This window comes from Myotis nattereri, assembly GCF_964212035.1.
Source record: "Myotis nattereri genome assembly, chromosome: 3".
NCBI classification, from domain to species: Eukaryota; Metazoa; Chordata; class Mammalia; order Chiroptera; family Vespertilionidae; genus Myotis; species Myotis nattereri.
The window spans coordinates 191,907,802-192,047,862 of NC_138077.1; the positions used below are offsets into that span (position 1 = coordinate 191,907,802).

At 48.4% G+C, this 140,061-nt stretch overlaps 6 protein-coding genes across 14 annotated transcripts; 4 read left to right on the forward strand and 2 right to left on the reverse strand.

Moving 5' to 3' along the window:
* Positions 1-18,253: 18,253 nt before the first annotated feature.
* On the forward strand, positions 18,254-34,311 carry RSPO1 (R-spondin 1; the record flags this gene model as incomplete). The annotated part of the gene is made up of 5 exons (XM_081088374.1): positions 18,254-18,347; positions 30,200-30,391; positions 32,588-32,737; positions 32,971-33,159; positions 34,124-34,311. The coding sequence occupies 5 exons, from the start codon at positions 18,254-18,256 to the stop codon at positions 34,309-34,311; spliced, it is 813 nt and encodes a 270-aa protein (XP_080944500.1).
* Positions 34,312-50,255: 15,944 nt separating this feature from the next.
* GNL2 (G protein nucleolar 2) lies at positions 50,256-72,364 on the forward strand. Of its 2 annotated transcripts, XM_081087556.1 has the most exons (16): positions 50,256-50,483; positions 52,145-52,229; positions 53,198-53,292; positions 55,087-55,226; positions 58,123-58,307; positions 61,151-61,217; positions 62,325-62,483; positions 62,987-63,100; positions 66,299-66,427; positions 67,361-67,465; positions 68,251-68,409; positions 68,614-68,739; positions 69,984-70,441; positions 70,792-70,874; positions 71,447-71,532; positions 72,176-72,364. In XM_081087556.1, the coding sequence occupies exons 1-16, from the start codon at positions 50,420-50,422 to the stop codon at positions 72,326-72,328; spliced, it is 2,208 nt and encodes a 735-aa protein (XP_080943682.1). In that variant the 5' UTR covers positions 50,256-50,419; the 3' UTR covers positions 72,329-72,364. The 2 variants fall into 2 exon arrangements, with proteins under 2 accessions (XP_080943682.1, XP_080943683.1); XM_081087557.1 differs by lacking the exon at positions 52,145-52,229 and having other exon boundaries at positions 50,305-50,483.
* Positions 72,335-81,010, reverse strand: DNALI1 (dynein axonemal light intermediate chain 1). 2 transcript variants are annotated; one of them, XM_081087559.1, is made up of 7 exons: positions 80,854-81,010; positions 80,227-80,369; positions 77,992-78,161; positions 76,769-76,947; positions 76,286-76,450; positions 73,955-74,029; positions 72,335-72,647 (listed from the first exon to the last, which is right to left on the reverse strand). In XM_081087559.1, exons 1-6 carry the CDS (start codon positions 80,932-80,934, stop codon positions 73,994-73,996), a joined length of 774 nt encoding a protein of 257 aa, XP_080943685.1. In that variant the 5' UTR covers positions 80,935-81,010; the 3' UTR covers positions 72,335-72,647; positions 73,955-73,993. The 2 variants fall into 2 exon arrangements, with proteins under 2 accessions (XP_080943685.1, XP_080943684.1); XM_081087558.1 differs by lacking the exon at positions 72,335-72,647 and having other exon boundaries at positions 73,411-74,029.
* Positions 81,011-81,851: 841 nt separating this feature from the next.
* Positions 81,852-88,010, forward strand: SNIP1 (Smad nuclear interacting protein 1). Its single transcript, XM_081088357.1, has 4 exons — positions 81,852-82,093; positions 83,791-83,890; positions 84,824-85,425; positions 86,561-88,010. Exons 1-4 carry the CDS (start codon positions 81,867-81,869, stop codon positions 86,823-86,825), a joined length of 1,194 nt encoding a protein of 397 aa, XP_080944483.1. The 5' UTR covers positions 81,852-81,866; the 3' UTR covers positions 86,826-88,010.
* Positions 88,011-93,537: 5,527 nt separating this feature from the next.
* Positions 93,538-116,022, forward strand: MEAF6 (MYST/Esa1 associated factor 6). Of its 7 annotated transcripts, none has more exons than XR_013995668.1 (9): positions 93,591-93,705; positions 94,810-94,925; positions 98,789-98,876; positions 99,002-99,047; positions 99,260-99,292; positions 109,002-109,191; positions 113,089-113,146; positions 113,766-113,799; positions 114,320-115,127. XR_013995668.1 is itself a non-coding variant. In XM_081086290.1 (9 exons), exons 1-9 carry the CDS (start codon positions 93,616-93,618, stop codon positions 114,326-114,328), a joined length of 636 nt encoding a protein of 211 aa, XP_080942416.1. In that variant the 5' UTR covers positions 93,591-93,615; the 3' UTR covers positions 114,329-116,022. The 7 variants fall into 7 exon arrangements, 5 of the variants coding, with proteins under 5 accessions (XP_080942419.1, XP_080942416.1, XP_080942417.1 ...); XM_081086290.1 differs by lacking the exon at positions 113,089-113,146 and adding an exon at positions 112,954-112,983 and having other exon boundaries at positions 114,320-116,022; XR_013995667.1 differs by lacking the exon at positions 99,260-99,292 and having other exon boundaries at positions 93,543-93,705.
* A 7,637-nt stretch (positions 116,023-123,659) lies between these two features.
* Positions 123,660-132,593, reverse strand: ZC3H12A (zinc finger CCCH-type containing 12A). The gene is made up of 5 exons (XM_081088229.1): positions 131,944-132,593; positions 127,279-127,418; positions 126,158-126,392; positions 125,401-125,507; positions 123,660-125,226 (listed from the first exon to the last, which is right to left on the reverse strand). Exons 1-5 carry the CDS (start codon positions 132,312-132,314, stop codon positions 124,370-124,372), a joined length of 1,710 nt encoding a protein of 569 aa, XP_080944355.1. The 5' UTR covers positions 132,315-132,593; the 3' UTR covers positions 123,660-124,369.
* Positions 132,594-140,061: the final 7,468 nt, after the last annotated feature.

The following is a 140,061-nucleotide window of genomic DNA, read 5'->3' on the forward strand; positions in this document are numbered from 1 at the left end:
TGCCTGGCAGTGCCACCCCCGTCACCCCACCTCTCCCGGAACTCTTGAGCAGCTCTGAGTGACGGGAGGCTCTGGGTGGGGGTGGGCGAATCAGCAGGGTCAGGGTGATGACTCCTCTGCCCTAGAGTCCATGGGTTGGCACTTCTCCCCCAGCCCCAGCTCTAGGCCATGACCTTGGAAACAAGAGCCCTTTCTCTGTCCTCTCGTCTCTCCCAGTTCCCACCAACCACAGGTGGCTTCCATCATGGCGTTGTCAGACCAACCCAGGACCACTCCTGTTTGGGGTGCTCCAGGCAGGCTTAACCGAGGCCTCCACGAGGCTCCCCAGCCCCAGTAGAAGGCATGGTGGGGGCTGCTGTGGGCTGAGGAGCTCTGAGAGCAGGGAGCCCGGAAAAGGGTGTCAGGGCCCAGCACTCCACCTCTGCTTCCCCCAGCTGGCCCTCCAGTGTCTGTATCTATGACCGTGTGTCTGGGTCACAGCACTGCTCCCCCAACTCAGACCCCACAGCAGGTGGGAGGAAGGATCGTCCTTGTTAGATCTCATGATCCCAGGGCAGCTGGGGCACCCCTTCCCTGGCAGCCAGCTCAGCACATGTGTGTGTTGGGGGGCCTCAGTCAGAGCCCCGCGGCCATGGGGAACCCAGTTCCCAGCTCCCCTCCCTTCTCTGCTCGAGCTCTGGGCTCTCAGGCCAACTGCGGCCTCTCCTGCTTCTCTCCTCTGTTCCTAGAGTCAGAACAGACCCGAGCTCTCACTGTTGACTGGCTGTGTGATTTGGGACAAAGCATTTAACCTCTCGGAGCTTTGGTTTGCTTCCCTGCAAAATGGGAGATACAGGCTTTGTGGTGAGAACCCACGCAGAGGTGGCCGCTAAGGGCCTGGTGCTCGGGGACCGCTTGTTGACTGCTGCAGCCAGGTGACTTGTCCCCCCTCCAGGGCAGGCTGCACCCTTGGGAATCCCCTCCTAGGTAAATTCTCCTATTTGGATCCCTCCTGGGTGAGGAGGGAGCCTTCCCTGGCACTCCCAGTTTTCCTGTCAAATCTACAGCCTACAGACCACAGGCCCGTGGGAAAGTCGGGGTGCTGCTTGCTGGCAGGTGGCACTGGTGGTGCTTGGAGCTGCCCAGTGCCCTCTGATGGGGATCGCTCCTCCCTGCCACAAGCCCTCTTCCCGTCCCTATCCGAAGGCCACGGGCAGCGCTTGCTAGTGCTGTGCTCTTAACTCTTGCACCTCTGCGCGGTGTGCGGCCGTGTGCCCACCCCATTCCCACCCTTGAAGAATGGGGTTGCGACTGCAGGTCTGTGGGCTGGGGTCAAGAGCTGTGGAGGGAGGAAAGGGGGCGAGGAGAGGGGCTCTTGCCTTGATCCTCACCCAGGAAGTAATGTCAGGTGGGAGGGGAGGATAAGGATGACATTTATTGAGCACCTACAGTGTGCCAGGCATTGCATCAGGGCAATACACATGTTAGTAAGTGCGTACCAGAATGTAACTCCATGAGGGCAGAGATTTTTCTGTTTTGTTCACTGTTGTAACTCCAGGGCCTAGCACAGTGCCTGGTAGACACTCAATAAATATATGTCAACTAAATGAATTGTACCTGACACTTTCTCATAACTCTATGAAGCTGATATAATTATCATCTCCATGTTATATTATCTTCACCTGAGGCCCAGGAAGGTTAAGTGACTTGCTCAAGGTCACACAGCCAAGTAAAGAGCAGATCTGGGCCTGTTTGGCTGTAAAGCCATCACTCTGTCCACTTCACTCCTGAGCAGGCCCAGATGATCCACAGACACACACGTCACAATGAACAGATTCAGGCTCATCCTAGGACCTAGGACTTCCTGCCTGACTCCTTCACCTGCCCCACCAGCTTCCGCATCAGAACACTGGAAATGCGAATACCTTCCCTGTGGGGAAGCTTTTGGTCACAAGCAGGGGTAGTGTCCACCAAGCACACTAAATGGCGTGCGACCTGAAGAACGATTGATTTATTCGAAACCTGCTTTGTGCTCAGGCCCCTGCCGAGGACCTGAGAGGTCCAGGAAGAGTCTGAGGTCAGCTGCCTGGCTTCTGAGCCTCATGGTCTGGCCAGGAGAATGGGCGCACGCTCAGGAGCCTGCTGCACACATGAGGGCATGGGCAACAACAGGCGGGGGAAGGAGCCGAGATGAATATGACAAGCAAATAATTACAACTCTTGCCACATAACAATGTCACACAACTTAAGGGGGAAAACCCCGCAAAGACCCCAGTAGATTAATGGGCAAATGACAGGGATATAAAAAGTCACCGGAGACAAATTATAAATGTTTAGTAAATTATATTCCATTTTACCAATGATCAAAGAGATGCAAATTAAAGCGATGGTAACATTTCTGCCTATCATTCAATGGCAAAGTTATTTTTCTCAGAGGAGACTACCCGGTGTCGGTAGCATCATCATGAAAAGACAGCCTCAAACGTTGCCACTTTTTCATTCATCAGTTCCGTGTTTCTCAGGCACCGGTCTGGGGCTGGAAAGCAGGTTGGCTATAGAGCTGCAGAAGCTTAAGGGCGCTCACACCAGCAACGCGCAACGCAGCAGCCGAGTCTACGGCGCTGACTGGCATGGTGGAGGCAGGTGGTGGCTGGCACAGATGGGAATCCCGACGCAGAGAGTGTCATTAGTGGCTGTGACACCCCAGGGGGGCTGCCTACGTGGCCGAGCCCCGTGTCCTTGTCTGTACAAGGGCAGTGTTCCTTGTGGCGACACTAGGAGAAGCAGCAGGTACAGGCGTACCTCAGAGATGCTGTGGGTTTGGCTCCAGACCTCTGCAACACAGGGAACATCTCAATGCAGCAGGTCACACAGAATGCTTGTTCCTGGTGCCTAGGAAAGTTATGTTTACACTATAATGTAGTCTATTACATGTGCAGTAACATTATATCTAATTTAAAAATGCGGAAGTAGCTACTGGGCAGTCACAATGAACGGTCAGAGCTGAGGCGGCGGTGGGCCACGAGAGGCCTTGCGGAAAAAGAAGGAGCTGGTCGGAGAGAAGGCACAGGCGCAGGCACAGACGTGGGGTCAGGGAGGGATGGAGAATGACAGCTCACCCTTCGGATTCCAGGGAGCAGCTCATCTCTCCTACAGTTTGATCCCTTTCCTGGATCCTTACCAGATTATGGGTCGTAGCATTCCAATAAACCTCCTTTTCCTTCAGCTGGGTTTCTTTGGCCACCAAAGACCTTGACTTAAGACGTGGCCCTGGCTGGTGTGGCTCAGTTGGTTGAGCATCGTCCTGGGCACAGAAAGGTCGCCAGTTTGAATCCGGTCAGGGCACCTGCCCAGGTTGCAGGCTCAGTCCTCAGTCAGGGTGCTTGCAGGAGGCAACTGACGGATATTTTTCTCTCGCATCAATCTCTCTCTCTCTCTCTCTCTCTCTCTCTCTCTCTCTCTCTCTCTCTCTCCATATATATATATATATATATATATATCTGCCTCTCCCTTCCTCTCCTCTCTCTCCCTCCCTCCCTCTCTCTCTCTCCAATAAAAACATATTTTTAAAAAAACCCATGAACATTCTACCTAAGGGTCAAATCCCCAGTGAAGTGCTTGACTTATTGGCTACAAAAAAAAAAAATTGCTATTATTTTTATTATCTCATTTACTCCTTAAAGTAACCTGATAAGACAAGAAGGTATTATACCCATTGGAAAAACAAGGAAACAGGCTCACTGATGCATCCAGCACTGCTACTAGCTGAGTTCCAGTCCTGGGGATACGGAGAGACAAGGTCCCAGCTTTGAAGATGCCTGTATTCTAAAGGCAGGGGGGCATGGACAACGGACAGATAAATAATAAACAAGAAAACATCAGGCGGAGATAAAGTGCTATAAAAAAATCATGCAAATGGCCCATTAGAGTTACTTTAATGTCACCCCTTCAGAGAAAGACATTTGAGCTGAGACCTAAATGACAAGAAGGGGCAGCCATGAGACAGAAGGACAAGGAAGGGAAGGGGGTGGGGGGAGAAGGGGGCCCTAAGATAAGGCGACAGGAGAAGATTTGACTTCGGGTGGTGGACACGGTGCAATAGACAGATCTTGTAACATTGAAACCCACACCTGAAACCTACATGTTCATGTTGACCAATGTCACCCCAATCATTTTAATAAATAAACATAAAAAAGAAGAAGGAAAAGCAAGGGAAAGGTTTCCTGGCAGGATTGGGTTTGGTGCACTCAGGGCACAGTGAGGGGACCACTACGGACAGAGCAGACAAGCAGGAGCAGGCCATCAAGGGTTCTGTGAATCAGGAGAAATGTTTGCCTTTAGTTGTAGGTGCAGTGGAGGATTTAAGAGTGTTTTGCTAAACAGTCTCCCAAGGATGTTTATATCTGAATCCCCAGACCTTGTAAATATGGCAAAAGGGATTTTGCAGGTGTGATAAAGTTAAGGATCTTGAGATGGAGGTAGGACCCTGGATCATCCAGGTGGGCCTGATATAATCATAAGGGTCCTTAACAAAGGGAGGCAGGTGGAGCAGGGTAAGAGGAGAAGATGTGATGATAGAAGCAAAAGTCAAGTGATGCAAGGATGAGGCCATCAGCCAAGGAATGTGGGTGGCTTCTAGGATGTGGAAAAGGCAAAGAAAAAGGTCTTCCCCAGAGCCTCCAGAAGGAAGCAGCCCTAATAACCCATAGTAGACTATATATATATATATATAATATATATAATATACACATATATTATGATATATATATATATATAATATAATATTGATTCCAGAGAGGAAGGGATAGGGAGAGAGAGATGGAAACATCAATTATGAGAGAGAATCATTGATCAGCTGCCTCCTGCACGCCCCCCACTGGGTATTGAGCCTGCAACCAGGCCATGTGCCCTTGGCTGGAATTGAACACGGGACCCTTCAGTCTGCAGGCTGATGTCTATCCACTGAGCAAAACAGGCTAGGGCCCATTGTAGACTTTTGACCTCTAGAATTGGAAGGTGATAAATTTGTGTTATTTTAAGCCACTGAGTTTGTGGTAATTTGTCACAGCAGCAACAGGAAACTAACATAAGTGCTATGATATGGTTTATATTTTTTTAAAGTCAGAGTGATTTTCTGGGTGCAGAAGGGAAGCCAGGAGACCAGGCAGGTGATGAAGATGCTTGGAGCAGCTTGATGGTAGAGGAGTTACATGGAACCCCATTCATCTTCTGCGTCTGGAGGCAGAAGAGAAACAACTGGCTGATAGGTCAAAGGTAGGAAGTAAAGGAAAGATGCCGACCAAGCAGAAGCTCTTGGGTCTTACCTTGAGCACTTGGGTGGCTAGCGATGCTGTTTATTGAGATGGGAAAGAGTGGGGGAGAAACAAGTTTAGAAACATCAAGGTCCTTGCATAGGATCATCCAGCCAGCAAGTGGCAGGTCTGGGACTAGAACCTGGGTGTCCTAACTGTCAGGCCCAACATGCTTGTATCTGTGAGAAAATCTCCTGAAGGGAAAGAGTTTAGGAGATTTTTAGTTAACATTTAGGTGACACTGTATTAGGATTCTCCAGAGAAACAGAACCAATAGTGTGTGTGTATTTTAAGGAACCAGCTCAAATGATTGTAGAGGTGTAGAAAATCCAAAATCTGCAGGGCAGGCAGCAGGCTGGAGACCTAGGGAAGAGCTGGTGTTGCATTTGGGTCCAGAAGCCATCTGCTGGCAGAATTTCCTTTTCCCCAGAGGAGGTCAGTCTGTGTTGTAGTAAGGCCTTCAACTGATTGGATAAGGCCCACCCACATTATGGAGGGTAATCTGTTTTACTTAAAGTCCACCAATTTAAATAGTAATCTCATCTAAAAAAGATACCTGCACAGAAACTTCTAGAATAATGTCTGCACCATGGCCTAGCCAAGTTGAAACATAAAATGAACCATCACACTTACTTTTCTTACTGGTAGACCTTGTACGTTTTATCTATGTTAGTTCATGGTTGAAGAGAGGGCAGAAGGCCAGAAATAACTTTGAGCTCGCCAACAGTTAAGGGCCAAGAAGAGAGGTAGGCAGAGGGACAAGGAACGGGAGTCAGGATGATGGAGAAAAGCATTCCGAGGAGGGGATGTCAAGAGTTGCTTGCCGAAACCGGTTTGGCTCAGTGGATAGAGCGTCGGCCTGCGGACTGAAGGGTCCTGGGTTCGATTCCGGTCAACGGCATGTACCTTGGTTGCGGGCACATCCCCAGTGGGGGGTGTGCAGGAGGCAGCTGATCAATGTTTCTCTCTCATTGATGTTTCTGACTCTCTATCTCTCTCCCTTCCTCTCTGTAAAAAATCAATAAAATATATTTAAAAAAAAAAAAAAGAGTTGCAGAGATAGCCCTAGCCGGTTTGGCTCAGTGGATAGAGCGTCGGCCTGTGAACTGAAAGGTCCCAGGTTCGATTCCAGTCAAGGGCACATGCCCAGGTTGTGGGCTCGATCCCCAGTGGGGGACGTACAGGAGGCAGCCTATCTATGATTCTCTCACATCATGGATGTTTCTATCTCTCTCTCCCTCTTCCTTCTTCTCTGAAATCAATAAAAAATATATATATATATATTTTTTTTAAAAGAAGAGTTGCAGAGAGAAAGAGGAAAGACAAAGGAGTCACAGAACATGGTGATTAGGAGGTTGTTGGTGACCTTAGCAATGGATCAGGCAGGGAGAGTGGGGATGGTGAAAGGAAGGACGCTCACACGCAAGCGCTGGGAACTCGAGTCCAGTAGCAAGTAAGCGATTACAAAACACAACGCCCAATAAAACAGAAAGGCAGATGTGATAGGGAATGATGGGGAACTACTTAGGCAAAGAAGAGGTCAGGAAAGGCCCTTCTGACAAAATGATGTATAAGCTGAAATTGGAAGGAAGAAAAGAAACTGCCCCCGTGAAGAGCGATGGGAAGAGCGGGCCGGCAGAGGACCTGTGCAAAGGCCCTGAGTTGAGAAAGAGTTCAGAGTTCTCAAAGAATTGAAAGCAGCCCAGCAAGACTGGAGCTGAGGGAGGTAATAAATGAAGCCGTAGGGATGTGGCCTTATAAGGGATGGTGTTTGGATTTCAATCTAAGTGCAATGGAAAATCACTGGAAGGTTTAAGCAGGGAGTGAGTGATGGGACCCGCTTTATAATTTTTTAAGTTTTCCCAGGCTACTGTGTCGGTGGGGGCTAGAGTAGAAGTGGGGGAACCAGTTAGGGACTCTTCCAATGACCCAGGTAAGCAACAAAGATGCTTGAAAGCGGGAGCAGTGAGGTGAGCAGTAGATGGCTTTGCGAAATGGTCTGGAGGTAGGTCCAACAGAATGTGCCAATGGAGTGGATGTGGGAGGTGAGAGGGGGAAGAATGAAAAACAACACCCAGTTTCCTGTTTATCAGGTTCACTGCTGTTTACCAAGAAGGGGGAAATCTGGGGAGAAAGAGGTTCTGGGGAGGGATCACGAGTTTGGTTTTAGGGGCAGGAAATTGAAGGAGTCACTCTTGGCTGTCTCGGCTGTCTTGATGAGGGCGGGGCCCGGGTGGCTTGAGGGATCCACACCAGTGGCGGAGGGCCCAGTGGAGGCTGGCTGTGAATCCGCGGTGGCACCGGCCCAGGTAGCTGGAGGATCCTCTTGCAGAGTTCAGCAGGAAGACGCAGAGGGTTGGCAGGGTAGTGGAGATGTTGAGGAAAGGCCAGTGTGGAAATCATTATCGAGAGATCGAAATGTCAAGAATCTGAATTGGGAGGAAGAGAGCAAGAGGCTGGGAGCAAAAGGAAGTCCTGGTGGGCATCTGGGGGTCTGAGGTCTGGGCAGGGTGGGGTGCGGGGGGTGTCTTAGAGTCTACGAACTCAGGGATGGAGCACTTTGGGTGAGGCCAAGAGGGAGTGGCCATGTGACTGGAAGGCTGAGTGGATGGGAACATCAGTGGTGTTGGGAGTGGCACTGAATGGAGAATGAGGTCCCCAGGCTGATGCTGGAGCCCGCGATGGAGAAGAGGACCTTGCGACAGACGTCAAAGTCCTGTGGGAGCAAAGGAGGTACCCAAGGCCACTTGGCAGGCCCTAAAGCCCAAAGGTGAGAAGAGGAGGGAGGTGGCAGCGGCATGGTGAAGGGAGGGCCACCGAGGGAGGGTGAGGGGGAAGGTGCTCACTCCTGCTGTGAGAGAATGAGTGGGTCCCAGGTGAGGGCTGCTCCCCAGACATGTGTTAGAGGAGCTCAGGCTCCTTCGGTCACACAAGGCGGAGAAGCTGGGAGGGTGTTTAGGGTGCAGTGGGTGCCCAACTGACACAGCTGGGCCTCTGGAAGGGAGACCGAGAGAGGAAAGGGGAAGAGCAGAGCAGTGTTCTTGCAAATGACCCCCTTACCCTCTCTCACTGGGGCTCCCCACCCCTCCATTCTCTCTCCATCAAATTCAGCCTTCACCAGAGCTGCCAGGCACTCCTGCCAAAGCGCAACTCCAATCCTGCCTCTCACCCACCTCATAACCCCCAGCAGCTTGCCCACGACCTTCCAGGTCAAGTCCCTGCTCTTTACTTTATTTTTTTAAAATATATTTTATTGATTTTTTACAGAGAGGAAGGGAGAGAGATAGAGAGTCAGAAACATCGATGAGAGAGAAACATCGATCAGCCGCCTCCTGCACACTCCCCACTGGGGTTGTGCCCGCAACCCAGGTACATGCCCTTGACCGGGATCGAACCTGGGACCCCTCAGTCCGCAGGCCGACGCTCTATCCACTGAGCCAAACCGGTTTCGGCAAGTCCCCGCTCTTTAGCCTGGTGTCTGAAGCCTTCTGGAAGGATCTCTGCTGCTGCCCTCTTCCCACCTGTCATTTTAAGTCCCCACACTCCAGAGCTACTTATAGCTCTAAGGGTCCCATGCTGCATCCTCTGGGCCTTTGCACATCTTTCCCTGTGCCTGGGATGCCTTTTCATCGCACATGCCTGGAAAATGCCAAGTCTTTCAAGCACCTCCTGCTTGGAGAAGCCTCTCTGACTCCCTCAAGGAGTCGGATCGCCCCTTCCTTCGCGCCGCCTCTCTGCCTCACCTACCTTGTCTCCTAAGCCTTTTCTCCCACCCAGCGGTCCTCAGCCTTCTGGCCCTTTAAATACAGTTCCTCAGGCTGTGACCCAACCATACAATTATTTCCGTTGCTACTTCATCACTGTCATGTTGCTACTGTTATGAATCGTCATGTAAATATCTGATATGCAGGATGGTCTTAGGCGACCCCTGTGAAAGGGTCGTTCGACCGACAAAGGGGTCGCGGCCCACAGGTTGAGAACCGCTGCACTAGACCAAGAGCTCCTGAGGAAAACAGACCGTGGGGATATTCGTTTCTGTCTCCTCCATTTCCAGCCTGCTCCTTGGGGTACGATAGCACTAATATTTAATGAATGAAAGGACAAAGTTATAGCACATTATAAGAGCCAGCATGTGCTAACTACTCACTGTAATTCTTAGACTGTGTAAGCGTTTTAAATGCATGGCCTGTGTTATCCTCGTGAGAACTGTGGTGGGCGGGTATTGTGACCATGTCTGTGTTACAGATGAGGAAGCCGAGGCGAAGTGACTTGCCCAAGGACATTGAGCTTGTCCGTGGTAGAGATGGGTTTGGAACTCAGACAGGGCTAGTTCTGGTGTCCATGCACTTCCCCACCCTCCTATACTAGTATTGCCTCCATAAGGGAGACAACCACCAGGTCTCAGAGAACAACAGGGCCCTGGGGACAAAGGTTTGCAGGAAAATCTGCAGGAAATTGACAATAAGCCAGCTTTTCTTTGAGTAACTGTGATGACCACAAACACTGGTGGTTGCCTACCCCAAAGCCTATTTCCCCTTCTTTTGCCTGTGAACACCCCTCCCTACACAATGCAGGTGAGTCCTGGCTGGTCTAAGCTAATCTTGGTGGCATCATCCCTCTTGTCTGTGATTGCTTCATGGGTGGGTATGTAATCCAGGTAGCTCCTTAAAATTTTTAAAAAACTATGGTAAAATATACATAACACAAAATTTATCACTTTAACCATGTTAAAGTTGCCAGAGAACTCTTTAAAGGGACAGCTGGACTTGTTGTTGACCTGGTTGGTAAAGATGTAGTGCATGGACCCTCTGCATCATCTTGTGATCACGAGGATAGTAGCCAATACACTGAGATGATAGAATAAAAATATATTTAAGCCCTAACCGGTTTGGCTCAGTGGATAGAGCTTCAGCCTGTGGACTGAAGGGTCCCGGTTCAATTCCGGTGAAGGACATGTACCTTGGTTGTGGGCATATCCCCAGTAGGGGGTGTGCAGGAGGCAGCTGATTGATGTTTCTCTCTCATTGATGTTTCTAACTCTCCATCCCTCTTCCTTCCTCTCTGTAAAAAATCAATAAAATAAATTTTAAATATATATATATCCACACTAGTAAAAGATAAAGATGCAAATTGACCATACCTTCATGATGCCCACCAGCCAATCAGGAGTGAGTATGCAAATTAACCCATCAGAGATGGCAGGTTAATTTGCATATGCAGGCACCGGGCAGCTGGGGGAGGGGCAGGACACAGGTGTTACATAGCACCCCAGCTGCTCCAGGCCTCTGAGCAGCATGGGAAGGCAGAAAGGCGGAATGAAGGCAGAAAGGCGGCTCTGGCCAGAGCAAAGGCAGTGCTGGCAACCAGGGGAAGGAAGGCCCATTCTTGCATGAATCTTCGTGCATCAGGCCTCTAGTATAAATATATGAAAGAATCTGATGTGGTTTTGGAACTTTGGGATCATTCCTACTTTGGCCCTTCTCAATTCATGAGATAATAAGCCACCTCGCTATCTAAGCTAATTTGAGTTGGTCTTCTATTGCTTAGCTGAACATATACTGATACAAGGACAGTGCTGGTGGTAGAATAGCTTTTGCCTCGGAAGGGATGACAATAAGTATACAAACTTTAATGATCTCTGGGCGCCACTGCCCTGGTCTGGTCCACTGACCTCTGGTCTTCTAATGAGAATGAGGACCTTGTCCTGGGTGAGTAGTGATAGTGACTTGGAACATCATCTGAATAAGTTTGAAGGATTTACAGAAGGTCCAGTCCTGGCAGCCTTGGGGTTCCATTCACTAGACATCAAATAAGTATGTCCCTGGTGCTGGGATCATACAGATAAATCAGATCCAGTCCTTGCCTTTAAGGGGCTCACAGTGTAGGGGAAGGGACGATCGCAGGCCAGTGATGAGTGCTGTACAGTCTGCATACGGTCCAGAGGCTGAAGTGCCGGGTGGCTGGATAAAACTTCATGGGGGCATTTTGAAGGAGGATGAGAGAAGGGTCAGAGGAAAACAACATTTCTAGGCAGAATGAACAGCGTTACAAACTCAGGGCAGCATAGCCCTCTCAGGGAAATGACAAGTCACTGAGTGTGATGGGAACTGGGCTAGCCACTTTCAGGTCATGTGTTTCTGAGCAAATGGCTTGACCTCTCTGAGGCTCAGAATTCACATTTACGAGAAAAAGAAGTAAGAAAGAAAAATGGTTTCAAAATTAGGTAACAATATGTATATGCAAGCACAGTGCTTGGCATGTATTAGGTGCACAAGAAATGCTCGTTATTATTCATCCACTGTTGTCACATGGTTCTAATTCATTATCTTCTCTGATCCAGGTGGCTTTCTTCCCTTTCTCACTCATTCCTGAGCCTAGTAGTGAGCCCCCCACCCCCACCCCAACTCCCACAGACTTTTCCTCAGGCAGGAAACCCGAGCCCACTGCCTGGCCTAAGACGGCTTCTAGGGCTGGGTGGTTTGTGTTATTCCTTCTCTTCTCTTTCTCTCTTTTTTCCCTGAATGCAACAAAATAAAACCAAACAAAAAGCCCAACGCCTGGCGTGGCTTGTCGGGGAGTTATGCAAGTGTGTAAAAAAATAAAATAAAATAAACACTGAGTTTTCAGCATTTGGGGCTGTTTGATTAGGCAAGGAGCGGAGCCAAGGGCCAGTGAGACATAGGGAAGGCTCAGGGCAGAGGGGAGCGGGGAGGGGCTGGAGAGGGGGTTGGAGGGGGCCCAGGACCAACTCGGAAGTGGCTGTTTGCCTCCTGCAAACTTGGCAATGCTCTGGCTAACTGAGCCCAGACGGCGGGCATTTGGGACTCAACTGCTCCACTTTCTCTGGCCATCCACCCTCCTTGTTCCCTGGCCGTTCGGACACGCGAGGGGTCCTTCCACCAATGCCCCTGTCACTGTGAAAGACTCTGTGCTCTGTTCCCAGTCGTCAGGGTTGCCCGCTCCTCCCCTGAGAAGGAGATTCCACAGCCTGTCTTCATTACCACCCCCACCCCCACAATCAGTATAGCTGTTCTGCTCTAACTCACTCCTGCTCACTACAGTTTTAGCCCATTTTCCTCTCCTCTAGCTAAAATGAAGCTGGAGAGCAGCTGGGTACCACCCTGAGAGTGAATCTCACCTGCCTCCCTTCTTCAGGCTTAACTTCAACACCATCTGCAGGTGTCTGCATCCCTTCAGAACTCATTCACACACATTTATGGAGCCCCTACCATTGACCAGACAGCTGAAGCCTTTATTTCATTGACCCCTCCAAACAGATGACAACCCTGAGGCTCAGAGAGGTTGAGTAACTTCAGCATGGCCACACAGCTGGTAAATGGTGGAGCAGGAACTTGAATCTAGGTTTTACTTCAAAGTCTCCCTCACTCTCCTACACCAGTTTCGCGTGGAAGTGTCTTCCCCGGGGTTCTAGGGAATCCCAGAGCCTCGTGTTTTCTCTGAAGTGGGAAGATGCTCTTGAAGACCTGACCCTGAGAGGAGGAGGGCGTGGCCAAGACACCAGGCCCTGTTGCGCAGGTTCCTTGTCACTTTCCAGGATCCTGATGGGGAAACTGAGGATTCCAGAGGCCCCTCGGCCCTGTTCTGCCCCCAGGATGCCTGGAACTGCAGCCCCTGATCTGGAGTGTGGAATCCCCGGGGTGCGGGGCGGGGGTGAAGGGAGGAGCGAGGGCAGAGGGTCTGTGCCAGGGTCCAGAGCGCGCGCGCGGCTGCCAGCCCTGCGCCCCAGCTGCGGGCAAGGGCGTGCGGGAGGGGGCTACGAGCTCCCGGGCCTGGCGCTCCAGTCCGTTTTTTCCTGCGGATCCCGGGAAGGGGGGCCGGTTCGGGGGTGGGACGGCAAAGGGGGGGATTCCCTCCCTCGTGCGAGCGGAGGACTGGCCCCTCTCCCGGCTGGGAGCTGCAGCGAGCGGAGGCGCGACGGAGAGCACGAGCTGGGCGGAGAGCGGGGAGTGGACCGCCGAGCGGGGCACTGGGGAGAGCGAGGCCGAACCGAGCCGCCAGAGGACCGATGCGCCGGGTGGGGCGCTGGCCCCGGAGGGCGTGAGCGGCTCGGAGATTGAGCAACGTGGGGACCGGCGGGCGGAGCGCGGGAGAGCCCGGCGCCCAGGACAGTCGTGCGGCGGCGGGTGAACGGGCGCGCCCTCGCCCCTCCCGGGTCTGCTACCGCCGGGCTGGCAGCGCGGAGGTGAGTTCCCCCTGAGCTGCCCGGTGCTCCTTCCTGGCGCCCCCTTCCCCGGGATCTGGGGCGCCACGGGCTCTCCCGTCGGGGCGCAGGCGAGCTGAGTTGGGGGGCAGACGGCGAGAGGGAGAGGACTTCTGGCTGCTCTCTGGCCGGCGAGGGCGGAAGAGGGCACCACTTGGAGCCCCTCCTGCAAGTCCTGCCGCCCCTCGCCCGCCCATGTCACCCCTCGAGCCAGCGGGCAGCCCCCTCCCGGTTGCTGCCTCGGGTTCCCCTCAACCCCGCAGCCCCGATGGTCGTCTTCACGGGTAGTTCTGAGCGCCCCACGTCCGCCAGCCCTATTCGCACCACCCCCCATCCAGAGGCTTTGATTCCTGGTCTCGGCACCTCGGATTCTCCCGATCCTTCGGCCCTTGGTGACCCCACCCCAGTCCCGCAGCTCGGCCCGGGTCCGACGTGGCAGGGGCACGCGTGGCCGCCCCCTTGCACTGCGGGGTGGCGCGGCTCGGTGGCCCGCGGGGTAGGGCGCTGAGGGGCGCCTGGCGTGGCTTGGCTGGGGAGAGGTGGATTGTGCGTTTGCCCCGGGCTCCCAGGAGGGCAACGGCGGGTTCTGGGTGCGAGCAGTTGGGTGCAGGAGTTTTCTTACGACACTGGCCTCTGGGACTGGGAGAGCACCCTGAGATTTTGAGGGGCGGTCAGGAGATTGCAGGGCCGCCTCTCCTCCCCCTGCACCTGTCGGGCCTCTCCCGGATGGTGGGGGGCCGGGGGGCGGGGGGGGGGGGAGAATTTACACGCTTTGAGAGATGAAGGGATGAGAAGCAGCCTTCCCCGCTGCTCTCCCTTTGGGGGGCGAGCTGGGGACAGCACCTGCCTGACTTAGCTCTGGGGGACACTCTCATCCCCACAGGTCCCACAGGCACGCCCTTGGTTCCTCCCCCTGCCCAGCAATTCTTCGGCCTCCACCCGCCAGCCCACTCGGCGGCCAAAACTCTCCACCCGTAGCGGGTCTCGGGGAGGGCTAATGAGAAATGATGTGGATGGTTTACATTTTTGGGCCTGTGTCCGCCCCGGATGGAATACTAATTTATCCTGATAGTGTTGCAGGCAAGAAGGTGAAAGGTATTTCAGCCCTCGGTGGGGTGGTGGGGTGGTGGGGTGGTGGGGTGGTGGGGTGGTGGGACGAGTCCCCGACCTCAGCTCCACCCCCAGCTATGTCCCCCTCCCTAGCTCGGCCTCCTTTTCCCCGACCACTAGCACGTGCCTCCTCTCTCCTCCATCTCCTGCCCCAGGTCTGCCTCCGCTGCCAGCCCTTCCCACCACCTTCCCCAGCTCCCAGCCTCTCGCCCACCCTGCAGCTCCCCGGTCTTGAGGAGCAAACTGGCTGGTCACTGAGGGGGTTGTCACCGCAAGACCCTTAACCTCTTGGTGCCAGTAAAATGGGCAGGATTTTACTTAAATCCCTGAGGAGTAAATGAGGACCTAGCACATGGCAGGTGATGGATGTGGATCCCTCACTCCCACCCTGGCGGAGACAGAATGCCCTTCCTCACCCCCACTGACGTCTGAGACCTCCATCACTGCCAGCAGTTCCCATTGCTGGCTCTGCCTGTGCAGAGGAATGGGCCTCAAAAAAAAAAAATGAACTGCTTGTGCCCAAGGGGCCGGGGAAATCAGACAGAGGCACTAATAGAAATGAGGCGGGCAGGCTGCTTAAAAGAAAGTTATCAGCTCCTCTCTCCTCTCTCAGCCTGTCCGTGTGTGTGTTTGTGTGTCCGTGCGCGGTGCGCCCATTGTCAGTGTGTAGGGATGGGTGATGCAGGGTTCCTAGCCTGAGACCTACCCAGCTGTTGAAATCAGATTTCACATAAAATCCTGAGTTTTCAACTTAAAAAAAAAAAATCAGAAGCCAGGGCAATGTTGAGTTGTTATTTCTCCTGTCTAGCGACGGGTGGCAGAGGCCAGTGTCCCGTGCTCCAGAGAAATTCAGATCCGGATCCTCCTCCCTACTTCCCAGCTGAGATCCCGGTTTGATGGTGATTCAGGTAGAAATAGACCATAAGATCCTATCTGGCCAGGACTGGGTGCACATGGCAAGAACTGGGCTGAAGCTAAGACCTGGGAGATTGGAGGTGGAGGTGGGATGGAGAGGGAAGGAGAGGAAGGGAGAGGGAGGGAGCTAACCTCTGCTGAGCACTGACCCTGAAGTGCCAGGATCCGTGCAAGGCAGACAGAGGGCATTCAGAGATTGACAGGAGGCCTTTTCTGCACTCCAGACCCCAGGAGTCCTGATCTCACAGGGAGGCCAAAGAAAGGCTCACAGACCCAGGGGTTAGCACCAGGTGTGTCTGGTGTGGTCTTCTCCTCCAGGATCTGTCCACTGTATCTGTCTGGGGTCCTCAGACCTTGGTTTGAAATATGCTGCATTTATAGACTATCACTTTGAGTGATCACTTTGGGGCCAAGGCGATCCATGATAGAAATACAAATATGGAAACTGCATAACAGGGAAACAAAACTGTTTATATTACTTCTTAGATGACGATTGGAATGTAGGCACAAAATAAAGTCTTGGTCATAGAAAACACAACAAATATTATTGTCTTCCCTCTGTGCCAGCCACCATTCTAAGCAGTTTCATTTATTAACTCATTTAAGCTATAAAAAACAACAACCGTCCTAGCCAGTTTGGCTCAGTGGATAGAGTGTCAGCCTGAGGACTGAAGGGTCCCGGATTGAATTCACATCAAGGGTACATGCCCGAGTTTCGGGCTCGATCCCCAGTAGGGGTCGGGCAGGAGGTGGCTCTCTCTCATCATTGATGTTTCTATCTCTCTCTCCCTCTCCCTTCTTCTCTGAAATCAATTATATATATATATATATATATAACACGTACGCACACACAGACAACAATCTTCTTGCAAATAAAGAAACTGAAGCCCAGGCCAGTTAATCAACTAGCCCAAGGTAACAGCTAATAAGTCGGAGAGCCAACATTTGAAACCAGGCAGTCTGACTCTGAAGTTTATGCCCTTGACCATCATGCTCTATGGCCAACCTCTGAGACCATATACTTGGCACTGAAGATATCCCAGTTTGATAAACTGAAGGAGATGGAAATGTGTAGTGGGGCTGGGGAGGGTGGGAAGGCTTTAGCAGGTCGTGCAGGGAGTGCTGGAGGGGCAGGTAGGGGCTGGCAGCTGACAGGCATTGGGGGTGGCTGGCCCTAGCACCAGGTGGGATCCATCAGCCTTGTGTAAACACTTCTCACAGGCAGCTTAACCACTTGAGTGTGTCTGGCCTTCAAAGCTGGTGGGAGAGGCTGAGGAGGGAGGTGCTAAGCTCCCTGTGGGATAATGATTTATCTCCCATGCAGGTGGGCTCTCCCTGGGCCTCCCTAAGAGGCCAAGGGGGAGAGGATTGGGACAGGGACTGCCAGGGGCACCTCCACTCCAGCAATGCAGATTTCTCACTTGTAAGCCCAAACTCAGCCAACTCTCAGAGCAAGCCTGTGAAATAGGCCTATCTATCCCCATCTTATGGATGAGGAGACTGAGGTTCAGAGAGGCCGTGACGTGTCCAAAGATCTCTAACCTGTGGATGGGAGGGTGATACTCCCTGGCATCTACAAAGCTTCCTGAAGGCTCGCTGCTTCCTCCTGTCCCTGTGTGGGTGGGTGGGGGGCCAGGCGTGGGCTGGCCTCTGCTGTGTGTTGGGAGCACGTGTTCCTGTGAGTGTGCAGTGGGGTTTCATCCTCTGACTCCCAGGTTGGGCTCCAACTTCCCAGACACATTTTGTTGGGGAGGGGCCAGCTCTCCCTGCCCCCATCACCAGCCAGCAGTCCAGAGACCTGGCTCTTCCTGGGCTGGGGGATTATCCCCATTCTCTGGGTCTCTGACCAGGGCGGGCATAGCTGCCTCTTTTATCCTCTCACAAAGGCCAGGCCCGCCAGGCCTGCTGTGTCAGAGTTTCTGTGGCCCGGGGAAGCCTTACTTCCTTTCCTCTCGCCAAGCCCAGAGGGCCATGCAGAGTCTGCCGGCTTGTCCTTGTCGGGGCCACTGTTCTAGCTCCAGGACAGGTGAAAGGCACAGGGGTGACTCAACACCAGGAAAAGAAGGTTGAGGGGTCACTCACAGAAGGACAGAGTGCTCATCTTCAAGAGACACGCTGTTACTGCAGCATGAGGCCTGTAGAGTGGACCTAAAGGCTTTCCGTCAGAGCTGGCCAGTCCTGGGCAGGGGTGGGGCCAGCTGGTTCCCAGCGACCCACAAGCTTGGTTTGAGGGTCCACTGTGTTCCAGCTGCTTGAGTAGCCAGCTCTAATCCCCAGGAATTCTGCAACACAGGAAAGGGAGCAGACTTCTTCTATAGGGGTGCCCGGTGGGCAACTTATAATGTCCAAACATTCTGAGTTCTCATAGCCTCCTTGACAGGAGACACCATGGGATGGTAGGAGGCATATGTTGGGGGGTCCGCCCTGGCCCCTCAGAATTAATCCTTCTCTCTCCTCCCCCAACAGGTTGGGTTTTGGAGGTGTCCCTGCTGAAGCGACAAATTCTCCCAAGTGCCTTTGAGGAAAGCTCTCTGGACCTCCTTAGGGGCCGATAGAGCAGTGGACGCCCCAGCGGAAATCATGGTGGAATTGGGACACGGCCCAGGCCTGGGCCTCCTGCTGCTGACCCAGCCCCGGAGGCGTTAGCAAGAGCCCTGCGCCATCCATCACCCCAAGGACCACCCCTCCTGCCAGGGGCCTGGAGCTGGGAGGGACTATGCGGCTTGGGCTGTGTGTGGTGGCCCTCGCTCTCAGCTGGATGCATCTCACTGCTGGCAGCCGGGGGACCAAGGGGAAGAGACAGAGGCGGAGTGAGTAATGACGGGGCTGGACCAGGGCGGGCCTCGGAGCTAGGGGCATGGTCGGGGGCTACCTGGGGGACTAGCGGGCCTTCGGTGGCTTTATTCTGTGATGACCATTGCCGATTTGTACTCGTGTAGAGTACTCGATAGATGATCCCGTTTGTGGATTATCCAGTTTGTGGATTAATTTGTTGCGATGGTGCACTCTGTAGATTTTCCCCTTTGTAGACTCTGCTTTTTAGATTAGCCCCTCTCTTGTGAGCATCCAGTGTGTGGATTATGCCCTCTGACATCATAACACCAGCTTTGTGTGGTATCCATGGAGATGATCCTCCGTCCCCCTGCTCCAGGGTGCCTGATTCCCTCCTCACTGACAGCTCAGGGCCCTTTCTTTTACTGGGGCCTGAAGTGTGGCCTCAATCCCTTTGGGCCAGGAGTTCTGCCCACCTGATGGTAGGCAACAGCCTTCCCTGCCCAGATGATGGGACAAGCACAGTGGAGCTGGGAGCTCATGAGACTGTCCACGCCTACGGTGTTGAACCCTGCCCAGGGGGAGTCTAGGAGTCGCCCTGGGGGAGGGATGGGGAGGCAAGTGGGCAGGAGTCAGGCCCTACCACCCCTCCAACCAGAGCAACTTTGCTTTTCCTTATTTCCTCTAAGTTTCCACATAAGATATCATTGGAAGAAAGAGTCCTCAAAACAAAATAAAACCACCATTGTACAGACGGGGAAACTGAGGCGAGGAGAGGGGAAGAGATGACAGTCCTAAGGATACACCTACTTCCTGTGAGCCCAGGCTTCTTGGAAACAGAGCTTGACAGAGTTCACGGCGAACTTGTCCACACTGCCCTCGCTGTCCCTCACGGAGTCCCTCAGGGTCCCATTCTAGGTGCTCCCAAGAGCAGGTCCTCTAGCCTCTGCCTAACGCTTCCAGGGATGGGGGCTCTGTACCTGCAGTGGCTGTGGCCACTGCCTGTGGAGATGTGTCAGAAGTGAGGTGGAAGCCTGTGTCACAGACCTGAGGCTCCACCCCAAGGTCTGTCTTTCAGCATCCCCATCAGAGATGTCACGTACATGGGCAGGCAGCCCCTCTGAGGCCTGGCCCAGTCCCTTCTTGCTTCCCTTTTGAGGCCCAGAGACCCAGGCTGCCAGCAAAGGTCGAAAGGCAGAGGAGTGTGGTTGAGTGTCGATGGGAGCAGCCAAGGGCAGAACCCAGCCCAGGACAGAAGCTCAGAGAACTGGTGAAGCTGAAAATCCCTAGCTTAACAAACAATTAGAGACGGTTAGGTTTAATTAGCTTCGAAACCTTGATTTTTCCTCCCTTCTCATCTGTCGCAGCCAGCATTTTGGACTCCACGGGCCAGATGCAGTTTAGCGGTTTATAATACCTCCTCCATTTCCAAGATGAGAGAAAGAGTATGAGTGGAGCCATTCACACTCGTGTGATGTGCATTAGTGATCCCACTGTCCCTCACATGTGCAGAGCCACACACCCACCTAAACCAGAGGTCAGACTTGTTGTTCTAAACTTTGTACAAAAAAAAAAAAAAGCACTGGCCTGGCCATCAGAAAGGGCCCAGCCCAGCATGACCAATCGAATACAGCAATTACGATGCTTTTGATATAGCCACATCCCACAGCCTTGGCGGCAGTCACCCAGTTTTTATTACCAAGTGGTGTGTGACAGCCATCCTTGATCGGGAGATGTGAGGATGGGGTAAGGTGAGGGGAAAGACTTGGGGTGCAGTGAGAGTCTGAGCTCAGAGAGAGACGAGTGTGCATGTTGCTAGGCAGTACTGCTTAAAGAATGACCATAAAGCTACAAGTGTCGTTGTATAGGAATATAGTGAGGCTTACATGGGATGATGTGCACATGTAGTAAATCTTTTGTGAAATAGCAAGCTCTCTGTTGACTTCAGGAGGCATGTGATTGTTACATAGACAATGTGTGGACCATTTTGCCCTAGGGTGTCCTGGGAAGTGGGAGGTGGGGGGAGGAGCCAGACAATTGTGTTGGCTTCTCTGGCCTCCTGACCATGTGGAAGGGCACTGGGCAGCCTTCAGGGCCGAGGCAGGCTTGCTATGAATATGAGTCTCAAACCTGTTGACTCTTTCCAGCATCCCGTGACTGCGTGTCGATAGGGCCACCAGAGAAGCCACCGATATAATTCTGATCCAAAGTCACACACAAGTTTTGAGCCCAGAAAAGGCTGATTTCGGGTAGGAGTGATGACCTCCTTGCATTGAGGGGCAGAAGTCAAGCAAAGAATTCTTTTTTTTTTTAAAGCTCATTTTAATCTTATTTTTTAAGATATAGTTTTATTGATCTCAGAGAGGAAGGGAGAGGGAGAGAGAGATAGAAACATCATGATGAGAGAGAATCATTGATCGGCTGCCTCCTGCACGCCCCACACTGGGGATCAACCCATAACCTGGGCATGTGCCCTGACCAGGAATCAAACTGTGACCTCCTGGCTCATAGGTTGATGCTCAATTCTGAGCCACATCGCCTGGCCAAGCAAAGAGTCCTTTAGCTATGAGTTATGAACCCTCAAAGGGCGTCCTTTTCCTCTTCTACTTACCGAGGACACGTTCCCACATCAAGCCTCCTGTTCACTCACCCTCACTAGCACCCACCCTCTCCTGACCACCTTCGCACCTGCATTTCCTGCCCCTCATGGAGCCCTCACTCCTTCACCATCCCTCACCCTGGGTGCCCTCCCTCACTGAGACCCTCCTCCTATCGGATTCCTGGGCCCCTTCGTTCAATTCTGTCCCCATGAAGCCCCCATTCCTTCCTTGACTCCTCCAGAAGCTGCCCCCCCTTCTGTCCTTTCTCACAGCGCCATCCTCCATCTGGAGCTTTTGTCCCCTCTTGCACTGACCATCACTAGTCCTTCTTGCCTCACTGAAGCCCATTCATTCCATGGGCCATTCCTCCAACACTCAAGCTATGGAGCGTGGCCCTAGTCATAGAAGAGAATCCTGGAGGAGCGGGGGAGGGGGAGGACAATTTCGATCCCGCGATCCCGTGTCTCCATGCTCCAACAGGATGAAGGTGGAGAGCTGGGAGGGCCCAGAACCAGTACCTCCGAGTTGTGTTTTTAGAGACCAGTAGACGATCTCTAGGCAAGGGGTGGGGAGTGGATGAGGGTGAGGGCATTCCAGGCAGAGGGGCCAGTGTGTGCACAGGTGTGGACTTGCGGGGAGGCGGAGACTGTGTGCTCAGGAAATGGGGTACAGATGGAGAAATGGTTTCTAAGAGCGGTTCTGGGGGAGCTCTAGGGTTTTAACTGGGGCCGCTGTGCTCACATCTATTTTATACATGGAGGGTCTTTCCTATTAAAAAGAAGGGTTGTGCTGCTGAAACGAACAGCCCAACACCTCTCAGGCCAGAGCACAGACAGCTGCCTGGCCTAGGGAGTGTTTTAGGGGGATGATGCTCCAGAAGTGGCAGAGGTCAGATGGTGGGGAGGGGCGCCATTTGTATTCTGCAGGCCGAGGAGTCTGCACTTGACCTGCCTTGAGCTATGGGTAATGAGGAGCTATGGGTAATCAGGGGAACAGCAGGTCCAGCTGCTTACCCGACAGAGGGGAGGTGGCTTGAGGTGGGAGGTAAACAGATTAGTTCAAAATGCCTTTGGGCCCAGGTGAGAAAAAATGAAGGTCTAAACTAAGGTCCCAGCTGAGTTAAAGAATGCTGGATCTTCCCAGGGGGCATACCCGGGGATGACCTTGGGCACCAGGAATAGATGCGTCTGCTGGGAGAGTGTGAAGCCTGAGAAGGGCCTTTGCCCACCCTCTCACTGAGGCCCCATTCCCAGTCACCACCATCCCCACCCCTACCAACTTAACCCCCTCCAACTTACTGAATCTAGTTCCTCCCAGGCTAGATACCACCGCAATACCAAGGGCATCCCTCCTCGGGGTCATGGTGAGTTCCTCTCCACCCCTCACTGACCTTCAGCCAACCCACCCTGAGCCCCCATTCCCATCCAGTCCCTCTCCCCACACTCTATCCATCAAACACTCAGTGAGCTCCATTCATATACCTGCCTCTCTGAGCCTCTGTCTCACTCACCACATCCTCAGCCCTACATTCTGGTGGGGACCCACATCCTTTCACTGGGCTCCCATTCAAAAATGAGAGAGTCTCCGCCCTCCAAAGCTCTTTCTAATGGGGAAAAAAGACATTTTAGAAGATTTTAATGACACATGGTGATGTCTACCACAATGGCTTTAAGTATGGGGGCCGCGGGAACACCGAGAAATACTCCATCCAGACTCTGCAGGGAGGTAAGATCAGGAGAGACTGCCTGGGGAGGTGACGTTAGTTCTGAGGCTAAAGCTTTTTAGGGGAAGTGGAGGAGCTGAGTCCTAATTCTGCAGGCGTAGGGAGCTATTGAGGGATTTTAGGCAGGGGTGTAACACCCTCAGTTTTGGTTTTAGGAAGATGAGTAACCGGGAGAAGACAAGCTCCTTGGGGGAAAAGGTCAGTGGCCAGAAGCCATTCTTCAAGGAGGCAGGGGCGCTGAGCCACCCTGGGGCAAGACCTGATTATAGGGACATGAACTTGGAGGGTTTGGACAAGGATGAAGGAGGCGGAGAAGCAGCAGAGGAAGTGAGGAGGGCACTTTCTCCTTGCCTTCCTGGCTCAGTGAGAGCAGAGTGAGAAGGGGGTGGGGGAGGGCAGAGCTGTGTGAGGAGGGAAGAAGGCACCACCCCTCTCTGAGCCCCACCCTGCACTGAGCCCACCCAACCTCCTTGAGCAAGCTAGAGCCCTGCAAGACGATTCCTCTACATGCCCCCCACCAACCCCCATCATAGACACAGGAGCTGGAGGGAGCCTAGCAAACTGAATCTGGCCGTGCCCTTCTGTGGTCCCTTTCCCTGCCAGCAGAATAAAGCCCTATTTTAAAATATACATATATTTTTATTGATTTTGTACAGAGAGGAAGGGAGAGGGATAGAGAGCTAGAAACATCGATCAGCTGCCTCCTGCACACCCACTACTGGGGATGTGCCCACAACCAAGGTACATGCCCTTGACTGGAATCGAACCTGGGACCCTTCAGTCCGCAGGCTGACGCTCTATCCACTGAGCCAAACCGGTTAGGGCAAGCCCTATTTAAAAAAAAATATTTTTATTGATTTCAGAGAGGAAGGGAGAGGGGTAAGAGAGATAGAAACATCCATGATGAGAGAGAATCATTGATCAGCTGCCTCCTGCACACCCCCTACTTGGGGTGGAGCCTGCAACCCGGGCATGTGCCCTTGACTGGAATCAAACCTAGGACCGACCCTTCAGTCTGTAGGTCAAGGCTCTATCCACTGAGCCAAACCCGCTAGGGCTAAAGCCCTATTTTCAAATCCCTGAACATCTAGGACGCTCAGCGCCTCAGAGCCTTTGCACAGGCCGCTCCTCCGCCTGGCACACCCTCTTCACCTAGCCGGCTGGGTAAGGGAGTGCCTTCTATTGCTCCTCCATTCACCACAGCGCATAGCCAGCCCTGTTTCCCACATTCCTGGGTGGGTTTTGTTGTTACACCTCCACATTCCCAGCTCCTCGCAGCTCTGGGCATGTGGTAGGTGTGCAGTAAACAAACATCTATGGGATGAATTAACTTTGGCTTTTTCCTTTGAATCATTATGCAACACCCCTAACACCCACCATCTCCTTGGTCACTCACACCGAACCCTCCCTCCCCGCACCCCCTGGCTCTCCATCCTCTCCGTGCCCATTCATTTGCCTTGCTAAGCTGAGAACACCCTTTGGTTCCTATCCCCTTGATAAACATTCCTTTCCTCATTGAACTCACCCCTGCCCATCACTAAACCCATCTCCTCTTTGCTGAGCCCCAAAACCTCATAGAGCTCAGCTCCCTAGTCCCCTGGCCCTGGCCCTGGCCTCAAGGTCAATCTTACCACCTGAGCTCTGTATCTTGACCCTCCAATATCCTTGGGCCTTTAGCCTGCCTCTGAGTCCTCTGCCATAGTCTCACTCCCAGCTGGTCTCTCCCTTTTCTTTTTCTATGTTCTCTGACTCTCTCTGCCCCTCTCCTTGCCCCCACCCCCACCCCCACCCCCCGCCACCGTCCCTTCCCCTCACTCTTCAGCCCACTGTGGTTTGGCTTTCATCCCTACCACTCCACCAAAACTGCTCTTCTCAAGGGCACCTCCTAATGCAAGGTCACCTCCTTAGATTTGCCTCAGAGCTCAGGGCCATGGTCTCCTCCCAGCTCTGGTCCCTGTGATCTCTCCCTTTTCAACTTGGCTTCTAGCCCCACTCTCTCCCGGTCTCCTCCCACCTCTCCAATGATTCCTCTGCCCCTCTCCCACTGCTGAACATGAGTGTGGCCCAGGCCTCAGCCTTTTGTTGTCTTTTCCAGCTGCACAGCTTCTACCCGGGATGCCTTCCCCTCCCATGCCTTTAACCCCGGTGACGGCTCCCAGGATGGATCCCGAATCGCCCCCCAGCCAGCTTCTTAAAATAAGATGGCCCTGCTTCCTCACTTTCCTTTTACTCCTCAACCACTACCCTCTGCTCTCCACCCCCACCCAAGGCACCAATAACCTATTTGTTGCTGTTCTTTACGGGACACTTCGCAGCATGTGGTGTGCGATGCCTCCCTCCTCTTTTGAGCGTCCCCTACCTGTCTGGTTGCTCCTTATTGGCCTCTAAGCTACCCCGATTTTTCTGCCCTTCTCTTAAATGTCTTATTCCTCTTCTCACTCTCTGTACCCACTCTCCTTGCCACCTCATGGACCTCTATGCCTTTAATGACTATTTACTAGTACTTTTTAAAAATATATATATATTTTATTGATTTTTCTACAGAGAGGAAGGAAGAGGGATAAAGAGTTAGAAACATCGATGAGAGAGAAACACTGATCAGTTGCCTCCTGCACACCCCCTACTGGGGATATGCCCACAACCAACGCACATGCCCTTGACCGGAATCGAACCCAGGACCCTTCAGTCCACAGGCCGACACTCTATCCACTAAGCCAAACCGGTTATGGCTTTACTAGTACATGTTAAGGATTTCATGTCTCAATCTCCAGCCATAATGTTTCTTTTGACTTCCAGACCCACAGGTTCAACTGCCTAATAGACACCTTCCTCTGGGTGTCCTACAGGGACCACAACCTCAACACATCTAAAACTCAACTACTCATCATTTCCCAACCCAAACCTCTCTTCCTCCTGTGGTCCCTCTCGGGGTGAAGGGCCCACAGCTAACCTGTGACTCAAGCCCAGCACCTCTAAGTCACCCTTGACTTGCGTTTTCCCCGACATCACCTAGTCTTGCTGATTCTACCACCTGAATGTCTTACACGTGTCTACTCTCTTCTATCCTCTTGGTTCAGCTCCATGTCTTTGAACCTGGGAGTCCTTTTGCCTCCAATTACGTCCTCCTTACAATCCCGTTCTCCACACTACAGAGAGATCTTTCTAATATGGAATCCAGACCATCTCTCCTATTTTAAAGCCCACAGTGATTCCTCACGGCCTTTAGGATAATGTCCGAACTCCTCTATACACATTTAAGACCCTTCCTCATCTGGCCCCTCCCTGCTTTCCTCTCCAGCTTCCTGTCTGACCACTCACTCCAGGTTCCAACCATGCCGAACTAATTTCAGATGCCCACGTGTGCCCCACTCTTTCTTGCCATATTCTTCATGGATCTGAAGGGAAATACACTCAGAGATTTGTTGTTGGTTGAATGGGAGGTAGACAGCAGGATTCTGAGAAGGCCTTTTGCAAATCTGTCCCTAACGAAAGTGATAAGAAAAGAATGAGTGAATATGGGAACATAGCTATTGAGGCTTTAAATGGGACACCTGAATGGCTTCGGTTATTGAAACCAAAGCAAAAACCTAGAGGGAACATTCATTTCAACAATGAATGAAGTAAAAACCTTGAGCAACAGAGGATTTAATATATCTGAAATAGAAATGATATCTAATAACTCCAGTGATTTAATTAATTTGTAATATAGCTGAACAAAGGCCCAAAGTGGAAAAATAATCCCTAGGGTTCTCTCATGAATCCAATACAACATTTGGATATTTTTTTCTCTCATAATAACTAAACCAAGAACAGTACTCATTTTTAAATCTATCGATTAATGAAATAACATTGACTCTATAGAAAAAAAGCTAAAAATCAGCCTAGTCACACGTTCAGTTTCCACGTCCCCTGGTAATGTCCTACCGCTGGCCTCATGAACTCTGCAACCTCTGCCTAGAACACATACTCTGTGTGAAGCCTTGTTCAAGTAATTTAGCTTCTCCGTTTTCTCATCTGTAAAAATGAGGATTTAAAAGAAAATAGCAGTACCTACTTTATGGGTTGCAAGGACTAAATGAGTCAATACTTGTCAAGCCTGAGAGCAGCGCCTGCCACAGAATTCGTTTCGACATTTACTAGCTGCCATTATGGTGATTTTGTTGCTATTGTTATTGTTGTATTTTTTATTCTCCTCTTTCTTTCTGCTCACCTTTTTAAGTCTCACTCCTTCTCCTGTTGTGAAACCAAGGATCAGGCAGGGAGCAGGTGTTCCTCCCAGCAGCCCTCCCGAGTGGGCATCCACAGCTTCCTTTTCCAGGGGTGGGAAAGGGAGGCTCACAAGATGCAGTGCTTCACCCTGGGTCACAGGCTGGGGATTGGCTCCAGGTCCGGCCCACTCTGCAGCCTGAGTTCTGCCTCCTGCACATTCTCCTGCCGTCTCTGTTCTCATTCCCCAGCTCTCTGTCTGCAGCCTGTATCTACAGCTTCTCCATGCCTGGTTCCTCCTAAGTGAGTCATACCTACTCGCCTTCCTTCTCAACTTGCTTCTCTTCCTATGAGCCTCTTTTAGTGGCTGGGCCCACCGTTCACCCATACCTTAGGCCTGAATACTGGGCCTCATTCTAGACTCCTCCTCCTCCTCCTATTGGTCCCCAGGGCCTACTGATTGTATTCCCTAAGCATTTCTGAACCAAATTTTGTTTTAAGACTCATCTGTCTCACCTGGATGACCTGGTCAGCTTCTTTCCAAATGGTCCTTCAGTCTCTGGTCTCCTCCCAGGCTGCCAAAGGACCTGTCCACCATGTCAATCAGAGCAGGTCTTGCTCCTGCTGAAAACTGGCCAATGGCTCGCTGCTGTCTAATTAGTTCTGAGAAAGGTCCCAAGAAAAACTGCAAAACAGGGTTCTGTGGCCAATATGTTTGGGACATGCAGCTCTCTCTGTCCTCATCTTGGAATGGCACTTGGCTCAGGGGCATCACAGAGGGTGCAAGAAGCCCGACAGTAGAGAAACTTGTTTAGTCCTAGCTGGTTTGGCTCAGTGACTAGAGCAGTGGTTCTCAACCTTCCTCATGCCGCAACCCTTTAACACAGTTCCTCATGTTGTGGTGACCCCCAACCATAAAATTATTGTCGTTGCTACTTCATAACGGTAATTTTGCTACTGTCATGAATCGTAATGTAAATATCTGATATGCAGGATGTATTTTCATTGTTACAAATTGAACATAATTAAAGCATAGTAATTAATCACAGAAACAATATGTAATTATATATGTGTTTTCCGATGGTCTTAGGTGACCCCTGTGAAAGGGTTGTTCGACCCCCAAAGGGGTCGCGACCCACAGGTTGAGAACCGCTGGACTAGGGCGTTGGCCTGCACACTGAACGGTCCCAGGTTTGATTCCAGTCAAGGGTACATGCCCGGGTTGCGGGTTCAATCCCCAATTGGGGGTGTGCAGGAGGCAGCTGATCAGTGATTCTCTCTCATCATTGATGTTTCTATCGCTCAATCCCTTTCCCTTCCTCTCCGAAATCAATAAAATATATTTTAAAAATAATAATAAAGAGAAGTGATATTTAAAAAAAAAAGAAAAAGAGTCTTGTTTAGAGTGTTGGACCCAGTGGTTCTCAGTCTTACCTGCTGCAGTGGCCCCCTGTGATCAGCGTGGGGCACATGCCCCACAAGGGGGCAATTTGACTTTTAAGGGGGGGGAATTCAAGAATGAGTTATTAACAGTGATTTTTTTTTGCATTTCTTATGGTTCTAGGAGCCTCATATACAGTATATAAGCATATATTGTGACATATTTATGCGTTTCAGTTCTCTATTATATGTTTTGAAACTTTATTTGCTACTTTTTCATATCACTTCATGTATTTATTATTTTTTTTTTAACAATTTCTTCCTCAGTACTTCAACTGTCCTTTCATTCTTTTCTTTTTCATGGGTGCCATGTTCTTTGAAAGCTTGTTGAGATGAAGTTAATGGCCTTTTAGGCTTCCTCCATGTGAATAGGAGTTCACTTTTTGAATAATGAGAATTATATGTCACGGGGCGAGGGGCATCAGGACGTTAGAGATACTCAGGTGGGGCATGGCCAAAAACGATTGGGAACCACTGATTTAGGGAACTCATGTTCCAAGGAATACTCTTTGGGAAACACTGTCGGGCAGGATCAAGTGCAAGTTCCTTAGCATGATTTAAAAGTCCCTTTAAGGTAGGACTCCTTATCTTTCACCACTACCCTTCCCCATCCCTCCTGCGCCCAAATTATCTGCTATTCCCCTTGGGTTGTTTTATACCTCTGTATTCCTGCTCCTAGAAGGCCCTTGCCTCTGCTTCCTAACGGACAAATGCACTCATTCTTCAAGAGTTGGCCCAAATGGCACCTCCTATGCAACTCCTTCTCGCTCTTCTTTTGGGTCCACTATTGCTTGGTCTGGCGGCTGACAGCATTTGCCTGTTTGCAGGTCTGTCTGTGCCACTGAAAGATCAGGGCACAATGGCTCAGCGTCTTTGCCTCCACATCCCCAGCCCTCACACTGCATTTGGCACCTGGGAGGGGCTCAGTAAGTATTGGTTGAACAAGTGGATGAGGAAACAAGATCAAAGGTATGCGGGGCTGGAGATCACACTACCTCAAAGGATGGTTCTAAGCCAGGATTGCTCAACCTCAACACCACTGACAGTTTGAACCAGATAATTTGTGTGGGGGCTGCCTCGTGCACTGCGGGCTGTTTACTGGCATCTATGGCCTCCCTTAAAGGCCAGTAGTAACCCCCATCTTCAGTGTAACAATAAAAAGTGTCTCTAGCCTGGCCGGTGTGGCTCAGAGGTTGAGCATCAACCCATGAACCAAGAGGCCCCTGGTTTGATTCTCTGGTAGGTCACATGCCCGGGTTGTGGGCTCAGTCCCCAGTACAGGGCATGCAGGAGACAGCCAATCGATGTTTGGCTCCCGTCCATGTTTCTATCTCTCTATCCCTCTCCCTTCCTCTCTCTCTAAAATCAATAAAAACATATTTTTGGGGGGAGTGAGGGGAAAGTCTCTAGACATTGCCAAATATCCCCTGGGGAGCACTATTGCCTCTGGTTGAAACTACTGTTCTAGACATAGATTATTCTAGTTGTCTTCTTGTCTCTGGGCAGGTGATGTTTTTCTCAGATAGTTTAGCCCATTATCCTTCTTGTCCTTAAAACTTTCTCAAGGATAAGAAGGCTCCTTCCTCTGGAGAGGGTAGGGCTAAGTTCCAGGCAGGGTGCAGCTTCAGTTGCTTCTCTGGGGGATGGAGAAGCGAGCCTGGCGGGTGAGCTTGTGTTGTGCCTGGAGCTAGGGAGGCATTTAGAATGGATGGGAGCTCTTGCTCCAGGAGCCTGTGCTTGACCCTGGCGAGGTAAGAAAGCAGTCTTGCAGAGAGCTGCCAGCCTGGCCTGTGCTTTCTGAGAAACACACTCTTTCTGGAGGAGAAAAGTCCAGTCCACTCACTTCCCATCCTCGTGGGAGCCTGGGAAGGATTGCGCTCTCGCCTACAGCCACCTTCTCACCCTTGTTCCACCTTTGCAGTCAGTGCCGAGGGGAGCCAGGCCTGCGCCAAAGGCTGTGAGCTCTGCTCTGAGGTCAACGGCTGCCTCAAGTGCTCACCCAAGCTGTTCATCCTGCTGGAGAGGAACGACATCCGCCAGGTGGGCGTCTGCTTGCCGTCCTGCCCGCCTGGATACTTCGATGCCCGCAACCCCGACATGAACAAGTGCATCAGTGAGTGTGGGCAGGGCTGGAGAAGGGCACAGAGACGCCGGACACTGGGGAGGGTACTCTGACCAGCAAGAGGAGGAGGCGGGACTGAGATGAGGGGAGATGAGGCTTCTGATTCAAGTATCTGGTTACTGGTCAGACATCTCCCCCGATATCCCTTCCACATTTCCAACTCAGTGCGTCTGTATCAGAACTGCATCTCCTCCCTCCAAACCTGCACCCACCTGTAGTCTCACAGGCCACTCTGTGTCCCAGTCCATCACCCAAGCCATAGACCTGAGAGCCAACCTCTCATTGGGCTATTCCCGATCCATCCAATAACTGAATCATGCGTGCTCCATATCTGTGTGTGTGTGTGTGTGTGTGTGTGTGTGTGTGTGTGTGTGTTGATTTTAGAGAGAGAGGATGGGAGAGGGAGAAATAGAAACATCAGTGCATCAACGTCGATTGGCTGCCTCCTGCATGCCCCCTGCTGGGGATTGAGCCCGCAACCCAGGCATGTGCCTTGACCAGGAATCGAACCAGAGACCTCTTGATACATGGGATGATGCTCAATCGCTGAGCTGGGCTCCATCTCCTTTCTGTCCTCACTGCCGTTGTCTAACCCAGGCCCACGTCATCTCTCTCCTGGATTATTACAATAGCCTGTTGATCTGTCCTCCAATTCTCATGTGGTTCCCTTCCACCCGCCTCCACAGCCAGAAAGATGCCTCTGAGACACACAGCCTATTCCATCACACTTCTGCTTAAAAACCGCCACTGGCTCTACTGACTGCAGAGAAATTCAAGCCCCGGTCAGCCTGCTTCCCCCTCCTCCTCCCCTGGTCTCCTCACTCTTCAACTTTCTCCCACACCAGCCACAGTTCCCAGGCACCTGCTGTCCCCCCTGCATCCATCCCGGCTGTGACACGCTGGGGGTACGCCGTGAACACACTCCAGTGAACAAAACCAGTGCCCCTCCCGTGTGTTCAGTGCCTTGGAGCTTAGGATGCATTTCTGGATCTCATATCAGTTGAGTCCGCGACACCCCCTGGAGGGAGACAGGATCTAGGTGACGCTACCTTTTTATAGCTGATAACAGCGAGGCTGGAAGGGACACGAATGACCCCAGATCAGCCTGCTGGGGTTGTCCTCTCAGCTCTGCTTCTAATTCATTGTGTGACTTTGGGCGTGTCGTAACCTCTCCAAGATCTCATATTTTAAATGGGAGTACTCGCTTTTACCTCTGGGTTGTTGTGGGAGGCATATGTAAAGCCCTTCAAGTCTGGCATTCAATACATGGTAGCTGTTATTGTTCTTACTCTGTTCACCTGCAGCCAAACCCAGGCATCAGAGCGAGAGAGACGGAGGGAGGGAGGGAAGCTGAGATAAAGCCACAGAGGTTGGGAGGCACAGAGGAGGGTGCGGTGGGCGTGGGGAGCTTGTGAGGTTGGAGGTAGGACCCTGGGGCTGCCCTCTGGGTCCTCAGGGTGTTTGGGGTGGGGAGTTCCTGGCTGTGCCAGCTCCTGGGAAACTGGCAGCCCAGGCTCCAGGTGCCAGAGACGGGGAGGAAGTTAGCCCTGCCCACAATCTGGGAAGGGAGAGATTGTGAAAGACCCTGCCTGCTCCTTCAGCCCTGAACCCACCCTCCCCCCTCGTCCCCAGAGGAGGGAGAGCTGGCAGGAGGGGATGGGGAGGGACCCAGGAGTCCAACCAAGGCGGTTCCTGGAACTCGCCTTGTGGAAGGAGAGGAATTTGCCCTGGGATGGCTTCCCTCCTCCAAACCCATTCTTTCTGCCCCAGGCAGGAGGAGATCCAGGGTTTGGGTCTGTGGATGCCCAGCAGTGGGGGAAGAGGAGACCACACAGCCACGGTCAAGGGGTCACTGTGTCCCTCAGTCCAGCTCTGACAAGGTGGCCCTTTGGGGTTCCATGAGATGCTGGGCTCCTCCTCTCTCACCCCCACTAATCCCCGGGGATCCTGCCCCCCTCCTCTGAAACTGGCTCTCTTGGACCTTACCTGGGGTTCCAGGGCCTGGAATTGAGTTTGGGTTGGGATTAGCTGACCCTGGTGAGTCCCAGCCAGCCCAGAGAGTGAGCACTTTGGCCCTTTCTCCCCCGCCCTGTCCTGCTCTCAGTGTGGGTGGGCCGGCACGGTGGGTGTTGGGATGGGGATGAGGGGAGGCTGAGCCAGAGGCCCTCACTCTGGTCCTCTCCTCAGAATGCAAGATTGAGCACTGCGAGGCCTGTTTCAGCCACAACTTCTGCACCAAGTGTAAGGAGAGCCTGTACCTGCACAAGGGCCGCTGCTACCCGGCCTGCCCCGAGGGCTCCGCAGCTGCCAACGGCACCATGGAGTGCAGCAGTCCTGGTACGCACGTGGGCACTGCGGGCAGAGGGTCCAGGACCTCTGGAGGAGGGCGGGCCAGGGAGAGTGTGGCTGGGGCACTGCCCAGAGAAAGCTCACCCCACGGCCACCCTCTGGGGTTTCTCTCAGGACTCTCCTGCCCTCTGGGCTGAGCCCCAGGTAGAGAGCAGGTGGGAAAGCTCCCCTGGGGTATTCTGTGACCCTCCTCTTCGCTCTCTCCTCTCCCTTCCTGCCAGCACAATGTGAAATGAGCGAGTGGTCCCCGTGGGGGCCGTGCGCCAAGAGGAAGAAGCTCTGTGGTTTCCGGAGGGGCTCTGAGGAGCGGACACGAAGGGTGCTCCATGCGCCTGGGGGCGACCATGCCATCTGCTCTGACACCAAAGAGACCCGGAGGTGCACAGTGCGGAGGACGCCCTGTCCTGAGGGTGAGCTGCAGCCTCCGCCTCCCCGGAATCGGGGGCCAGGCCCAACTACAGAGATGGGACCACCTCTGCTCCCTGCCTGTTGCCCAGGAGTGGGTCTCAGGCCAGGCCAAACGGGGCAGCCCCAACTCAAGAGCCCATGCCATGCAAACCGGTGCCAGGCCTGGCTGAGACCCAGAACTCTGTGTGGTGGGAGCTGGAAACTTCCGTGTGGAGATCCTTTCAGTGTCTCCATTTCTCCTGAGCCAGTAGATGTGGGCACTGGGAGGGCCCTGTGAGGTCAGATAGAGCATGGACGGGGCTGTGGTGATTCAAAACTTTTTTTTTAACATGTTTTTATTGATTTCAGAGAGAGAAAGGGAGAGTGAGTGAGAGACAGAAACATCAACGATAAGAGAGTCATTGAGCGGCTGCTCCTGCACGCCCCACACTGTGGATTGAGTCCACAACCCGGGCGTGTGCCCTGGCCGGGAATCGAACCTTGACTTCCTGGTTCATAGGTCGACCCTCAATCACTGAGCCACACCAGCCTGGGGATGGTGGTGGAGGGGGCTAGTGATTTGATCACGGTCACTGAGCCTGCAGTTGGCAATGATGTGGTGGCAGACCCCAGAGGAGGTGGGGCCAGCCTGCAGGTCCTAAAAGCTGCACTGAACCTCTTGACCCATTGGGACCCCAGGCCTGAGGAAGGCATGAGGAGGAGGAGGGTGTGCGGTTTGTCCAGGGGTGGAGGGTGAAAAGGCTCTTGGGCCCCCTCTCAGTGCCCCTGTCCCAGGGTCCTCTGAAGTGGCTGATGGTCAGAGGAGGCCTTCAGGGCGCCTGGCTGCCTAAAGGCAGCGATCCCAGCCTCCCCCCTGCCGCCCCTGCCCAGCTTCCTCACCACGCCCCTCCTGGGGCCCATGGCCATGCCTGGGGCTTCCCTGTGGCAAGATGTCCTGTGTTGAGTCTTCCTGCTGTTGGGTTGCAGGGCAGAAGAGGAGGAAGGGAGGCCAGGGCCGGAGGGAACAGGCCAACAGGAACCCGAGCAGGAAGGAGAGCAAGGAGGCGGGCACCGGCTCTCGGAGACGCAAGGGCCAGCAGCAGCAGCAGCAGCAGCAGCAGCAGCAGCAGCAGCAAGGGACAGTGGGGCCGCTCACATCTGCAGGGCCCACCTAGGGACCCTCCTCAGCCTCGAGGCCCGTGCAGAAAGAGGGACGGAAGCTTTCCTGAACTGGAGCCCTGGAGGGCAACATGGACACACACTCTGCACACGTACATGGACACACACACACACAGCGACCCCCATGTCCAAACATGGAATCAACAAACATGCAAACGTATGTGTGCACACATGCATGCACACACACACACACACACACACACACACATACACATACACACTTGAGGCGACCGGAAGACACTTCTATGCCTTGGACATCATGAAATGAACAGGGCAGGGAGGTGGATGGGTCATCTCTGCCAGGAAGAGGCCCCGGCAACACACACTTGGTTTACGATGCTCCCTGTGGACGCGGCGGAGAGAACATTTCCCAGCGTCCAGGTGCAGCCTTTGCCGAGGGGAGCCTTCGGGAGGAGCCGGAGCACGAGGACTGTTCTGCATTTCCAGCGGTGTGACCTGATCGTTGTTACCCATCCACGATCCACATCAGGGCTGCCCGGACTCTGAAAACTGCTTAAAGGTTTATTTCCAATTAAAAACAAAAGCTAAATGACCACAGTGGCCCCAGGCACCACATTCTTTTGCAGGGTACAGGTTTTGGTGGGGCACGTATGGGAGCAGGAAGAGTCAGGGCTGAATTTTAAGAGACCACTGCTGGCCCCCTGGTCAGAGCAGGAAGAAAACTTTGGGGATGCTCACGGCGGAGCCAGCTTTTCTATCCTTGTTTCCCAGAGTGTGGTCTGTGGACCAGCAGTGACAGCACCATTGGGCAGCTTGTTAGAGATGAGAATCTCGGGTCCCGTCCCAGACCCAGTGAGCCAGTGTGTGCATTTTAACGAGGCTCCAGGTGACTGGCGTGCACAGTCAAGTTTGAGAAACTCTAATTACCTGTAAGGATGCAGGACGCTGGTCAGCCATAGAGGAGGACTTTCTGTCTGGGAGAGGTGCCAGCTCTATCCGGAGGGGCCATAGTGGAACTCGTAGGCCAGGGGTGCTCAGGCTCTCTGAAACGGCTGGGGACCGTGGACCCAGAGGAAGAACAGCGGGTGGAAGACATCTTGTGGTATTTGGAAGTGTCCACTGGTGGCCACTCATGAACCAGGCTCTGGACTAAGCGCTTGCTTTCAGGAGGGGAACCAGACATGGCCCTTGCTCTTATGGAGCCTAGAAGTTGGTGGGGTTGACAGAGGTGAACCTAGTAATCATTCAAATAAATGTATCATTACAATGGGGCGGAGTTAAGGGGAGGCCACCACGGGCACATACACATAGCTATGAAAGTGAATAAATATAGAAGACTTGATCTCAGGGGAGCTTTTCAGAGGAGGTGATATTTGAGCCAAGCTCAGGACAAGTAGAAGGCGTTAAGATGAAGAGAAGATATGGCATTCCAGACCAGTGCCATCCAACAGAAATATAATATGAATCAATTATGTAATTTACACTTTTCTAGTAGCCACATTTAAAGAGTAAGAAGAAACAGGCGAGATTAATTTTGATTATATCTTTTATTCAACGAAATATATGCAAAGTATCTTTTTAACATGGACTCAATACAAAAAAACTATTAATGAGATCTTTCACATTTTTTTTTTTCAAACTGAGTCTTTGACACGGATTTTTTTACACTGAATTTTCTCTAGAAATAGCTTACCTCGATTTAAATTTCATAAAAATTAAAATTGAAAAGTGAATTCACATACTCAGGTTGTTTCAAGAAGAGTTGTTTGCCAATATTTAATGTTTTTTCAATTTAATTCATTCAGTTTTTCATTTGCACAAGCCATGCTTCAAGTGCTCACCAGACACATGTAGCTAGTGGTTTCTGTATTGGACAGCAGAGTTCTATAAAGAGGGCACAGCACATGCAAATGTCCTGCAGTAAAATGGAGCTTGGTGTTCAAGGAACTAAAAGAAGGCCAATATAGCTAGAAGGCCTAGAGGGCAAGTGAAGTGAGATCATCTCAGAAAGGTCATGGGCGGGGGGTGGGTGGGGCTGGGGGAGAAGGATGGGGAGAAAGGCCAACCGGAGTTGGGTCTTTATTCTCAGAGCCAGGGGCAGCTGCTGAGGGTTTTTTAAATTGCAGGCCAATGCCATGACGAGATCTGTATGTTGCCAAGATCCTGTTGGCTGTAGTGTAGAAGACACCTGGAGAGAAGCTGCTTGGGGTTTGGACTAGGTTGACTAAAAAATGTACCAGGTGATGAGAGAGCTCAGGTTTCCAAGTACGAAGGTCAGATCATGGAGACTTGGTGGGAAAAAGTCAGAGAAGGAGCAGGCAATAGGGAAACCAGGGGACTACCATGTCCTGGAAGCCAGCAAGCAGGAGGGGAGATCAGGAGGCCCAAAGGCTGCTAAGATAGCAAGTAAGGGAGGACTGAAAATTGACCGTTGGGCTTACAACATGTACCTTCACAAGAGGTTGAAATCAGTGCACACAATTCCTTCAGGAAGTTTAGCTGAGGAAAGGAGAAATAAGACAGGGACTACAAAGAGAGAGGAGATCACGAGAGAGTTTTGTTGTTTTGTGTTTTTGTTTTTTTAGGTGGGAAAGACTTAAAAATGTTTAAAACCTTCTGGGAAGGATCCAGTTAAGAGAATAAATACACAGGAAAGACAAGGGGAATCAGTAGTGGAAGGCTCCAGGCGAGGGAGGGACAGCTCTACAGGAGCAGGAGAGCGTGGTCTAGGTGTGAGAGGTTGGGAAGGTGGGCATCTCAGGTCTGCACACCTGAAACTCCGCGAGGTCATCCCTCCCATACCTGTGAGCCCCTTCACTGCTGGTCAGGAGCCTGGGCGATCACGGGCGGCCCATGGCCAGCTCTGGCCTCTCCCCCAGCTCCTCGCCTTGCCTTCCTTCCCTGACCCTGGCTCTGTCTTTGCCAGTCTCTCTGGCCCTGTTGGTCTTCCATCTCTGGTCTGGTTCTCTCTGCCTTTGCCCTCTGTTTCCCTGACTGTTTCCTTCTCTGTCTCTTTTTTCATCACCCTGTCTTTCTCTGTTCCCACCTCAGCCTCTGATTCTACGTGTATGTGCCATTGTTTGTCTCTGTTTCTCTGTCTCTCTTCTGGGTATCAGTCATCAATCCCTGTGTGTCTTGGCTGTCTCTGGCTCTGATTTACCCCAATCTGCCAGATCCTTAGGTCCTCGCTACTCAGAGTAACGTCATGAAGGGGGCGGGGGAGTGGGGGGAAGGGGGCTGGGGAGGCTTGTTTGAAATGTAGAATCTCAGGGTCCTTCCAGACCGAATGAATCTGAACCTGCCTTGTAACAGATTATTATCCACGTAATTTCTGTGCATGTTTAAAAATATATATATATTTTTTTAATTTATATATAAGTATATATAAATATATATAATTATATTTATTATAATTTATATTATATTTATATACATTTTTATGTATATATAGATATATATATTTTTTTATTTCAAAGAGGAAGGGAGAGGGAGAGAGAAATAGAAACGTCAATGATGACAGAGAATCACTGATCGGCTGTCTCCTGCACATCCCCCACTGGGGATCAAGCCCGCAACTGGGGCATGTGCCCTGACGGGGAATCAAACTGTGACCTTTGGTTTGTAGGTCAACGCTCAACCACTAAACCATGCCAGCCGGGCTCCTGTGCATGTTAAACGTTGGTGAAGCATCACCTTAAGCTTTCCTCTAAAGCAGCATCAAAACAAAAATCCAGAATCTTACCAACATGGGATGCATCACTTTGGGGACGCTCTGAGGCATTCGGCTTCTCTGCATCACCCCCTTGAGCCTCCCGAAGCTGCTCCTGAAACTCTAGGCAGCAAAGAGAGGGGACATCATGAGCTTCCGCATCTGCAAAAATGCTGGTGGGAGGGAATTCTCCTGATACTGACCAGGTGTGATCCCCATGCCTCCCTGAAAACAGCCCTACCTGGACCTACTCCTCTCTGTCTCACCCTGCGCTTTCAAGAGTAAGCATACTTTTTTTCCAAGATGGAGTTGGGGTGTGAGTTTCAAGATGTGGGCAGGTACCTGCTCATAGCCCTAGAAGCAGCCCCCCGAGGCCAGAGACCATAAGGATTGACCAGAAGTTACACGTGATTTTCAGAGTGAGTGGGGTGCTGGAGAGAGGGAGTCATGGCAGGACTCCTAACCCTGCTCCCAAGAGTTGGGCAACACTAGCCCATGATTTGTTTGTGACTGTTATCTGCCCGCAGGTTCATTTGGAAAACGTGAGCCTTTTCCTCTACAGCAGTGCTTCTTAACCTTCCTAAGCTGCGACCCTTTAATACAGTTCCTCATGTTGTGGTGACCCCCAACCATAAAATTATTTTCGTTGCTACTTCATAACTGTAATGTTGCTACTGTTAGGAATCGTAATGTAAATATCTGATATGCGTGATGTATTTTCATTGTTCGCGACCCACAGGTTGAGAACCGCTGCGGGTCCCAGGCTTGTCCAGATTAACACATTTCTTGGCCACCTGACCCAGTGTCAGCTCGGTATGTTTCAGACCAAGTCTCCAGAGAAAGGGTTTGTTTTCCACTTCAATATTTTGGGTGATGGCGTTGCGTTGTCTGGGTTTTGTTTTTTTAAGTATCTCTCTCTCTCCTCCCCCCGCCCCCGTTTGGTCTGGTTTAGAAGGACTAAGAGGGGATTTAGGAAAAGGGTCAGCTTCCTAGGACCCGAATCAGGTCCCTGACCCTGAGCTGGTCACCTAAGTGCTGGCTTTTTTTGCCCCTGACACTTCCAGCTGTGGTCCAGACCAGACTGTAACAGACAACAAGTGGAAACTTTGCTGAAAGATGGTAAAGAAGGAAAAGCAAACCAGAGAGAACAGGTTCCATTTTCCAAGGTTGAGTGGGTTCATTGCAAAGGGCCTGGAGGACTGTCCGGCCAGGAAAAGTGAGTGAGAACAAAAGCCTTATTGTAGGGAAGTCGAGATCTGAAGATCAGGTGCCTCGGGGGTTGCTGAGACTGAACAGCAGAGTTGGGTGAACCTGTTTGGGTCAACCTCCTGGCTCTCCCAAGAGAAAGAGCCAAGAGGCAACAGAGGATAAGGAATCAACAGGTTTTGGCTGAAGGTTTTGTAGAGTCTCCTTCAGCTTCACAGAGACCTGAGATGAGCACCTGCTGATGGGGTGGTGGGACTGCCACTACCTGGGCCCCTTTGTCTAGTATCACTAGCCTACCAGGTTGGCGGTGAGGAGGAGAAGAGAGCCAGGTCAATGGCTGGAGAAGGTGGCTTGGGTCCTACCCTAGAGCCTTCCAGAACTTAAGTAGGAAATTGCGAAACAGGGCTACATTTTAGAAGAGAAAGTATGTGAAATATGGTTCCTCCCTTGCCTGTCCGCTCTCCCGGAGCCTGGTGAGGGGAGGTCAGTGAGATGGGTTCCTGGCTGGGCTCAGTCTGGTGTGAGAACAAGGGCAGAGCCAACCCCCCAAAGGACCCCCAGGCCTGCCGCAGCAGCTGCCAGCCTTTGGTTATTGATTATTGTTATTGGGATGCACTTTTTCCATCTGTTGAGCATCAGCCCCCATGGAGAAGGCCAGCTCCTTCCTCTGGCTAAGTTTCATCTCCTGGAAGGGCTAGCTTCTGAGGGCTCCTTCTGCAACCCAATATGTACCATGGGCTGCTGATTAAATACTTGGAATGTCTTCAGGTCGAGCCAGGCCTGTCCATAAAATGGGAGGCATTTTGGCAGTTCCAAGGCCCCTGGCACCCAGTCTTGGCACTGGACCGGCTGTCTTCTTCAAGGAGTTGCGGTGGGCCTCCCGCCAGCATGCTTCCCTGGGAAACATCGAAGTGAGTTAAAGTCAACAATGAGTTCATCTCCAAAAGGAATAAGCCTGCAGCCTTCAGGGCAGAGGAATGGGAGGAGGGGGGAACAGGGATTTGGGGCAGTGGAGGGGGTTAAGTGATGCTGGAACAGCCAGACCAGGTCCAAAGCCTGTCAAACAAGCCAGCAGCTCAAGGAACAAAGAAAAGTGCTTTCCCAGGCCAGCCCTGGAACACTCACTTGGCAGAATTGGTGACAATGAGGGTGTCACAATCCCAGGGACCATGGGAAGTGTCCACTCAAGGATTGGGAGCTGGAGCAAGACATTGACATGGAGCGAGGCTGGGCCAGTTGCGTTGGTAGATCCTCGAGCTCTGGCTCCGCTGGCCCCAGGCCTGGGCACGTGGAGAAGGCCATTTAGGCAATTGAACTTCACTGTGTCATCTTTGAGGATTCAAAGAGGGAAGACTCAGATGTGAAGGCCAAGTGAAGACCAGGCTTATGATTGCAGAGCCCAGCATTTTAATGCGATGGATCTCTGAGGGCTTTGCATTTGAATACGGTTAATTGTTCCTGATTTGAGCCCAAGTCTCACTTCTGTGCTTTTTGCTTCCAAGAGCACAAAGGGAACCACATCCTAAAGAGCATCAGATGGCTCTCAACTCGGTTGGTCTGATGCACAGTGGGACTGAGGAACCAATGGCAATCAAAGCCCAAAAGGAGTCCCACCCTGGGACTGGCCTGAGCACCGTGTGGAGGGAGGGGAGCAGCACCTCCCCACTTTGGGCAGAAAAGCAGGATGATGGCCCCACAGCTGCTTGTGCCAGTTGAGATACACATAACCCATCTGGTTCAGACTTTGGATCTGCCCCCAGGGCTGGGAGACTGGCAACAACTGCCTTGAATATATACTTGGCCTTTCTCCCAAGGGCAGGACCATTACCGATAGACTGTGTTTGATTTCTCTCGAGCCCTCCCATTCATTTTCACAAGGTATTTTTTTGTACAAGGTATTTGCCTACCATGCATATTTACAATCCTTTTCCCAAACCAACAAAATGCCCACAGACATTGCATCTCAGTTTCTCACAAACATACTCTCTTCGCATTCCCATGGTTTACCCTTCTCCTGTTTCCCCCTTTAAAAAAAAAAAAATTCTTTTTTATTGATTTCAGAAAGAAAGGGAGAGGGAGAGATAGAAACATCAATAGAGAATCATTGATCGGCTGCCTCCTACACACCCCACTCTGGGGATGGAGCCCACAACTCGGGTATGTGCCCTGACTGGGAATTGAACCATGACCTCCTGGTTCATAGGTCGATGCTCAACCACTGAGCCATGCCAGCGGACTCCCTCTTTTTATTTTTAAACCTGTTTCACCCTTCTGGTCCTTCTGATTCTCTCCATGCTGGCTAACTTTGGCATTTCTACTCAACTCCTGAGAACTTTACGCCTCCTCCCACCACCATCCTTCGTCTCCCTTTCCTCCTCATGTGCAGCCACAGGCTCTTCATGACCATGGCTTGCCCAGTCTCCACTTCCCCTGTATATTTGACCAACTGCATCTGTCTTTTGTCATTTTAGGCCAGATGTTTGTTGCATGAATGGAAAGGTCCCACTGGCATGGGCTTATTCTCACATGATTCCTGGAGATCATAGTTATTGATAGGGCCTATTCCTTTTTCCTTCTGGAGGAAACACAAGGCCAGCATCAAAGTTCCTTAGAACACTAGACCGACAGCAACTTGACTTTGATCTTTTTGTCATTTGGCCACAACGAGTGTGACAACCCAGCTTTTTCAGAATCATCTCCTACCACTCCCCCCCCCACCCCCCATCTACACTTCTCAGAATTACTCAATGGTGCCCAATATAAATGAATTTTCAAATTCAGTGTCTTTGTTCAAGCTGTTTCCTTCTCCTAATACTCATACTTCATATCTAGATCAAATTATTATGTGAAGGAGGTCCCCTCACTGGCAGTTGCTCCCCCTTCTGTGATTCTATGGACTGTCTGCACACTTTTATCACATCTAAGTCTCTGCCCCCAGCCTAATGTCAACTCCTGAGAACAGGGGCTGTGGGATTCATTATTGCACCCCCTGTCCTTTCTCAAGTCTCACAAAGCTCTGTGTGCAGTTGGAGACATGACTTATACTAACAATAGCAGACATTGATATAGCACTTAGACTGTTAATCCCTTTCCTGGCCATTGCCTCACTCATTTCTCAACTCAGCCCTGAGAGGTGGATACTGTTATTATGCCCATTTTACAGACGAGTACACTGAGACACAAAGAAGTAAAGGGATGTGACCAAGAGCTCACAGCTACTAAACTGAGTTCAAATCCTGGCTCCACGAGCCAGGATTTGAACTCAGCTAGTTTCTCTGGGCTACTGCCTAGCTGTGTGAAAACTCACATTTTGCATGTCCTTTCCCTACCTGCGTGCCATGATACCCAGTCTGTTCAGAGTTTCACTCGTTTATTGGAAGTGGGGGGCGGGGGTGGGGGGACCAGAGGATGGATCACATGTGCTCACAAATAATGCCCTAAGGTCTTCATGGGCATCCGCAAGGCCCTCTCCACTCCAGTCCCTCGTCAGCATCCTCACTCATGAAGCTGCTCCAGACCCCGGCATGGCTGTCAGCATGTGAGCTAGTGTTGGGCCTTCAGGCCATGGGGACGGCCTCAGGACACTCCTGAAGCTGCCCACCCTGGGTGCAGCCCCTGAAGACTCCAACGCACCAGAACCAAGTTGGGCAGAGCCAATAGCCTCTTTCCTTACCTGTGTCATGCTTTGCCTCAAGGTCACCAAAACCTGTCTCACAAAGACTCGGGACCAAGGAGCTTTTTGGGTTTCTGCCTGAAGACCCCTTCTTTGGGCTCAGAAAAAAAGCACAAAAATCCCAGGCTGGGCCAGGGACTGACAGACCAGTGTTGCTCTGCCCAGACCCCATTTTCTCCTTCTCACTGGCTTCCTCTGTCTTCTCCCCTTGAAATGTTAAACCTGGCAGAGTGCCCCCTGCTGGTCCACTAAAGTGTCAGCTACACTCAGATGTGTAGTGGACCACGCATCTGAATCCTCAGAGCAGAAAATGAATAAATAAATACATAAATAAATAAATATTCCTCCACATTGGGACAGGCAATGTTCACTCCCAGAGGACAATGGCAACTAGAGGGTCAGCTGATAGTCAGTTACATACCTGTTCCATGCGCAGAACACACACCAGAGCCCTAGGCCAGAGTTGTGGGTGAGCTTTTCCTGTGAGGAGCCAGGTAGTAAATATTTCAGGCAGCTACTTTTCTCTGCCACTGTAGTTCAAAAGCAGCCATAGACCATCTGCAAACAAATGGCGTGGCTGTGTTCCAATAAAACTCTTTATAAACCCTGAAGTTCGCATTTCATGTCATCTTCACATGTCACAAAATGTTCTTATTTTAAAAACGTAAAGACTGCCCGGCCAGTGTGGCTCAGTGGTTGAGTGTTGACCTATGAACTAGGAGGTCACGGTTTGATTCCCAGTCCAGGCGCATGCCTGGGTTGTGGGCTCAATCCCCAGAGTGGGGTGTGCAGGAGGCAGCCACTTGACGATTCTCTCTCATCATTGATGTTTCTATCTCTCTCTCCCTCTCCCTTCCTCTCTGAAATCAATAGAAACATATTTTTTTTAAAAAAGTTCTACATAACATTTGAAAAAAAACATAAAGACCATTCTAAGCTCATGGGCCACATGCAGACAGGATGCTGGTGGGATTTGGAGGGATTGCCGTAGTTTGTTTACCCCTGCCCTTGGAGATAAACTACTTGGTTTATGCCTGGTGCACTGGGGGGGGTGGGACATGGGAGAGCACAGCAAAATCCCAAGTCCCCAGGTCCTGGGTACCATGGCCAGGTATCCTGGGGATATGCTTAGCTCTGGCTGGAAGCAAAAATGACAACTCTGAAGTTGCCCAAATAGCCATTTAAAGCCCCTAGAAGATTCCTCGACCTGGTTACACAGATGGAAGGATTGCTTTTTTTGAGATGAAGGTGTGGTATACTTGTCTTTTTCTAATCAAGGCTCTAAAGAGGCACATGAATGTAGGTCCTGCCAACTTCTTCCTCTGCTGCTTGAGAAGGTATTCGTCCTACCTTTCTTCCACCTCAGTCTGAGTATCTACTAGGGAAGTAAGACTTTGTTCCCAGGCTAGACTAGACCAGACAAGAGAGCAGGAGCGGGTGCAAGAGCCCAAGGAAAACCTGAGTATGCTGCTGGGCAGGAGCTGCCCCTCGAGCAAGACTGACCTTCTGACAGACAGAAGTCCCCCTGACACGCTGGTTTTGGGAGTTGACTTTTCAGATTCTTTAACGTGACATTATTCTTCTGGAAACAATCCAAAGGACCTGGTTAACATTTTAGAAAAGTGTTTTCCTAAGGAAAGGGGGGCGGGGGGGTAGGCAGGAGATGAGCGGGTAAAGAATTACACAAAGATTTAGTCTAAAGGCTTAAAAATCAAAAGGATCATTGGACAGATAGGTATCTAGGATAATAGAAAACACACTGATCCTGGGGAGATGACTTAATATGGGCCCTCCAGCCATCTTGGAGCATAAACAATTATCTATGATTTGGAATTATACTTTAAATTCCCACATCGATGTGTGTTCTGGATCCATTTCTCAGGCCGCAGCCAGCAATCCTGAGTTATCTAAGCCAGGCTGAAAATTAGAGGCCATGAATAGCATCTCATAAAATGACTTCTCAGATTTTCTTAAGGGGCATATGCTAAGGACCACGGGGATTTGGTGATAGGAAGGAGAAAAATGCTGCTAGTTATTTTTCCAAAGCTTAATCTAGAGATCTTTTTGAAGAGCTCCTTACCCAGCAATGAGATCACTGCCAAGACCAATACATACTGTTTTCCCCACTTGGAAGTGGTGACCAGATACATCAGCCATGAAGAGAAGTTTCTTGGGGTTCCCAGAGGTAAGTCCCTCAGCCATTTTTCATAGCCATCCAGGCGACCAGCTTGTTGTATCCTTGTCCCAAAACTTCTCAGGCATCTCAGACTAAAAACTGAGGGCCATTTGGCCCACAAAGCTTCAATTCAATGCACCTTATTATTATTATTTTGTATTGATTGATTTTAGAGAGAGAGGAAGAGAGAGAGAGAGAGAGATTTATTGGTCCACTTTATTTATGCATTCATTGGCTACTTCTTGTATGTCCCCTGGCTGGGAATTGAACCTGCAACCTTGGTGTATTGGGACGATGCTCTAAGTTAGTGGTCGGCAAGCTCATTAGTCAACAGAGCCAAATATCAACAGTACTTCTTCAACATAGACTCGCCCAGGCCGAAAACCGACTTCTGCGCATGGGCCACGAAGTTTCAATCACACTGTAGGTGCGCCCGCACGTGGTATTTGGTGGAAGAGCCACACTCAAGGGGCCAAAGAGCCGCATGTGGCTCGCGAGCCGCAGTTTGCCGACCACGGCTCTAACCAACCGAACTACCCAGGCAGGGCTCTGCACCTTATTTTTCTTAGATTCCCTTGTCAACTGTTGAGGTTGTAAGGCCAAGGACTCTCTTCATCTTTCTTTTTTCTACAAACAAAACACAATAACAAAACCCCGAAAACATATTCCAAGTGGTTTCCCTATTCTTCTAGGATCCCAGAGCCTCTGCGTGGGGGCTAGCAACTGTTTCACATTGAGCGGCAGCCCCTCCAGGGCCCAGCTCTTGGCCCCAGCGGGCAGGGGTCAGTTCCTCATGGACTTGCCAGCAGAGACCCAGGAGGTTGCACAGAGAAGCCTCTGCTCTGGGTTCAACTGGGAAGGCTAAACCAACAAGCTGGCACTAATTAAGAGCTAATGGCCTTACAGTGGAGCGTTGCCAACGGATAACGACCCTCCAGCTGCAGCATAAATATCAAGGCATTTGGGGCAGAGCCAAGACATATATTTTCAGAGTGCATTAGACACTGCCGCAGCCTTCCTCGCCCTGGCTCTGCTGGGAAAACCAGAGGATCTCGGATAGGTGGGGAAGGAGCTGGGCTTTACTTACCAGGGCCGCCTCTGGTCATCGGGTCTGAGAGCCTCAGGGCAACTTTTGGGAAAGACTGCTTTTCAGATCTCAAAGTTTTGTGAAAATAAGAAGCATGTGAGGAGCTCCTTAAAATGCATATTCTCTGGGCCCCACCTTCAACGGGTCTAAATTCAGTAGCTCTAGGGCAAAGCGCAGGAGTCTGCATTGTTAACCACTTCCCCCCAGAGATCCTGATGCTGAGGGCCCTCAGACCACACTTGGAAAAATGTTACTTTCAAAGCTGCTGCTCCTTGCCCATTAGATCCTAATGAAAGTGTTTTTACAGAATGATGAAGACAGGGAGGTCAAGATCCTCTGCTTCCTGCAGAAACACCAGCCCATAGTTTCCTATCAGCACTTGGCCTGAGGCTGCTTCAGAAAAGTGGCAGCTCCAGGCAGCTCCTTGGGGTCTTTCCATTCACACTAACCTGTGGGTTCCTGGAAGCAGGAGTCCAGGGAATGAGGGCTAACCATGAGTCTGCAGGAAAGGAAGAAACAGCCCACCTGTAGCATGTCTACAACGCTTTCAGCAGTCTTCCAGGGTAGTTAATATGTCCGTTTAAAGCGGAGCCGTTGTAGGCTTGAAGGTGTATCTTGCCTCCTCTAGTTACCACGACTTCAGAGAGGGGAGTGAAAAATAGTCAGTGTATCTCAATTGTGGTAAGCAGGGGAGGCGAACCAAACCAGTAACTTTCGCTTGACCCACCTGGATCAAGCTTATTTTTGGCCAGTAGAACTGAGGTTGGTTGTCAGGATCAGCAAATACTGTTGTAAAAGGATTGATGGACCAGGTTATAAAAATAGATGGAAAGTTTGTATGATAAATGCAAGCTGAGTATGAGAACAGGAGAGAAACAACCCACCATATCATCTGGGAAAATGAAACTCCTTGGCAAGACTTCACAACAGCTTGATTCAAAATTTCATAATGAAATTATGTCTCTGATCAAAGCCTGAATGAGCTCATGGGCTGATTTTTGCCATTCGTGTTTATTCTGGTTTGAACCAAATTGAGGCATCAGAAACACATTATCCTGGTCTTCTCTCTGGGAGTGGGCTATTGCACCCTCATTTGGGGGATCAAAGGGACAGTGTGAGGCAGAAGAGGCCATCTTCGGATCCTCACTGGACAAAACGTTTCTGATCAGCTCTCAAGGACTCCCTGGGACTCCATGTCAGAGTCAGACCTTCATAGCAAAATTGTGTTTAATCGCATGATACTTGCCCTGGGGGCAATAAACGTGAGTCTCAAGGGAGAGAAGGTACTTCCCGCCCTTGTTTAGGACACTGGCCTTCTTTTGCTCTAGGAAGAATGTTTTGGGGTTTGTTTGTTTCAGACTCAGAGAAATAAAGACTCAGTCATATCTCCCACAATTAGAATAGCTCACTTTATACTAAATTGTTTGTTTTTACGGAATGAACTTCACTACAGGCTGGAATCCACCTTCCTCCTGCCTAACCACCTCTTCTCTGGCTTATCCTGAAAGCATAGTGATGGGCACTTCCTGGCAATTTGAAGTGCCAAAAAAAAAAAAAGAGGGAGGGATTATTGGTTGAAATGCTGGCATCTAGGAACTTTATTTTGACTAGTGTAAACAGACACTGTTGGGTCTTACCACCCTCATCCCCCCTCGGGGCAAGAAGCATTCCCTTCTACTATTAACTAAATGTTTGTGTCCCCTTAACGTTCGAAGGCTGAATCCCCAGTGTGACATTACTTGCAGGAGAGGCCTTATGCAGGTGAGTAGGTTTAGATGAGGTCATGAGGGTGGAGCCCGTATGATGGGATTCGTGCCCTTATAAGAAGAGGAAGAGACCAGAGCCTTCCCTGTCTCTCCAACACCTGAGGACACAGTGAGAAGACAACTGTCTGCAAGCCAGAAGGAGAGTTCTCACCAGGAACCCAACCAGGCTGGCACCTGATCTTGGACTTCCCAGACTCCAGAACTGTGAAAAAGAAAATGTCTGTTGTTTAAGTCACCCAGGCTGATATTTTGTTGCAGCAGGATGAGCTAAGATACCATCTATGCCACCGGTTCTCAACCTGTGGGTCACGAACCCTTTGGGGGTCGAACGACCCTTTCACAGGGGTCGCCTAAGACCATTGGAAAACACATATATAATTACATACTGTTTTTGTGATTAATCACTATGCTTTAATTATGTTCAATTTGTAACAATGAAATTGGGGGTCACCACAACATGAGGAACTGTATTAAAGGGTCGCGGCATTAGGAAGGTTGAGAACCACTGATCTATGCATTCCTCCATTCAGTGAATAGTTTTTGAGTTCTTCCTAAGTTTCAAGTGCTTTTCCAAATCTTGGAGATACTGCAGTGAACAAACTTATAAAGTCCCTGCTCTCAGGAAGCTTACATTCTAGTTTTGGGGAAGCAGCAGATGAAGTTGTAAATAACATAATTTTGGCTACTAATAAATGCCAGGAAGTAAATAAAACAATATGTACCAGAATAACTGCAGAAGGGTGGGAGATGGCTGATTTAGACTGATGAGACAGTATTAAAGAACCAAATTCAACCAAGTAAATTTGAAGATCTAATTGATTCTATTAAGTTACGAATCAGGCAACTTCCCATCTAGCAACTAGAAGGACACTCCAAGGATTTATACAAAATGGAAGGTTTTTATAGGCAGAAAGAGAGTGGAATTAAGAAATTAAAAGAGTGGATGATTTCAGGCAGATTATCTCACTATTGTTGATCAGATTGATTGGTTTAAAATCCCATTCCTGGGAAAGGCAGAAACTGCAATTAGGTTAGCTTTTAAATTTTGTGTGGTGACGTAGCTTAGCAAAAGTGACTCCAGCCCTAGCTGGTTTGGCTCAGTGGATAGAGCGTCAGCCTGTGGACTGAAGGGTCCCAGGTTTGATTCTGGTCAAGGGTCAAGGGTCAAGGGCACATGCCTAGGTTGCAGGCTCAGTCCCCAGTGTGGGGTGTGCACATTGGTATAAAGAGACGGATTCGATCATGTCCGACTCCCAATCAGCTGATCAATGATTCTCTCTCATCATTGATGTTTCTATCTCTCTCTCCCTCTCCCTTCCTCTCTGAAATCAATAAAAAAAATATTTTTAAAAAATGAGTCCATTTTGGCCTGTTGTTTATTTTTTTAACAGCAGGAAAGACTTCTCCCAGTAGGAAGGGAGGCCAGATAAAATACAGGATGCCTAGGTAAATTTGAATTTCAGACAATACATTTTTCTTAGTTAAGTATGTCCAAAATATTGCATCAGGCATACTTACACTAAACGTTATTCATTGTCACCCAGCTGGGCGTCACTTAGCAATTAAGCGTTGACCCAGGAACCAAGAGGTTACAGGTTCGATTCCCGATCAATATGCCTGGATATGGGCTCAATCCCCAGTAGGGGGCGTGCAGGAGGCAGCCAATCATTAATGTTTCTATCTCTCTCTCCCTCTCCTTCTCCGGCTCTGAAATCAATTTTTTTTTTTTAAAGTTATTGTCTTTCTGAAATTCAAACTTAACTGGGCATATTTTTACTTGCTAAATCTTGCAAACCTACCAGTAGGTAACATTTGAACTGAATGACTAGGAGGAACTAACTAAGCAAAGATTTAGGGAAAGAGTGATTCCAGCAGAGGGAACATCCAGTGTAAATGTGAGAATAATCAGAGGGAGGGAGGTACAGATGAAGTCAGATAAATAGGCAGGGGCCAGATCATGCAAAATTCTGTAGGGTTGACAAGGAGATTTCTGCATCTGTCTGTCTCTCTCTAACTCTAAACCATTGGAGTTTTAAGGAGAGAGTGACAAAATCTGATTGATATTTAGCTGCTGTGTGGTCAGTCACTTTTAGAAGGCCTTAAAAGACAAATTCAGATAATTAAACTTAAGCTTGTGCCATTGGCTTGGGGCGAGACCCCTGTGTTTGGGGATGGACCCAACTAGGAGCCCTGGGCCCTAAACCTTAAACTAAGGTATCTAGGCGGTTGCTATGGAGGGGCAGCTTGGCGGTTGCTAGGGAGAGAGCGGGGGCACGGCCTCCGCGCACGTCCTGGTCTAAGCGGCGGGCGGGGGCGGGGGTGGAGCCAGGAGTGCGGCGGCGCGCTCCGCGCGTTCGCAGGAAGTCGCTCTGGGGAAAGACGGGGCGCGAGCGGAAGTGACGTCGCGCTCGCACACGTGTTCTAGCGTAGTTCACGCGGGTCACTTCGGCCGGGTTCGGGAAGTTACGAGCTCTTTTACCTGAGATAGGCCGGACCTAGCGCTCCGGTCCTCAACACGTCGGCAAGATGGTGAAGCCCAAGTACAAAGGACGGAGCACCATCAACCCGTCGAAGGCCAGCACAAACCCGGGTACTGGGGGCGGGCTCGCGGAAGGCGGAGCTTGAAGGAGGCCGAGGGCGAGGCCCCGAGGGGAGGGGGACACGCGAGTGGTATTGCTCGGAGTGACCTGGAGCCGGGTGGCTATTGGGGAATGAGCAGGTGGCTTCTTCTGTCGGAGGCACTGAAGGGGGCTGGCGTCCTGCACGCCTGTCAGGGCTGTGTGTCAGGCCCCGGGTCTGAGGTCGGGGCAGGGGGACATCCGGCCTGGCATCCGCGGGGCGGCTCCCGTGGTGGCGTGCTGGGACTCGGAAGCTTTGAGTCGGAAGGGGCGGTTCACCTTGACCTCTTCCTGTGTTCTTGCGTGGATCAGGTGTGGCAGCCCCTTCCCCAATATATTTCAGCCTTGGGATGCTGCACCTTTCCAGCCCAAGGAATTGCCAGGAGTAAATTGAAGTCAAATTAAAAGGGGTGTAGGCCAGCCCAACTGGCCTTTTATACTTGACCACACTTGCCTAACACCTACGCTTTGACCATTTAAATGAGAAAGACATTGTAGATTGGGCTTTTGGAGTTATCCCATGCAGTAAAGCGCAGAGAAAACCCTATATCAAGGTGTTTTTGAAGCTGTGTATGAGTTTTGTGGAGGTTCCACTTATCGGAGGAACAAGATAGACTTTGGGGGAGCCCCTTCCATTCAGGTTTAGTTAGTAAAACTTTGTTTTTCTATATGATTTGAAGTTGTTGATTTTAATTCATGTCCAAATTCGTTTCTGGATTACCGATAAATTATTCAATTTGGGTAGACTGGAATCTTAGAATGTGAGACCCCCAAAGGCCCTTAGAGATCATGATGTTATAGGTGATGACACAGCCAAAATAGGGGAAATGGCTGTCACCATTGGTACAGTTAGTGAGCAGTAGGGCCACCAGTCCTGTGATTTTAGCCTTTTTTTTTTTTTTTTTTTATTCTGCATCACTTCAAGAGTAGATTTTGAAGGGATCCCAGAATGAGAAACTAGGCTAGTACTTCCATGCTTATTTGTCTTTCTCTTTCTCTCTCAGACGTAAGGCAAGAATTACTAGCTGTTGTTCAAACTAAAATCAAACATCAGAAAGTTAGGGAACCGGTACATTAGGAACATGACTGCATCAAAATTAGTCTCCATGGTGCTTTTCTTATGGCAGACACTCTATTTTTGTTCAGCTGAGACCCAGAGGTAGGTGTCTTAGAAGGTAAGGCCACAGATGGTGATCAAATGCTTTTGTTTGAATGGTGGCTTTGCCTTTTGGTACTCTGTGACCTTGGGCAAAGTGTCCGAACTCGGTGCATCGTTTCTAAGCCTGCAGAATGGTGATAGTGTGTCCATCTTTATAGGATTGTTGTGTGAATTGCATGAGATAGTGCCTGTGATGTGGTTAGGAAAGTGCCATAGTTAATGCTCAAAAATATTAGCCATGATCATTACCAAGTACAACCCCACTGAGGATCAGAGATTAGGTCAGCTTTGTCATGCCATGTAGCTCCCAGGGATAACTGTTGGAACAACACATGGAGAAAGTAGAGATTTTGCCATGAGCTGTCAGCCTGCCTACTCTTAAGTGAACTAATTAGTGTGCTTGAAGCAATGTTCATACTTAGACTTGGTTATCAAATAGTGTGCAGTCAGTCGGTCTACTTCTGTGTTTCCTAGATCGAGTACAGGGAGCAGGAGGCCAAAACATGAGGGACCGGGCCACAATCCGGCGCCTGAATATGTACAGGCAGAAGGAGCGCAGGTGAGCATCGGGCACTGTCACCTCTTCCCCTTTCCTCCATGCCCTGGACTTGAAGCTGGAGACCATAAACCTTGGATATTCTCACCCCTACTTTCCCCAGTAGGAGTAGTATGTGTTCATATGTCATTTTATATGGGTATTGTTATGATAAATTGTGAATTTTGGGTTCAAGATGAGGGTAGTGGGTGGTGTAGTTGTGTCATCGTACTCTACAGCAATTAGAGGTCTTGTTCCTCACAGCCTTGGCCTCCACGAGTGGCATATTAAATCTCAGGTTAAGTATCTGTCAGACAGAATCTGGTTTTCTTTAACAAAGCATATAGGACTGGAGTCATAAAAGCAGCCAGAAAACTTGTTTTTTAATGCCAAACGTTTGATCATTACGTTGTGGCACTTGAAAACTCATCACAACTCTGAGTTCTGCTGAGGCAGCCTCTATAGCAGGGACTCGCTGAGTTGTGGCATTTTGCTGGCTGGTCTTAATTTGTTTAGTAATTAGAATCTCCATCTGTTCTAAAAGATGTGTCTAAAACACAAATGTCAATGAACTTAATCTGCCTTAGTCACCTACCCTATAGCGTATTTTAGAATTTTGAGTTCCAGCATAAATCACCCTCTACTTAAAATTCATTTAAAGCAGCCTTCAAATAATTACTCAAAAAACTCAAGCATGTGATTTTTTTTTTTTAAAGCAAGAAACAGTAAACAGATTTTTAAACATTGGCATTATTTGTTACTCATCTAGCAGAAATCATTACGTGCTCTGTTGCAAGAGGATAAATGGCTTTTGGACAATCTGTTTCAAATGTAGAAGTACTTTTTGTTTACTGAAATCTGTATTTCATGATCATTTAAAACAAAGAAAGAAAAGAAAAGGTCCTTTTGATGGAAAGGGTGTTCTGTAAACCAAACTTTGCTGTTGCCTTTCTTCTGTCCTCACCCAAAGCCTGTTAATTTCCTCAATTTAGGAACAATCGTGGTAAAGTGATTAAGCCTCTGCAGTATCAATCATCCGTGGCTTCTGGCACAGTGGCAAGAGTGGAGCCAAATATTAAATGGTTTGGTGAGTATAATCTGTTACTTTTGCTCTACAAAATGTGTGCTGTGTGGAAAAGGGTGGGATATTCGGGTGTCTGGAAGGCAGGAGTTTTGGGGTGAGTGGAACTGTCCAGGATTGTATGAGAAAGGGAATGAGAAAAAGTGCATAGAAAAGTAGAGGTGAGAGATTTCATCAGTAACTTCTTTTTTAAAAGAACTCATGGTTGTTCATTGTAAGTGACCCTCTTAAGCAGGTAAAACCACCCTAATGACCACCATTCATAGACCTTAGAACTGTCATCTCTTCGTTTCTGGTCATCTGGACAGGTTACTGTTTGAGAGGTGCCTTGCGGGTGTGTTTGGGCTTCTGCTTGCAGAGTGAGTGCATTCGCTTGGAGTTCCTCTGAAACACTGTCTGTAATGGGGCTGTATTTGAACTGAGTGACAATGTGGGTTCTTCCCAGGAGTGAGTAGAGTATCTGCAGTCACAGAGCGATCAGGCCTCCTTTGGAAAGTCCACCTTCCTTTCAGCCTGGGCTTTCAGGCTCTCCCTTAGCCACTGCGAGGTGTGTGGGCCTGCAGGTGATGGGACCCCTTTGTCTGTCTCGTGTTTGACCTCTCTGCTTGGAGGCCCATGGCAACTACCTTTGAATATCTCCAACATCTTTGGATGGGATACCCCCTAGGAAACTGCAACATAGAAAAGCGTCAAAAAAACTCCGTAGATGCCTTCAGCAAGGTGGCTGGATACTGTGACTCCAGATCCAGATCACCTGGGTTTGAATCCTCTGGATGCTACCATTTCTGTGACTGGGCACGTTATTAAGTCTGTCTGGTCATCAGTTTCCTCATATCTAAAAGGAAGATAAAAATGGTACCCATTTTTAGTGGTAATTAAATGAGTAAACCCACGGAAAGGGCTGAGAATAGTGTCTAGCTATCTGTAAGTACAAAATATAATAAGCATGAACTGCTATCAAATCAGAGCAGTCATAATCAACATCTTCAGTTTTGTGCTATGCTGCAGCATACCGCTTAATTGAATACATTCTTGAGGATCTCTCCCTAACAAGGTGTTCTCCGACTGGTGTTAGATACCTTTATTTTGCTCCCTTACAGTGATTTATTGGTTCATTCACTAGTCCCTTCAAACCCTAAAAACAGCAGCCGACTCCTAGGTTCTGTGCTTTGGGATTCCTTGTGTACACCAACTAATCAGCTGTGATTGGCTCCAAATTTCTTTGTCAGATCTAACAGGAAGTAGGACATTTGTCAAATCGGAGTTCCATTCAGTGATGTTTATTTTTCAGTTTCATCCAGTCAGGAAATTGGGCTTGGAAATCTATTGAAATCCTTTATGTGTCTGGGTTGATGGATTAGTTCATAGTGTAATGAGTGCAGGAGAGGCAGTTTTTGTTGTTGCTTCCTCTTTTTTGTTAATCCTTACCCGAGGATATTTTTTCTATTGATCTTTAGAGAGTGGAAGAGGGTGGGGGAGAGAGAAACATCAATGTGAGACAGACACAATGATTGGTTGCCTCCTTCATGAGCCCCCACTGGGACCAGGGATTGAACCTACAATCCAGGTCCGGGAATTGAACCCATGACCCTTCAGTGCATGGGCAGACAGTCTAAACCCCTGAGCCTCACTGGGCAGGGCTTTTTCCTTTTAAGTTTTAAAAATGACTGCATGGATGAATGTATTAGGTGTTTTGGTGAGCAAGGGTAATGTAAAATCTTGCCTTTCTGTCATTGGGAAGATGGGTGCAAAAGCAAAAAGAAGTTTTTTAGTAAATGGCAACATTCTTTTGTAAAACAGGAAACACACGTGTGATTAAGCAGTCATCGTTACAAAAATTTCAAGAGGAAATGGATACAGTTATGAAGGATCCTTACAAAGTTGTCATGAAGCAGAGCAAGTTACCCATGTCTCTTCTCCATGATCGAATCCGGCCTCATGTAAGATGGAGACATCCCTGGGAATGGAATTTCATTGACAGAGCCATGCAGATTCTCTCTACCATATCTGTCTATTGTTTTTTTCCATAGAGAATAGTGAATTTAATGCAGAATTGGTGAGCTTCCTGAGACTTCTCTCTTCACTGTTGTTAGGGGAGTCTCAACTTTCGTATGAGTCGCATTCTGTCAGGGCGGTTCAGTAGTATGCTCATCAAAGCCCTGGCTTTGGAGTGAGATCTGGATTTTATCTTTGCGCGACCCATTCCTATGGCCTTCCGTTACATTTCTCTGAGCTTTCACTTCCCCAGCTGTAAAATCAAGATAACCCACCTCCTCGGGTGACTGGATGCAGATGAGATGCCAGTAAAACTCCTGGCACACAGTGAGCACTCAGCCGCCACCTAATAGATCATAGCTATCACTAAGACTGTTTTAGATTTTTTTTGTAGGCAAACTTGTTTAAGTGGCAATTCCATCTCACTTTGGGGAAACAGAGAGTTAGGGTTGGGTTTAGGAGGGAGAGTTTTGGTGGTGTGTAGTGCAGCTTTTGTGAGATCCTTGGAGATTCTTTTGAGCTGAAGGAAAGGATGCTGGTCAGATTGATTGTTAATCATTGAAGTTCAAAGTACAGTAAGAACTGAATCTGGCTTGAGTAGAATGAGTTTCACACAGAATCCAAAAAAAATGGCCTAATGTTTTCCTGCACATTTTTACTTACATTGAATAATAATTCCCAGAAACGGAGCCAGTGCATAAGCTTCAGTTCCAGTATAAGGAGGAGAGGAAAACATTGACACGCATACATGGATTAACAGTTCAAAGAAAAGTGTTTACTTGCAGAACAAAATAAAAACCAAGGCCTGGTTATTGCCTCAGGTTTTATCAATTAGGCTTTGTTTTATGACAGACTGGAAGAATGGCACCTATTAGGGGAATGACTGTTTTCTTTCAGGGAAACACATGAGTGTAATTCATGAACCACAGACAAGTTGCTCATTTCCCTTGTTCCCTTTGTCTGTTCTCCCTAAAGCCATCTTTCAACAAACTATTGAATCCTGTTTATGGGAAGAACAGAGAGGTTCTATTATGGATTTACTGATTTGTTGCCCATTCCAGCCTTTCAGTGCTTTCAAAACCCAGTGCTTAACTATCTGCTCTGAAGAACGAAGGCTCTGCAGCCAGAGCAGTCAGCTTGCATTTTGATGCAGATAGGCACTCAGAGTAATGGATGAGTTTTCTGCTTTGGTCTCAAGAAACTACCTCTTTTTTTTTTTTTCTGTTGTTGTTTTCTTTGTTAATCCTCACCCGAGGATATTTTTTCCATTGATTTTTAGGGAGAGTGGAGGAGAGTGGGAGAGACAGAAACATCGATGTGAGAGAGACACATCAATTGGGTGCCTCCTGCGCACAGGCCAGGGAGGAGCCTGCAACCGACAGACGTGCCCTTGACTGGAATTGAACCCAGGACCCTTTGGTCCACAGGTCAACGCTGTAGCCACTGAACCACACTGGCCAGGGCGAAACCATACCTCTTTTATGTTAGCATGACATCTACTACATGTTATAAAATCTAATTTAGAGATTGCTGCAGAGTGGAGTCAAATCAGATATGGTTTTCGCTTTTGCACATTTAGCTAAACGTGCATTATAATTATTGTATTTCTGTAGCATTATATTAAAACTACCTATTTTGTGTGTGCTTCATTATGTACCACATATTACTGTTTTACTAATGTGTAGATTTATATACACCAGTCCATGTGTACTGTACTTTTTAGGTTAAGAGATTTTCAATGATAATTTTGATCATCATTTCCCCAGTGACATTAGAACCTACTTCCCATGTAAATGCATCCATGTTTGGAAATGTTTTCTTGTTGGAAGGTAGCAAGTAAAACTGAACTAAGAGCTGTGTTAGAGGATTTGAGGAAATGATAACAGCTTAAGGGTCTTTAGGAGTTGGAGGGGAGGATCTGTTAAAGTTTAGAAGCCACTGGGTTGTTCCTTCATCTGTGTTAGTAGCTGTGCTTACAGAGGAGCTTGTACTGAGGGGCAGAGGGTGTTGGTTTTTGTGTGTTTTTTTAAGAATATCATCTGCCGGCTGTTAACATTCTGTTACGTGATAGACGCTAACTCAAACTTTGACTTTTATCCGGCTTCAAAAATTCCTATGCCCGTGACTCCTTTACAGTCACATCAAGTTCTAGTTAGTATCAGGTTCCTTTTATCACATCTAAACTATTATTTTGGACTTTTGCTAGATGCTTTTCATCTGAAGGCTTTCCATGTGCATTTAATAAAAACGTTACCTAAATTAGGGAAAATGTTATCTGAAACTAAAATGCATCTTACAAAACAAGCAATTCCTTTTAGCCATGAAAGAAATGAACTTCCAAGAAAAAGTTGGCATTTACAGTTGGTTTAAGAAAAAACACATTCGAGTATGATCGTCCCTGACAAAATCTGTGAATTTGGCATATTTTATGCACTTCTTTGAAAGCTTACAAAAAAAAAAGTCAGAAAAGATAACTTAATTTTCAGTATTGTAGCTTTAATTACATTTGACTAAAGTTTATGATAAATGAAATAAAGCAGAGTTTTTGGCAGGTCTTGCACAACTATTCATATTTGCTTTGACTTTTTTTTTTTTTTGCTTTGACTATTTATTACTTTTGTATATCTCCAAGGAAGTTTGCAGAACTTCAGAGTAGAGGAGCAAGTGCCTTTGCTATTTAAGTAAGCATTTCTGATTTGAAATCGGGCTGCATCTATGTTGATTTTGGTGTGGTTTGAGCTTTGGGAGAGTAAAAGCAGAAAGCCTTTCCTAGGTAGGGTTTTAATTTTTTGTCTTATTTTAGTGTTTTCCTTAGTTTTACCAATAATTCTTTCTCTTTAGAACTCAAAGGTGCACATTCTCGATACTGAAAGCTTTGAAACTACATTTGGCCCTAAGTCTCAGAGGAAGCGACCCAATTTACTTGCCAGTGACATGCAGTCGCTTGTAGAAAATGCAGAAATGTCCACTGGGAACTATGACCAGGGCAAGGATCGGGACTTGGTAACTGAAGACACAGGTGTAAGGTACAGTTTTGAAGTTCACATAAGTCTCATCATTTGCTCTTCCGCAACAAAACATTTCATCTACACTCACTCTGCCTGTGCGAAGCTCAGTGACTTAACTCATAGGTGGAGAGTCACCCTCTTCCCTTAGACTAGAAAATGTAGTGAAATTGAGGCCAGAGCCGTAACTGGTTTGGCTCAGTGGATAGAGCGTGAGCCTGCGGACTCAAGGGTCCCAGGTTCGATTCCGGTCAAGGGCATGTACCTTGGTTGCGGGCACATCCCCAGTAGGGGGTGTGCAGGAGGCAGCTGATCGATGTTTCTCTCTCATCGATGTTTCTAACTCTATCCCTCTCCCTTCCTCTCTGTAAAAAATCAATAAAATATATTTTAAGAAAAGAAAAAAGAAAGAAATTGAGGCCAGACTGAATAATTTAAGGGGACTTGTTTACTACGGGTCTCTTCGTCCCCAAAGTAAAGTAAGTAACTTTTCGTCTTCATTTTAAGACCAGTATATTCTATCACGGACAAATTAGGAAGTATAGTTAAGATTGAAATGCAGCAAAAAATAAGAATTCATAATCCCAACCTCTGTTAAGTGTTGTGAAGATCAGGGCTTCCTTAACCAGAAGTCTGGACCACTGGGGGTTCATGAGTGGCCTCTGAGTTTTCTGTGACCCTTTGAGGATTTATGTACATATATATAAACGCGGTGAGATTTTTTTTGTTTTTATTTTGTTTTGTATTGTTTTGGGGAGGTGGGAGGAGACAAAAGGTCCATACATTTATCATATTCTTATAGGGGTTCCATACCCCAAAGAAGGTTAAGAATCAGTCACCAATACTTATTTTCTTCTAGATCTTTCCTACACTCAGTTTTTATTTACAAATATAATACCCTAAGACTGTACTTGAACTTGCCTTTTAATACATTTTTTCAAATGGCTAAGAGTATGTTTTCATGTTGGTCCTTAACAGCAATGTAATATTTTAATGTCAGAGTAGTGCTTTGCTGTGGCCAGTCCCACTGTTGGACATTTACACTGTTTATCGTTAGAATAAACCATCCGTGTGACCAAACCTTTCTCATCCTTAATTATTACCCAGAGGTAAACTCTTATGGTGAAGGTTACTGTGTGAAAAACTGTGCCTGCATTGGTGAGCGACTGACACATTACCCTCCGGAAAGGGGTCCCCAGTGTAGTTTTCTCTGGCAGTGCCGGATAGTCCCCATTCTTTCTCTTGTGTCTTTTTAAAAAAATTGGCTTTTAGAGAGAGAGGGAGAGAGATTTATTCCACTTTTTAAAAATATATATATTTTATTGATTTTTTACAGAGAGGAAGGGAGAGGGCTAGAGAGTTAGAAACATCGATGAGAGAGAAACATCGATCAGCTGCCTCCTGCACACTCCCCACTGGGGATGTGCCCGCAACCAAGGTACATGCCCTTGACTGGAATCAAACCTGGGACCTTTGAGTCCGCAGGCTCACGCTCTATCCACTGAGCCAAACCGGTTAGGGCTGTTCCACTTATTTATGCATTCATTGGTTGTTTCTTTATGTGCCCTGACCAGGGATAGAGCTGGTAACCTTGGCATATCGAAACGATGCTCTAGCCATCTGAGTTACCCAGCCAGGGCTCTCATGTCTTTTACGGGCCTTAGCAAAGAGGTGTTGTCCCTCGAGTGCAGTAATGCCACCTCAGTGCTGCTGTTAGCCCGTGCCAAGCTGTGGGCCTCCCGGAGGTAATGTCAAGCCATGTGAGGCCTAGCAAAAAGAGGCAGCAAGTTCATTTATTCTTATAATTGTTTGAACGTTTTAATTGACTGTTCTGCTGATTTGAATTATTCCCCCAAATGGTACAGTAGGTAATAGGAGAGGGCCGGGGGGCGGGGGGCACAAAACTATTTTTGTTTCAAAGTCATTGAAGCTAGTAAATAAACAGATTCTTAACTTAATCAGAAAAATTCACTTTACATAGGAGCGATGGAGCATAGATTATGGTTCATGTCCTGCCAATTCGTTTTCATAATTCTCTGATATATTGCCTGATTACACGTGCTTTAAAAAAAATTTTATTATGGTAAAATATACATAATGAAACTTACCACTTTAACCTTTTTTAAGGGTATAATGTAGTGACATTAAGTTCATTCACATGGTTATGAAACCATCACCATTACCCACTCCAGAATTTTTCACATTATCCCACCTGAAACTGTTAAACACTAACTCCTCATTTTCCCTCTCCCCAAACCCTTGGCAACCACCATTCATTCTATTTTCTGTCTGGTGAGTTTGACTGCTCTTACGAGTAATTCTTCATGTTAGTACAGTCATACAGTAGTTCTTTTGTGTCTGGCTTATTTCACTAGTATAATGTCTTCACGGTCATCCATTTATAGCACTAATTGGTGCTTTATCCTTTTTTATTACTGAATAGTATGCACATTTTTTTTAATCCATGTGGACATGTGGATAGAGTCACTTTTAAAATTAAGTTTATTTTGCCTGGCCGGTGTAGCTCAGCAATTGAGCATCAACCCAGGAACCAAGAGGCCACCGTTTCAATTCCCGGTCAGGACACATGCCCGGGTTGTGGGCTTGATTCTATGTGGGGGACATGTAGGAAGCAGCCAATCGATGATGTTTCTCTTTCATCGATGTTTCTATCTCTCTATCCCTCTCCCTTCCTCTCTCTCTTAAAAACAAGCAAACAAAAAACCATAGTAAAAAGGGTTTTTTTGGTCCATCTGCGACTACTTGTAACACCCTTTTCCTTTGGAATATGATTGACTCTCCCCAAAAAATCCTTTTAATCTTCACAGTGCTCCAGTTGTTCACTTTGGTACTTTCTTCTTTAGAAATGAAGCCCAAGAGGAGATCTATAAAAAGGGACAGTCCAAAAGAATATGGGGTGAGCTCTACAAGGTAAGACTTCAAACTCTCTCATTGAGTGGTCCCTTTGGCTTTACAGTTTTAGATGAGAAAACGGATTCTGATGTATTGAAACCGTCAGATAAAGTGCAGGCTCTCCTACCTAGTCCATGCTCTTTCTCCCACAGAGAAACTAGGATCGTCATAGCAGTGAACTTACTATCATCGGTCTCAATAACTGCATTTTTATTACTTGTATAATAGTAACAGCTGCCTTATATACATTCATATATTCTGTCAATATTTCTTTGGGTTACTTACTAAAACAGGGGTGGGCAAAGTTTTTGACTCGAGGGCCACAATGGGTTCTTAAACTGGACCGGAGGGCCGGAACAAAAGCATGGATGGAGTGTTTGTGTGAACTAATATAAATTCAAAGTAAACATCATTACATAAAAGGGTACGGTCTTTTTTTTTTTTTTAGTTTTATTCATTTCAAACTGGCCGGATCCGGCCCGCGGGCCGTAGTTTGCTCACGGCTGTACTAAAATGATAATCCTGTTTAGATTTACTATTCTGTGCGAGAATTGTTAAGTTGTTTAGTCCAGGCCTTTTATCTCATAGAACACAAATCTAGAAAGGTTGAATACCTTACCCAGCTCACCAGCTGGTTAGTGGAAGTCTTTGTGTGTCCTGAGTCCTGGTCCAGTGCTTTACAGCTGGCTGAGTTTTATCTACACACCAGTAACATTTCAGTAACAAAGACCTTCAAGCATAGTTGCATCATTAAACGGTAACATAATAGGTAACTAGTATAGTGAGAGCAAACTAAATATTGTAGTTTTCTGTAAAATATACAAAACCTATAACAGAAACTTTTAGAAGTCTTAAGAAGTAAATGATTCTGTTCAATAATGCATAGTAGTCATGAAATAAGATGGGTTTCATCTAAGCTAGTTTTCCTATTTGAAATTTGACAAGTTTCAAATACCCAGGATGAAAAAAAACTTTTGGATTTTGACCACTGAGCGTTGAGATTGTCTACATTCAACTCTCATAAGATTGCTATAGTTTTATTTTCCCCATGTTCCCTTAAATGTTAACCCTTGTTCATTTGCCCCTGTACGTTAGCAAATCATTTTCACCTCTTTGAATTTGCAGGTGATAGATTCATCAGATGTTGTTGTTCAAGTTCTTGATGCTAGAGATCCAATGGGTACCCGTTCCCCTCACATCGAGACTTACTTGAAAAAGGAAAAGCCCTGGAAACACCTCATTTTTGTTCTTAACAAATGTGACCTTGTTCCAACCTGGGCAACGGTAAGTATAGCTGCTAATGCAAAACAGACTTCCCAGGCTGTTCAACTCCTGTAGGCTTGAGTGTCCATAAATTATTAGTTTTGTGGCTTCTAGGACTTGGGACAAGCGTGTCACTCTTGCGATTGTAGTCATTGAAGTGTTCTTATTGAAAACACAATTGAAACGGGCTTCAATGAATGGGCAGCTTTACCTTTTTTCCTCTGGTGGTTGGTAGCGGGGCAGCTTCAGAAGGTGGCGGCTGCCACAGCCACTGGCCTGTTCACATGTTGCATTAATTGCATTTAGTAGCAATGAGGGCATTTTTGGAATATTGTTTTGCATTTAGAAGACAAAAGACAAAGCATTAACTGTCATACTTGAAAAAAACATTTCAAAGAATTATAGCTAACATTTTCCATAGCTGTGTATTTTGAAGCACAATCCTGTAATTCAAGCTCTGATTCTTCCTGTATTGTAAATAAACAAGTTACAATTTACCAGCATCTTTTCTTCTCCCTCTTTAGAAACGATGGGTTGCTGTCCTCTCCCAGGATTATCCAACACTTGCTTTCCATGCAAGTCTTACGAACCCCTTTGGCAAAGGAGCGTTTATTCAGCTTCTACGGCAGTTTGGAAAGGTATTCAGACCTGATCTGTTTCTCTGGTTGTGAAGCTGTGGGTTTGTGTTAATAATTTCTCTTGCCAGTTTGTCAGAAAGTTACACTCCTTACTTCCTATATCTTCTTTGTAATGAGAAATGTGTGTTCTACTGATGTAAAAAACCATAGAGCCTCATGATTATAAGGAGTTACTAGGTCAACCTTGGCTCCCACCCTGACCAACGTTGCTTCCCTTTCTGCCATATCTCTGCATCTTATGGCCCAACCTCTACTTGATGGACCCGTGAGCTCACACTCTGTTCCCTGCCCAGGGCTTTCAAGGCCTGCCGCCTGTCCTTTGCCCTCAAGGCCTGAGCTGTTTCTGCCCCTCTGCCAAACTCCTGGTCAGATGTCAGTTCCTCAGGGAAGCCCTGAAACCCCATCGGATCACCCTAGCAAATATTCTCAAAGCTTCATATTCTGTACCTGCAACTTCGCGTATTTAATTGATTCTACCTGGCTTCTAACAAAAGACACATGTTCTCTGTCCCACCCTTTCATATTTGAATACATGCTATGAGTCTATTTCTTGATTCCCCTTCCCCCCCACCCCCACAGTTGTAGATATTTAAGTTCCTACGATGGAAAATCAGAATTAGGTTTCTTACACCTTCCCTGCACACATACTTACCCTCCCTGTGTTCTTCCTATATCATTATATGTTTGGCTAAATTCAGTGTTTGCATCATGACTGTAAAATATCAGTTGCAGCTGATCCACACAGTACTGTGATTATAATTGCTTTCTAATCAAACCTTCTGTTTCCTCTGATGTTAACTTGCTCTATTTTATATGTCACTAATGGCCCAGCAGATTACCTGGTGGAGTGGGACCTCGTAGGATGAGCGGGCACCTCCCTTCCAGGGGCACCAGCTGCTCCCAGCCAGCTGCAGGGTCTTCCTGGCTTGCCTTTCACCACCATCTGCTGTTTCCTGTATGGGGTCTTAGGCATTGATCCCTTTTCTTGGTTTACTCCTGAGTAGCAGTGTTTAGAAGAACATTTTTTGAGACCTTGCAACATATCTTTCCCTTACAGCATTTCTCCCCAGCAGTCAGGGTATTGCTGCATTGTCTTCTGACATGTCTGTGGAGAAATCAGGCCATTCTGACTCCTAATCCTTTGTGGCTGGAATTTTTAAAAAATTTCTGTTCTAAAATTTCATAGTGATGTGCTTTAAGGTGGCTCTTTTTTAATTCAGTGAGCCAGACATTGGATGGGACTTTCAGTCTGATATATTCCTGTGTTATTTTTTGGAAATCCCCACCCCACCCTCACCCCCCAGTCATCTCTGTTCTCATTCAGGAATTGGTTTTGTCTCCTGGTTTAATTCTTGGATTTTTTTAGCTTTATTTCAGTATATTTATGACATATTGCTCTGTTTTCTTGACAGTTTTTGAATTGATCATCTACCTGTTTATTGCAAGATTAATTTTACCTCTCACTTTTAATTCCTGAGATCTCTTGTTTAACTCTGAATTGTCCTGCCCCCCTTTACAGCCTATTCTTTTTTCACAGATGGATTATCATCTGTCTCTGAGAATGATAGTGGTGTTTTGAAATTTTCCTCTCTTCTTAACAATGACTATGTTTCCTCCAGTTTCTTCGTGTGTTTTCTGTCTTTTCTGCTAACACTTCAAAGGTTTGGTTATTCTTGGCTCTCCATTCATATTTAAGAGTGAGCCACTACAAAAAGCTGATACAGTTTTGTCGGGGGTGGGAGGTTGTTGAATGATAAGACTTCACTGTAGGGCAGCGGTTCTCAACCTGTGGGTCGCGACCCCTTTGGGGGTTGAACGACCCTTTCACAGGGGTGGCCTAAGACCATCGGAAAACACATATGTAATTACATATTGTTTTTGTGGTTAATCACTATGCTTTAATTATGTTCAGTTTGTAACAATGAAATCGGAGGTCACCACAACATGAGGAACTGGGTCGCGGCATTAGGAAGGTTGAGAACCACTGCTATAGGGTGATTGGATAGAAACCCAATATTTTGTTGAAGGACACCCTAGATGTCCGTGTCTATGGGTCTTTACTCTTGAGCCTGTGAGTTCCCCCAGAACGAAGTCTTCGTTCTCCAGCTCAGAGGTGGATAAGCCTGGCCAGGGTTCTGGGAACTCAGTGAAAGTCAGATCCTAGTCTCACTATTCATTATTTAAGCTTTCAGTTAATCATTTAGGGAACACTTGCTTTCAGCCACTGTTAACTCTAAATCTAGGGTCCCTTTCAGGTCTGGAAATTAAAGGTCTTTTCAGAAATGCAGGGTTTCAAAAATACCATTATCCCCTAAGGCTCAGGTTTAGGGAAGTTTTGTGCCCATGATGAGTGAGGGGCAGGTGTGGGGAAGTGACAGTTTCTACAAACTCTCCATGTCTCTTTGATTTCTGTCCAGCCCTCAGAGCTATCTGCATTGCTAATTTCTGAGGTCTTTTGTGATTCATTGACATCATTTTTGCTGGATTTTTAGTTTTTCTTCTTTTGTAGCCACTTAGTTTTTGTATTTTATAGTGGGCAAAATTAGATACTACTTTTTAGCTGCTAGTGTTTTGTTAATATCACATGTTAGTGTTTATTGTCTCATCTCCAGCTCATTTTTTGGTTTTAAATGTTTGGTTCTATGGGTATTCATTCCCACTGCTGTCATTCTGGGAGAGTTGGGCGAAGCAGTGAGGTAGACATGGATGTTTACTCTGCCACCTTTAGCCAGAGTCCCCATCCATTTGTAGACCCTCTTATTGAGCTCTGCCTCCTTCGTTTCTTTTTGGCAATGAAAACACAAAATGTATTGTGCAGCGAAAAGGGATGGGACTGGGGTTGGCACTTGGTGCATCTGCTGAGGTTCTCTTCCGTGAAAACATTTTATCAATGGTTGGTGTTCTAAATTGATGACTAACAAACTGTTTCTTCCTTTGTTTCTTGACCTACATACTTTTAACCTTAAAACATTCAAGAATAATTTCACATGGATGACTGAGGAAATGACTCACCTCTGATTTATTAATAAGCATATGTATCCAGCCTGCTCAGACTACGCAGGTGGTGTGTGTCTGTGCTTTAAATAAAATACAACAATTTCACACTATATTCTTTATATTAGCAAAGTAATGCAACCTGTCTGTCCAAAGGGATTTTCATGACTGCGCTTATGTAGTGTGTGTTCTTTTTTCGAACAGTTGCATACTGACAAGAAACAGATCAGCGTCGGGTTCATTGGCTATCCAAATGTTGGCAAGAGCTCTGTGATAAACACATTACGCTCCAAGAAAGTGTGCAACGTGGCCCCCATTGCAGGTGAAACGAAGGTACGTCTGGTTTAAGGGGATCCCATTTTCTTCTAAGATTTTATCTCTATGAAGGGTGATTATGTAGGACATGGAGATTTCTATTGCTGCTCTTGAATGAAGACTACCATTGAAGGGTTAGTCTCAGCATAATAGTTTGGAATGTGCTGAGTGGTTTCTGCCCATTTCAGTAAGACTAAGAGTACCTTGTATGCTGCTATGAGGCTTTGGCATTTGGTAAGTGCTGTTCATATTTAAGTCTGTTTTAAATTGTCACTGTAACCTTTTACTTTGATACACAAAGCTAACTTAAGCCCTAGCTGGTGGATAGAGCGTCGGCCTGTGGACTGAAGGGTCCCGGGTTCGATTCTGGCCAAGGGCACATGCCTGGGCTGCGGGCTTGATCCCTAGTAGGGGGCGTGCAGGAGGCAGCCTATCAGTGATTTTCTCTTATCATTGATGTTTCTATCTCTCTATCCCTCTCTTCCTCTTTGAAATCAATAAAAATATTAAAAAAAAAAAAAGCTAACTCAAGAATATCCAATGGGTTAAGAAAGCTCAACTTTAGGGTAGTTTCTGGCATTTGGGGTCATACCCTGGAACACAGAATATTTGGGGGGCAGCATACTGCTGCTGAAAGGAAGAGAGTCCAAACAGTATTAAGCTTCCAAGAGTACTTATAAAATCAGGGAGAGGTTTGCTGGATGTTATTGCACAATACTAGATGAGGATCCTGCCTCTGCATTATTTTTAGACCCTTAGCTGATGGGAACTATGTTTTATACTTAGTGAAGTGCCTCGTGCATGGCACACGTAGAGGAGAGTCTTCCTAGCTTCGTTACTCAGCAGGTGGCTTCTTTTGACTCTTCCCCCTCCCGTGCCTGCTTCATAAGCATCAGGGGTTTGTGAAATTAGTGTTTGACCTGGGAAGTCTCTGGCTTTTTTCTGTTTCAGGTCTGGCAGTATATTACCTTGATGCGTCGGATATTCCTTATCGACTGTCCAGGCGTGGTTTACCCCTCTGAGGACTCGGAGACAGACATTGTGCTGAAAGGAGTTGTAAGTACTCTGTTCCTCACAGGCTCTTGGTTTGCCTTTTGGGGAAAACGTCTGTGGGGGACACTGGATACCTTTGCTTTTCTCTCCTTTGGAAGACAGTTTGGGTCAAGCTGTCTTACCAAATTTTAGGAACATGATGCTGAACAGGGCACCCTCTCCATTCCCCTTAAGCCTGTTTGAGGAGTTAGTGGAACCATGGGCATATCTGGTTAATGTCATCCCACAAAAAGAGTTTGTAGTTTACACATGGGATCCGAAGGGAAGTAGGGCCTGTTTATGTTTAGTGATAATTCATCTTTGTGGGTTTACGGGTTGAGTCATTTTGGAACTCAGTCATTTCCTCACTTGTTTCTGAATACAACCAAAAACTTTAACTGGTTCCACTTAACCTTAACCAGTGCTGCTGGCTATACATCCTGTGCACATTCCTCCCCTCCTGTCTCAAGCTACTCCGTTCTCCTTGTGTGCTGGGATTGGTAGTCTTTTAACCATTTCTGCCAGTGAGTAGCTGAAGCATTCCAAGTTTAAACTGCTTGCGGAAGCCACTCAGTTAGTTTGTGGTGAACTGGGATTCAAGCTGAGTCCTGGGCTCCGTGGCTGTGGCCAACTTTCGGTGGCGCTCCTTCTGGCCCACCACGTCCAGCCACCTCAGAGACAGGCTCCTGCCAAGACCCACTTGCTATGTGGTTTTGAAATCTGTTTTCAGATATTATTACAAACAGTACTGCGAGCTTCCTGCTCCCATAATAAGGTTGGTAAGCAAGAGCTTTCCTATTAACATCTAGGTTCAAGTTGAAAAAATTAAGGCTCCCGAAGACCACATTGGTGCTGTACTCGAACGAGCAAAACCAGAGTATATCAGCAAGACATACAAGATTGATTCTTGGGAGAATGCTGAGGACTTTCTTGAGAAGCTCGCTTTCCGGACAGGGAAGTTGTTAAAGGTGAGCCAGGGTTTGTGAGGTTTCAGACGGGGACATCTGCAGGCAGCTGTGATGTGGTCTGGACCTTCCTTTGTTGGGGAGGTGTGAGCAGCATGAAACCTGGTGGCAAGTAGATGGTGGTGATGAGCAACTGCTGATATGCCTCCAAACTGGGTGCTGGTTTTGGTCTTCAATTTAATTGGGAGTCTTTTTGTGATGTTTCAGGGCGGCGAGCCTGACTTGCAGACTGTGGGCAAGATGGTTCTCAATGACTGGCAGAGGGGCCGCATTCCTTTCTTTGTCAAGCCACCCAATGCAGACCCCCCTGAAGAGCTCCCTACAGCCCCCCAGGTAAGGACAGGGTGGGACCACCTCTTGGAAAGCATGGTGACTAGCCTAGGTGTGGTGTCTTGATTGCCCCCCTTTACCAGCTAGGTATTTCAATTGCAGTGTCTCCCAGTTCAGAATGCCATCACCATGACCTTGCAGGGGGTGGCATTTGGAAACCAGAAAGTAGGTGCATGGCAGAAGACCAATTTTAAAAATATATTGTCTTATTGATTTTAGAGAGGAAGGGAGAGGGAGAGAGATAGAAACATCAATGATGAGAGAGAATAATTGACCACCTGCCTCCTATACGCCCCCTACTGGGGATTAAGCCCACAACTCAGGCATGTGCCCTGACCGGGAATCGAACTGTGACCTCCTGGTTCATAAGTCAGTGCTCAGCCCCTGAGCCACCCCAGCCGGGCTAGAAGACCAAATTTAAACACTAGTCTTTAGGGCCTTGAAAAAAGAGGGCTTATTAAATGTAAGTGCTCTTCTGGTACTTGTGTCTTTTCCTACGCTTAAGGAACAGAGGCATTGCCAAAACTCATTTCTTTAACTGACATTCATTAGAACCAGCTTTGTGGTGGCAGAAACCCCCTTGAGAATCCAAAAGTTAAAAATCACTTTGCTAGAAAAATGTACATAAATATATATACATTTTATAAAATTTCCTGAATTTTATAGATTTCTGAACTATTTAGCACTTTTTTTGGAAAATCACAAGTTCTGTGAGTTTCAGTTACAAGAATAAAATACTGCATCTGAGAAGCATCAGTATAAAGTCTGGTACATACTTCTCTTTACATTGTTATCTGAAACAGGCTCATCATTTTCATGTTCCTGCTCCTTCTGAACTCACCTTATACCTTCCTTTCAGATGTCTCCCCAGTGCCTCTCCTTAGCACTGGTTACTTCCTGAACGAATGCTGCTTATCTCCACAACACCCATTCCTTACAATCCCCTGGCAAGTTGTAGGGAATCTTACCCAGCAGTAAGAAGGTGTTTGGTTGTAATGATTAAATACTCTTACAGTGGGTCCTTCCTCTGGAACTGCAGATATCATTCTTTGATCTTTAATGCTGGGTTCTGAGTTTACTGCACATTGGCGTAAAATAGATAATGATATGTCGCATATTTGGGCATTCTCAACACTCCCCCTTAGTCCTAAGAAGAGGACTACTCATTTGAGAGCAGGTATAAATTCAGAAATTCCATTTTTCTTTTCTGATTTCTCTCCCCCGCCTCTACCCTTGGGCCTGAATAGCTGCCATCCTCATCATCTTTGGAAGCTGCCACTGAAACAACCCAGAACAACCCAGAAGAGGACATCACAGAAACTGTAGGTGAAGAGTCAGAATCTGTCCTCGAGAAGGAAAAAGGAGTGAACAGTCCCTGTGACGCCAGCTCAGAGATGCAGCAGATCCTTGCGCGGGTTCGGCAGAACTTCGGCAAAATCAACGTCGTGCCTGAGTTTTCTGGGGATGACCTGGTTCCTTTGGAGATGTCAGATGTGGATGAGGAGCTAGAGAGCCCTGCAGAGGAGGAGGAGGAGGAGGAGGAACAGGCGCAACAGGGGTGCGAGGAGGAAGAGTGTTCCCCAGAGTCCCGGGAAGAACACCAGGAAAACGACACCAAGGCAGTGATTAAAGCCCTGGATGAAAAGATTGCTAAATATCAGAAGTTTTTAAACAAAGCCAAAGCGAAAAAGTTCTCAGCAGTCAGGTATTTTCATCTCAACCAATTGCAGTCTGCTTTTTTCTCTCCAAGAAGCTTGAGTGCTAGAGTGATATGTTTATGGGATGGGGGGTTAGGGGGTATTACCCACAGTTTTAAAAAGTGATCTGTTAGATTTTCAAAATTCAGCTCCTTAAAATATGAGAAGCTTCCTTGTTGTTTTTTAGAATTGCTCAGGGAGCTGCGGAACTGTGGAGTGTTGCCTTCTACCTGCCAGTGGTGATAACTGTGAACAGGAGTGGGTTGTCTTAACCTGTAAGGCTGCCTCAAGTCAGCATGTGGCTTGGGCAGTGGAGGGGAATGTCCGACAGCTTCATCATTTTGCTTTTCTGTTTCAGAATATCCAAGGGACTCAGTGAAATGGTTTTTGCAAAATCTGAAGAGCAAGAAACAACAGCTGAAGAAGATGTGGAAGATACGGGTAGAGTTAAATTATTAAATCATTTAGATGTGATTGGCATCTTCAGGAAATCCAAGCTAAATCTTTATCTGTTGTACCATCATGTCTACACAATTACTTACATCTGGCAAATTACCTTGGTTCCACAATCTGTAACACAAATAGAATTATCCACTTTTTGTTCTGCACATTTCTTAGGATTAAATTGGTAATTCAGGAAACCCTCTTCAACAGGGTATATTATTACCCTTACCGTTTAAGGGTGGGTCTGCAGGCAGATTTTATTTTTTGTGGTGGGCAGGGTGGTTTATGCATTTATTTTTTACTCCATTGGACTAACAGCTTCTAAATCAAGAAGAGTGTGTTTTCATGACATAAATGCACACCTTGCCATGGTTTGTGGGGTCCCTCCTGGCCCGATGCCCTCCCCTTCTCATCCTGCTTTGCTCTGCACTTTGCTCGCCATACTCCATTCACTCTGGCCTTTTTCCTTCTCCCACCGTATCAAGTTCCTTCCCATCTTAGGATTCATAGGAATATTTTGAATAGAAAATTCCTGTTTCTTTTTTTGTGTGTGTATTCGATGTTTCTAGCACCTGCCAAAAAGGGCAAGAAGAGGAAGGCACAGAGGGAAGAGGAACATCCAAATAAATCTCGAAAGACGTTGACATCTAAGGAAGTATGTGTTTTTTACCTTAAGCATCACCCAGGTATAGAAGGTAGAGAGGAGGAGCCTCGTTCTTACCGTGCGCTTTCTGAAACTAGTGACCTGGAGTGGAGTTCACGGAACCCCACTCCCAAGTGACGGAGTTGAAGACAGTTAAATAGGATCAGGAGTTGGCCCAGTGGATGAAGGTCTTGTTCTCAAGTGTAGCCTATCATCTGGAAGCATCAGTTGGTTTTATGTGGCCCCAGGGAAATGACACACAATGAGCAGAGCTGTTACTAGGCAGACGGATCTTTGTTCCCTGTGAAGTTAGCTTTGTAACTGGGCTCTTCAGAGCTGGAACGGGCCCTCTTAGGAGGTGGAGAGCTTGTTGGAAATGTCTGGCCTTTGACCAGGGGACCACATGTCAGGAGTGCAGTAGAATGGATCTAAACATTGGATGAGGGCTGGGCCAATTGAGTCTGTAACTTGGACTTGTCACAAATCACAGTGGAAGCACAAAGTTGGCCTGGGAGATGGACCCTCCCTCGTTAGCACTGACTGCTTCTGGTAGCTGTGGAGGTGGCACGGGGGTGGAGCACAAAGAAACAGGAGTCTGTTTTGTGATTTTCAGAGTTTGAATGGTTTGCCTTTTTTGTTTTGCCGTTTTTTACAGCGGAGGCGAGCAGCACGGAAGCAACAATCCAGAAAAGTTGGTGTCCGCTACTATGAAACACACAACGTGAAAAATAGGAACAGGAACAAAAAGAAGACCGATGACTCAGAGGGACAGAAGCGCAAACACAAAAAATTCAAGCATAAGCAGTAACATTTTAAAAGCTGTTTATTAAATTATACAAAAATACGCATTAGAGACTGTGTTCAATTCCTTCCTTCCCCGCTGGCATTTCTAAGGCCACTGTGCATTTGTTCTGAGGTTTGACAGCTGAAACCATTCACCAGTGCCAGCCCCCGACCCCAAGAATTTCAGCGATGGAGTCCATTGGCATTTCCGACACGGATCAGCCCTGTGGTTCCTCCAGAGAGAAGCTCTGTCACGTGAATGTCTGACAGAAACAAGGATGATATCTATAGAATGAAAGGGTGGTGTTTCTTCTGTCCCAGCAGTTAGCATTATGGAACGGAAGCTGTTGGAACAGAACAGTAAGAACAAAATTTCAAGGATGTAGTGGGCATGGCCTGGGCTTCAAAATATGAAGACAGGGCTGCCGCAGCTTCTCTTGTCCCTCCCTGCGTCTGGTAGGTGGGTCCGGTTGGGATATCCGTGCTATACTGTTAAGGAGGCGTGGCACGAGTACATCTCAGTGAGTGGCATTCTTTCCCATGAAAACGACCGCGTGCAGAGCAGAGGGAGCCTTAGAACTCCTCAGGACCCTGGACAAGGGGAAGCTGTGCCTTCAAATTTGAGAGTCAAATGGGGGTGTTTGACTTGGTGGAAGGTGAAGGTAGCTCTTGGTCTGCAGTTTGTCAGTGAATCTGGAAACCCTACCAGGATGGTGGCAGGTCAGGCTCCACTGCGAGAGCCCTCACATCTCCAGGGGAACACAGCACTGAGAAACATTCCAGCTGAGGGGGTGCTGAAGTCACGCAGCTTGCTGCCCTAGCCCACCCTGTCGCTTACGTAGTCTGGGTCTACGAAGCCAGAAGAGTCCTGCGCGTCCAAACTTTGAGTTTAACTTGGGAGGAACAGTAAAATGCAGTTGCCTGCAGGCCATAGCCTGACAATAATTAGGACTGCAGGTAGGTTTGGGTGCCTCTCCCATTGTTAACTAAATTTAGCTACTTAGAGGGGTGTAGGGCCAGGGTTTGATTTTCAGCAGAAGAAAGTGAACAAAAAGGTTTTGGGGGAAGAGCTGAGGTACAAGCAGTTCACCATGGACACAGTTCTTTCCAGGAAACATTTACTTAAAAGTCATGGGTTTGACTCTCCCACTGCCTCCTCACCTAGGCAGTCAAACTAAGGAAGGGGTCCAGTTGACAAGCGGGGATCAGATACAGGATAAATCTATCCTTCAAAAGGAGTTACTAGAACTGTTGGAGCCGGGATGGTGAAAAGACATCAAATAAGGGGAAGATTGAGGCCAGAGGAGCCCAAGTTCAGGTACAAGATGAACTGGACCAGGAATGGGGTGGAGCCAGCTGTGTCTTGCTAGGATTAGTGATGAGAAAGCAGTTGCCTCACCAAAGAGGGATGCAGCGGAAAGGGGGGATGCTAAGTCTTACTATTTGAGTTGGCACATCCCAAGGCTGGCCAGAGACGGGCTGCCTGGGCCTCACCACCTTCCATTGCCCAACCAGGAGTCTGGCTGCCAGACTTAGGTGTTTCATGACTCTGGGTCAATGGTGTGACTTCTGACAAATATGTAGGTGGTGATCAGGGGAGCGTATGGCTTGTTCATTTAGGGAAACTAGCTTTTTATTACAAAGGGCTTACGATGGGGTAGTAGTGTTGGTGGGACCCATATGGAAATTATCACTTCTTTGGTGCAATAATGCCTTCCAGTTGGGCCTGCAAAGCAAAAACAAACTCCATTAATATTTAAAACTTGCAGCCTAACACAAATAGCTGAGAGGTGATAAAAGTCTCTGGGAAGGATAATCCCAGTGCTGCCACTCCAAAAACCCCTCCCCCCTTCATTCCCAGCTCCATATTTTCTAGATTAGCTGGTTTCTGGCTTGGCATACTGTCTTGCTACATTAGGAGAAACCAGAGCTGTCCTGGTTTCCATACAATAATGGCTCAGTGCATAATATAAAGCATTGAAAAGGAAATTGAATCAAAGTTGTTGAAATAGTGGTTTTTCATGGCTCAGATTTCAGGCCTGAATATGTCTGCTAAGTTAAACTTTGGGATCCTGGGAGCTCTGTGCTGGGACAAGAGGTTTGGGAAACAGCAAATTTTCAGCCACTGAGACAACTTGACACCCAATTAGAGAAAATTGCTACCAGTGAGTAGGGAGCTGTCTGTCTTGCATGTAGAGCCGAAGACACTTGGGAGTTATTTGCTCTGCTCCTCTGGCAGCCAGTAACATAATTTACTATCATGGTGTGTGGACAGATCTTTAAGTAGGTCTATCCTGGGGACTGCAAACACTGCTTTATTTGCAGTGCAGTTTTGAGCCAATAAAAATAACTCACTTCTAAAGAGTCCTTCACTCTGGGGATTACAGCGTTGCTTGTTAATGTTAGAGAGATGCCAAGGTGCTCTGTTTTGCTCTTGCTGCCAGTATTATAGAGGAACTGAGGAACTTGGGCTTAAGGTAAAGGAGGGTGGCAGATAAGGGAGGCAGCTTCAGAGGCTGCTAAGTAAACATGCACATCTGGCAGTAAACGTTTGTAGCTTTTTTGTTGTTAAACTCAGCAACAAGAAAATCTGTGTCATCCTGCACTAGCACTAGCCACTAATACAAGCCCTTTATCTCAAGTGCCTGTCTTGGTTTGTAGTGCCAACAAACCTGCCAATCCCAAGAATGTAAGTTTTCTATGAGACTCGGGTGGAGAGGGAGAAAAATTCAGGGGCCCCTTCTGGCCAAGGGCCATGGGAGACAGCCACTAAATGTCAGTAGGCCCTATAGCTAGAACAGTGGTTCTCGAACTTTAGCAAGCATCAGAATCACTTGGAGACCTTGTTAGAACAGGTTGTTGGACCCCCCAGCCCCAAAGTTTCTGATTCGGTAGATCTGGCATGGGCCCAATCATCTGTGATGAGAATAATGCTGGTCTGGAATCCAACCTTTTTTAAAAAAAATCCTCACTTAAGGACATTTTCTTCATTTTAGAGAGGGGGAAGAGAGAGAAACACTGATGTGAGAGAAACATTGATCAGTTGCCTTCCCATATGCACTCACCAGGGATCGAACCCACAACCTTTCAGTGTATGGAATGATACTCCAACCAACTGCACCACACTGGCCAGGGCTGGAATCCAGTCTTTGAGAACTTTTGGACCAGACAGCCTGGAGTTTCAGAGGCCTGGCCCCTGCTCAGCCCTTTTCTTCACCAGCCCCCCTCCTTCCCTTCCCTCCAGCTCAGCTGGATAAAAGTATACACCTGCAAGAGGGCTTTGTTGGTTGAGGGAAAACACGAGTTCCTCGGACCACACATCCTGGTTTGAAATGGTTCTTGCATCTCAAAGGGCCTTCCCTGCCTGCCCCAAATGCAGGGTCTAGGCGGGGACTGACTGAGAGCTCCGCCCACTCTAGAAGGGCCAGATCACCAGCTGCCTTGGGGAGGAAGTTCTGCTTTTTGCCATATCCACCCCTCCCAAGAATGGGCAACTGTTTTCCAAGGGGAAAAAACACTGGAGAGCCAGTCTGAGGGATCATGGGGATTCAGAGTTAAGAACAGAGCCCCCTCCAGAACCAGAAGAATGGAGGATCCAGGTAATGAACCCTCATCGCCCCTCACTCACCCCCTTTCCTCCCCCCAAAAGTCAGCTTTCTTTACTCCTGGGTAGCGCATATAGATAGTATTTAAAGTCATCTGACCCTGGGCAGTTTAGGTCAATGGTTAGTGTTGGCCCTCAGACTGAAGGGTCGCAGGTTTGATCCCCAGCCTGGGTCAGGGCGTGTGGGAGGCAACGAGTCCATGTGAGATATCTCCCCCCCTCCCCCCGCCCCTTTCATTCTCTAAAAATCAAGGAAAAAAATGTCCTCCAGTGAGGATTTTACAATAGTCATCCGTAGGAAAAAGAACCAAATGCTTGGCCTCTGTGGCTTGGAGGGCAGTGGACGTGCACCTCCACCCGGGTCTGTGTGATAATTACCTTCAGCTGCTGATTCGTCCGCTTCAGGAACTGAATTTCCTCATTGTGCTTCTTCTCCTCCACCTGTCTCCTCTCACTCTCCCGCTTCTCCGTGGCCTCACACTTTGCCTTCTGCTCGTTGACTTGCCTCTCCAAGTCTCTCTTTTCTGTTTCTAATTCTGTAATCTGAGGACAGAACCCCAGTCATCCTGGGACGTCGCCAAGTGGATGGGGCGGCTTGAGTGCCCTGGTGCAGGGGCCCTGGAACACACTGTGCAACCCAAGACATTGCCAGGGTCTGTACTGCCACCCAGTGGGAGGTCAGTGCCTGACACAGCACGTCCAAGAGGACAACCCTGCGGCGCCCCTTACACTCTGAACCAAGGGTCCTCACTGAGGTGATGGAGAGCACCCTAGGAGGCCAGCCTGTAGTGCCAGAATGACAACCATGTGACCCTGAGACAGAGGAGTCCAGGGCCAAAGGCTTGTGTAAACCCCACTCACTTTCCTCTCCATGTCTGACTTCCCCTGTTCAGCCTGCAGCGCCTTCCTCATGCCAAACGCCACGCTGCTCTCATACAAGGTCTGGTAGGCAGCGATGGTCATGCGGATCTCGTCCCGGACTCGCAGCAGCAGCAGCCCCCTCTCCGCACAGTTGATGGTGACCTCACGAATCAGCTCATCTTCCAATGCACACACACACACAGAGGTCAGAGAAGGTAGGCGGGGGTGTGGGGGTGTGGGGGGGGAGTGGAAATACACCTGTCTACTGCAAACCACCCTTCCTATGGGAAGATGTCCTCCTCACTTGGAGGCGGATCTCAGGGAGGGGCCTTCACTGGTCCCAGGAGCCTTGCCATGTAGCCACTGCTCTGAACTTGGCACTTGGGAGTTTGGCAGTCGGCAAGCCCAGGGCAGAGGGAGATAGGAGCCCTAGGTTTGCTTGCGGCATGAGGCCCCTCTCTTCCATCTTCAGCCAGGAACTGGGTACTATTCAAAGAAACCTGACTTTTCAATTGGAAGATGGTGGCTGCTTTAAAGCAGATGGGAAATCCCATGTGTCTCCTTGGCTGGGCTGGTTTGTGGCTGGAAACAGCACAGTCTACAACTTGCCCACCCCTCTCCTCCATAAACGCTGTCCTGGGAGACAAACCACCATCACACTCAGACCGCAGGGAGCCTGTAGCCCTTGCAGCTGCCTCAGGGTTTGTAGGTGGTTTGCATGTCCCAGTCCATGTGGGCCAGTGACATTGGACAGAGGACAGCCACTCACACCTGAACTTGAGGAGGGAGAACTTAAATCCTTCTGTCTGTTAACAGCAAATTACCCTGAAGTGCTTTCTGGACCAAGGGCTGAATGTTGATAGATGGATATAAATATAGCACATTATTTTTTCTGATTAAAAAATTAACACATGCTTATTATAGAAATCTTTGAAAGAAAACACAGATTTATAATGGAAGTTCTCATTTACTCCAATATCTGCTAAGAGGTGAGGAACCAAGTTGTCAGGTTGACCAGCAAGTGGGGGGACTGGTGGGAGAGGCAGGGCTGGGAGGGAGAAGAGGGTGCATTTAGCAGATCCAGGGGGAGACAGGGAGTGGGGCACAGATGATCTCAGGATGGGGTGGGCTTCAGCTCAGGGATACTCAGAGCTTGGGGCTGTGCTGAAGGGGAAGAGAAAGAGGTAGTAGAGTGTAGTGCACCCTTCCCCCTGGCCACGCACCAAAACACTGTGAGTAGAGCTCCCGGCGGACAGGGCAGATACCAGTCTCCCTGGCCTGCCGCTGCTGCAGCTTCAGGTCCAGCTGCTCCTGAAGGTGCACCACATCCATCCGGGTGCTGGGCGTGCTGGACACCTGCTGGATCCATAGCTGTGTGTCTTCCACCCACTCCCTGCGGCACAGACACAGCCAGGCTGAGAGAAACCCATCGCCAGAGAGGGTCCTCAGGACATGAGCAGAGATGGCCCTCTGAGCTCTCTGCCTGGGCAGGAGTGAGGGGCAGCTCTGTCACCAACCTATCAGGATCCCCCATTCTTCCTTCTTCCTTGGGGAGTGTGTGGCCCCAAAGCCACACCCACTCAGCTGCCTCCACAGGGCCCCTCCTTCGGGGCTGGGCAAGCTCCACTCTCCTCCAGCCCTCTGTGAAATCATCACCCATGCTCCAGATCTTACCCTCCTAATGTGTCCAGGACAAATGTATGGTTGTTGCTTGATATGAACAGAAGGCCCAGTGGAAATTGCCCACTGACGTGTGGGGTGGGAGACACAGGGCACCATAAACCATGTGCCAGTCAGAAAGAGGTGAATGTGTGCAGTGGGGGGTAGGGACGTTCTTAAAGCCATGTAGCTCCTCATAGCGAACTTGGGTCAGAGGCATGGCCAGGTTCTAGTAGAATCACAAGGAGGGAGCCTATGGGCAGAATCACCGTCGGGGAGAGGACTTCCATGCCATGGTGGGAAGGAATCCGCAGGAAAATCAACCCCTCCCCTTTCTTTGACTTCCACCTGAGAGGAAATTGCAGGCTCTCATTTCATCAGAGCCTTAAAAACTGTGCTGTCAACGGATTATATAAAAAATAGTGGAACAGGCACGTCAGCCAGTGATAAGTGTGGCTGCAGAAGAACAGAGTAAGGGGATCATGGAGGGAGAAGGAGCTCTTTTATGAGGATTCTCAAGGAAGTCCTCCTTGAAGAAACGGCATTTGAGCAAGACCAGAGTAAAGGCAGGACGGGAACCAGGTGACTATTCGGGGAAGAGTATCCTTGGCAGTAAGAATAGCAGTTGTCAAGGCTCTGAGGTGGAAGAGTGAAGTGATTCTGAGACAGCAAGCAGTGGCCCCTGTGGCATTAGCACCGTGAACAAGAAAGAAAATGACAGGAGATAAGATCACAGGTATGCTGGGGCGGGATCATGCCAGGTCTCACAGACCACTGAAGAGACTGTGGGTTTTGGTCTGATAAGATGGGAAGCCACGAGTTTCTGGCAGAAGCCTGGCATGGTGTGACTTATGATTTGGGGGCTGTGTGGAGCATAGGTTGTAGGGGCAAAGAGTGGAAGCCAGGTTTGCAGTGGGAGGCCACTGCAGTAGTACAGGTAATAAACAGTGACTAGAAACAAGATGATGGAAGCAGAGCTGGTGAAAAATGGTCAGATTTTGGATAAGATTTCAAGGTGGGGCCAAAAGAAATCAATAAAGGATAGCATCTGTGATAGGAAAGACCAAGAAGGATGAGAGGTGGCCTGAGCCCCTAATAGGAAGGGAAGACAGGATGAGCAGGTTGGGGTAAGGAAGAAATTATGAGTTTGGACATGTTGAGGGTTTTTGGTTTTTTTTAAATCCTCACCCGAAGATATTTTTTCCATTGATTTCTAGAGAGAGTGGAAGGGAGGAAAGGAGAGAAAAAGAGAGAGAAACATCAATGTGAGAGACATTGATTCGTTGCCTCCCACACATGCCACTACCAGGGCTGGGAAACCTGCAAACGAGGTACATACCCTTACCAAAAATTGAACCCAAGACCCTTTGGTCCACAGGCCAATGCTCTAACCACTGAGAAGCCCAGCTAGGGTTGAACATTTTGAGCCAAGTGGATGGGGTGGCTTGAGTGCCCTATTAACATCTCCATGAAGGTAGGAAAGCAGTAGCAGAATATATGGCTCTGGAGTTTAGAGGAGAGGACAGATCTGGAAATATACATTTGGGAGCCTCAGCACATAGATGGTATTTAAAGCCATGAGCACTCTGGAAATGAGGGTAGATAGAGAACAAGGTAGCCCCACCTTCCCAGGATCCAGCCATCTGTAAGCTCTAGGAACTCAGAGACACTGGGAGGAAAGATCAGCCAGGAACAGAGACAGTGTGCCTCTTGCCATGTTCCCAAGTTCTGGGATGCAAAAGCCTGGGCCTTCTTCTAGCCACTACCCCTGCTTATTTATTTATTTATTTTTTTCTTACCTTGGTGGCAGGATAGCATTCAAGATTTCTTCTGCCTGCTTTGTAGGATCTGGGACACAGGAAATTGAGAGCTTGGTCTTGGTTGGCGGTGGGATTGGACCTGAGGGTCCAGGCTGCTGGGGGCTGACTTTCAATGGCCGAGCCTGGGAGGAAGAGACACATTAGGGCAGGAGGTGATTCTGATACTAAGCACCTGGTCCTTGCTCCAGGCCTCCCACACACTTTCCCCATCTGTCTTCTCAACAGAAGTCTCAGAGCTAAAGGAGGCCAAGAGTCTCTGGTCCCACCCCAATCCAACGCTTGTATCTCCTTGAACCCATGTTTCTGGCCCGGGTGCTCAGGCCTCTGCTTTCACCACCAGATCTATTCTTGCACCGGCTACCATGAAAAACGGCGAATCTCATTCATCTCCCTGTGACTTCTTTTCCCGTTCTAAATTTACCCTCTGGAGTGGCCCAATACCTGGGCTTCTGGTTCCGCTCTCCTATCCTCCTTTCCCTATCCCAATTTTCTTTACTCTCAGTTGCTTCAGCCTCTATTTCTTGGGACTCCGGATCTTCAACGCAGGCATCTGTCTTTCCCCATAGGAGTTCCGGGCTCCCCTGCCCCCCTGAGACCCATCCTTACTTTGGGGCTCCGTTTCTCCGTGTTCCGGCTCACCAGCACCGGGGTGTCATACTTGAGTAAAGAGTCCGCGGGGGGGATCATGGTGCCGGCGAGCAGCCCAGCAATAGCCCCTCAAAGGCAGGGCCTTGTTTACTGTCACCATGGAAACCCCTCCTCCAAGCCTCCAGGCCTGGGCGGGGCTTTGGAGTTGGGCGGGGCCAGCATCGCGCGAGTTTCCCTCGGCGCAGCTTCCGGGTAAGGTTCTTCCTAGCTTAGCTCGGCAGGCAGGCTTCCTGCTCATCCGGTCGCTCCTCTGCTCTTGGAAGTAGGGAAAATGGGCTCGCGTTCCCGTGCCACGCTTTAGCTCACAATTTGAGCGAGATGGCAGATCACCTTCTCCGACTCCCGATTTTGTCATCTGCAAAGCGGAAGTCATTGAGGAAGACATCTGGAGTTCCCAGGTTTTAAAAATCAATTGTCTTTAATTAAGTGGCGAAGAGACAACGTAACAGTTGGAGAAATACTAATGGTTTGCCCACGGTATACTATCTATGATTTTATTTACTCCCTTCTTGCCTTCGCATTTCCAAACATAAATGTAAGCATAGTTTGCGTACAACTTTGTATCCTGTTTCTTTCGCTTAACGCCTGGGTTTTGTTTTGTTTTTGTCATAATAGAGTTTGTAGATAGCATTGCAAATGGCGATATAACATCCATCCGTTGGCTAAACAATGCCTGATGCTGAGCTTTTCGGTTGTCTCGGGGTTTAGGAAGGACGAATGACGCGGCAACAGCTTGGAGCATAGCTTTTTCCCAGGAGTTGGTTTTTGAAACTTGAAACTCCCGCCACCAGAGCTGCGTCCTGACGGCCCCGCCCACAACAGGGTCGTCACGTGTTTAGCCTCGGCATCGCGAGGGTTTCTGGGAGAGCGTGTACTCTAAGAGCGGAAGTCCGGGGGTCTGGCACGTCATTTCCTGTCTACGAGGGAAGCGTAACGGCCGAGCTTCCCCTGCGCTCCGCGGACATCGCATCATGAAAGAGGTGAAGAGCGAGCGGGAGCGGGGGAGCCGGCGCAGGCACCGGGACGAGGACGCGGTGGCGGCGGCGGCGGCGACGGTGGTGGTGAAGCAAGAGCGCCTGAGCCCCGAGGCCGCGCCTGCCGCTCACCGCCGCCCGGACTCCGGCGGCAGCGCGTCCCCGCCGGCCGGCGAGCCGGGCCGCCCCGGTCACCGCGGGAACCGATCGCAGAGACGCAGCCGGTGAGTGGGAAGCCGCGGGGCGGGCCGGCGGCGTTAGAAACACACCTTGAGTGCAGAGCGCAGCGGCGGGGGAAGTACCGGCGGTGCTGGTGTTACTGTGCATTTGTCACTAGCGTTGTCGCTGCGCGTGCAGGGCCTAGTGGACAGGACCCCACCTCTTCGTGTCTGTGTGCCCAGCACGTCGCGGCCAGCAAGGATCATTTTAAGTTGAAAGGTTTCCCCCACCTGCCTGCGAGTGGAGTGTGGGCGGTGTCTTTCTAATGATCTGCCCCCAAAGGTTTCCACGCGGAGCGCCCAGGGTTGTCTCTTGCTAGGCGCGTTCATTTATTCGTTCCACATAGTTTTACTGAGTACCTGTCATGTGCTGAAGACTGCCCGGGTACCGGGGGCCGGATGGCTCGGTTGGTGAGCGCCTCGTGTGGTTCCGCTGGGTCCCGGGTCAGGGCACAAGCAAGAACCAACCGGTGGATTGTGTAAGTACGTGGAACAACAAATCGAGGTCTCTCTCCTCCTCTTCCTCCCTCTCTCTCAAAAATAAAATAAAATGAAAGATAGATGGACATTACCCTCTTGAATTGATGTCCTCTGACCCTGAGACAAAATAACTAGCAAATAAAGAAAATAGTTTGTTAGTAACAAGCATTACGAGTAGGTTAAAACATTTAACCTGACGGAGATTGGAGGGAAGTGGGAGAAGGCTGCTTTGAAAAGGTGCCCTTTGAGCTGAGACCTGAATGATAAGCCTAATCCAGCCTTGTAAGGACCCAGGCAGGGGAAACAGTGTGTGCCAAGAACCTGTAATGGAATCAGTTGTGATTGTCTTATTTATTTTTTACTTTATTTATTTATTTAAACATATTTTACTGATTTTTTTACAGAGAGGAAGGGAGAGGGATAGAAACATCAATGATTCGGATCAGCTCCCTCCTGCACACCCCCACTGGGGATGTGCCTGCAACCAAGGTATTTGCCCTTGTTTGGAATCCTACCTGGGACCTTTCAGTCCACAGGCGGACGCTATATCCACTGAGCCAAGCCGGTTAGGGCTCATTTATTTTTATTGATTGGTTTAGAGAGGGAGGAAGGGAGAAAGAGGGAGAAACATCGATTTTTGTTCCACTTATTTATGCATACAGTGGTTGACTTTTGTATGTGTTCTGGCTGGGATGGGACCTGCAGCTTTGGTGTATTTGGATGACACGCTAACCACCTGAGCTACCTGGTCCGGACAATTGTGATTGTTTTAGGAATAGGAAAAAATCCAGTGTGGTGATCAAGGAGAGTGGTTGGAATGAGGGAGGAGAGGGAGGAGACGGGAGAGGACTTGCTGATGGGTTGAATGTGACTGTGGGGGAGGGATGTGGGCGCTGTTGGTGGGGGGGAAAGGGGTCAAGGATGACTTCTAGGTTTTTGGCTTGAGCAGGGTAGATGGTGGTGCCACTGCCATGGCAAAGACTGAGAGAGGAGACGTTTTGAGGGGTCGGGAATCAAGAGTTACGTTATCTAAGTGTGAGAAGGTTTGGTAGGCAGTTATGTCTGTGGGTCTGGAACTCAGGGGAGACTGTGGGCTAGGAAGGTGAAGCTCCTGACTCCTGTAGTGTGAAAAGCAGAGACCTTCACAAACCTGATATTTGAAGGTAATTTACATGGGGGAGGGAAATGGAGATAAAATCCTGTGTGTGCCACTCTCTTAACAGGTCCCCAGCCAAAAAGAAAAAGTCCTCAGGGAGAAGAAGCAAGTCTCCTCGGAGTAACAGAAGCCGAAGTCCTCACCACTCGACAGTCAAAGTGAAGCAGGTGAGTGGATTGAGATGTTCTGGTGCTGGGTCTGAATCTAGAGCCCGTTACCACCATCGCTAAAGTCTTGTGCATGTATTCACCTGCATCTGCCATGGGATTTTCTCAAAACTGGGTGACTTTTTTTACCTGCTTTTTTGTTGAATGAGAGTATATGCCTGTACTTGTAAAACTAATATAGGCGTATACTCTTTACCTTGTTTCTTGCAATGGTGACCTCTATACAGTCAAGACATAAAAATATGCCCTGACTGGGAATCAAACGGGATCTTCCGATGCAGGGGATGCCGCTTCAACCCATTGATCCCGGGCAGATCTTACATATTAAGTGTATTCCTGGGTATTGAGTAATTTTTGTTACTGTTGAAATGAGACATTTTTAAACTGTTGGCATAGGAGAAAGCTAGCTTTTTCTTTACACATTTATCCTGTTTGTGACTAGTTAGCTCTCTTTGTTAGTTCTATTTTCTGTATATGATCCCTTTTAAGTTTGCCTGCAGGCACTCCTGTTTCTAGAGCTCTGAACATGGGCTGACACTGTTAGAGCTATAATTGGGCAACAGCATGGGATACACAGTCAGTGTGGCCTTGCATGGAAACATAACCACCACTGATAACCTTATTTCTGTGGGGCATTTTGCTTTAAAATATATATATATATATATTGATTTCAGAGAGGAAGGGAGATAGAAACATCAGTGATGAGAATCATTGATCGGCTGGGGATTGAGTCTGCAACCTGGGCATATATGCCCTGACTGGGAATTGAACCATGACCTCGTAGTTCATAGCCAGAGCTCAACCACTGAGCCAGGCTGGCTGGGCGGCATTTTGCTCTTGAATGCCAAAGTCCAAGTCACAAATGACTTTTGAATGCAGCTTATTCATAGATTTTGGACTGCCTTGAATTTACTGAGTCTGCTCAAATTTCAGGAGCGTGAAGATCATCCACCCCGGAGAGAACGGGAAGATCGGCAGCACCGGGAAGCATCAGAACAGGAGCACAGGCGAGCTAGGAATAGTGACCGAGGCAGGCACAGGGGCCACTCCCACCAGAGGAGAACCTCTAATGAGAGACCTGGGAGTGGGCCGGCTCAGGGACGGGATCGAGACCTTCAGAACCTGCCGGCTCAGGAAGCAGAGAGGGAGTTTTATAATGCCCGAAGGCGGGAGCATCGCCAAAAGAATGAAGTCAGTACCAGCGGTAATGAGTCTCAGGAGTTGGTTCCTCCACCTGGTGGCAACAACAAAAACAAAGAGGTGCCCGTCAAGGAAAAACCAAGCTTTGAACTTTCTGGGGCACTTCTTGAGGACACTAACACCTTCCGAGGTGTAGTCATTAAATATAGCGAGCCCCCCGAAGCACGTATCCCTAAAAAACGGTGGCGTCTCTACCCATTTAAAAATGATGAGGTGCTTCCAATCATGTACATTCATCGACAAAGCGCTTACCTCCTGGGGCGACACCGCCGTATTGCAGACATTCCAATCGATCATCCCTCTTGTTCAAAGCAGCACGCGGTCTTTCAGTATAGGTAAGTGCATTTCCAGAAAGAAAGTCAAGTGTGAGCAGAAGCTAGCGTCTCAGGATTACTAAGTTTTGTGTGCATGTATATGCAAAAGAATCCGCACCCCTTATATCTAATATTCGTCTTAAGGAGTATTAATCTAATTACCCTTTAAGTAATTACTTATATTTGTATAAGAGCATTGCACTTGGTGTGGGGAATCCTGCCACTTGCCAGGTGTTTGACCTGGGACAGGCCACTCTCTGGGCCTCAGTTTCTACCTACCTCACAGGGTTGTTAAATGGAAATATAATTGAGAATGTGTTGGCTGTGTCTTGACAGTTTGCATAGTACATCTGCTATTGTTTGATCCTCCCATCAATCCTGTTAGGAGGATAGCATAGGTATAATGTCCCCATCTGACAGGTGAGAAGACTAACATTCAGCAAAGCCAAGTGACTTGCCTAAGTGGTCCCCATAATAGAACTCTGGCTCAAATCTAGTACTCTTAACTTTGAAGTTATAAACAACCCCCAAAATTTTCTTAATTATGGCAAATTTATTGATTGATTTTAGAGAGCGAAAGGGAGAGAGAAACATTGATTTGTTGTTCCATTTATTTATGCATTCATTGGTTAATTCTTATGTGCAACCTGATTGGGGATGGAACCCATGACCTTTACGTATCAGGACAATGCTCTAACCAACTAAGCTACCTGGCAGGGGCTGCATTTTAAGCTTTTGATCTACCATGAATTTCCTGTCCACCAAGTACCAGGTCTCACCTTTTTATGAAGTATTATTTAACTTGCTCCTAATTTCTAGATTTAAGGTCATGTCTTCTCCTTGTTTCTTAGTTTGAACTTGAGCTGTATTGAAGCCAGTTATTTACCACATCTAGGCTGTGTTAACAAAAAGCTGGATGATCTGAGGCAAGATTTGGTCCACAGTTTTCTCTCTTTTTTTCTTTTTTATATTGAACTTATTGGGGTGACTGGTTAATAAAATTATAGGTTTCAGGTGTTCAGTTCTATAATACATCATCTATATATTGTATTGTGTATTCTCCACCCTATGTCAAGTCTTCCATCACCATTATCCCCCCATATCCTCCTCTACCTACCCTCACCCCCCTTAGGCTTCTCTCTCTTATCTCTTCCAGGCTTGTGGAATACACCCGTGCTGATGGGACAGTTGGCCGCAGGGTGAAGCCCTACATCATTGACCTTGGTTCAGGCAATGGAACATTCTTGAATAACAAGCGCATTGAGCCACAGAGATACTACGAACTGAAGGAAAAAGACGTACTTAAATTTGGGTTCAGCAGCAGAGAGTATGTTCTGCTGCATGAGTCCTCTGACACCTCTGAAGTAGACAGGAAAGAAGATGAGGATGAAGAGGAGGAGGAAGAAGTATCTGACAGCTAGCAAACTAATAAACAACCCAAACTCTTGAGAGACCTTTCCTTTCTGCGAAGGCTTTGTGATTGACTCGAGCACCGTGGCGCTCTTTGTAATGCCTCTTATTGCCTTAAGTCTCTCTTCGGTTGCTGACCAGCTTATGTTTTAATGTAAGAGAACTGACTTGTGTTTGAACTTTTTTCTGTGGCACATCAGCCACTTGCCTGTGGGCATATGTTTTCAGAACAGTCTCACCAACACATTGTGTTCTCGTAGAAGCATTGTGGCTTTAGTTGGTGCTTTCAGAACTGCTGCCTAGGAAACTATAAACCCTTGTCTAAAGGGGAATTGTGGCTTGTTCTCTTTGTACAGTTACTTTATTTATAGGCTTTGTGGACTGGGTTTGTTTTGTTTTTGTTCCTGGGGCAAATCCCTTAACAGAATCTTTCTAAGCTTTGGTTATCACCAAAACAGCCTCCTGTATATACCAAAGCTTTGACCTGGTTGAGCTCTTGAGTCACAGAAGTTGATTTTGCACTTCTCTTTTTGGGGGGTGGGGGTGGGAATTTACCACATGACCTCATTATTGTCTGTTGGACTTAAACAGATGCTTTAAGGAGCATGCTTAAGCATTTGACTGTACAGGAAGATCATGACTACTGCCAGTGGGGGCCGATTTAATGTCACGAGAGGCTGAGATGCACCGAGGATCTGTTTCCTGTGAGAGAATTCTCATTTCTCCATGGAGCGTGTACATAACAATTTTGACCATCTTATCTGTTCTTCAATTTTGCATTTTTATTCAAATGTTATCTCTTTCTCTTTTGAGAAACACACTATTATTTATGTGGCAGGGTCCTTTCTTCTAGCAACATGTGTACATGTCTAAAGGAGGTTGTGTAGTTTACATGTTTCATCTTTTTAAAAACATCTGGAGAGGTGGTATTTATCTTCCCAAGGCTGGAAAGCATGGGAATTTCCTAAATTTTCCACTAAAGGAATCTGTAAGTAGATAATTCATAACTACTTACATATATATAGTGTGAATATATATCTAATTGTGTATGAAAGAGCTGCAACTGATTTTCATATGAGGATGTTTTGTGATGTAAATGTAATGCTACATTATAGGTAAAGTCTCCCTGCATTTGAAGAGCAGGTTTTCATTTATATGTATTTTTGGGATAAAAAATAATAAAATTTGTAAATATAGCCCCATATCTTGGCAAGTGAATGTTGGTCCTATTGAAGCAGCAGTGCTTTCTGTATTGGCAGTTAAGGGGTTTTCTTTCTCAGAATAGAGTTGGGGCAGGTTTTACGTAGGGGGCCTTGTACCAGTTTATCCCTGCCCTCACTAATTCACCCTCAGGTGGTGATGGGTGTGGGATGGAGAGAAAGGAGAGATCATACAACTCAGTCATTGCTGCTGCTAACTATTCCTCTTGGGTTGAAACTTAACGATACTATTAGATTGTCTTTATATTGTTTTTCCATTAAGGTCTCACCCATGTGTACTCGGGGGAACAGCTGACTAATGTTTACTCAAAAGAAATGAAAAGATCCTCTTTGAAGAGTGAACACTTAAGGTTAGTAAGATGAACGGTTAGAGGAAAGGAAGCTATAGCCATGTAAGAGCAACTACCATTTCCCCACTGTGTTCTACATGGGCTACTGCAATGGCTGTTTTTCTAATTTTTATATGTGCCATAGATCACAAACTACATATGTGCATATCTAAAAGGTGTGCTTTACTGAGATGGATTTTTGGATTATTCCGTTGATCCAGACTGATGGTTTTGTCTTTCAGGGATTTAGGCACTAATCTGGCATCTCACCTCTGGCCTCCTTGTTCAGTTTGTGCTGCTCCTACTACTTCCCGGAGGCCCTGGGCTTTGCTTCAGATGCCATCCTGATGGGCACTGTGGTGACCGTTTTTGCCTACATATTCAATAAGAGGTCCCAATTGTGGAGTAAACTTTTGCTTCCTGGATTAAGAGATTCTTCATGTCAAATATCTAGGAAGGTGCTCTCCCTCCTTTTTTTTTTTGAAGAAAAAGGGTTAAAGGAAAGACATTATCCATCTCCAGAGCCAGATATCACCAGCAGGCTTCTCATTTGAAGTTGACATAATCCTAAAACTTTCTTTTTTAGTACATTTATTGCTTAGAAATTGATGTTCATCTAAGCCAGCGGTTTTCAACCTGTGGGTCGTGACCCCTTTGGCGGTCGAACAACCCTTTCACAGGGGTCGCCTAAGACCATCCTGCATATCAGATATTTACATTACTATTCATGACAGTAGCAACATTACAGTTATGAAGTAGCAACGAAAATAATTTTATGGTTGGGTCACAACATGAGGAACTGTATTTAAAGGGCCAGAAGGTTGAGAACCACTGATCTAAGCTATTTGCAACTTCTTTATTCCCTATCTTTTCTCCACCCTGGTTGGCTTGTCTGTAAATCGTTGTCAAAATCAAGTAACATGTAAAACAGCCCTTTGCTTCTGGGACCCTTCCCCAAATCCTCTGCGGTGGTTCTACATTTCTGCAGAGGTATGGGACAGGATCTTCAGATTTTCTCCATCAAACCTTTTCCTAGTCATCATCTCATTCCCTCATTCTAACCTTGACCAAGGACAGCTCATTAAGTGCAGCTGGTAATTGTTTTTAAAACATACAGTGGGGCCTTGACTTACGAGTTTAATTTGTTCCGAGACCGAGCTCGTTAAGGAGCTTGTTAACTCAAATTACTCTATCAACTCAATGCAAAAAATCTGCCGAGAGACAGCTGGTATCTCAAAAAACTCGTTAGTCGGGGCACTCGTAAGTCAAGGCCCCACTGTATATTTTTAGTGATTTCAGAGAGGAAGGGAGAGAGAGAAAAAGAGAAACATCAATGATGAGCGAGAATTATTGATCAGCTGCCTCCTGCGCGCCCCTCATGGGGGGTTGACCCACTGGGGATTGAGCCCTCAACCCAGGCATGTGCCCTGACTGGAAATCAAACCATGACTTCCTGGTTCATAGTTTGATACTCAACTATTGAGCCATGCCAGCCGGGTGTAGCTGGTAACTTTAAAATACTTTTATTGTATCCTGGTGATAAAGCTATCAACTCAGATAACTGAACAATTTTTAAAATTATGTTACTGTATTGAGTATATTAGTATACAACATGGCTTGGCTTCAAAAGGCTTAGAACTTACATATTTTGAGTTATCATTTAGTATGTTGCCCAAATGGTAATATTTTTTAACATCTTTCCCTTTGGGGAAAGTTGTGGATGTGAAGAAAGAAGATACGACGTTCATCACAGGGTGACACACTCACCATGCCGGCAGTGCCCACCTGTGAGCCCACCGTGGTCCTGGACATGAGTTTATATGAACTGAAAGGGCTACTTGATTTAAGTTAAAGCTTTGGAACTGAAAGCTTCCTTCAGCCTCTTGGGTGGTTTCCAGTATATTTATTAAATGGTCAACAATTTTATGTGGCAGTTGATTTGTTCACATGTATTCTAAAGTTTAATTCACTAAAGCAATAGTTGCATAAGCTTGCTATGCTAGCACTTGGTTTACAACTGTGAGTTACAAGCAGGGAGCAATAATATGGAGGCGGGCTGCACCGTGGGCAAGAGATGGCATGTAAGGTATGTCTTGGAGACGAAGTGAATTTTGAACCAGTCGTGGAGGAGGGGCATTGTTTTACACCAAGCAGTCCAGGGGACGGCAGGACGGGTGAGGATGTGGAAAGGATCCTATAAAATTTAGCTGTTTAGCTGAAGGCCCACAGCAAGTTGTAGAGCTGGGAACCTCAGTCCAGGTTCAGTGGTCTTTCCTCTGGACCCTGGCTTTTTACCTCCCTAGCAGAACTTAGTGGGGAGACCTGAGAGAAATAGGCTGTCCTCTTCATAGAGGGCTCAAGGGAATCACAGTGGGTGGGATTTTCAGGGGAAGAGTGGCTCAGGCAAATCCTCACTCCACCAAGTCATAGGCAGAGCTGCTTGGAAATCATGTTGATTAATAAAAATAGACAAATATTCAATAATTGGGTGCCTAAGAAGTGCTATGAACTCAGACCTCAATAACAAAACTGGCCAACACTTGGAGCACTTTCTATGCATGAGCACAGTTCTAAGCATTTACATGGACACTAACACATACTTTAACTCATTTCTTCATAATCCTGTGAGGCAGGCTTCTTCCATTGTTCCACTTTGCAGATTGGAAAACGGGAAGAGAAAGGTTACCTTCACAGTGGTAGGTAGGATGGATTCAGACCTAGTCACTCTGGTTGCAGATGCCACATTCTTAACTACGATGATATATTACACCCCACCCCCCCTTTTTTTTTTTAAGAGAGTGGCCCAGCCAGTGTGGTTCAGTGGTGAGCATCGACCTATGAACCAGGAAATCAAGGTTCGATTCCCAGTCAGGGCACATGCCCAGGTTTCCAGCTCAATCCCCTATAGGGGGTGTGCAGGAGGCAGCTGATCAATGATTCTCTCTCATCATTGATGTTTTTTTCTCTCTCTCTCTCCCCCCCCCTTCCTCTCTGATATCAATAAAAATATTTTTTAAAAAAAGAGAGAGAGAAACATTGGTGTGAGAGAGACACATTGATTGGTCACCTCCCAAAATCAAGCCTGCAACTGAGGTACGTGCCCTTGACCAGAATTGAACCCAAGACCCTTAAGTCCCTGGACCGATGCTGTAATCACTGAGCCAAACGGACTAGGGCTATATTGCGTTTATAGTTATGATATGTATAAGGTCTGGCCCTCGCAGAACAATATAAGCAGGAGCTACACACAGTGCTAGATAGAAGCAGCACTGGGAGTTACGGAAGCTCTGAGAAATAGTATTCAACAAAGCCTCAGTCGTCAGAAGAATGAGCAGTTACTCAAAAGAGGCCAGTGGGGATGCGAAAAGAAAGGAATACATATTTCTAGGGGGAGACTGGCACTAGGAAATACCCGAGGCGGTAAATTAATGGGGCTTTGGAAGCACAAAGTTCAGTTAGGGAGAAGAGGGTGAGTGTGACTTCTGGATTCTGATAATGAGGGACTAAGTTATTTTTGAAACCACATTTGATCTAAAGGCAAACCATATTTGATACTAGCAAATCAGACCTTACTCTAGGTTGCATGAGATATTAGTCAAAACCCACATACAATGGGTAGCATAGTAGATGTTTCCTATGAAAAGCTGGCATGCCAAAGGGCTGTAATTTTCAGAATAAAAGAGTGCATCAGAAATAGAATCCTCCCAGGTATTTGTAGCCTGGGAGCTCAGGAAACGTCAAGCCTTGAACTCCATTTAAGATGACCTTGTACTATTAGTGCCTTCAGGTATCTGACAGAAATAGGTGAAATTACTCCTTGGAGGGACTTTTTTTTTTTTTTAATATATTTTATTGATTTTTTACAGAGAGGAAGGGAGAGAGATAGTTAGAAACATCGATGAGAGAGAAACATCGATCAGCTGCCTCCTGCACATCTCCCACTGGGGATATGCCCGCAACCCAGGTACATGCCCTTGACTGGAATCGAACCTGGGACCTTTCAGTCCGCAGGCCGACGCTCTATCCACTGAGCGAAACCGGTTTCGGCTGGAGGGACTTTTTAATTCCCCTCCAGTTATTTCCAAATTTTCCCCAAATGATACAATTTTCTTTTTTTAAAAAAGCACACAATAAAAGACCCTGTAGTCTAAAAATCACCTGAACTCATTGTGAAATCTTTCCTGCACAAAGTCAAGAATCACACACACTACTGCTGGCCCTAGGCAGACCCGCACAGGGCCAGGTCCCCTTTCCAGTAACAATGGAAGGGAGGGAGAGAGGGAGGGAGGAAGGAAGTAAGGAAGGGAGGGACGGAGGGAGGGAGGGAGGAAGAAAAGGAAGGAAAGGAGGGAGGGAGGAGGGAAGGCAGGAAAGGAGGGAGGGAAGGAAGGAAAGGAGGGAGGGGAGGGGCAGGGGTGGGGGGAAGGAAAATATCCTACCTAGATTCATGATAGTGAAATTTGCAGAACCCTGGAAAGTGGAGAGAGCTGAGGCTGGAGAAGTAAGCAGGGGCAAAGTTAAGGAGACTGGACTTAATGTTAAAAGCTAACACTTAGGTAGTGTTATTATAGTACTTGCCAAGCCGGGGCAGACATGAAGTGATTTACTCCTCACAGCAATTGTATGATTTACCACCTCCGTTTTACAGATGAGGAAGTTGAGACAAGTGAAATTCGGCTACTTGCCCAAGGTGGCACAGGTGTCAGTGGTAGAGGTAGGATTTTGCACAAGGTACTTCTGGCTCTTTTGAAAAACTATACATACATTTCTTAGTATTTGTCTCTATAAAGGACGATGGGAAGCCAGGGGCATGACACGACATTTGTTTCCCCAAATCAAATGATCCTGGCATCGCTGTGGACCATGGACTAAATGCGGCTAAGTGTGGAAACAAGTCTGTTGGAATAATATAGCTAACGATAGGGCGGGAGGTGGCCCACAAAAACAAATGGATTTGCGAGCTCCCCCGGAGGCCGGCCAGGGTGCAGGATTAAGGTGTGAAGGAGGGTGAGGATACGAAGGCTTCGGAGTGTGTCCTCTCGCTGTTTGCGGTGCCTGTGAAGGTAAACCGTCCACCAGGGGCGGAGTTGCCTGTACCCAGACCAGGCAGCCCCACCGCCGGGTCCCCAGACTGGGCGCGCGCGGCTCCGGAAACCGCGCGCGCAGGCGCAGTGCGGCGCGGGGCGCCCCCTGGCGGCGGCGTGCAGGGACCGCCCCCAGCCCGGCGCCGCCGCTGCCCGCCTCGGCCCAACATGGCGATGCACAACAAGGCAGCGCCACCGCAGATCCCGGACACCCGGCGGGAGCTGGCGGAGCTCGTGAAGCGGAAGCAGGAGCTGGCGGTGAGGGGCTACCACCCGGGGAGCCCGAGTGGGGACCCCGCGCCGGCCCCCGCCTCCAGGCGCCAGCCCCGCCGCGCCAGGCCGTTAGTTCGCGGGCGCTGCGCGGCGGTCCGGAGCCGGCGGCCTGAGGCAGGGCTGCGCCTTCGCGGCCCGCCGGCGCCTGGGCTTCCCGGCTGTGAGGGAGCGGGGCCAGAGGCGGGGGCGCGGAGCCGGGGGGCGGCGGGGGCCTGGAGGAAGGATGGCGCGGGGCGCCGGGGGCTGGTGTGTGGGAACCGGGAGAGGCGGGTGCCCGTGCGCCTTGGCGGGCGGCGAGGGCGGGCGTGCCGGCAGGCTGAGCAGATTGGTCCGGGCTTGCTGGTGGGTTTGGCAGGGTGGGGTAGGAGGCGGCGGCGGTGGGGGGACGCGGTCACCCAGCCTGGCCTTCGGAGGGTGGAGGGACGGGTGTCCCCCTGGGCACCTGCGGACCCATTGAATGGCATTGCTGATGGGCAGGGATGCGACGGGTGTGGGAACGCCTGGAAGGTGTCGGGCGAGGGGAGCGGACTCCGCCTGGGGACGAGGAATTGTTCGGTGCACCCAGCGTCCCGTGCACCCTGGCGGCTAAATCCTACCTGTCCTACCCCCGAGTCCTGGCCGGGGCACCTGTGAGGCCGGTCTCACCTGAAGCTGTCCTCCCAGGTTTCCATGGCAACTGGCTAGCCTGTGCTGGCGGCCTCTGCGGGGAGGGGAGCGGGTTGCTGGCGCTGGAGGCCGCTCACCCTCCCCTCCCGCCGGCAGCGCCTTTAATGCGAGGAGCGGCGTCTGCACGGGCCGGGCTGTTTCACAGTGGGGTCTCCGTGAACCCTGGGCAGTAGATCCAGAATGTCGCATGTGCATACAGTTTTCACGGGACAGGCTCTGCTTCCTTCTGTCGCACAGGGATCCGAGAGGACAGTTCTAGGCTGTCTCAGTCCGCCTGCTCCTCCCCGTGCCATCCATCTCTCCGCAGGGGTGGGTTAGAGTGTTTGTGCTCGAGTTTATAAATCGAATAGCAAGATTCCAGTGTGTCAGACCTAATTTTGCACTTACAAGCCATTATCCATTCTCTTGTTTTTCACCTCGCAGGAAACGCTGGCAAACTTGGAGAGACAGATCTATGCTTTTGAAGGAAGCTACCTAGAAGACACCCAGATGTATGGCAATATCATTCGTGGCTGGGATAGGTATCTGACCAACCAGAAGTGAGTGTCAGAAGCCGGTGGTGTTTGTATGGTGACCTACTAATACTGGCTTTGAAGACTGTGTACATTTTTGGTGGCAGCTTTGTCGGCAGGGGATGTAATACGTGGTAGTGTGGAAAGGGGTTTGGGCTTGAACTGGGGTTCTGGTTCAGCCTCACTGAGTAATCCTAAACAAATCCTATGTCTGTCTAATAGGGGAGTACTGCCTGTGGCACAGGGTGTGTGAGGCTTAAATGAAACACAGCATGTAATACCTTACACAGCAGCATTCTGTTAGTGTTTTCTACGTTTTTTTAGAAAATATATATTTTATTGATTTTTTTATAGAGAGGAAGGGAGAGGGACAGCAGAGAGTTAGAAACATCGATGGGAGAGAAATATCGATCAGCTGCCTCCTGCACACTCCCTGCCAGGGATGTGCCCGCAACCCAGGCACATGCCCTTGACTGGGATCGAATCTGGGACCCCCGAGTCTGCAGGCCGATGCTCTATCCACTGAGCCAAACCGGTCAGGGCGTTTTCTACGTTTTAATCAGTCATGAGTCCCACCCTCTAGACATATGTACCAACTGTACCATGATTTATTTAGTAATAGTATTCTCAAAAACTTTCTAAACTTTGAAATTTTTTAAATATTCAGAAAAATTGAAAGAGCCCTCACTGGCCTATATGGCTTAGTTGGTTGGAGCATATCAAAAGGTGCCAGGTTTGAGCCCTGGGTACGAGTCCTGGCCAATGTTGCTCAGTAGTTAGAGTGTCAGCCTGCCCACTGAAGAGTTGAGGGTTCAATTCCTGTTCAAAGGCGCGTACCTGGGTTGCAGGTTCAGACCCCGTCCCAGTCAGGCACATGTGTGAAGCAACCAATCTATGTGTCTCTCTCACATTGATATCTCTCTCTCTCTCTCTCTCCCCCCCCCCCTCTCTCTCTCTCCCCCCCCCCTTTCTTTTCCCTCCCTTCCTCTGTCTCTAAAAAATCAATGGAAAAAATATCCTTGAGTGAGGGATTAATAACAACAAGGTGCTCAGTTGATTCCTGATCAGGGCATGTATCGAGGTTTCAGGTTCGATCCCCGGTTGGGGACTTGCAGGAGACAGCCAATCAATGATTCTCTCTCATCATTGATGTTTCTATCTATTTCTCCCTCTCCCTTCCTTTCTGAAATCAATAGAAATAGGTTTAAAATATATATATATATATATATATATATATATATATATATTTTTTTTAAAGTTAGAAGCAGATATCATGACACATTATCCCTAAATATGTCAGCAGTTAGCTCCTAAAAATAAGAACATTTTTTTACCTAGCCACAATTATGCCGAGAGAATTAGCACTACATTGATAATATCATCTAATATATGGTTTTTATTCAAATTTCCCTAATTGTCCTCAACATGTTTTGCTACCTTATTTGATCCAGTCCGAGTTTTCCATTGCGTTTGGCTATGATGTCCCTTTAGTCTCATAATTTAGGAGAGCTTCCCACCCTTTTTGGTGGTGAAGTTGTGTATGACATTGTCTTGTAGAATGTCCCAATTCCAGATTTTTCTTTTGCCACCTCATGAGAGATCCGTTACACATTTTTTGCAGAAATGTTGCATTAGTGATTTGTGTACCTCTTGTTGTTCACCTTTATTTCATCAGGAGGCATATAATGTCAGATTGTCCCATTATTGGTATGATAAATTTGACCATGTGATTTCTCCATTGTAAAGTTTTTCTTCTCTTTGTAATTAACCATGTAAATTTGGAGTTCATGCTTTTAGATAGTAGTAATATACTGCACCCCCTCATTTTTATTCAGTTGTTTTAGTCTACATTATTCCTGTCTGAACCAGTTATTATATGGAGGTTACAAAATGGTGATTCTAATTTTACTATTGCTTTTACATTTATTACTGGTATTCTGAAAGAAGAACCTTCCCTTTTTATCTTCATTCCCTTTTTTTAAAATAGGTTTTTATTGATTTCAGAGAGGAAGGGAGGAGAGAGAGATAGAAGCATCAATGGTGAGAGAGAATCATTGATTGGCTGCCTCATGCATACCCCACACTGGGAATTGAGCCCATAACCTAGGCATGTGCCCTGACCAGGAATCGAACTGTGACCTCCTGGTTCATAGGTCAATGCTTAACCACTGAGTAACACCAGCCAGGCTATCTTCATTCCCTTTCATCCTTTTTATCTCTGTCTCTTTTGTATCACTATAGACTTATGGATTTTTTTAAAAATTACTGTTGGTCCCGGCTGGTGTGGCTCAGTGGTTGAGTGTTGACCTATGGACCAGGAGGTCAAGGTTTGATCCCTGGTCAGGGCACATATTCTGGTTGCTGGCTAGATCCCCAGTGGGGGGCGTGCAGGGGGGAGCCTATCAACGATTCTCTTTCATCATTGATGTTTCTATCTCTCCCTTCTTCTCTGAAATCAATAAAAATATATTTTTAAAAAAGATAACAAATATTTATTTAAAAAATTAATGTTGGGATCTAGCCCTGTCACTTTTTTATTACAGAGGTTTATTTTTTAGTATAAAATAATTTATTGAAACATATACAGAGAAATGTACAAATCATAAATACATAGCTCAGTGATTTTTCACAAAGCCAACACATCCATCATTTTTTTTTTTTAATCCTCAGCTGAGGTTATATTTATTGATTTTAGAGAGAGGAAGGGAGAGAGAGAGAGAGAGAGAGAGAGAAACATTGATGTGAAAGAGAAACATCAATCATTTGCCTCCTGTATGCACCCAAACTGGAGATCAAACTTGCAACGTAGGTGTGTGTTCTGACCAGAAATCGAACCACAACCTGTTGGTGTATGAGATGATGCTTCAACCAACTGAGCCACCGGCCAGGGCCAGAGCTCCCATCGTTCTTTTTGATGCTTAGTTTATCCCAAACATGGCCAGAAGGAGCCTCCTTAAGCTGATTTCCTTTGTCCTTTTGACATGATCCTGTTAGTTTGAGTACCTTGTTTCTGTCTGTCACCTTTTCCTTTTCTTGTCCTCGACCAGTGGTTCTCAACCTTCCTAATGCCGCGACCTTTTAATATAGTTCCTCATGTTGTGGTGACCCCCAGTTTCATTGTTACAAATTGAACATAAAGCATAGTGATTAATCACAAAACAATATGTAATTATATATGTGTTTTCTGATGGTCTTAGGTGACCCCTGTGAAAGAGTCGTTCGACCCCCGAAGGGATCGTGACCCACAGGTTGAGAACTGCTGTCCTAGACCATTTTTCCAAGGAATCCTGTTTTTTTTTCTTTAAAATTTTAAGATTTAAGTTTATTTAACAGACACTTCATATCACTAGTCTATTCTAGTTGTTTTTAAAATCATTAAAATATATACAGATTAAAATGAAAATGATTATGAACCAACTAACAGTGTCATGTACCACTGTGGAACACACATTCCATACATTGGAAAACATTGTTGTCTGTCTACATAGTCATTCGGCATAAAGGTTGTTTTGGTCAATCCAAGTGGGGTGGAAGTAATAAAAAAAAAAGGATCCCTGGCCAGTTTGGCTCAGTGGATAGTGGCCTGTGGACTGGAGGGTCCTGGGTTCAATTCTGATCAAGGGCACATGCCTCAGGTGAGTGTGGGAGGCAACCAATTGGTGTGTCTCTCTCATATCGATGTTTCTCTCTCTTTGTCTCTCTCCCTCTCTTCCACTCTCTAAAAAGAAAAAAAAAATCAATGGAACAATATCCTCGGGTGACAATTAACAAAAATAAAAAATAGAATAAACATAAAAACAAAGAAGTTCATTATATTTTCCCTGGGACATCCTCAGCTTGAGCCATAGACAAAGCTTGGTGCTCATGATGAATCCTTGTGTGTGTTTTAGAAACTCCAATAGCAAAAACGATCGAAGGAACCGGAAGTTTAAGGAAGCTGAGCGGCTCTTCAGTAAATCTTCAGTTACGTCAGCAGCTGTAAGTGAGATGGGGGTCTTAATGTGGCCCATTATTGAGGAAAACCTCCTTTTTCCCTTCTGTCTGTGAGTGCTCTCCTGAAGTCTGTGATAATTTTTCTTGTAACTAGTGTTTCTTTCTTTTAGGCAGTAAGTGCATTGGCAGGAGTTCAGGACCAGCTCATTGAAAAGAGTAAGTTTATTTTTCTACTTTTTTATTAGTTTATTTTAAAGCTACTATAGTTCCTGTCTTTAACACCTATCCAGCGGTGTATCTGAAGATTGCATCTCTGACACTCTTGTGTCTTCTTTCTAGAAGTTAATAACCTCTTGTGTATCTTTAATCTTGTCTTTCTTATGAGAAAGAAATGACCATGTCCTTCCTTCCTGCCTCTTGTATCACAGGAAGGTTGATGTTAGCTGCTCAAAGACAGAAAGGTATGTCTTCACTCCTGATAAGTCTTAGGAAATTTTTTATAAGTTTAAAAAAGCTCTTATCATGGAAAATTTCAGACATATCTAATAAATCCCCATGTACCCAAATTAATACTTTTTAAGAAATTTGATCTTTCAAACAGAATGTACCTTTGTGTTCTTAAATATAAAATGGAGCCCGAGTTGATTTTGTTTAGTGGATAGAGCATTGGCCTGCGGACCGAAGGGTCCCGGGTTTGATTTTGGTCAAGGGCACATACTGGTTGCAGGCTCGATCCCTGGCCCTGGTTGGGGCACATGTGGGAGGCAACCAATCAGTGTGATATTGATGTTTCTCTCTCCCCCCCCCCCCCTCCCTTCCAGTCTCTTTAAAAATCAATGAAAAAAAAATCCTGGGGTGAGGGCTAACAAAAATAAATAAATAAATGAATGAATGAATGAATAAATAAATAAATAAAATGGAGAATAGAGCAATTGTGGCATTCTCTGTAATGAGCCATATAGTGCAGTTCTGTTCTAATTTCTAGTGATGGCATATATACCTGTACATTTATCTTTCTGAGTCAGACTCTGTGTAGCTGTATTGAATGTTCTCCCTGTGCACTGGCTCACTTTGAAATACAACCTACTTTTTGTATCGTGGCTTTGGCATATCTTGTGGGATCCAGTTCTTTTGTTTGCATTGGGGCAGTGGTTTGAGGAGAAGAGATTTTGGTGGCTTGGGAATTAGAACTACTCAGTGACTTCAGTTTTATCTCTGTGTACAGATTTCTAAATTTTTAACTCTATCCTTAACCCCTTTAGTGATACATTTCTAGAAACTTCTAGAAAATGTCTTCTGTACATTTCCATTCAGATATTCAAGCCCAAAGATTTTGTCTAAAACTGAGCCATTCTATTTCCTTCAAAACGTGTCTGCCCAATTTTTGTTATAGTATTTCTGTTCTTCATCATTCAAAAATTTGTAGGCATCTTTACTGATTTTTGCCAACCTAATTAATTGTGCCAATTTTTTTTTCTTTTGCTATGACTGTCAGATAAATCTTGTTTCCTTTTTTAAAAAAAATATTTTTGTTACTTTCAGAGGGGAAGAGAGAGGGAGAGAGAGATTGGAACATCAGTGATCAGAGAATCATTGATCGGTTTCCTCCTGCACTGCCCCCACTGGGGATTCGGCCTACAACCCTGCCACATGCCCTGACCAAGAATCGAACCGCCATCTCCTGGTTCATAAGTCATGGTTCAATTCCCGGTCAGGGCATATGCCAGTGAGCCACGCAGGCCCGGTAAATCTTGTTTCTTTTCAATTAATGCCACTTGGAGAATGTAGAGCCATTTCACCTGCTTTGTAGAGTAATGAGGCTGGTGAAGGAACTTTGTGGATCTCACTCTTACAAGTGCAGATGCAATGATGTCTGACTCCTCAGGTTTCATAAGAGCCTTTCACCCTGCCCCGTGCTTAGTGGGTAGTTTAGCATATGCTCTGCACCTAATTACTCATACAGAGCACCTACACCTCGGTACTAGTCAGGAAGACTCTTAAAGCCACTCCTTTCAGAAGCTTACCTGAGAATGTGCTTATGTATGAAAGCTTTTCTGACGCATATGCAGACCATCCATTCCCCTAAGATCTTCCTCCTAGATTGAGCCTCCATATTGGTATTCCTTGGTTTTCCCTATGAAGTTGCATTTGGTCTTGTAAAATGTGTCTCTCTTTATTCTAAGAGGATGTGGCAAATGCTGTTAATCATCATTCTAATTATCCTTTTTTTAGAAATAGTTGTTTTCCCTGAGGGCCTTGTTGTTTTTTACTGAAAATCCTGTAATTGACTGTTTCTCTCTTTGTATCGGAGCTAAAATGCTTAAAGCCAAATTTGTGGTGTCCCTTTAGAAAGCAGATAGGGATTTATAGCATGCATTTGGGGACTGAATCTTAGTACTGCATCCAGCTTACTTTCCTCTTCTATTCTTCTTTGCTTATCTCATTTTTTTTTTTTTTTTTTTTTTTTTTTTTTTTTTTTGCTTATCTCATTTTAAATTTATTTTATTGGATTACATTATATGAATCTTGGCAAGCTGCCTGGGATTTTTTTTTTAATAAAGCAGAGAATTACACAAATACTGGAGTTCATTAATTTAAATGGTCAGAGCCCTTTTAAAGTAATTCTATTGCATTTTATCTCACCACCTCCACCATTACCACTTCCCACTGCTATTTGTAAGATTTTATTTTTGTCTTGATTTTCTATAGTTAACTGCAATGTGTCTAAGTATGAATTTTTTTCTATTTATCTGGCTTGGGTTTCACTGGACTTGCTGAAACTGTGTTTGGTATTTTTATCAGTCCTGGAACATTCCCAGCTGTTATCTTTTCAGATACTCTATTTGTTTCATGCTTTCTCTCTTCTTCTGGTACTGTAGTTAAATGTATATTAACCCTTGTCATTTTAACCTTCATGTCTTTTATTATCTCTTCTGTACCTTATATCTTTTTGTCTCTGTGCTGCAGTATGATAATTTTTTTCTGACCTACCCATTTCTAATTCTCTTTTCAATTAAATCTGATTTGCTGTTCCCTTGATTTTAAATCTTAATACAATTTTATTTCCATAAATTCTACTTAATTATTTTAAAAATCTGGTATGTAATTTTCCAATAGCTTTCTTTGCATTTATTTTCAAATGTGTGTTTTATGCTAAAGTGTAGTACGTGTAGTTATTCTGCAGTCTGTATTTAACTTCAGTTTCTGAAATCCTTAATGACCTATTTTTGTTTATTTCTACTAGTCATTACCCATGAAACCTAATTTCTCTGTGTGCTTGGTTATCTTTGTGTATTCATTATTATTAAAAGTATTCATCGCTCTAGCCGGTTTGGCTCAGTGGATAGAGCATTGGCCTGCAGACCTAAGGGTGCCTGTTTCGATTCCGGTCAAGGCATGTACCTTGGTTGCAGGCTTCTCCCCAGTCCGGGCACTGGTTGTGGCATGTGCAGGAGGCAACCAATGTGCTTCTCTCACATCAGTATTTCTTTCTGTCTTTTCCTCTCTCTTCCACTCTCTATAAAAATGAATGGAAAAATATCCTCGGGTGAGGATTGAAAAGAAAAAAAGTTTTTATAGACCCTGGTCAATGTTGCTCAGTTGGTTGGGCATCATCGCATGTACCAAAGGTCTCAGGTTCAATTTCTGGTCGGGGCACAGCCCAGGTTTCAAGCTCGATCCCCAGTGGGGGGCATGAAGGAGGTAGTCCATCAATGTTTCTCTCTCATCAATGTTTCTGTCTCTCTCCCTCTCCCTTCTTCTCTCTCTAAAATCAATAAAAACGTATTTTAAAAGAAAATATTCATAGAATAATTTGAGGGCAAGGATAAAGACGCTGTCTTCCAGAGAAGACTGAATGTTTGCTTCTGTTAGGTGCTCAGACCTCTTTAGACCAAGTTCAAGGCTTGAGTGTGCCTAAGTGACTCAAGTGATTCAAACTAAGCTTTAATTCCACGAGAGGAAGGAGTGGTCTATGTTGCCTCTATATATTTTCCTTTGTAGAAAATCTCTACACTATCTCAAAATTTCTATATAACAAACCTTGTGGAATGATGTCTCAGTTTTTGATCTTTAGTGGCAGTGAAATGAACATTCTTTTAGAATTCTAAGTTGCATATATCCTTAGATCTCAAAGATTTTAGAGTTTTACACTTTTAAAAAAATATATATTTCTTATTGATTTTAGAGAGGAAGGGAGAGAGAGAGAGAAACACCAGTGATGAGAGAGAATAATTTATCGGCTGCCTCCTGCACACCCCACACTGGGGATCGAACCGGCAACCTGGGCATGTGCCCAGACTGGGAATCGAACCGTGACCTCCTGGTTCATAGGTTGAATCTCAACCACTGAGCTATGCTGGCTGGGTGACTTTTACACTTTTGGTATTTTATTTTCAAACCGTTTTGGAAAATTTCCTCAGAAATGTATTGCTTTCTGCTTCCTTTGGCTTCAGATGTGCTCAAAGTAGAATAATACAGTGGGTTAGCATCGTCCCTAAAGGGGAGTTTTATGCAGATTAGTGAATCATAGTATATATATTTTTGAAAGAATAAGAGAAAAACAAAACAGGTAGGTTTTATCCAGTTTCCTTTAAAGGGTCTGCACAGCCCTGGCCTGTTTGGCTTGGTGGATAGAGCATCAGCCTGGGGACTGAAGGGTATTGGATTTGGTTTTGATTAAGGGCATGTACCTCAGTTGCAGGCTAGACCCCCAGCCCTGATCAGGGCATGTGTGTGTGTGTGTGTGTGTGTATGTGTGGAAGGCAACCAATCAATGTGTCTCTCTCACATTGATGTTTCTTTGGGTCTCTCCCCCTCCATTCCATTCTTTCTAAAAGTCAATGCAAAAATATCCTCAGGTGAGGATTAACAAAAATAAAAGTAATAAAAATAAAATAAAATACTTAATAAAAAAGTAAAAATAAAGGATCAGCACAGTCTCTACTGTTTTTTTCTTTGACTCTTCTGGAGCTTTCAATAGCCAGATCTCTCCTCAGCATTGACTTTGCCCTGTGGGTAAGTATACGCCTGCAGGAAGCTTTGTTCCTGGTCCCTTCCTTTCCTCCTTTAGCTGTTTGTGCTGCTCAGAAGTTATTGCCTTGACACTATTTATTAGCTGTTCCGTTCTTTTATTTATTATTATTATTATTATTATTATTTTTGCAGTGCTTAGCTTTTTATTTTTATTTATTTATTTATTTTTTAATTATTAAATCTTTATTGTTCAGATTATTACATTTGTTCCTCTTTTTCCCCCCCATAACTCCCCTCCACCCAGTTCCCACCCCACCCTTGCTCCCCACCCACTGTCCTCATTCATAGGTGCGCAATTTTTGTCCAGTCTCTTCCCGCATCCCCCACACCCCTTCCCCACCCCAAGAATAGTCAGTCCATTCCCTTTCTATACCCCTGATTCTATTATAATCACCAGTTCATTCTGTTCATCAGATTATTTATTCACTTGATTTTTAGATTCACTTGTTGATAGATGTGTATTTGTTGTTCATAATTTGTATCTTTACCTTTTTCTTTTTCTTCCTCTTCTTAAAGGATACCCTTTCAGCATTTCGTATAATACTGGTTTGGTGGTGATCAAGTCCTTTAGCTTTTCCTTATCTGTGAAGCTCTTTATCTGACCTTCAGTTCTGAATGATAGCTTTGCTGGATAAAGTTATCTTGGTTGTAGGTTCTTGGCATTCATCACTTTGAATATTTCTTGCCACTCCCTTCTGGCCTGCATAGTTTCTGTTGAGAAATCAGCTGACAGTCGTATGGGTACTCCCTTGTAGGTAACTGAATTTCTTTCTCTTGCTGCTTTTAAGATTCTCTCTTTGTCTTTTGTTCTTGGCATTTTAATTATGACGTGTCTTGGTGTGGTCCTCTTTGGATTCCTTTTGTTTGGGGTTCTCTGCGCTTCCTGGACTTGTAAGTCTCTTTCTTTCACTAGGTAGGGGAAGTTTTCTGTCATTATTTCTTCAAATAGGTTTTCAATATCTTGCTCTCTCTCTTCTTCTGGCACCCCTATAATTCGGATGTTGGGACAGCTTCAAGAGGCTGTGTAAGAGGCTCCTTACACTATCTTCGTATTTTTGGATTCTTTTTTCATTTTGCTTTTCTGATTGGGTGTTTTTTGCTTCTTCGTATTTCAAATCTTTGACTTGATTCTTGTGATCCTCTGGTCTGCTGTTGGGTGTCTGTACAATATTCTTTATTTCAGTCAGTGTATGCTTAATTTCTAGTTGGTCCTTGTTCATAACCTCGAGGGTCTCACTAGATTTCTTAGGGTCTCATTAAATTTATCGGCGGTTTCTAGAAAATTCTTGAAAAACCTTATAAGTGTGGTTTTGAACTCTATATCCAGTAGTTTGCTTTCCTCCATTTCTGTCATTTGTGACCTGTTTCTTTGTCTCTGCATTTTTTATGCTTCCCTGTGTTGATAGAGTGGCTTTCTGTGTTCTGTGTCCTATAGGGCCCAGTGGCTCAGCCTCCCCAATTACCTGAGGTGGACACTCTTGGTGCACCCCTTTGTGGGCTTTGTGCACAGTCTTGTTGTAATTAAGCCTTGATTGTTGTAGGTATCACTGGGAGGAATTGACCTCCAAGCCAACTGGCTGTGAGAATTAGCTGTGTCTGCAGTGGGAGAACTTCTGTGCTGGAGACACCCTTCTGGGGCAAGACTTGCTTCATTGGGATTTGGTGCTCACTGAGTCTGCCCCCGAGTGTGTCCCCTATGGATCTGAAGAGTTGTAATCTGGATGATCCCACTCTGACCACTGGGTACACTGACTCATGGATCTAAGGAGGTGCTAATTTAGCCTCTGCCTGAGGCTACACAGCAGGAGCTATGGAGAGATCTGCAGATTCCTCTTCTTTTTTGCGGGGTTTGGAGGTGCCCAGATGAGGCCCAGCTGTGAAGCAATGCAAGCTGCTGTGGGCCCTGGGCCTTCTTTTGGAAGTTCTGGGTCTCTCTGACCCAGCTGCAGTTTGTTAGGTAATTTTCAGATTCCAAAGGGCCAGGGCATTCATATGCAAAAGTGTCTGTGCACAGCTTCAGTGGGCGGAGTTTCAGGGAATCAACAGGGTGGAGCAAACAGCTATGGCTGATCCTCAGTCCTACCCTAAGAGGCCCAGGGTCTCAGTGTCCTGGTAATTGCTGCAAGCACCTCTGAGAGAAAGCCGCCCTCGAGTTCCGACTGATGCCAGACAGTCCAGTTTCTCCCCATATGAGTCTGGGTCCTCAGAGACTTGCCCGGAACTGGAGTTCAGAGCAATTGGGAGCTTGAGACTCCCTCCCGATTGAAAAAGACAACCATGTCCTCAGTTGCCAGCCCTTTCCACGTGCGCCTCTGTACCTCTGCACTTCCGCACCTCCTCTGAGTCTCAGTGTGCTTTTCTCTTTCCTTCTAGTTGTAGAATTTCCACTCAGCCAGCCTTCCTGTGGTTCCGGATGATGTCTGTTTTGTCTATTAGTTGTATTTTTGAAGTGGTTGTGCGAGGCAGCAATTTCTGGTGTTTACCTATGCTGCCATCTTGGTTTCCTCCTGTTCCTTTCTTTTAATAAGTAGAGTGTCTCATTTGTAGATTTATTAAACTTAATCAGAATCTGATGTTCTGTGCTCTAAAAATGAGTTGCTTAATTTTATGTAAGAAACAAACTTAACGTGTGTTTCTGTGGTGGCAGCAGCATGCGGTTGACTGACTCACTGCTGCACTTTGAGATGTTGTCACTCAGCCCTTTTGTCATCATTCCTCTTCTGCTTCCCTGAGCCAATGAAGAAAATTATTCTTACTTTTTATTTTATTTATTTATTTTTATCCTCACTGAGGAGTGAGGATGTTTTTTCCATTGATATTTAGAGAGAGTGGAAGGGAGGGGGGGTGGAGGGAGGTAAGGAAGGAAAAAGAGAAACATCAGTATGAGAGAGACACATCGATTGGTTGCCTCCTGCACCCACCCTGACTCAGGGTGGGGGGTCGAACCTGCTACCCAGCTATGGGCCTTTGATCAGATCAGGGTTGGGAATTGAACCCGAGATCTTTGGTGGGCAGGCCGGTGCTCTAACCACTGAACATGCTGTTCAGAGCTCACTTTAATGGTGTTTAGTTCCCTGGTTCCAGTTTCTCTTATAAACTACATCTAGCCTAATAACCCTAAAACATGGATTTAGACAGAACTTCATAAATATTCATTGTTGGATGTCACTTCTCTGTTTGGAGATTCTTTTTTAAAAAAAATATTTTTTTGTTGTTGATAGTATTACAGATATCTTCCATTTCCCCCCCCTTTATCTCTTCCCCCCAGCCCCTCCACTCTCCCCAGGTCTTCACCACCCTATTGCATGTTTGTAGATCTCACAGATACTGAGATTGAACACTTACTGTGTTCTAGACACCAAGTAAACACTGTACTTGCATTATCTCATTTTGTCTTTAAAACTTCTCCTTGAAAATAGGGAACGTTGTGGTAGCTCAGGGTCTAGCCCAATGCCTTGTCCATAGGAGATACTGAACACATGAAAGAAAGAATTCTTACTTTACAAATGGGGAAACAGGCTTAGAAAGGTTAAACTACAAGTCAGTTCTCTTAACCAGCGCCTCCCCAAAATGAAATCCTTTACTTAGTCTGACATATGAGTCCTCTTAACCTGCCACTCCATTTCACCTCTCATTTCTCAAGCTCTCTGTAGAAATGACGTTGTTTGATTCATTTGTCCCAAATATACCTTGTGTTTTCTCATCTCTACACTTTTGCTTGTGCTATTTTTTTTTTTAACTTATTTTGGCTTCTCCTTTTTCAAGGTCCAGTTAAAGTCTACCCCTTCAGTGAAGCTTTTCTTGAGGAATTCACTCTTTCTTCTCTGACTGATGATACTTAATATCTATATCAGGACTTTGGAGCATGGGTTACTGCCTGGCATGTTACCTTCTTCGTTCGTAGGGCTTTGATTTACACTGTTTTGTATGCACTTGCGTGCTTACCTTACAGAATATGACCAACTTACCCATTTACTCAATACTCCCAGAGCATCTGGCCCACAATGAATAAATGTTCGTTTTGTTCATCAGTGTCTTTTAATTGAATTGCTTGTCAAATTTAGAAGGGCCAGGTTGGTCAATATACCCTTGTTGAAAATCAGTTGGTCATAAATGTTAAGGGTTTGTATCTGGCCTCTGAATTCTCTTCCCTGGTTTCTGTATGTCTGTTCTTATGCCAGTACCACATACTTTTGGTTGGGTACGTTTTGGTGTTCTTTTGCTAAGTTTTCTATGAAATCTGTTTTTCTGATCTGTGGAAGGGCCAGATTGATCAATATACTTTTTCTAGCTTTATAGTTCTAGAGCTCCCTCTTCTGGTTGCTTTCATGAAGTGATCAAAAATAATATTTCATGATTTCTGAGATCTGGTTCTGTTTCTCTTTTGCCTTTTGGGAACCATCTCTTTTACTTCTTGTGTCCATGTGCTACTCAGTGTAAAATCTCTTCCCAGCAGTTTGTAATACAAAGACATCAAAAGTGAGCAAAGTGAAAACCTTCGCCCGCCCATCCTTTTCTATTAAGAGTTTCAAGAAGTTCCTTTTGGAAAAAGTATACATTTACCAAAATATATGTAATATTTTATATAAATCATTACTTATCTTGCATAATATATTGAAGGGATGTAAAGTTGGGAATGTGTCAGCTGAAGAGTATTATTGCTATTTTAAAAAATAATACTCAAGATTTCTCAGAGTAATTTAGGTAGTGGGATTCTTCTCATGGGCCTCTTTTCTTGACAGAAAGACAGGATTTCTGGATGGTTTAGGGAAGGAATCAGGGCTGGCTATAGGAAGTTTTTCCAAGGTCATTCGTCACCTCCTTGAATATTTCTTAATCCCATTAATATATTCTATGTTTACAGAACCTTTATGCAGTGAGGCTACTCTGCCTGTGCCCCCATCTCCCAGCTGTCCTTAGATCTGCCTCTGGTTACACAGTTTCTGATTACATGTCAGGAATGCTGGTAACTTTGAAGCTTTGATTGCATATATCTTCTTGTTAGACGGTATGATCAATGAGTATAGGAATATAGTCTTTTTTATATATTAGTGCTCAAAAAAATCTTTCCTGACTGACGGACAGATTGCCCGAGTACTGATGGTGCTTCTGGGGATTTGTGTTTCTTCCCTCAAGGGGAACCAGGAAGTGGGACGGAAAGCGATACTTCTCCAGACTTCCACAATCAGGAAAATGAGCCCACCCAGGAGGACCCTGAGGATCTGGACGGATCTGTGCAGGGAGTGAAACCCCAGAAGGCTGCTTCCACTTCCTCAGGGAGCCATCACAGCAGCCATAAAAAACGAAAGAATAAAAACCGACACAGGTCAGTGGTAGGGACCACCTCCCACCTCCCACCCTCATATGTCCCCACTCCCCACCAGCCCCCACCTGCCCACAGCTTCCATGACCATTGTTGTGAAGGGATTTTACTAGAATGAAAAGTCTTCAGGATTGGTTTAGTGCTTCTGTGTTGTTGGGAAGAAGTTCCATTGGTACAAATGAAACAGAATGAATTTTTCTCTGTCTAGGGGAGGAATTAGTGGGCTTTATTTAGCATAACCACATAGGAGGACAGCATTCTCACCATTGCTAATGTAGAATAATTTTGTTCCATAAAATATTTGTTTAATATAACAAATTTGGAATCCTTTTAGAAGTGGAAAAAAAGGGATCTAGAAACAGAGTCTGTGTAATAGTATTTGAAAAATACCGCTAGTCCATGTTGGGAAGCTGCAAAGTAGGATAAAGTCCTTTGTTCTTAATCCCAATCCCTGCCTACTCTTGTTTCCTGGTGAATGGAGGGAACCAATCTGATGTGTCTTTTTTCTTTTTAAATATGAGTTTTTTTTATTGCATGCGATTCTCTGTTTTTATGTACCTCTGCAATATGCTGATTCCAGATATCAGAGGAAGAGTATAAAGTCTGTAAGATATGAGAGTGCCTCCCAGGTAACGTTTGTCCACTGTGTTTTTTTGCAGTGCGTAATGAGATAGGAATGGCATCAGTGGACAGAGAGGTCAGGTATCACCAGAGAGGATTTAGTGTTCACTCTGTGTGGGGTTTGTATGATAATACGGGCCTGTTAACTCAGGTAATTGGAAATTATACAGCTGCATTTACAGAGGTTACAGTTTCTAGAGTGAGGAATCCTGCCCTAGCCTCAAGACCTTCTATGGGAGGCATGGAAACCAGTTCTTTACAGGCAGGCTTTTGTCCTGCTTCTCTTGGGAGCCTGCTTGCTGAGGAGATGAAAGGAGGCATGCAAGGGGTGGATGGGGTTCCCTGTCCTCCAGTTTGCTTCTGGGTTGGGTTGTTTTACAAACCTGTAGGATTTTCCTTCATGCACCCAGGCATTACATTGTTAGCTCTGTGGATGTGGCACACAGGGATAATATAAAATTAACTCTAACTGGTTTAAGCCTCCTTGGAATCATCATTTTTTTTAGAGTTTTTGTTGTCGATGTGGTGGTGGTTTTGAGACTGCAGAAAAAGTATTTCCTCCAAATACAGACTAAGGACTGTTAGCTTAGCATTTTTCTGCAAACCACAGATCACCATGCCAATCTCATAAATGCAGTAAGAAATACCAAAAATTACATATCTTTTCATTTTTGTAAGGCTACGTGTTTGATCACTGTGATAGGACTCATCCTAGCTTATCACAAATAGTAGCAGAGAACCATACTCTTAAAAATATTTTTTTAAAGTGTCAAGAAAAATTAGCCCTGACCGGTTTGGCTCAGTGGATAGAGCGTCGGCCTGCGGACTGAAGGGTCCCAGGTTCGATTCCGGTCAAGGGCATGTCCTTGGTTGCGGGCATCCCCCCAGTAGGGGTGTGCAGGAGGCAGCTGATCGATGTTTCTCTCTCATCGATGTTTCTAACTCTCTATCCCTCTCCCTCCCTCTCTGTAAAAAATCAATAAAATATATTAAAGAAAAAGAAAAATTAAATGTTATACTCTCTGTTGCTTTTACTAAAATTTACTCCAGTGTCATTTTAAAGAAATAATACTTTTCCAATTTCAGTGTCTAGAGTCGGGGGAAAATTCCATGAAGGTTTGTTACTGATACCAATAGACACTCTAGACAGCTATGGTTTATTTCAGGTAATACTTCATTTCCCTCAGTGGCATGATCAGCTGGTGATAAAATGGAATTAGAACTTGAATCTGATTTTCTTCTTGCAGGTTTGTAGTAGATTTCCATAGGAACTATACTTCTTTCTACCCTTTTCTCCTGGCCCTAGAAGCTAACTCCTTCCAGAAAAATAACTAGGATTTATAAAGATCTTTGATGTTAGTTATTGTTCACAAATAGTGCTTTCTGTTTGGAAAGCAGGATCCTTTGACCATTTCCCTGGTTTAATCTGGCTGGGCTTCTCCATTGGACTTAGATACTCGCCTGCCCCAAGGGAGCAGAGTGGAGCTATTTACCTTCTTTCTCGGGAAAACAGATTGACTGTGCCTGACTGGCAGCTCAGTGGCCAGTGAAGGTTCTCAGATTCCTGCCGTCTGTAGTCAGGAAATGTGTGGCCCAAACCCCTCACCTCTGACTGCAGTCTTTCTTAGTGGGTCTGACAGAGTGGGATGGCGGGAGGGAGCACTTAGTACATATTTGTAAGTCTGCACCCAGTGTAGTACTTGTTTCTTCTCCAACCTGCCACACACCGCATGTATTCAGATAAAGTCAATAGTAAATTATTTCAGCAAATGTCTGAGTACCTGCTATGTGCTGGGCACTGTTTAGTGGTGAGTGAAGCAAAGTGGAAATAAATAAGTTACTTTAGCAAAAAAGGAATAACTTTTGAATTTGTCCTCCAGGAATATGAAAATTTATCAAATAATATTTAATATTCATAAATTATCTAAATGATAAGTTTCAGTATATTTAAAGAAAACAGTTGAAATAATAACTTACAGCTGCTCTTTTAGGTTTTTATTACTATACTAAACTCGAGAATTCCTCTAGATTTGTGAGGTTTTCATTAAGTAGGTACAGTCTATTTTGTGAATAAAAGTAAATGAGGCTGGAAGGAAAATTTTTAATAGTTCCTGGTTTGTACACTTTTTGTATACTCCTTCCCAAATGTCTTGAGTGAAACTGTTGCATAAGGGGTATTGACATTAAGCGTTCTTCCAGCTTCACTCTTGCAAACATTGGTTAGGAGGAAAAGATAGCCATTTTGCATATTGTTTTACCACCTATCTATAGTCTGAAAGGTTGGAGCCAGCAGGGTTGGTGTCATACTCTGGATTTTGTTTGCTTTGGAGGCCTGCCCACACCATGGTTATCAGTGATGGCCCCGGATTACTTTCTCTTCATACTACTCCCATCCGGATCCCTGAGGCTTGGGTGCCTGTGGGTGTCAACTTTTCTTTGTTTTCATAGGGGTGCTGCAGACTTTGGTGTCCCATAACTGTAGCCCTGACATAAACAGTTAACTGCCATCACCAATGCAGGCTCTGCAGTTTCTGGAACAAGACTCACCTATCACTGAAGTTCCTTCATTCGACCCCTGGCTTCTAAAATGAATGCTGTAGAAAAGGAGTACCATGTTCCCTGGACATGCTTAGAACATATAACTTGTTCAGAACATATAACTTGAGTTAAAAGTTGTAGAATGTTTTCTTTTAAAAAAATGTATGATGTTTTTATCTTTTGTTTTAGTGCAAGTGTATTTTGCTGAGTTGTTAGTATTGTCTTCAAAGCACCTTTCATTATATGACTAATCCCTTCTTTTTCTATATCTTCTAATGTCCTAATTATACTTGTCATTACAATTAAATATTTTCCAAGTTCTAACTCTGAATCTGGTAGCTAATAGAAGGCCTGCAGGTATCTATCTAGTTTTCTAATGAAATAACTTTTTCTTTCATAGTCTGTTCTCCCGATATGAAAACCATTGAGGGAAGGGAATCTCCCAACCACAAAATCTTTGGTGCTTTCATGTTTGCAACTTTATGGCTTAAGGTTCTTAAAGCTGATTTTGTTTCTATAAATCTTGCTAGGGTGGCTAATCAACTAATTTATTCAACTAGTATATTAATTTCTATTGCTTTCTTCCTTTCAAATGCTGCCCCTCAGCCCGTCTGGCATGTTTGATTATGACTTTGAGTAAGTTTGATTTGAATTAGTATTTGTGCTGTGTTGTTTAGTGTGTAGAGACCAATATGCCTTTTTGAGACCTTTCTAACCCATAGTTTATCTGTTTAATTGTAGGTATGTATATTAGGTTAGGCTGGGAAGTTTTTTTTAAAAACAGAAAAACGTGATGGAGGTAACATTTTATTTAATAACTTCAGCAAAATTAAGTAAACTTCACTTTTATGCATTTTAATTGCTTTTAAAATAGATAACTCACTTTAATTCATATTTAAATTGATTTTCTGGCTTTGCTTCATAAGAAGATTAATAGTTTAAGATCTTGATATTTTGCTTTGGAAAGATTTAAAAATTGAAATTTGTTCAGTTTCCTTTGTGTTTCATGTCTGGAAATACAAACTGCTAGTCTCTTTCCTATTCTTAATCACATGTGTCTCCGTGATTATCAGTGATAGAGTTACAAAGCTAACACAGTAACATAGAGCATGCCCTCTTAATTCAGTCTCTTTAACGTGTAATTTTGGAATAATTTAAAAATTATATGGCTTTCATAACTGCTATATATTTCTTTCTGAGTCATCTAAGTTTGCCTTGTGGCAGGAGTATCTGCTCATGTTTAAAATACTTGCTTAATAATATCTGGATAAACAACTAAATATGACATAGCCTAATGAAGAATGTGGATTTTACTTAACCAAATAGTCTTTGTTATAGCTTGTGCCCTATGCAGTAGCTGATTCTTGGACTCTTTTTCTGTAAATTGAAATGCAAATATCTTTATCTTTCTTATACAGGATTGATCTGAAGTTAAACAAAAAACCACGAGCTGTAAGTATCAGTCAGACCATCTCAAAGAGGCTGGCAGTGTTGTTGATTATTAGGAAAATGATTAGAAAAATGTCCTCAGAGCTTGAGTGTCCCCAATCTGGGGTCACAACTGTAATTTAAAAATCTGGGGTGTCTATATATATATATATATATATATATATATATATATATATATATACTCTTCAACTTTTAGGTGTTACTTACTTTTTTTAATATTGGAGAGAGAGGAGTCGCACATTTTTACTGATTGATTAAATAATGAATTGTTAATATTAGCTTTTTTTTTTTCTGACTGGTGAGCTCAGGGTGTGTAATAATTAGGACAGAATTGGTTTTTCAGTCCCTTTGTGGATTCAGAAGACATGTCATTTTCAGGGGTGAAATATTATTGTCCATTACATTTGAAATAGAATTTTGGCTGCCTCTGAACGATAACCTAGCTGAGTTGGAGATTTTTTTCTTTTAGGTTCAAACCAATGCTCTGCTGAGAATGAATTGGGCCTTTGTTTTTCCTCTTTAGGACTATTAGAAGACGCATTAATGCAGCAGCTTCCAGGCTGTAGAGCCCTGCTTCCCTCCTCCGGCCTCACAAAGATAAACATCCCTTGCCTGAGTGCGTGGCCATCCACCTCTGCTTTCCCAGACCTGGTGCCTGTGACTCTGAGTCGCTTGTTCTGAAATGTGGTGACAAGTCATTTCTGTAAGACCACATCGGATCATTTACTTTGTGTCATTCTTAGTAACAGAACTGCAGGAAGACCAAGACCTGGTTCTAATCCCAGCAAGTTGCTAACTGAATCCCTTCTTGGAATGAATATTTCTCCCTAACCTGGCCGGCACCAGCTTCATCTGTGAGAGCCACTGAGAAATGGCCTGTGCTTTTATTTTACGCTGAAAGTAGAGCACTGATCACATTTCATGGGAGGCTGTAAATACCTGTCATTTTCTTATTTTGTTTGTGTTTCATTATTTTTCTATTGTTGTTTTTACCATCTTATTTCTTTTGGGGCTTTTTGTAATGACTTTGTACAGCTCATACCTTCCGGCTGACATATCTAATAATCTGTTTCACGGAGTTGCCAATGTTCTTAAACTGAAAGTGACCTGGTTTACCATAAACAAAATGGGGAACTTGGCTCTTTGGTTTTTCACAGGGGAAAGTTAAAGAGTGTTTATTTAATAATTACTTATCTTAACTCTTTCTGAGTTGGGAGTAGTTTCATGTTCAAGGAATAGGAAAAGCTGAAAAACATAAGTTTAAATCAGTCCTTTTAAAAATATTTTTATTCTTTTTGTATAAATAAAAATCCACAGGATTTGACTTCTCATGCTTTACTTTTAAACTTGAGATTTTTTTTCACTTATTTATTCATATCATGCCTTATGGAAATTTCTTTTTCCACCTTTTCTCTCTTTGCTGGTATTTGCCTGATTAAATAGTGCTTGGAAAATCACTAAGGCGTATGAAAAGGCTCAAAATTGTACTCAAAGCTGATACCACACAGAGTTCTTGAGCAGAGTGAGAGATAGGATCAACAAGAGCCAGTATCGCCCAACAGATCCCCCTTCTCAGGGGGGTGATGAGCCCAGGAACTTGCTGATCATCGTTACTGGTCGTTGTTGCCCGTGGAGCAGTTGTGATCTACCTTGGCTGCACATTGGAATCACCTGGGAAGCTTAAAAAAATACTCATGCCTGGGTCTCACCCCAGAGATTCTGGGCCAGGGTACAGTCTGGGTTGGGGATCTCTCTTCTGAGAGTCCCTGGGTTCTGATAGGAAGCCAGTTAAGAACCACTGTGTTAGACGGGATGATGCGACTTAAATCCTGTGTTGTGAATCAGTCTAAGCAGGGATGAGACTTGGGGGCCTCCCCTTCCCTTGGACTGTATTTAGTCATAGTCCGTTACTTATGCCTATATCTTTGTTAGAAAAAATATGTTCCATTTGTGATCATATTGGTAGAGCTGAATGTGGGTGATGCTGATTATCAGAACAATTCTACTTTGTCGGATGTACAAAAGCTTTCACTCTTGTTCTCAATAAACCTTTCTTTCCTTTTTTTTTTTTTTTTTTTTTTTTTGACCCTGTGGCTATTTAGATGTCTTTGGCTATGTCTTTGGTAGCAGAACTCTAATGTCAGGGTATTTAAGGAAATAGTTTCTTACATGTAGATTGTTCCTTTAAAAAAAAAAAAGAAAAACTAAAAACAGTGGAAACCAGTAGCCTTTGTCAGTTTGTCTCCTTTCCGGGAGGGAGGGAAAGGGTACCTACAGTTTCCTTAACTCTGAGGAAAACACCTGGCAAACCTGCAAACATTTCTCAGTTTGACATTTGCTGGAGGTGTGCTAAGACTGCTCTTTGAAAGGCATATGATTTCAAAGCATAGCTATGTACACATGAACACCCATGTGCATACATGATCGTAGGATCAGGCTGCCTTCTCTGTGAGGTTTAATCATTGATTTAGGGAACCTCCCAGTTCTGTAAGTTGTCCAGGCACACTGGAGCTTTTCAAGTCCTGAAAGATTGGTCCCCTACAGTGGGGTGGTTTAGAAAAAGGCACCAAAGGATACTGTCTGCCATGCTTATGATACTTGTAACCTGGATTATAAACAGTTTGCTTGACTTTAAAAGAAGATAAGGCACCCTAACCGGTTTGGCTCAGCGGATAGAGCTGCGGACTGAAGGGTCCCAGGTTCGATTCCGGTCAAGGGCATGTACCTTGGTTGCGGGCACATCCCCTGTAGGAGGTGTGCAGGAGGCAGCTAATCGATGTTTCTCTCTCATCGACGTTTCTATCTCTCTCTCCCTCTCCCTTCCTCTCTGTAAAATATTAAAAAAAAAAAAAAGATAAGGTAATGATTGATAAGTCTTGCTCAAAAGTGCTAACACGGAGGGACGCATTTATTTAGGTGGCAGGTGCCTTCCTAGTGCCTGTTTCAGCTGGGGCGAGGCAGTCTGCCGGCGGCCTCCCTGCCCCCTCTCGGCAGCCCCCTGAACAGGGACCGCCTGGACCACCGGGAAGGGGCTTCCTTCTGGGCCTGCCTTCCGGTGAGTTGGGTTTGGAATAGGACTTTGCTTCAGGTTTTGGGGACAGAGAATGAATTGGTTTAAAGCACTAGAGCCAAATCCCAAGGTGATTCCCAGGATATGTCTGTCCTCCCTTCTTCCTCTCTTGCACTTCAAAGGAACAAGAAGGGAACTGGAGGGCTGAGGCAGTTGTGCTGGCGGATTCCTGCTGTCTGGGTAAACTTGGTTTTCTGTTCGTTAGCCTTCTCATCTCTAAGATGGGAATAGGTTGTCCTTTGATTTTTTGGGTAGTTAGACATTTTAAAGTCCAGGCGCGTTGCAGTTACACTTTACGTCTTATCCTGTGAGGTGGCATCTGTACAAAGCTTCCTGGGGAGTCTCAAGGGTCCTCTTCCAGAGGCTGAGGAAAAGTCTATTCAAACTCACAACCAAACGCCCTTCCCCTACAAGTTGTCCACAGCAACTCTGTAGGGACAACCCACAAAGTGAAAGATGAGAAGCTGTGTGGGGCCAGGGGGAGAGGCTGACGGGAAGCATGAATCTGGACAGGGCCAGTGTGGGTTCAGAGCTGTCCACATAGCTCAGGGTCTTCAGAGTGCTTTAAGAACTTACCAAAAGTAGGTTAAACGTTCTCCCCACAACTACGTTCATACTGGTTGCTTAGGAAAATAATCCCTTGCTTTGAAAGAGAAGGAAGCAGGCATGGGAATTAGCTCCATCTCCAGGCTGGGGCCTTTGGGTGCTGGGGGATGTAAATCCTATATAATAACAGCAGAACGATGGGAATGACTGGTCACTATGACACACACTGACCACCAGGGGGCAGACGCTCAATGCAGGCGCTGCCCCCCCCCCCCCCTGCTGGTCAATGCGCTCCCACAAGGGGAGCTCTGCTCAGCCACAAGCCAGGCTGATGGCTGCCAGTACAGCGGTGGTGGTGGGAGCCTCTCCCGCCTCCTCAGCAGCACTAAGGATGTCCGACTGCAGTTTAGGCCTGCTCTCTGCTGGCAAGTGGACATCCCCTGAGGGCTGCCGGGCTGCTAGAGGGATGTCTGATTGCCAGCTTAGGCCCAATCCCCCAGCAGGCCTAAGCCAGCAGGTGGTCATCCCCTGAGGGGTCCCAGACTGCAAGAGGGCACAGGATGGGCTGAGGGACACCCCCCTCCTCCAGTGCACAAATTTTTGTGCACCAGGCCTCTAGTATTCTATAAAGACTATTCTTGACTTCTTGACTCCTGCAACGAATAAGGGCATCAAGCAAGTGTGAAATGGCCTGAGCTTGAAAGCAGTGAGTAGGCTGTTTTAAAATAGTCTGTGACTTAGTTTTTGCTTTTATTCTGATTTTTCTGCCCTTCATCCTTAACTCCAAATGACTGGGGCTTTGCTACACTAAAAATTCACACCTGGAGCCCCACTCCGGACAGTGCCCTGGTGTGAGTGCAGTGTGGAGAGAGCGGGCTGCGTGGCTTCGTACACCTTTGCTCCTCCCAGGCTCGTGGTGTATTCGGTGCCTGGGAAGGTGATGTGCACCGACGATGCAAAGATAATGATCTAAATTAATGCTGTTGTGTCTGAATTTTAAACAACCGCTAAGCGTCATGATTTCAAACAGTGTTCACTTTGAAAAACTGCTTCTGTAGAGTAAAAGTTCTCACCGCTGAGATGGGCTGTGTGCAGGTGATTCCGAGCCTCACATGACAGGGCAGGTGTCCCCGGGTGTGTGTGTGTGTGTGTGTGTGTGTGTGTGTGTAGGGTGGCTCACAGGGGCCGGGAGAACATAGCAGTCCTTTGATTTATATTTACTTTCACTTTGAATGTGTTATAAAATATACTCAAATCTTAGTTCATTAGCACAGGTAGATAATTTATAAGTAAATATTAGGTTGAACCATAGCAAGTGCTGATACTCAATCATTTCAGTCTTCAAAAATGGCAGTTATCACGGATTGACAACATATACCTGTTGGGAATACGTATGCTCTACGTTTTTACTGCTTGTGTCCAAGAATAAGCATATGGGAGACTCTGGCCAGACAACCGTCCTCAGGCCCCCACCCCCACCCCCACCCCCGTAACTTAGTTCTGTGCCCCAAGGGGGCTTTATGATACTTAATTTGAATAAGTAATACATGCAAATAGCATACATTCAAATGGTACTGAAGTGTGGTCACTAAAAAGTAAGTCTGCCTGTCCCTCAGCTACCAGCTGCCCTTCCCAGAGGCAGTCCTTTGTGTCTCCTAACCAGAGGAACTCTGTGCTCATTTGAGCAATGTGTACGTGTCTCTGACAGAGATGTTAGTGCACAGCGACACTGTTACATCCTTGCTTTTTCCATGTAAGCAACATAGCTTAGAAAACGTCCTATCTGTGCAGTTGCCTCATTTCTATTGGCTGTTTAACATTCTACTGTGTATACTGTACCAACATTTACTTAACCAGTTCTCTGTTGCTGGCAGTAATGCTGTTGCCTATCTTTTGCTGGGTCGTATAGTGTTTTTTCTATCCTCACCCAAGAATGTGTATTGATATTAGAGAGAGAAGAAGGGAGAGAGACAGCAACATTGGTGTGAGAAACATCGATTGATTGCTTCCCATTAGTGCCCCAATCAGGGATCGAACCCACAACCTTTTGGTGTAGGAACAACACTCCAACCAACCGAGCCACCTGGCCAGGGCTCCTGTGGTGCTCTGTACACCTCATTTTGTAAGTGTGTCGAATACCTGCAGACAGATGCTCAGCAGTGGGGTTGCTGAGCCAGAGGGCGTCTGTAAAGGGCTTAAACCCATGGAACTCGTTCATCGTCCTGATCGTGAAAAAAATGGAGACTTGTATTTTTTTTCTCCTTTTCCTTTCTTCTTTCTTTCTTATCCCTCCACTTCCTGAGAATTTAACTTGGGCAATTTGTTATCCAGAACAGTCGGAATATTCTGGAACTTTGAACTTTGTAGGCAGCACGACCGTGACCTCTGGTGCTGCTCTTCAGGATGGAGCTGCAGACCCTTATCTTTAGGCCCTTCATTCAGGCCAGTGCTGGTGGTGCAGGCTGCTCAGCCAGCCTCCAGCTCCACAGGCTGTGGTACCAGGAGGCGCCGGCAGGTGGCAGGCAGCGCCCCGCCAGTGGCCCGGGCCTTTGTGAGGCTCTTCTCTGGAGGGCAGCCAGAACCAGAGCCTTTGGACCCTTTCCCAGTGACCTGCCCTCCCAGCAGCAAGCCCAACTCGGTAGGAGAGGGGGTGGGGCTGCCGGATCCTTTTCTCCACCTGGTTTTGCAGTCATGTCTTAATGAGTGAGCAGTTTAAAATCGCCAGCTGCTGCCTGGAGGATGGGCTTCAGGAGGCGTCACACCTCAGGGTGACAGCCTGGTGCCTACTCCCCATCCAGGAACTAGCTGGGAGGATTTACATACCATGACCTGGGATGGCTTGGGTTTTCTTAATTGTAGGGCCCTACTTCCTGTCTCTTTCAGCCAAATCTCCCACACCCTTCCCATGAATTAGGAGGTCCGCAGAAGCGGCTCTTACTCACCACCCTCTGCTCCACCCCCTGTGCTGTGTTCTAGGAAAAAAATAATGAGCCAGAGATTTGAGAGGCCCTGGGGCAAAGTGCTGATCCCTGGCCCGCCTTCTTTGGGGGCACAAGGCCCTGGGGACCAGCTGGACTCGGGGCTCAGGTTGGGGGCACCCCCAGGCCCCAGATCTGTCCCATTGCATCCCAGCCTCTCTTGCTTACTCACTGTCTCTGACAGATCGGTGCAGCACCTCCTTCAGGCAGGGATCTTGCCCTTCTGTGTTGGGGAGACCAACTCCAGCTTTTGCAGGCGACTGGGGGAGACAGGAGGGCACAGACTGCTGGTGGGAAGAGGGTGGAAGGGGCAGCTGCAGTGGTTGCCTCTTCCCAGCTACTCCCCCCAACCGGAGACTAGCCATGTTTGGGGTGTTAGTAGCATTGGGGGGCCCTGGAATAGGTGCTCCCCTGGAGTCCCACAGCTCTCCTCCTCCTAGTTTAGGTCCCTAGATCTTTAGGGACCGCTGGGGTTTTTCACAAGCTGGTGAGTGATATGGGGACAGAGTGGGTGGGGACGTTCAGGGCAAGGAATTTCATCCCTTTGTGGGCCAGTTCAGTCTCTGCCAAGGTGGCTGTGATCTCCACAGTCATCCAGCACCCCAAGCGGGGTTAGTGCATGTGAGAGACAGAACCTGCAAGAAGACTCAGGCTTAGGGTGGGGTGGGGGACGGTGGGGGTTCAGGGAAGGGCTGGCAGGAGGCCCTCCTCTATGAGCTCCCCAGGATCATTTCCCAGCACAGCAGGAATTTGCATACTCACTGGTTTCCCCATCAGCTTCTCAGCTTCTGGAACCAGGAAAAGAAGAGGAGAGCGGGCAGGGCAGCTGCGGAGTTTGATCCCCTCCAGTGCCTCAGTGCTAGCGCTTCTGTCCCAGAATCATGCCCAGGCCCTGCCACCCTTGCCTCCACACCAGCCCATGGGAACCTCACAGCTGTCATGTGGGGCAGGCCAGGGAGCTGAGGCCCCGGGAGGAGAGGGAGTTGCCCAGGACCACACAGCCAGGGAGGGGGACTTCTCATGCTGCTGCCATGAGAACTGAGGTATCTTGTCGAATCCAGAGAGACAGGGATCCTTGTGTCCCTTTTATAGGTGGGGACACGGAGGCCCCATTCATAAAGGTGCTTCAAGAGATGGTGGGAAGAACTTCCCAGTTAAAACTCAACTCGTGGGAGAGACATCCTGGGCATTTGGCCTGGCAGCCTCTGAGTGGCTCTGCCCAGAAGTCTGATTGAGAAAGAGGCCTGGAGGGCAGGCTACAAACCCTGGATGGCCAGCCCCCCAGGCTGGGGCTACCCGGAAAGCACAGGATACAAGCTCCGGCCAACAGGGCACTGAACTGACCTCAATCCTCCCCGGAGCACAGCCCCAGCTGGCACCTGCCACCTGGGCTCCATTGCCCTTGGTGTCTGTCAACAAGCCGTCAGGGACAGACATGGCCTCCAGACATTAGCCACAGCCAGCCTGGACCTGCCACCTCCTGCCCACTTCTGTAGGATCTTTACACCCCCCCCCCCCCCCCCCCCCCCGCCCCAAGCAGAAGCAGCAAATGACCAAGAACTCGGCTCTGGTCAAGGACCAAGTCTAAGCTCTCAAGTCTATGGACAGGCGGCTGGTGGGATGGGAAGAGGGGTGAAGGCGTCCTGTTCTGCTTCCAGGCCCCTGCTGAGGCCTCACTGCCTTCACGCTCCCTTGTATCCGTTCGTACAGATAGAGGCCTGGCGGCTGGGCTGCTGGCTGCCTGTTGCTGAGCGGGCGGGAGGTGGTCATGTCAGTCATGCTGGATGTAAGTGATGTAAGCAGAGAGGGTTGCAAGGTGCCAGGCTGAGCACACCGCCTCCATCCCTCCCAGACCCTCCCTTCCTCAGGTTTGTGGGGCCAGGGGACCTGAACTTGAGGCCCTGCCCAGTCCACCCCTCTCCGTGGGACCTTGGGCAAGTCAGTCACTCAGCATTGTCAGTGGCTGATAATGAACAGGCCAGGCCAGTATGTTAGCTTCCTGTCCCATAAAGACAAAGGCCCATAAATAGCCTTTTAACCTGGAGTACACATCTTGATTGGGAAATTCTTTTTTATATAAATAAGGCCATGCCATGTCTTGGTGCAGATAAACTTCCCGAGAAGGCCGAGCGACCGGCCCGGGGTCCCTCGGCAAGCACACCCGGGATTGTCCGTGGATTCCTGCCTCAGTGCAGGCGTCTGAAGAACATGTGGTGTGAAGAACAGGGTGGGGCCCTGTGTGCAGACTGCCAATGTGGCATTTTCTCCAACATGCTGCACAGCTGTTCTGTGGTGAAGCAGTTTCTTAACAGAAAAAATACAGATACCATAAAAGCTTCACAAACAATAAGCACAAATTAGGTGAGATGTTCAAAGATGCAATTATTAAAGCTGTACTTTTCCCATTTCCCCTGCTGATAGTGCTGTTTGGGGATCATCTGACAGCCCAGCTTTTTACTTAAAATAGTTAACATTTATACCTCATTTTTTAATCTGCAAAAGAAAGGGAGAGAGAGAATATATTCCTGCCCGGCCTCTTTCCTTCCAGGGCCGATGAGAAGGTGGAGATGGTGGATGGAGGTGAACATAGCCCATCCAGACCAACACCAGAGGCCCTTTAATGAGCACTTACTATGTGCCAGGCATTGGGACACACACCCAACAGGTATGATCTCATGTACTCCTTACAACCCTTCAGGTACCATTATTATCCCCATTTCATAGACGAGGCAACTGAGACCCAGAGAGGAGTAGTCTTTTGCCCCAGGTGACATAATTGGTGGCAGAGCCAGTTCTTGAGTTTGGGATCAGGACTCTACCCTCCCATTGGAGGTTACCCTGGCCTTGCCTCTCCAGCTGCTCCTGCCCCAGTGCCCTCTGCCCCGCTCTCCACTCCGACACCAGCTCCGACACCCACTCCACCAGCTCTCCTGGAAGCCACCTTCTCAGCCAGGTGGTTTCCCATCCTCAGTAATGGTCACAGGACAGAAAAGGGGAAGAGCTCCCCCCACTCCCACCCACTCCCCACACCACAATTTCAGGACAAGCTCTTTCTACTTCTGCTTCTTACCTCCCTCCACCCTTCCCCTGTCCAAGGCCTCTTCTAGAGGCCTGGCCCAGGGGTGGAGAGAGAGAGAGAGAGAGATTCCTCTGCCCCAGAGGGACTGAGCAGTCCTGGTGGGGCTCGGCAGGTCCATGTGCACACCTCTGACCTCCCATCACCCAAAGACCAGCTCAACCCGCAAGCACAACAAAGACCATCACCTCTTCAAAGGGCTCACATTGTACTTTATTGATGTGTTGGGGAGGCAAGGACTTTCCACTTAAAACATTAACATTACATGTGTCTCCCCCCACTGCGGGGAAGGGTGAGATGACTCCAAGAGCAGAGGAAGGGGGAGGAAGAGAGGGTAGGGACAGAGGGCTCTGGACCCCTGGCAGGGGTGATGGGATAGGCAAACTGAGTGGACAGGTGGGTTATTAAGAAGCATCTTGCTTACTAACATGAAGCCTCATGCCCGAGAGCACGGATGAGGCCTCATTGGCTTAGAGGAGGGGCCCTTGGAGGGCAGGCACACGGTGCCCAACTAGCCAGCCAAGACTGGCACCCCAGGGACGGGGTGGAGGTGGGGGGCCGTGCACAGGGCCCCCAGCCCAGGCCTCTGCTCCCCCGGCCTCCCTCCCCGCCCTGAGAGAAAGGAGGGTTTGGGCTTTAGCCACGGACCGACGGCCGTTACCGGCAGCGTCTCCTTAAACTACAGAGATACAATGTGCATCAACAGGGTGATCACTTCTGACCCACTCAGGCAGACAGCTAGAGGTGCCGAGTGGGTCAGAACCAATCCTACAGTATCTTTGGTTTGTGGGTTCCCTTCCCTACTTTAATCCTCCCCCTTTCCAGCCTCCAGGGTGGGCTGTGGGGCTGAGAATGGGCTGCTCAATGGCCCACAGTCCAGCCGGACAGCCCTGGGAGGGTTTCCTATTCACTGAGGTGCTGGGACTTATAGGAGAGGATCTCGGCAGCCAGCTGCTGGGGGTCCAAGAGCTGTGGGAAGCGCCCCATCACGGCCTCCACCAGGCGTGGGGGGAAGACGCCACACAGCTTGGTATATACACTGGCTCGCTCCTTGGCCAGGCCGCCTGCCCCACCCCATGTGCCCCTGTCAGCCCCTGGGCTGGGCACCTGGGGCTCCTGCAGCACTGGGGTGGGTTGGGGCAGCTGGTATGGCTCAGACCAGTACTCTCGAGGTGGAAAGGCTGCCGGTGGAGGTGCGTAGTCGGCAGGGACACTGAAGTGGCCGGCACCCACAGCCCGCCCGAAGGCTGGAGAGAAGGCCGGAGTGGCTGGGAGCTTAGCCTCATAGGGGTTGTAGCCAGCATAAGGGCTCCCTCCTCGACCCCCCCACAGTTCTGACATCTGGCTCTCCAGGGAGCCGATGCCTGAGTCCAGGCAGTCCTGAGAGGTGTACGGGAGGGAATCCAGGGTCTGTGGGAACCAGTCCGTGGGCCCAAAGCTGCTGCCACTGCCCCCACTGGGTGGGAGGCTCCTGCCTGTGGTCACTGGGACAAAGGTCTGGGTCAGACCCTCTCGGTGGGACCCTGGGGCTGCCTGGGCTCCCAGTTTCTTCCCTTCCAGGCTGCACTGCTCACGCTCTGGGGGCAGAGAGCCAGGCTGAGACGGAGATGAAGGTCGTCGGCCACTTTTGTCCTTGCCGGGGGCCCTCGGGGGTGAGAGCAGGGCATTGGCACGGAGCTCATCAGCCACGGAGCGCTGGGGGCGGCTCGGCCGCTCCGGGTGGAAGAACCGGCACTTGATTCCGTAGGTGCATTTTCTTCCTGGAGACAAGGAAGGGGGGCTCTAAGCAGGGGATCTCTAGGACCGGGGTGGGGGGGTGGGGGAGGGCAGAGGACACTTGGGTTTGGGTGGTCTCTATGAGGAAGAACGTGGGTGCAGGTGAGAGGAAGGGGAAGGAGCGAGGGGGCCAGGGAGGGTGGAGCTGGGTCTCTCACCATAGGGACATGGCTGCTTCCTGTGATCAGCTGTGAGTGGCTTCTTACGCAGGAAGTTGTCCAGGCTTGGCCCGTGACGGCCCAGGGGGTCATCGGGGGGCATGAACCTGCAGAAGAGGTGGGAGACATGAGGGGGACTTCCCAGTGCTGGGAGTGGGCTGGACAGTGAGCCTCCCCTGGAACGACGGGAGGGCAGCTCCTAACACTGGGGCCCGTCCAGCAGGACATCCCTGGGCAACCCTCATGCTGGGCGCTCTCTGAGGCCAGAGGGGATTAGGCAACCGGAAAATCTGAACCCGAGGCTGTGTCCACTGGCCTCAGGTCAGAGATTCAGTGCTGGGAACCCAGAGGCTCTCTTGGAACCACTGACCACATCCTCAAATGAGGATTAAAAAAAAATTAAAAAATGCTATAGCCCTAGCCGGTTTGGCTCAGTGGATAGAGTATCAGCCTGAGGACTGAAGGGTCCTGCATTCGATCCTGGTCAAGGGCTCAATCCCTAGTAGGGGTCGTGCAGGAGGCAGCTGATCAATGATTCTCTCATCATTGATGTTTCTACCTCTCTCTCTCTCCCCCTTCCTCTCTGAAATCAATAAAAATGTTTTTTAAAAAATGCTACAGCTCTGCCCTCCCGATCAAACACCCCTGCCTCAGCCCGGTCCCAGCCTGACCCTTCTTATGCGGTGCTGTGTCCATCTCCCCATCAAAGCCGCCTGGACCCCCCCAGCAGAGGCCCCTCCCTCCGGCGGGAGCGTACTTGTCGTTGACGAAGGAATACATGAGCAGCCGCTCCTCGATGAAGCGCTTCCACTCCTGCCGCTCGCCCTGGAGGTCCCGGTACGTGTCGTTGGAAACCACCACCCCGTCAGACTCGAAGGCCAGTTTCACGATGAAGCGGTCATCGTAGCACACCACTCGCTTGCCACCCACGCGCCTGGACGGCGTGAACACCAGGATCTTCTTCTTCTCCAGTTCCCGCAGGATGTGCTGGTCTGGGAGGGGCAGGGGTACAGGTCAGAGCCCAGCCTGGACCCAGAACCGGGCCCACTGGGCTCCCTAACCTCCTGGCAGCTGGCACAGGAGCTCCAGGGACGGACGCAGCTCTGCTGAGGCCACGGCCACACTCAGCCCCTCCCCTGGGCCTGGCACACGGTTTGTTGCCTAAAAATCCAGCACATCTGAGAACAGACCTGCAGGTCTGCTCAGCAGAGGCTCCGAGCCCAGAGCTGGGCCTTAACCTTCTCTCCTTCTGCGTATCAGCCTGCTCATGCCACAGAGGGCTCGGCTCCGGTGCTCACCCCGCAGCCCTGTAGGGGTCCGTGAATGCGCCCCAGCGTGGAGATGTGTCTTGGCTCTGTCTCCTGTGTGGCCAGGACAAAGCTGCAAGAGCCCATGTGAGAGGCCACTTTTCCTAGAGCGGGTGGCCCCAGCCAGCCTGTCCCAGATCTCAAGACTTCTAGGGAAACGAACTCGGGTTTTTCCTCTCAAAGGTTAGGGGCTCTTGTAGGAACAATGGTGAGCAGCCAGCATGCGCTGAGCACTGACTATGTGCCAGGCGCCCTTCTAAGCACTTACGATGCGTTAACTCATGTGATCCTCCCAACAACCCCGAGAGATGATCAACCCCACCCGTCTCCGGTGAGGAGCAAGTGGCTCTGAGCAAGGTTGCCAGAGGGCCAGGGCCAGGACTCCAGAGCCCACGGGCTCAGCCACTGCACTACGCTGCCCCTGGGGGTGTGGAGAGAGCGCCCCACCATTAGAGGAGGGAGGTGCCCAGTGCTCAGAGGCAGAGGCTACGGCCACACACACAGGGTCTGCTCTGGGGAGAAGCAGGGCTCCTGGGGCGGCAAGCCCGCCCCCTCCAGAGGTGTCACTCACCTGTGATGGGCACATCAGGCCGGGGCTGCTCCTTTCTCCAGGATGGCACGAACACCGTGATGTCTGTGTGGCCCCGCTCCAGAAACCAGTTCACGGCCAGCAGGATGCCCCGGCAGGAGAAGACCTCCTTGTTCCCATGGCTGTGGGGGAGCAGAGGGGGGTCAGGAGGGAGGGGGTCCCACTCCAGCCCCTGCCCTGGCTCTCAGCCCACCCCTTTCAGGCCGGGGCCCACGCCTGCATTCCCTGCTGGTTCCCGCAGCGCCCAGGATGACCAGACCTGGGACTTTCCCTGAGGTCCCATCTCCCAACAGTGAGGAAACGCCCAGGAATCTGGCAACACTCGCTCCCCATGTGGGGGAGGGTCAGGCTGCTTGCAACACACCTGGGGGTGGGGGAAAGGCGCTGGAGACTTCTGGTTCCTGCCCCACCCGGGGTGCTGGGACCAGGGGACACAGATGTACACAGGCAGACTGAGTCACCACACTCCCTCATCCAGGGGTGGGGGTGGGGAAGGCACCCGCCCCGTAAGAGAAGAGAAACCAGATTGTTCTGGATTAAAGTTCAGTCCTGCACTAACCTCAGGGGCTGGGGCTGAGGAGGATGAAGGGGAAGGAGCCACCCCCCCACCTCCCGGGAGGGAAGGCAGCCACTGATGCGGGAGGCTGCCGCGGAGCCTTTCAGTTTGAAAGTGAAAGGACACAGCTTTTCCTCTCAAGACCGCCAATTCCCCAAATGCCTAAATTGCCCTGTCTTCTCTTCCCCCCTCTCAGAAGGGCATGACCTGAGGCAGGAAGACAGTCTGGACCCGGGGACTCCGAGAGGAGTTGGGACACGGGACATGCCCCTGCCGTGGTCTCATGACCACACCGCACCCCATCCTGATGCGGCTGGATCCTGAGTTGCTGCTGGGTTGCTCTGGCTCAGTTTCCCTATCTGAAAAATGGGCCTGGTTGTCTGCAGCCTCCTTAAGAAGGGCCCATATCAGTGGGACAACTTTCCTGTTTGCTTGAGGCCAAAGACAGTCCAGCAAAGTGGAGGCTCTCGCTGGATTCTTGGGTGTGTGTGTGGGGGTGGGGGGGGGGGAGCTCCCAGGTAATACTGGGTGTGGTGGAAGAGCTCCGGACCAGGCTGGCAGGCTGGAGGCCAGCTGGAGATCTCTCCCCAACACTGCTGGCCTCCCACTAATCCCTCAGTGAACAACTCAGACTCTCATATTTGGCAAATAAAATAGAATAAACGTTACACAAGAGACTCAAGTCCATGGCCGACCACATCCTGTGGGTGGCTTCTGGTGGTGGTGGGGTGATAGCTGAGCCCCAAGAGAAGGTAGGGAGGCAGGGCAGCTGGGGGCACAGAGCTACTGGCGGTGAGGCCGGGACTCCCGGGTCTGAAGGTCTCTGTAAACTGCAGGGGAGGCAAAGTCCGGCCTGAAGACAGCGCTCATTCCTGCCAGGTGGGGCTTCCCCGCCAGGCGCATCCGCCAGCCGCCAACATCCACCAGCGCTCTGCTCCAGGCCCTGATCTATGAGCAAGCCCCTGCGGGGGGTACTCCCATTAAAGGCTCCTCGCCCCTGCAGTCAGGTGAGAAACGGTGGCCCACAGAGGACAAGTGGTTGCCAGCACCCCACAGCAGCAACGGTGGGAAGGGATGCCACCCCAGAACCTGTGCTCAGAAGCACCATGCCGATGCTCAGACAGGGGCCAACCTGGCGGTAGGGATGGAGGGGGATGAGCGGGTACCCAGCTCCTCCGGGAGGCCAGGCGCATCCCACACCTCCTTGCTCCATCCATTCCCAAGCTAGCTGCAGTGAAGGAAACCCAGGCTCTGAGAGTCCTCGAAGATGCCCTGGCTGGTGGTAAGAGAGAGAACCTGAACCCAGGCCGGGGCCACTGGATTGCGTTCCTGTCCCCAACAGCAAGATCTGAAGTTAATTAGGAGAAAAAGCTCCCAGCCCTCACCGGTTTGGCTCAGTGGATAGAGTGTCGGCCTGTGGACTGAAGGGTCCTGGGTTTGATTCCGGTCAAGGGCACACGCCCGGCTTGTGGGCTCAATCCCTAGTGGGGGGTGTACAGGAGGCAGCCAATCAATGATTCTCTCTCTTCATTGATGTTTCTATTTCTCCCTCCCTCTCCCTTCCTCTCTGAGATCAATAAAAATATATTAAAAAAAGAAAAGGAAAAAGCTTCCCAACTTGAGTTTGTACCGTGTTAGGAGGCAGGGGCAGGCCGGGGACAGAAAAAATGACGCATCTGGCAAACTTCTCCCCCATCAGGTCCCATGTGAGGGGCCAGCACCTCTGAGAAGCCTTCCCTGGCCTTCCAGGACGGGTAATGCCCACTGCAGTGCGGGACGAAAGCTGGCTGTCGGGAGGCACGCTCGGACTGGGAGGGCAGTACCAGGTGCTCCGCTCCACCCATCACCTTACTCCCTTCCCTGGGCCTTCTGCTCTGTCTTCCCGAGACTGCAGGGGTGCGATCATCCCTGGCTTGGCTTCCTCTCGCAGGTATGCAGTCTGCACGTGCACCCACTTACCTCCTCCTATACACACGTGTGTACATGCAATGCCCCATCCTAGGCCAGTATCTTCAAGCCCTGGGACTTCATGGAATGCCAGGGCTTCCAGGTCAGCGCACTGCCTTTGTGCATCAAAAACCTTGGCTGGGACAAGTCTGATCTCAGCCTGCCCCTCCCTCCTAACACTTGGTACAAACTCAAGTTTGGGAGCCTTTTTTCCTCATGAACTTCAGATCTTGCTGGTGGGGACAGGAAGGCAACCCAGGGGCCCCAGGCCTGGGCTCAGGTTCTGTCTCTTACCTCTAGCCCTAGCCTTCAGAATGTCCCCGGGGCAGGGAGTCAGAGCCTTGCTCTTGGCAGAAGTGGAACATCACAGACAGCCCTCCCAGGCCGGGAGTGCCTCGACAGCTACCTTCAGGCCCTCCCAGTGCAATGGAGGAAGCAGTCGGCACAGGAAAACCAGATATCCTCCCACCCCCACCGCAGTCCTGTTTGCCCAGAAGGTCAAGGCCCCTCAGCCTGGCTAACTAGACCCTGGTAAGAGACTCAGTGGCTCCCACCCTAGGACAGAGGGCTGGGTCAAAGCCAGGCTACCCAGGTGAAAAGATCTGCCAGGGCTGGGCCCAGCTAGAGAAAAATTCCCTTAGAAGGAAACAGAGGTGAATTTCCCCACGATTTGCATACGGTGTGGGCTGGCCCATCTGCCCTTGTGGGGGAGGGGGCAGCAGGGCAGGAACCCAGAAACAGCTGAGACAGGAAGTCTGAGGCTGGAATTCCCCTCCGCCAGAGCCTCAGCTCAGAAACCCCCCGTGGCTCTGCCCCTCCAGCCTGCTCCTCTAGCCACCCCCTCCATGGTCTGCCCCTCCTCCCTCCCAGGCCCCACCTTCTTCTGCCAGGATACAAACACACACACACACACACACACACACACACACACAGCACATGGCTGCTCCCGGCTCAGCACTCTGGCCCATAGACCTATCCAGCCACATGCTGATGGAGCCTGAGAGGGGACCCCTGACTTTCAAAACACATGCTGTGACCAGCAGCCACTGGCACATGGGAGCCAGCTTTACCCAAACTTCTACCCATTTCAGAGATGGGAAGACTGATCTAAAGATGGCTAAAGCTGCGCCAGGACCAACCAGACAGCTGACTTGACCCAGGTGGGCAGTGGGAGGGGCAGAAGGGGGCCAAGGGCACGGAGGCCTCAGGCAGTGCACCTGGGAGGTCCTTAAGAGCAGCCAGTAGGCCGCCCATGTCTGGGGGCTCCCCCGTCTACACCCATAGGTACTTTTCCTCATTGGAGGGACTAGAAGGAAGCAGGGCCAGAGGCAACCCTGGCCCCAGCCCATCCCATTCCGTTAAAGCCTGTGTGTGTGTGTGGGGGGGGGGTGGGGGGGGCGGGAATGGGGTTGAGTCCTGGCTCTGGCCCCAGGCAGTCCCCAGAGCCCAGTCCAGCGTAGGTGGCTCTAGCTGAATCACAATAGACCCAGCTCACCTGAAGTCAAAGCATCAGGTCTCTGGCCCATAGGCCCCACAAAGAGCCAGAGCTCGAGATCACCCTTGGTCATAGCCACAAAGGCCTGAGGAGCTGGCCTGCTTCCATGGGAGCCCAGACCCTGAATCACTGTAATAGTACCAACGGCTGCTGTTTCCTGAGCAGCTACTCTAGGTACTGAAGTGACTCCTTCCAACCAGCACCTGAGGGCTGGGTGAGAACTGATAACAGGAGAAGGCTCAGCGAGGGCAAATGACTCCAGGCCCTTCTCGGATGAGCTGGAGCCGGTCTGATTCCTTCCGCGGTGCTGCCTCAAGTCACAGGAGAGGAACTTGGACCCTCAGGAAGGCAAAGAGCACAGGGTGAGCTCTGGAGACAGAGGACCCAGGTTCGAATCTGTGTTCCACTGCTCCCCAGAAGTGTGACCCCGAGCAAGTCTTTGAGCCTCTGTTCTCATCCCTGAAACATTCCTAGCAAATCCTCTTCCAAGAGGCCATGAGGATTATGGGAGCCTCACTAAAGGGCTTTCCTTTCCTTTATAAAAGTATGTGAGAAGATGTCAAACTCTTTCCTGAAGGCCCCTCTACCAGACATGCAGACACAGGGCCACCATTCCCAGACACATCTCAGCCACCAAAGTGACACGTACCTCATGGCCACATTGCTCCCGTCGATGACCACGGGCCTCAGGTCACTGCCCTCCTTGTCCTCCTCCAGGGATGAGGGCTCCAGGGTGGGAGCCTTGGGGGTGCCCCCACCCCGGGGGACCAGGGGAAGCTGAGGACAGGGGTCCGGCGAGGCCTGGCGCTCCCGCTCAGCGGCTGACCCGTGCTTCACCAGCTCGCCCAGCACGGTGTTGGTGTCTGCGTGGACCCCCAGCTTCTGCAGGACGCTGTGGATCTCGGCGGAGGAGTAGCCCAGCTTCCGGAAGAAGTCCACCTTCATCTGCAGCTCGGCAGCAGAGGCCTCCTCAGCCGGGGGCTCCTGGGCTGGCCTGTCTTCAGGTTCCCACAGACTCATGGTGGGGGCTGGCTTCTGGGTGGGCTTCTCTCCGCCAGCCACTCACAGATCAGACCGGTGGAAGGCACCAGTCACAGCTCCTGGTGGAAAACCACAGGGTTAGGGATGGGGAATGGCTCTCTTCCACCCCCCTCCGCCCCGCCCCACCCAGCGGAAGGAGGCACCGCCGGTGGCACTCGGCACACATCTGGTCATCCTCCCACAGCGCCCCGGCGAGGGGTCAGCATTCCCAAGGATGAAACTGAGCCACAGACACGGAGCACTTGCTCAAGGTCATCCGGATGGTAGGCTGGTGTCGCAAGTATTTGAACTTAGTCTGACTCCACCTCCTACCCCAAGCTCAGCCCCACCCCAACCCAAGGGACCCAGATGTCCTGGGAGGCCTTAGAAGACCTTGCCGCGCCCCCACAACTGCGGGGCGGAGCGCTCCGATGGAAACCCAGCGTTGGAACTGAGCTGGGGGGTGGGGGTGGGGGTGGGGGAGCGGGGGCTTCCCCGCCGAGGCCTTCGCCCCCGCCCGCCTGCCCCACGCTCCGGAGCCAGGCCCAAGAGGCGCAGAGCCCGTGGCCGACCTCCTGGGCTCGGGGAGAACTTTCCGGGGAGACCCACCGGCCAGAAAAGTTGCTGGAAAACTCTGGTTGGCTGCCGGGCTCGGTGACGCGCAGGCTGTCCCGGCCCGAGCTCCCCAGGCTCCCCGCTCTGGAGCTTGGCCTCCCTCCCCCCAGATCCCCCCAACTTGCGCTAAGTTGGAGATGGTCCCGAGAGCCCTCGAGGCCGGAGGGGACCAGCCCCACGTGCCTCCCCGTCCGGATGGTTCAGGGGAACCCTTCCCGCCCCCTCCCCTGTCCGCGCCCCGCGCCCCACCGCGTACAACTCACCCCGCCGTGGACCTAGGGCGGCCGGCGGCGTCTCCATGGGTCCGAGTCCCAGGGGCGAGGCCAGCGGCGCCTTTATACCGGCCGGTGGGCGGGCAGGTTGATTAAGGACCCAGACGCGGAAGCCCTGTAGGCGAAGAGCTGGTCGGCCACCGCCCCTTCCTGCTCCGCCCCGCGCCGCCCCGCCCGCCCCGCCGTCGGCCCCGCCCCGCCCCCGCCTCTGGCTCCGCCGCTGCGGCCGCGCGCTCCCCGCCAGGCCGGGGCCGGGGGCCGGGGGCCGGGGGCGAGGAGAGGAGATGGAGAGGGCGGAGGGCACGGCCCGCGCGGGGCAGGGCGCGCAGGCTGAGGCAGGGGCGCGCACCGAGTCAGAGGAGAGGACAGGTACAGCCACGGACACCAGGCGCCTGGCAGGTACCCCCACCTGGTGAAGGTGCAGTCGGCTCAAGTTGGCTCCGCGCACCACGGGACGTAGGTTCATGGTGATAAGACGGGAGCGCTCAACAGGTACGCGGGGAGGAGCGGGCGCACCGAGGTGGGCCACACACACCCAGGGCCAGGCTCGCGTTTTCGGAAACAGGGACCACACCAGGAGAGAAAGGCCGGCGCAACCCGCAGATCCACGGCGACGAGGGGCGAAGCAGGCAGCGGAGGGGCGCCGACCCCGTCCCCTGTGAATGTTCACGGAATGCTGTCTGGCACGCAGCTCCGCGCTGAGGCCACCGGCCTCCGGAGGATGCTTCCAGGGTCCCAGGTCAGCCAGTCTTGATCCCACAGGGAGCACAGCACTTTATAGTGTCTGCCCCTGGGCTTAGCCGAGGGAGACAGGGTTATCATGCCCCTTTACCCTAGAGAAATTCCGAAAAGGCTCCACCGTCCCGGCTGGAGGGACTGGGAACCAGGAGCCGGAGCTCCCATTCCAGGGCAGCAGATGCCATCTTTGCCACTTTTGAAACCACCAGTGACCTAGGGCAGAAGGGAGACTCTTCTGGTGGAGTAAGGGCTGGCACCTGCCTGTGTGTGTGTGTGTGTGTGTGTGTGTGTGTGTGTGTGTGTGAGAACACGGAACCCGCAAGCTAGAGGACCAGCCCATGGCAGTGCCACCAGCTCACTTTGCAGATGGGGAAACTGAGTCCCAGGAAGCCAAGTACTCAATACTGAGTTTCCTGTGTGGGCCAGTACTTCTTCTATTTTCTCGGCCTTATCGTAGGTATGTGTCCTGTAAGGTTACATGTTATTAGTGTTGTAACCAAAAAATGTTTCTTGTAAAAGACACCATATACCCTATACATGTGCAACGTAATGGGTAGTAATAATAAAATATCCGCGTACCTGTCACCTAACTTAAAAAACAGACCTGTACCAGCACCTCTGAGGCCGCCGTGTGCCTCCATTACAACCTTGCACTCTCATCTTGAACAGCTACTTTCCTGAATTTTGTTCCAATTGTGCTAATAATTTCTTTGATTTTTAAAGTTTTAGCATCTTTGTATGCATTCCTAAAAAATATATTGCTTAGTTTTGCTTTTTTTTAACTTTGTGCAAGTGGAATCATTCTACACGAACATGTGACTTTCTTTTTCATGAAGCATTAACATTTTTTTACTTACTGGTTTTAGAGAGAAGAAGGAAGAGAGAGAGAGAGGTATTTCTCCTTCCACTTATTTATGTGCTCATTGGTTGAATCTTGTATGTCCCTGATTGGGGATCCAACCCGAAATATTGGTGTATCTGGACACCCTCTAACCAACTGACCTACCTGGCCAGAGCAGCATTGTTTTTTATATTTATTATTGAATAATATTCCATGGTGGAATATACCACTGATTATTTATCCATTAATGTGTTATTAGTGCTGTTTATAGGATTTTTTTTTTCTGTTACAAAGAGCATGCCTATTTTAATGCAGTTGTAGGGTTGAAGGAACGGACTCTCAGAGACTTAGAAAGGCGAAATCACTGGCCAGGTCCTGGAGCTGGCAGAGCTGAAAATTCCACAGCTCTCTCCACGGCACCCCTCTCCACATTGTTCCCGGAGGCCACAGACCACCCCAGGGAGGCAGCATGCATTCCTAGTTCTGTCCTGAAGCTGCTCCCCTCATGGGGGGGCCCCCCAGGGATACTGCAGCCTCATCACATGCTCACAGCCACTCCCACAGAGCCTGTGTAGGCTGCACCCCTCAGTTCCTTTTGGAGCTGAGAAAAGCTTAGCGATGCCAGGCATTTAGTCATTGTAGAACTAGCTTTAAGATAGGAATAATAGTAAGTAACGAGTTCAGGTTAATCATCATAATGATAAGTCAAGAATGCCACAGCGATAATGCCTCACATTTATAAAGCACTTACCAGGCGGCGGGCACGGTGCCAGCACCTTGCAGACACTTCCGTGCCTTTGCATCTGCTCCTTCCCCAGCCCAGGAGTGTTCCCCTTCCCCGCTCCCCACTGCTGCCTGGCCAATTCCATTCATCTTGTTGATGATGTCACCTCCTCTGGGAGGCCTGCCCGGACTCCTTAGATGCTGAGTTGCTTCCTCCTCTGTTCCTACATGCTGGATTATGATTGCCTGCTTGGGATCTCCTCTGGGGCCAGGACTGGGCTGGGACTCCACCCATGCTCCCAGGCTCCATGCTGCCCAGCACTGTGCCAGGGGGAGCAGCGGGACTGGGCGATGAGTCACACAGCTCTGTGCCCTCCCAGAGTGAGTGAAGTCTAGCTCTCTTCCGGCTCATAAAGGCTGCGCTTCCCTGAGAAGCCCACTCTCTTCTGCAGAACCTAGGGCTGCTCCGGGGGACCCTCTTCCACGGAACCCCTGCTCCACTTCCCGCTGGATTTTGCAAACCTTGGCCCCAATGCCCAGGAGCCCTCTGGGACCTCATGGTGCCCTGCCACACCCCCCTCTGCCTCTTGCATGCATGACGCAGTGGCTGGGCTTGCCAACTTCCTTCCTGGAACTTTCCTGCTTTCCAGACACCTGCCTGCACCTGGACAGCCTGGGTGAGGTCTGCAGAGCTCCAGGACTGGCCACCCCTGAGTGGGGTTGCGGCGGGGGGGGGGGGGGGGGGTGGAGTGGGGGGTGGGGGGGGGTGGCTAGAGAGGGAAAGGTCCCAGGAATTAATTACCTTGGCCTTTGGTAGCTACACGGGGCAGCTCAGACTGTGGTGGATGAAGGAACTAGGTCACCTCTGTGGGAAGGGTAGGCAGGCTGCTCCCAGCCCTTGGCAGAGTGACTGCAGAGGTTAAATTCAACAAGGCCTGAGAATGGGGGAAGGGCAGGTTCCTCTCAGGTTTTGAGGCTCCTGGTGTATTTATAAAAGACTCGTCACAGGCATGTGCCTTGTCTGGGACTCTAACTGTGACCTCCTGGTTCATAGGGCGACGCTCAACCACTGAACCACACTGGCCAGGCCTATTTCTAGTTCTGATGATGTGGCACCATGGTGTGAGGTAACATGAGGGGAAATTGAGACTGAGAGAGAAGTATTTGGGAACAGTGTGTACTATCTGGCCTGGTGGTTCAGTTGGATAAAACATCGTCCTGTACACCAAAAGGTTGCGGGTTCAAATCCTAGTCAGGGCACATACCTAGGTTGTGGGTTCAACTCCCAGTCAGGATGCATTGGCTAGGGGGAAAACTGATCTATGTTTCTTTCTCTCTCTTCCTCTCTCTCTCAAATCAATGACAACACCCTTGGGTGGGATTTAAAAAAAAAAAAAGACTTGTCGCAATAGAGATACAAAAATCAAGGTTTATGTTTTAAACTGCAGTTGAACAAATTGAGTCTGTTCATCACATATTCAACTGCAATGCAATATATCTGGACTATTTGCTATTCTTCCCTCATACCCGTAACCCCAGAGGAAAAAATCAGACAAACCCCAGTTGAAGGACATTCTAGAAAATACTTGACCAGGACTCTCAAAACTGAAAGGGGCGTGAAAAGTACGGAGAGACAGAAATCACAGGCCAGAGGCTGGGAGACATGCCGACCAGAAGCAATATGGTTTCCTGGGTTGGGTCCTGGAACAGAGAGAGCATGGATGGGAAAGCCGGTTCAACTCAAATCCCATCTGGACTTTAGTTGACAAGGATGTACCAATGCTGTTTTTATTTCTAGTTTATCTATTTTTTAATTGATTTTAGAGAGAAGGGAGAAGGAGAGACAGAAACATCAATGATGAGAGAGAATCATTGATCGGCTGACTCCTGCACGCCCTCTACCTGCAACCCAGGCATGTGCCCTGACCAGGAATCTAACCGTGACCCCCTGGTTCATAGGTCGACGCTCAACCACTGAGCCACACCGGCCAGACCTATTTCTAGTTTTGACGATGTGGCACCATGATGTGAGGTAACATAGGGGAAATGGAAACTTAAAGAGAAGTATTTGGGAACAATCTACTATCTCTGCAGCCTCTGTGTAAATCTACAATTAATTCCAAAATTTAAAAGTTTATTTAAAAATATAATTTCATGGGCCTTGCAGGTAGTATAGGGCCAGATGTCGTTCATTTCCATTGGTACATACAAATGACGGAGTAGAATCATTTGGAGATAGTGTCCAAAGTCTAAACTTGGGGACTTTTTGTCTGTGGGGGTCTGCCCAGCTGGCCTGCTCCCCTCCCCTATTTCAATTCAGCTCCCCCTGCTCCCTCTTTTCTGGACCTTGAATGCTCACATTCTGCACTGTGAGGGTGGGGAAGCCCAAAATCTCTGTTTTATTCGCCGGGGAGACTGAGAGAGGGAGAGGGACTTGCCCCTGGTCACCTGGCAAATTAATTTAGTCAAAGCTGAGAACGGGACCAGCCAGGCTTCCTCCACCCAAGCATTCCTGGCCCTGCTCGCCACAGACATGGACCAGAGGCACACAGGCGCTCCGAGTGCTGGTGCTGACTGTCCACGTGAGGAAGGCGCTGCCTAACAAGAAGGAATGGTAGCTCTCAGGTGTCTGTTGGGGAGCGTGGTTGCAGTGAAGTTTTCCCTTTGGCTTCACTGTGAATCCCACCTGGTTTGGAAGATCCAGGAAGAGGTGGGATCTAAAGGAAGGCAAAAGGGTGAGGCTGCCTGTGCCCCGCTCCCCTCTCCTCCTCCCCCCTCCCCCCTAACTTCTCCAGAGCCACTGCCGAGAAGGGCTCAGAGGGACTGCTGTGAAGCCCTGAGAGTGTGCAGAGGCCTTGGGTCCCAGCCTTGAGGTTGAACCCTTCCTGATTTGTACTGGACACAACTTCAGTGACTCACTGGGAGCTGCCAGAGAGGCCCTGGCCTTCCCTAGGGCCAAGAGACTGTGGGTTAGGGCTGAGGTGGCCCTGCTGCTCCATGTGCTGGGGTGGACGTTCTTGCCCTCTGGCCTGGGAGGGGCCTGCCCCTGTCCTCGGGCCCCACTTCTGCCTCCTCACTGTGTTCCCATCTGAACTGTAATGGTCTGGGCACCACCGTCTCCCCACCTGACTGGTTCCTTAAAGACACACCCCTGGGACAGGACCTGGCACAGGAGCTTGGTGAGTCAAGGCACGAGTGAGCCTGAGTGGTTCCAGGCATGTTCTGCTGTGGACATCTCTGTGGCGTCCCCTTTTCCAAGTCCAGCTCATGGACGTCTCGTTGTGTATGAAAAGGGCAGTCACAGGCCTAAGAACTCGGGAGCTCCTGTAATCTTACAAATAAGTCTCCAACCGAGCCATCTGTGAAGTCAGGTGGGAGTGGAGAGCTAAAAGCCGGACGCAGCCCTAGCTGGTGTGGCTTAGTGGATGGAGGATCGGCCTGTGGACCGAAGGGTCCCGGGTTCAGTTCCCGTCAAGGGCACGTGCCCAGATTGTGGGCTCAGTCCCAGTAGGGGCCGTGCAGGAGGCAGCTGATTGATGATTCTCTTTCATTAATGATGTTTCTATCTCTCCCTCTTCCTTCCTCTCTGAAATCAATTTAAAAAAATAAGCCAGACATGGATGAACCAGGCCAGGGCTAACCACAGTCAGGAGCTTGCTGCCTGCTCGGCTGAGTCAGCTCCTGTGGGCAGTGTGGCCACCCACAGATGGGGTTGTCATTGTGACCAGCTCACAAGATCCTGGAAGCCACTACTACGCAGCTCACGTGCTGGTCAGAAGTTCTGACAGGCTTTTGGAGAAATCGCTGGCGAATAAACATGCCGTAGGAAACTTGCCGGTTGTGTCTACAGCACCCTTGGTCCGATTCCCCCTTCGTACTAGTCCTGGGAATTTCCCAGCCTTGTGATCTGGTCAGAAATGACCCCATTCTAAGGGTTCGACCTAACTGGCTTAAGCAAGTGAGAATATTGCATTTTCCCAGCTGTAGTCATTGGTTGGGAAAAGGCACATGACCCAGTCAGGCCAATCCGAGTCTCAATTCTGGGTCCTTTCTTTCTTCATCATCTTTTTATAAGAGAACATTTATTTATAAGATTACAGAGGTAGAAGAAGCACTATGTAGGAGAGATGAGCTTAGGGAGAAGTTATAGAGGCAAAGGAAGGGCCCTAGGAGCTTGGGAGTGAGGAAGGGCATGGTAACATTACCCCTGAGGCGGGCAGGGGGAAGGGGAAGGGGAAGGGGAAGGGAAAGGGAAAGGGAAAGGGAAAGGGAAAGGGAAAGGGAAAGGGAAAGGCGAAGGCATGCTCCCAGGAGGAGGTGGAGAGTGGAGGGGAGGTCCCAGGGAGAGATCTCAGGAGACTAGTGAGCAGCTTTCCATGTGTGTCCTCTCAGGGCCTAGGTCTCCTCTGAACGGTTGGTGCCCCGGCAGGAGTCATTATTCAGTGCAGCTGGTCCTGAGGGCAGCCGTGGGGTCGCTGGTCTGGCTTGATTGCTTTTCTGGGCCTAGAGCTGAAATACAGCTGAGCCTAAATGTTATCTCTTGGGAGGAAAGGTCAGG

Excerpts from the sequence above, each read along its gene's own strand:
- GNL2 (XM_081087556.1), top strand. The coding sequence starts at position 50,420 with ATGGTGAAGCCCAAGTACAAAGGACGGAGCACCATCAACCCGTCGAAG. Across the intron at positions 53,293-55,086 it reads GCCAAATATTAAATGGTTTG|GAAACACACGTGTGATTAAG; the intron begins GTGAGTATAATC and ends TTTGTAAAACAG. Across the intron at positions 68,740-69,983 it reads AGCTCCCTACAGCCCCCCAG|CTGCCATCCTCATCATCTTT; the intron begins GTAAGGACAGGG and ends GGGCCTGAATAG.
- DNALI1 (XM_081087559.1), bottom strand. The coding sequence starts at position 80,934 with ATGATCCCCCCCGCGGACTCTTTACTCAAGTATGACACCCCGGTGCTG. Across the intron at positions 76,451-76,768 it reads AGTCAGACATGGAGAGGAAA|ATTACAGAATTAGAAACAGA; the intron begins GTGAGTGGGGTT and ends TTCTGTCCTCAG. Across the intron at positions 74,030-76,285 it reads GGACGAATCAGCAGCTGAAG|GCCCAACTGGAAGGCATTAT; the intron begins GTAATTATCACA and ends TTTGCTTTGCAG.
- SNIP1 (XM_081088357.1), top strand. The coding sequence starts at position 81,867 with ATGAAAGAGGTGAAGAGCGAGCGGGAGCGGGGGAGCCGGCGCAGGCAC. Across the intron at positions 82,094-83,790 it reads CGATCGCAGAGACGCAGCCG|GTCCCCAGCCAAAAAGAAAA; the intron begins GTGAGTGGGAAG and ends CTCTCTTAACAG. Across the intron at positions 83,891-84,823 it reads CGACAGTCAAAGTGAAGCAG|GAGCGTGAAGATCATCCACC; the intron begins GTGAGTGGATTG and ends CTCAAATTTCAG.
- MEAF6 (XM_081086294.1), top strand. The coding sequence starts at position 93,616 with ATGGCGATGCACAACAAGGCAGCGCCACCGCAGATCCCGGACACCCGG. Across the intron at positions 98,877-99,001 it reads CTTCAGTTACGTCAGCAGCT|GCAGTAAGTGCATTGGCAGG; the intron begins GTAAGTGAGATG and ends TCTTTCTTTTAG. Across the intron at positions 99,048-109,001 it reads GGACCAGCTCATTGAAAAGA|GGGAACCAGGAAGTGGGACG; the intron begins GTAAGTTTATTT and ends TCTTCCCTCAAG.
- ZC3H12A (XM_081088229.1), bottom strand. The coding sequence starts at position 132,314 with ATGAGTCTGTGGGAACCTGAAGACAGGCCAGCCCAGGAGCCCCCGGCT. Across the intron at positions 127,419-131,943 it reads GGGAGCAATGTGGCCATGAG|CCATGGGAACAAGGAGGTCT; the intron begins GTACGTGTCACT and ends GCTCCCCCACAG. Across the intron at positions 125,227-125,400 it reads GAAGCAGCCATGTCCCTATG|GAAGAAAATGCACCTACGGA; the intron begins GTGAGAGACCCA and ends CCTTGTCTCCAG.